At 38.3% G+C, this 144,179-nt stretch overlaps 1 protein-coding gene across 5 annotated transcripts; it reads left to right on the top strand.

Annotated features, from left to right (window-relative positions):
- Positions 1-34,610: 34,610 nt before the first annotated feature.
- On the top strand, positions 34,611-120,267 carry TOX3 (TOX high mobility group box family member 3). Of its 5 annotated transcripts, none has more exons than XM_054079133.1 (8): positions 34,611-35,374; positions 91,601-91,666; positions 95,349-95,603; positions 111,610-111,879; positions 113,328-113,555; positions 116,201-116,281; positions 118,406-119,122; positions 119,400-120,266. In XM_054079133.1, the coding sequence occupies exons 2-8, from the start codon at positions 91,622-91,624 to the stop codon at positions 119,430-119,432; spliced, it is 1,629 nt and encodes a 542-aa protein (XP_053935108.1). In that variant the 5' UTR covers positions 34,611-35,374; positions 91,601-91,621; the 3' UTR covers positions 119,433-120,266. The 5 variants fall into 5 exon arrangements, with proteins under 5 accessions (XP_053935108.1, XP_053935107.1, XP_053935106.1 ...); XM_054079132.1 differs by lacking the exon at positions 34,611-35,374 and adding an exon at positions 40,299-41,003 and having other exon boundaries at positions 95,352-95,603; positions 119,400-120,267; XM_054079131.1 differs by lacking the exon at positions 34,611-35,374 and adding an exon at positions 40,300-41,003.
- Positions 120,268-144,179: the final 23,912 nt, after the last annotated feature.

Genomic DNA, 144,179 nt, shown 5'->3' with positions numbered 1-144,179 from the left:
AAGATTTAAACCACCTGGAAAATTTTAACAAGAGAGAAACCAGCGAGGTACAAGTGTATTTTCAAATGCTGATAATAACCTTTAATAGATTTCAACTAAGAACTGGTATAATTTAGATACAGTGCTGCTGCAGAGGTAAAAAGAGCTGACCAAGTTACAGCAAATCAAGCACCGTGATGTGTTTCAAAAGCCTTTCCACCAAACCATCTGGGTTCAGGCAGGTATCACTATTGATTATCACTTACTCTACTGTGAGTACTAAAGAAGATAAAAAAATTCTCCAACATATACCGAAAAGGATCATAGATTTTCTCTTTCAGGTTTTTGTGACTGAGAATGAAATGTCCTTCAGTTTGTTTGAATGGAAACATCTATAAAAGAAGGGAAACGGAGCAGGCTGGATTTGTTCTTAGGGAGAAAAGCTTTGGAGGTAAAGTCTAATAAAGTCTCTTAACATGTCTTAAAGTATAATAAATAGGGTTTGAAAAAAGTCACAGGTATTAAACCACAGATTTTTCCATATGCATGTATTCAGTGTAATAATACGTGTATACAATGAGTCTTTAAATCCAATAGCATTACTGGAGAGGATACTGCACAAGATTAAAAATATTAAAGTTTAGATTTTCAGTTTGATCTGTTCTATTGCAATGTCCTACAACAGTGCTACTTTGGTATAAAAAACTAAGCATTTAGACTTAGAGTAGTTACCTGTTTTCAGTTGTTTTAGGGAATCAAGAAGAAATTTGTATCATCCCTACAGGTCCAGGATTGTACCTGTTGGAAGTATTAAGAATCCCCACACTGATATGAAAACAAATAGATAATAATCACATCCTTTTTTATCCTTTGGCCACTAAAAGGGCATAAAAAGGCTATGATTAAGAGAATATTTAGCAACAAGTCGAGATCATGAATGGCTACTTTTATCTAGTTTTGTTGATATGCAGTAGGCTTGCAGGGAAGAATGCAGCCTCTGTCTGCTTAGAAATACAGATTCCTCGGTCCTGGTATAACTCTTATCTCCTTGGTCCATAGTTATATTTTATATTCTACTACTACATTTTAGGACTTCATGAAAAACGTGCTATAGGGGACCCAAGGATATGGTTTCATACTGAAGTAGCACATGGCATTATTTGATGTAATCTGTTTTTTCTTGTGATTCAAGGCCACTTAAAGATGATGCGTAATACTGCCAGTTATGATTGATAACTTATGAATGTTTATCATGCCACTGATTTTGTTTCTTATATTGTATTCCACATAATTTACTAACGGTGATGGTGTTGGAAGAACAAAAGTAAATAAAGACCAAATTCGAGCCAGAACAAGACTTCAGACCAAATATTAAAACTTGCCTATGCTTGTTTCTGTTTTGGAAATTCTAGGAGACCTGAAGTGATAGCCATGCAATACAAACATAACTTAGTGCAGTAGGGGAATATTGTACAAGTCCCTATATTCACAAGCAATATAGAAAAACAGGAAAAGAAGCAGTTATTTCTGACAGTGTAGGAATTATGCTGCTATCCCACACCGCTGATCATCAAAGGAAGTGCTCACTCGCTCTGTGCTGAATAATCCACTTGAAGAACTCATTAAGATAAGATATTGTGGAAGCCAAAAGTATAAATGAATTAATAAATATGTAATAGAAATCCATGGAATTAAGTCCATCTGTCATGAATGGTCCACATGGAAACTCCAGCTCAGAAAGTTTTACTTGGGAAGTACACTTTGGAGAGAACCTCTCCATACAGCCCATGGTTCCTGGTCTTCAGTTATCCCCTCTTGGTCAATGTCATAGCCAAGGATTTTACTCTGATTCAGCGTAGCATTTCTCATCTTTGTACAATATCATATACTGTAAACAGTATCCTAGTTTGCAACTATAATGACTTTGGATTTTACATTTTTCTTTCACTTCCATGAAGATACAAATTTGATAATTCCTTTCACAGTTGCTGAATTCCATACTCACAGGTCCCTTTCTATTGTTAGTGTCATCCATGCACCTATTGTAAAGCTGCAATATGTATGTTATCTCCCTTAAACATAGGTGCCGAAGCTTATAAACTGCTGTTCTGGTGTTCCTGACTGGGAAATTTGCCCTCCAATACACACATTTGGTACTCATACATTATCTTTTGGCTTCCTATCCACATGCCCATCTGTTGTGATGGCATTGTGCCTGCTCACAAGATGGTGTGCCAGCTTCACTAGACAATGATGCCAATCAAATAAGAGTTGCTGCAAGTGCTTTCTTTTCTAAAAGTAGCCCCTCTCAAGTGAAAGCAATGTTATAATGGTGCCACTTGTCTCCTTTTTCCTGTTTACACCTGCTGACACTTATCCTCCAAGACAGTGTTAGAATAGTAAAAGAAAAGAAGAGGTGCCACATGGGGATGACTCTTGATTGTCAGAAAATATAGGCAGAATCACAAGAGGAACATCAGAAAGCCATTTTAAACATAGGGCATGGTGACCATGTTGATCAGGGTGCAGATCTAAAGGAAGAGAGAAAAGTATTTAACTAGAAAGAAGTGTTTGAGAATAAGCGTATTGTTGGCAAAAAATAAAAAGCTTTGTTGATATATATTACTTATGTATATATACGACTTTGGACCTGTAACCTATAAAGCTGAAAGGTCCAAGTGCAGGTAAACCTCTTTATTCTATTACCTGTCAGCGAAGTGTACCTGCTCAACTCAGAAGAAACTGAGAACTATGTCTAAGCAAAAAATGACATATAAGTCAAATTGTTTGACAGTTTGTTATAAGATGTATAACCAGGTGGGACTGGAAAGAACCTACTTTCTTCATTTCCATTTGTTATATAAGCAAAAATGAGTTCAGTATTTCATATCTGAATGTCTAGTGCCACTTCCCATGTTTCTGCTTCCTTTTGAAAGGATATCAACTCTGAGAGGCAGAATGTAGAACATTTCTATATAGGCTGCGAACCTCTCAAAGGTGTTAGCATCCAGAAATTCCTCTGACAACAAAGCAATAATAAAGCAAGGCTTGAGTTTACAAATATTGTGCATTTTTGCCATTTTAAAATGTTTATAGAATAAAACTGGATGTGTTAAGTTAATTCTGAAAGTTCCACTGAAATCAAGCGGAATACCATCTTTTTAATAATATCATCTAATTGTTACCTTTGGAATGCTTGCTCACCTTGGTATTTTCCCCATCCCTAAATGGAGTGAGTAGTACCTTATTTTTGAATTGTGAAATCAAGAGCTAATTATTGAATTTACATAGCATATGGTAAGAAACCGTGAAGCAGTTCCTGAGGTGCACAAACCTTGCATTATTAATCCATGGAATTACTGGGGAGAAATTAATCTTACACAGAAATAAAGAACTGCTCTCAGTTCTTACTTATGATGATCATCTTGATACTTGAAAGCCCCTTAATAGCCCATTAGCAACCCATTATAGTGATCTTTCTGCTAAGGTGACCATCTTCTATAATGACAGACGTGATTAAAAAGAATACAGCTTCGTAGCTTTCAGATTGGTTAGCAGTCGATACAGAATGAGAGCATTCAAATGGCAGAAAGAGAAGAACTTGGATTATTGTTTCTAAGAACAAGCTGGGGAAAAAGAAAATAAAAGCTGACTAATGGAGAATTAAATTTTCACTACTTATGTATAGAGCAGCATAGAGAAATGTGTTTTCAGATTCTCAAATTTATGAGTAAAATACTGCAACAGAAGAAAGATTAGTTTTACCAATTCACAGCAACTGAAGATATCAGTTTCTGCACAGTTTTTTGTAGCTTTGCAATTTAGTTTTGTCATTATTTCTTTCCTAGTGGAATATTGATGTTGTGAAACAAAACAGCAGAGGTATCTGTGAGGAAAAAAGAGAGAATTTAAAGTCTTACAGTCAACAAAGACAGCAAGAAAGGCTGAAGATTAAACAGTCACAAAATGTGAAGTGAGCTGTCTGAAGTGTCCAGAAAACTAAATATTAGCTCTAGAAATATAATCTGGCTTCTAAGTTCCAGTCATATGTCTGGGCCATACCTTTTGAGGGCAATAGGTTGGATAATGTCTAATTAGCTGATATTTTGATGAGGTAGGACCAGAGTAAGTAGTGTTAGGACCTATCACCTATTCAAAGTTAAAAAGGTAAGGGCCCATGAACTCTTACTGGCTCTGGAAAGAGAAAAAAATTTTACATTTGTAGTTGAAATTGATCTATTATATTATATAGATGCTATAATATAAATACACTATCTCCTCATGACTAAAGATATTTTATGATGTAAGAGTCCTTTTCAGTCATAGAAAACACAGAAAAACTCTATTGTGTGAAAAAAACTGAAAGCCAACTTTTAAATTTCCCTCTACAGAGAACAATAAAAGTCAATTGTTGACTCCAAAAAAGATGAAATAAAGCTTTACTTATAATTTACATCCAAACAATTTACATCAAACATTTTCTGAAGAAGAGAAATGCGAATGACTTGTTGGAAAGTGTAATCTGGAGTAACCCTTGACCTTCTGCTCTCTCATTCAGGCTGCTGCTACCGGCGGCTCTTCATTTAATGCAAAAACAGGCCCATTCTTCTAAGGAAGACTTGAATCCATTGCATATTAACATCATTGGGCTATAGGATTAACACACTGTAAACAAGATTTATCTTATCGCAACATATAGCAAGAGATTGCTATGTAGAACTGTAAATTGTCATGAAGCTGTCTCCATAATCCTTTCTGCATTCATTTTTATTAGATTTCTTACTGCTTCCTTCAGTCATGTTTGCAGATTATTAAAAAGTAAGAGTTTAGGAAAATACAGTCTTTTGAGCTGTCAACTCTGACACTGCTACATAGACAGAATGCAGATAAATAAAACCGCTCCTAATGTTTGCTTGAGTATTTTCTGGGATAGTATCACGTGTAATTGTGCTGTTAGCTGCAAGTCTCCAGGTAAGCTTGGAAATTATTTTGTCTCCCTTATTGTGGTTTGATGACTTCTATAATGCTAAAAGAATATTCGTTTATTAGAGTGACAGGCTGGAAAAACTATCAGGTTGATATTGAAATCACTTTGGTTTGTTAAATTCTTATCTTCATTTCCATTTTAACGCTTCAGACTTTCTGAGTTTGTCAGCAATAAAGCACCTACAGCAATAAAAACAAAGTAATGGAAAGAACAGGGAAATTGTGCTCCAGGCAGGGGGGAACAGGAAGTTTGTCCACTCCAGAGATAAGGGTGGGACACACGGGATAACCAGCTTTGAGAAGTCATGAATTTAAGCAAAAATGGAACCAGATAGAGCACACCAACCTTCTCTGCGAAGTTCCACACACTCGCTAAGAGTGCTGTGGGTTTTATATCCGTTTGCCATAGCTGCCCGTGACCTTGTAGGAAATCTCTCTGCCTTGCCCTGGAAAGAGAACAGTTCCCTGCTCTCAGATTTTGCTTTATAATCTTCTTTCTATTATTATTTTAGGATAAGGTAGCAGCTCGTTCTCTGCCACTTATTCCAGGAATCCCTCTCTAGAATACTCGATTCTTTGATCAGATAACCCAAGTGCCTTCTAGCCCCCGTTTGCCCACAGCAGGTAGCTAATAAAGCTTCTTTCATTGACAAAGAAAGTTTTTCTTTCTAGCTCCTGCACAGATTTTCTTCTCTAGAAAGCAACGGCATCCCAAGCCATCCTTTACAGAAACTTGGGGAAAAAAAAAACCCCAACCTTGTTGTTTTCTGGGGTTTTCTGGATTTCCTATTCCAGGTTCACAGCTGTCCTTCCTCCGGGGTAAAGACCACCCCTGGAAGTGCCTTCGCCTGCTGTGACTCCTCAGGCTGGATTTTTAATGAGCCAAATCAAGAGACTTACATAAACCTCCTCACTCTAAGTGTAGTTAGTATATCATTTACAGTAAGCTGTTAAGAATAATGCACTACTGCTTCAAGACAAAATGTAATTAATCATAAAAGTGAGTATAAGTGAGTAACTGGTGATAAAAAGTATAATTCATAAAAAGGCCTAATTAACATCAGATTATTATTATTTTCAAAATCTGTTGTGTTATCTAAGTTACTTCTGAAAGTGGGATTGTAGCTCCTATGTCCAAAACTTAAATAGTTTTGGAAATGTGATATACCAGTTCTCATTTCTTCCATTTTATGTTATCTACCAGTTCTCTTTTTCTCTGTTTTATGTGTTCATGTTGAATGGTTTATACGCAGCTCTCTGTAGCAGTACAGACTAGCACAGTGCTGGATCATTAAATATTAGGCCAGCATTAAACTAGAGCAATTGAAATGCGTCTTGTTGCCTGAGACAGGAGAAAAGAAGATTTTATTGTGCTTTGCAAGATGTATGTTTTATGATAAACGATACTTACTTGTTTTACATTAATTTATGAGAGACCAAGTTTGTCTAGTGGTGTCAGGGTGATTAGAGAGAAAAAATTTATGGTTTACAATGAACACAGCTCTGTTTTCTTTCAGAAGTGGAGCCTGGATACGAAAAGATAAATGACTTTGGTACCATAACACCTTTGATCAGATTCATTAAATGTTACTTTACACACGTGCAAATTGTGACTGAATTTGCAAAATGTAAAGGGCAACATTGTGTCTTGGGGTGCAATTAAATAAGCAAATCTTTTGAAACACATCTTATTACCTGTGCTGGAGAGGTGGAAAGAGGTGGCGCGAACAGTGAATGAGCTAAAGAACTGGCTAGTTTTCCTCAAAGGGATATTTTTCCAGTGCTGTGCTACATTAATTTTACTTGTGTTGAAGGTTTTTATTACCTGGTTGCCCAGTAAGGGCGTGATTCCAAGGAGGTTAGTATGAAGAGTAGACTAAAGCAGGTGTAACCTCCTAGGAAATAGCAAAGCAGAGGCTGCATTAGCTTTAAGTTTGCCTGGTGGGTTGAAGCCTTGTGCCATATTGGATGGAAGAACATAGGTGAGCAATGAGGTAGGGACTGGAGCGGGATGTTCTCATGAGCCAGTTAGTCCATGCTTGTGTTTCATCTTAATTCATTTTACCCCAGCTGGCACTTGGGTTAAGCTAACTTGCACAGTAGAGAATTCCAGCTCCAAAACTGTAGATTGTTTTCAATAAAAAAACTGAGACAATATAGTTTTCTGATTGGTATCACTTAGCTACAAAGACAAACCAATGAGAAAGTCTGACTCCATCTGATAGCAGTATCGGTAACCCCAGATATACCAAAGTCTTAATGCCAGTTTAATAAAAAAAGACACATTTTAATGAAGTAATATATGTTGGCTTCCTTTTATTTCTTTTTGATTTCTGAGAATAATTTAATAAATATTCCTGTCACATTTTGCAGCCTTTTTTTTTTTTTCCCCAAACCAAATTAAATGTAGGTGTATGTTCTCTGTTATTAATTTAAGAAAATGTGTGTGTGTTCAGGGCATTTTTGTTTCTTATATTTCTGATTCTGCCATGGCCCCACAGGGTGGTTTGGGTTAACAGTTTTCCTGTACTTATATGCTTTGCAAGTATGTTGAAAGCTGTGGGTGTGAGGTACTGGAGACCAAGCATGTTATAGGGATATCTGGAGCCAGAAGGTTTTTCTTCTGCCACAAAGTACTGGTAGGCATATTTCCTGATCTCACATGTACACCAAGGAATCACAAGAAATACTGAGTAGTTTTCTTTCTTGTCTCTCCTAATCCTTGGTGTCATTCCTCAGACAGTCTGTGTATCTACTGGTATAATGTATTGCTTAGCATTTGTCTCTGTTATGTTTACATAATCATTATCTTGGCTTGTAGTAGATGTTTGTGCGAATGTTTGACTTGTTTGGAAACTTTTTTCTTAAGTTCTTTTCTAAAATAATAGATTTTGAAAATGAAGTCCATCTTTTCTGTTTCCTGGTCAGTTCTTTTTACTTGACCTGGCATGCACACTTTCCCTCCTGGTGAACAGTATATTTGTGTTTTTCTGCTGTAACATGAGAAGAAATTTGGAACTCTATCCATTCCTCCAAGTTTTTTCTTTTGAGTTTTTACTTTGAGTTGGTCTTTTCTTTGTTTGCCTAAAATGTAACAATACGCATTTCTCATGAGAGTATTTCAAAGAATACATACTATGATGACTCAGTAATCTTGACTTTCCTTGTCCTTTATGAAACAGTAGAGCTTCATTTTTTGTTATATATTTTTGTTATTAACTACTTAATTAACATTTCTGAACCTGCTTCTTCAAATCACTGGTATTGTTGGTGAGCAGAAGGCTCTCCTCCCCAAAACCTTTTGTTCTCACTCTGAGTGAAATTGCTCATAGCATTTTAATGTGAACTACAAACTAACAGAGTTTCTCCTTAGCAACTGCTGTCTCTTCCAGTGTATAGGCTGTATTCGTGTATTTGAATATGCAAAATGACTAGGTCAGGCTGTCTTGAGGATATAAAAAATATTGGATTGAGTAAAATTTTGCCTGAAATTAAATTTGCAGAAAATCAAATATCTGTTGTTTAGCTCTAAGCAGATGTTGAAAAGGTTTTCCTGGATACCATCCTTATTGCTAGTATGTGTTTTGATCTGAAGCCAAATAAGAAATCTGGATGTTAGTCTGGATTTGGAAATTTTTTTAAAATAAACATATTAGTTAAGTATGTAAATCTGCTTATCATCACTTAAGGAACGTTGCCAGAGTAAGGAACATCTGGAGCTCAATATCAGCTAACTTATTAATTCACATTTTTAGTTTGTTTTGTCCAGAGTATTGTAGCATTCTGTTATCTCAATTGCTTAAGTCAGCTTTATCTAAAAGGCAATTAGTTGTAAGTTCTGTTGTTTACATTTAGACTCATACGAAATCCACAGAGTATGGTTTTATAGGCCTAGTTACTTAGCTTTCCGGATCTATTCAGAAGTAGGCCAATACACACTGCGGTATGAGTAAATCAGAACTAAAATAACCAAGGCTTTGAAACACCAGTGCTTTCTTTCACAGGAGACAGATTCTGAAAATTAATTGTTACCGTTTAGGATTATGAATTACACGGTCTGGTTTATTTATCTGAACTAATCACCGTGTAATTCCAAGAAAGGATTATTTGACCTGTTCTTGATAAGGACGTAAGTGCAGATATCAATACAGCCTTCTGCCATAAAGCTTCCTCGGTTTTATGAGCACATTTCCCCTTAAGCCTAAAAAAAGATTCTCAATCTAGTTCAACTTTTAAATCTACAGCGAAACATTTCTATGTTAGCATTTTCAAAACTGATGGATGCTGAATGTGTCATAGCGTACTTTTGTTAGCATAGATAATAGGTTTTATTAACCCATGACATGTACCTTGTAGTTATTAAAGTCAGAATGGCTAATGGTTGAATCTTGATATGTGAAAAGCCTAGCGAATAAAGGAAATATGCTCTTTAAGGAAATACTGTGGTAAGAAATTAGTATAAATCTCTACATACAAAAAACCCCATGCTGCAACTAAGACTCAAAGCCTGCACATGAAAGCATGGAATTTGCACTTCTACATAATTGTTACGGAGTCCACCTAGGTTACACAACTGTGTTTGGCTGTCTGGTTGACTATGAAAACAAAAAAAGTGCATAATTTTCTCTGCGTATGAACTGCACGCTCATAATTCTGACACTCAAGTAGCATGATTTATTTTAAGATTATAAATATTCTTTGGTTTCATTTTTTGCACTGAAGTTTGATGGTAGTGATGTTATTAAACTAAAACTTTGCAGACCTGCTGGAATTTGGGAAATGTATGAGCTCCAGTGAATATACTAAATGGATCCAGCTCTTTCTAGGAATTTGGTTATAATGTAAGATAGTTCAGATTTGTGTACCTTAAAAGTAAAAACTGTTTTAGTTGCATGTTCTTGCAAGTGGATATTTATGGTTTGCCTTTACTCCAACAGAAGAGGAGTTAGGCTCATATCAAAGCATTTTGTGAATTTCTTAAGTACTGTAGTTCAGTGAAGTCAGAGTCCCTTAGCTGTGATTTGGAAGTGTTGGTCTTGTGTCCTTAAGCAGATTATATAACAATTTATAGTTGCACAGTGCTTGATGTGGTATCTGCTGATTAATTTAAATGCAGTCCCTCAGATACACCATAATGATCAGTATTTCTATTTTTAATAACTTGATTATATGCAATGGCTTTGGAGCAAGGATTGCTTTGCTGTTGTTTGTACTTCTCAACTTGGAAGGGAGTACTGATTTGCAGTCTGATTTCCGTGTTGCTGCCATGTAATGAAAGCTAAATATTCATAACTGACTTCAGTTTCTAACGATGATTTTCTGATTTTCAGATTTGCTGCTGCTCTGATTATAGAGAGTTACGTTAGAGGAGAAAATAAAAGGGTTCACCATTCTTTGATATATAAAAGGAAAATGTGAAATATCTTATGGTGGATCCATGAAGGAATTTTAATATCAACTGAGCAACCAAAGCTCATGGGTTTAAGCCTCCGTTAGTGTTTAAATGATCGTTCTGTTTCAGTGTTTCAATAAGTGGAATTTGCTTCACAATGTATCTACTGTGTGAGTTAAGCTGTTCCAAATCTTTTTCCATACTCAAATCAATTAAGAATATAGTGTATCAGTGAATATCATTGTTTGTGTACTTATAACTACAGTTGCAGTCTGCCTCTGGAGAGTGTACACATTAGAAGATAATTTTTCTCAAAGGGATAGACAAAATAGAGCTGGAGGGCAAGATATTACTACCATGTGTTGAAAGACTTTCCTATGTGTAATACACAGAAAGTGTATTAATTTGTATCATATCCAGCAATTCTGCATTGCATTACTTAGCATGTCATCTACCTACTTGTTTTATTTCCTTATAAGAAGTTGTCTCTGCATAATAGATTATAATTTTCTACTGATCAAAATTTAAAAAAGGGGAAGTATAATAATATATATATAAAGCAAAAGTAATATTTGTAAATATGTAATGTAATAATGTAAATATACAGGTGTTTCCTATGACTTATTTTCTAAAGAAACATATCTCATGTAATTTTAAAATATTTTTCACGTGATTCTCAGCATCATAAATAGCAGTGGAGTCGAAGTAATCTTAATATTTGCTTCTTATATACAGGCAAAATATATTTAACAGGGAGCATTACTACTATTTTCTGTTGTGATTTTATTTAATTGATGTTATTTCGTCCATGTTCAGATCACATACTGGGTTGGGTTTATACTATGTCCGTTGTGAATCCATTAACTTCAGGTGAGATACAGTGGTCTGCACAAGCTGAAACCTGTTCTTTGAATCAGATTACACCCATGCGTAGCTTATTTGTGTTTATGCTGGTTTGGACACTCTCCTCTTTCTCCTGTCTTCCCTTTATTAAAGAAGTGAAGAAGCTTACCCAAATCATAGGGGAAAGCTAATAAAAGTTCTGTAAAGAAACATTTAACTGAAAAGAAAGACATCTGTGATACAGTTTATAGTTTTTCATCTACTTTGGGTAAAAGACATAAACTGACTGGTGCTCTTGGCTTATTTGTTCTTCTTGAAGAAGCACAATAGTAGAAGGCAAGTCATTAGTATGTTATTGGAAAAACGGAGCTCAGTAGCATGCTCTGTTTTTGAAGCAGACTTACTGAAATGTGTGCTCTTGGAAAAATACGATTGCATAGGCAGTGAAAAGTCTAAGAATACTTTTCCAGCCCCTAAGTGATAAATTGTCTGTGTGTAAATGATCGCCAATGTAGCTTTTAGGCTGAAAAGTTTTGACAGAGGTGTTCAAACAACTTCCACAGAACACTGCAAAGACAAATACTCTTTCTAATGTCATCAAGGGTGACAGATTGTTATTTGCTGAATGAAAATGCTTTCACTCATACAGAACACAGAATTTCATCACATTCATATATCTTGAATAAGCTGTTAAAAGGAAGTTATTTACTGGAATTCAGAAAGAATTTTCTTGAGTTCTTATGGTGATAATAGGCCCTCTTTGATGCATCACTCAGCAGGTATCAGCACTGAAAATGGGGCCTAAAATTTTCACATGGAGTTTTCTCTGTTATATTATTAATTTAAAGAATAATAAATAGTCTTTTTTGTTGAATCCAAGGAAGAAACTTGTCACTATAGAATGTGATTCTGTAGAGGAACAAAGTATAGTGAGAAATAGCCAATGAATCATACTTTCCAAACAAAAAACAGAGTATAGAAGAGATCAAGGTTTATTATGCCCCACTTACTATCAAAGAAAAATGTATCAGCAGATGCAATGTTAGCAAATTCATGGTACGCTCTTCACTTTTCCACAGCAGATGAATGACTGTCATTGATAGACTGGTCAGACAGACTAGAACAAAATAACATTTATCTTTTACAGATCAAGGATTCACCTGCTTTCTTCTCCAAGAAAAGCATGAAAGCTGGAATGAAGTTTTATTGGAAGTGTTGTACCTTCATTGTCAATAGCAGGCAAATGAATAGTGGAGTAACAGAAGGTAAGCTCAATGTTTGTATTTAATATTTTAGACCTAAAAGGCATGGAATTCTTCTGAGTCACTCGAGTTTTAAGAGCAAGATTGAGCAAGTCTCAGTGTTCAGTAGCAAGTGATGAGGCCAAATGATTTTTCTAATCTTACTGCATAGAACAAAGTCATTTAACTGCTCAGTGTATATCTGGGCATCTGCCAATGGACTCAGCAATGTGGAAAAAAACCATAAGGTCCTCCTACTGCTATCTTTTTTCCTTCTTGCTCGATAGTATTTTTCTGTATGGTATGCCAAATGACACTTCATGTTTTTTCTGAGGGACATTCCTAACTGCGGTTAAAATAGTCTTGAAAACCAGAGGTTATCTTTCTACATTAGAGGAGAAGACTTCATCCACATTGGTAGAAAAACTCGTTGGTCTACACACCAATCAAATTGTACCTTTTAGTACAGGACGAATGCCATAGTAAGATGCTAGTATAAAGACAGTTGTTATGAAGTTTGTTTGTCTTCCAGTCTCTCAGTTTTCTAGACATAAAAAGTATTGTGTCTACATAACGTACTACTACGGTAAAATCAGGAAACAAGGTAACTCCTAAAAACTAAGTCTGAGAGGTAGACCCCTGCTTTGGTTTGATTATAGCAAAACCTTTTAAAAAAACCCCAACTTTGTCTTTGAGTTCCTACTATGCAGACTAATTCATCTCCTTCTTCACGTTGGTCTATTTCCTTTTATAGTAACAAATGTAAGTAGAGGCTGGAGAGATGAATCCAGCAATAGCTCCAATTGGTGCTCACTATATAGTAGGAAGAGGCAATAACTTAAACCTATGTGAAACAAGCAGAAGATAAAGTTGTTGGTCTTAACAACCTATTTTTATCCAAAGATTTCCGGTTCAAAGAAGGGCGTGCATTAAAAAAACACTCTCTAAATAAATATCCATTACTCTTTAAAAAAATTAGGGCATTTGAAAATATTTAGGGAAAAAGTTCTGTTTGCTGCTTTGCTATCTAAAGTACAACGCCTTTACAGTGAAGAAACCCAGTAGAGAAAGCAACTTTTCTGAGAGCTGAATAAACAGTAAGCTAATTGTTTCATTTTCAAACTTTTAAACACTGTAATTCTCTACAGTACTTACCTGACGTTTCTTTCTTTGCAGTATGGCTATGTCCTTTCAATATATGTTGTCAAATCTCTGATAAAATGGAGTTGAGAGTGATGACAGAACCAGAAACATCTGGGAAATGAAAACAGAAGAGCTGAGTGTCAGATAGCAATCAATGGATCACTTATGGCAATTATGCTTAGGAAGTGAAAGTAGTTCGTATGATGTAATTTGCAGATGATCAGGCTGGTGAAGGGAGTCAGTGCTGCTTCCCTGAGGCTGTTACGGAGATGTCTGTGCAGATGTCTGTCCCAGAAATGCCACACATTCAGGAAAAGCTGTCACCTCCCTGAGGTACCACCCACTTCAGATGAGATAGAAGAGGGCATATGCCCTGTGGCAGTGCGATCCATTAGAACAATCTATGTAAACTACACTGTAAAGAAATGAGCAAGCTGGAACAGAATAAAACATGAATTGTAAAGCATGGAGAAGTTCTCCTTCCAGTCAGTTTAAGCTTCCTGGCTCAGTCCAATCTCGATACCTCTCCAGTGACACATAAATTACTGTGTTTTGCCAGGTCTGTCCTTTCCCATTTGTCCAAGTTTACTTTTTTGTCATTTCAATTTAGCCCATCTTCCTTCTCTACATTTTCTAGTGCAACTAATTTAGTGTTTTTTCTCCCTTTCTTTTTGCATCATGTCAACTAATCACTTGCCTATATTTCTCTTGCCTGAGTTTGGCCTCAGTCATGTTTCTCCTATGCAACAATTCAGCTTTATGCTACTTTATGCTAGATTTTAGTGCCTCCCCCCTGTTATTATTTATTAATGGATTGCACAACTCTTCACCAAGAACCTTGACATATCTTAAAGATGTTCAATAATTAAGCCCTACAATGAGCCTATAAAGGATGCAATTATATTATCTATTTACCAGATGGCTAACCAGGAACAGACAGAAGTTAGGTAAATTGCCCTGGGTTAAAAGTTGGGGAAATGCAGCACTGGGAATAGATTCCAGAGTCAGTTGAGTTTCTTTGCCAAAAGCTTGTAGTACTACAAAGTACATATACCAGCTGTTGGGGAATCACTGCGCTGGCCCGAAATCGTCCTGTTCTGGCTTAGAGCTTAAGATCTATTATTGAATAGGTTTTCGAACTCAGTCCTTACCTTTTATTTTTTTTTTTCCCTAAGGGGACAACAGAAACATCTGAACTTGTAAACTTAAAAGTCTGCCTATGTTTTCAGGTCTCTTCTATACTTAGATTAGTGAAGTCTATGCATAGGTGGACTTTTTATTCTAAAATGTGTATTTAACAGTAAAAGTGTTTGAAGAAGAGAAGATTGTTGTCTGTCTGTCTGACTTTCAATCTGCCTGCCTGTCTATCAATCTATCTGTCTGTCTGTCTGTCTTAATGTGACCCAGTCAGACAGCCTGTCCTTAGTATCAAAAAGCCAGGCTAGATTTCTTATCTGTGCAACCATCTGGACTACATACTGAATTCTCTGTCACCATTAAACAGATGAATCACACTTTGCAAATAGTGACTTAAAGGTTTTTTTTGCTAGAGCTACTTGTTTTGTGAGGCTGACAAATTCTTAAGCAGTAAGCTTGTAAGGTTAGGTCTGGATGTCCATGTTCATCCTATTATCGTGTTTATGACTCTCTTTGATATGTAGAATATTGAACAGAATACAACCTGCAGAATGCTCCACGTGGAGGGTTTGCAGCACATTCATGGAAGCATAGTTGTGATCTTCTATTTTCATGAAGTATTTTAGGATTGTTTTAAACCCTTGAGGGAGACTGTTATATTGCATATTTCTAGTTATTTCATGATCCATTAATACACATCCTGATCTTGGAATCTCATTTTAGAGTAGAAATTCTTCATTTTGATACTGGGAATTAATCTATGAAGGATAATTCTTATGGTGGACAAAAGCACTGATTCTCTGCTGCAAGAGCTGCAGGCCAAAGCACAAACACTCCTGTAAGTGATTCCATCAACAGGTATCGTGTCCCTGCTCTCACTGTCCTAAACTGCACTGTGCCTGTGGAGGGAGAGCTGGTGTGCAAAACACTGTCATTACTCAGTTGTGAACATGAAGAAATGCCTTTTGGTCATTTTGCTTTTCGGTTTCTGGTGCCTGCTTTCAACTGATTGTGCGTTCCTGGAAGCTTTTCAGTACGAACGCTGGTCTCCACGTGTCCGGTAGTCTCAGCACATTTCCAAATCTTCAGAAATGAGCGCGTTCCAGTGCCCAAGGTGGTGCCTTGCAGTACAGCTAGTTGCAGTATCCTGCATAAACTCAGTGGAGTTGCAGATAATCTTTAGGGGCCATTTGAGATTTTGGCATGAGAAAGATTAAATGCTGAAATATAGATTGCCTTTCTCTTTTGTGGAGGGGGAAAAAAGCGCCCATCCATATGCGATTGTGCTCATTACTGAGGAAAATAAATTCTTGTCTGTCAAGCAAATGGCCATCCCTTAGAACTGGTTAGACTTCCACATCAATTACTAGGGAAAAACAACACCTGTGTACACTAATTATTTCTTTAATAGAAGGTTTTCAGTTATAGGGTCAAATTCTCTACTTGCATCAACTTTATGCCAGAAAAATTCCATTGTTGTCAGTGGAATAATTTCTGATTTACGCTGGTAGATGTTAGAGTAGATCAGGTGAATAGTATTTTATGGCGCACAACAGGAGTGTCATCATAATAGCCAACAGCTTTAACTTTTAAATATATGCTTTTTATATTCTTACATGATCAGTGTCGCTTTAAATACTGTTTGAATTTAGTCAGTACAATTTTGTTTCTTGTCTTTGTCTCATGTTTGTTGACTTTTTACTCTCCTTACTACTGTCAAAAACATTTTGATGCTGTAAATAAGAGCATGGATTAAATACATTCTTTGTGACAAGCGATGTGCAGTGTATTCACTTCTTTCTTCTAGAAGATATATTATCTTTTTTATTATTTTGAATCTGCACTCTTCCATTATTCTGAAGATCACTAGAAGCACATCTGAGACTCAGTTATGAAAAAATGATGTGTCTGTGTGTATATATATCTACACTTATACAAATATATTTATATATATTCTGTTGTGACAGATATATGCTTATGCCTTGAAAATATCCACAGTCATACAAACTACAATTTTAAGGAAGTTACAGGCTCTGTGGTGTTGTTTTTATTTACCAGCAAAATTCCATATGATGCTGTGATATAAGATCTGGTGTTATAATGAGATTGCATATGATTAATAGGATAAATCAATTAGGGTTTAAGTATTCCTTCTGGCTAAACAGTTAGGTATACAAAGGATCCAAACTGAAGAGCTCATCATGCATTGGTTGTACCTCTCTCTCTGTGCCCAGGCACTTGAGGAGTTTTGTCCTAATTCCCACTGCAGCCAAGCATTCTGCAACACGTTGGATGTTTTGGCAGGTATGTTTATGATTTATATGGATATGGCCAAATCTTTTACAGGTATAAGTTGATTGAGTGAACCCGTGTCTGTTTGCATTAAAGGCGGATTTCACCCATGGTGTGCATTATACCCATTGCACAGGGAGACTGATGCTTTTTGAAAATCTGACCTTGTCACTCCCTGTGCTGCACAGTACAGTAGGAATTCATTTTAAATAAAACCAAGACGCACAGAGGAGGAAACATCAAGGGCAGTTAGTTATACATTTTAGGTGCAGACATTGGTGTACATTTTCATGTTGTATATTTTCACTGAATACCATATTAGGCCAGCAATGAGAAGGCAGGAGAAAGAGAGAAAAGAGTCCTTTCCTGTGTAACTGTCCTAGGGCTTGCAAAGTGACTAGTCACTGTGAAATCTAGTCTCGTCTCAGACAATTCTATTTTAAATTTCTCTTCATTATTGAGTATGCTTCATATTCTTTTCCTCAGCTCACTGCAGTTTCATTTTTTCATTTTCTGTATCAGAGAGCCAGACAAAGTCATTGCAACTGGCAACAGAATTTTGCATAATATTTGCAGAATAAGTCATTCCTATGACTTATTATTAAGCCATAGGAATCATCTCACTCCAGTAATCTGGAAAGATGGTGGGAATTTGTGGGTTTGGCATGATGGTCTGTTTTAATTACTGTGGATTTCTGATCTTCTTCATTTCCCTGCAGTTTAGCGTATAGTTGTGAACTTGCAACACGAGTGTCAAACTCCCCTCTAGTGGTTGCTCTACACAAAGAATAAACAGTGATTTAGCTTGATGACAAGTATTTAACTCTGGATTGAAAAAGATGACAATTCATGTGAGATTCTGATGAATGTATGTAGTGAAATTTATTTTTTGTCTTTCTTCCTCTTTTAATGATTTAGTTACTTCACATGTTGAAATACTGTAATTAAAACATGAATCATTGTCAAAGCAAACAGGCACAAACAAACAAAAAGAATTATGGCACTATACTCTGCAAAATGCGAATGTGCCACCTATTGGTGATGGCTTTGCGCTTCTTGATTGCTCTCCAATAGGTCAGCAGCGATGTCATGAAAAAGAATGTCATTTGTCCCACACAACACAATAGAGCCACACACAGCTCTGTGCATAGCTGTATTAATACAGTATACTAGCGCTGCAATAATATAAAAGCAAGAATTGAGCAATAAGTGTGAAATAAAGAACTGAGTGTTAAAAATGTGAAAAGAATAGAGTGACTCATTAAGTGTCATTAAGATGAAAGAGTTCCATTTCTTGCTAACAGAGTTCTCAGCAGCAGATTGTGAAACCAGAAATATACTCTACAAGGCAGAAGTTTTTTTGCTAAGTGTGAAGAGGAAAGATATGGTGAACTTGTATGTTTCTCAGCCATCTGAGCTGTAAATTTGCACCTCTACAATCCTCTCAGAGAATCTGTTAATAACTTTTTGGAAGCTATTCTGCTCAAATCTTATAAGGCAAGAAGATTGGACTCTGCCCGCAAAGGGTCTGTGCATGGAAAGAAAAAAGCCTAGGGACATTTGACTTTGTAAACTCCTTTATGAAGGTTTTATTTTCCAGTTTTCAAAAGCAGCCTTCATTCATCTTTTATGCATATTCAGAATTACATTTCCTTTATGATACATTTTACACAGGTACCTCTGGTCTTCTGTAAGTTCCAATAATCACTCTTATGCATGCAGAAGTGGAGACTATGTTTTAAAAGTGTAGTTTTTCTAATTCAATTTGCTTATGGTTTATGTAGCAGTGACCAATTTTGCCGATAATATTCAATCACCGCTTACAGTTCAGTATCACCTTTACTTCATTTTATTTAGTAGAAAAAAAAAAGTCATTAGTTTCTTCAGCTTAAAAAAGAGAAAGTGCTATTTAGTAAAAATTTTTGAAACGTGTTTGTGATCATAATCTCGCTGCTTCCTCACAGTTTAGTTTTGGTGGTGGTTTGGTTTTTTGTTTGGTTGGGTTTGTTTTTGAGAGTGGCTCAGCTTAGTGAAAGGGTAGAGTCAGCCCTGACTGGCTGCAATAAGCTCGGCACTGGCGTGTGACATTAAATGTACACACTAGAATGTAAGTTGTCAATGAAAACAAACCCAGTTCTGGAGAGATAAGGTAATAATGATAGCTAGCATATAGCAAGCGCGATTAAAATAAACCACAGTATAATATTTGACTAACCATTTAAAAATATTGTTTCTACTTAAACTTGAGATTTGTCAGAATAATAAGGCAACCCAGCAACCTAGGTAAACCTTGGGATGATCAACCAAAAAAAGCATATTTGAAAGTATGTTGTTATAGCCATAAAGATTGTAAAGCAATAGTTGTGTCAAGTCCTCTTAAAAATAATATGCTTTCATCTTATGTCTTAATGTAAGACTGTCTTTTATAGCAGATGTTCTGGGAGTGCTCCCTCCCTTATGCAATGACAGAAGCATACCAATGCTCCTAGAGAGGTTTACCTTTCAGAACTGACAAGTGTTAAAAGAAAAGGGGGGTGAGAACAGGTTTATAATCTACATCACAGATATGTGGGAAAGGGTTTTAAAATATACTGTGTAAGGGAGAGGAGAAAAATCAGACACATTAAATAAAGTCTATATAAATAGTTACAGTGAAGTCATACAATGATCTTTAGCAAAATAAGCCCTGCTAAAGCAGGCCATGAGCAGAGTCTGCTGTTTCTTATGGGATGCAGTGATAAAGAAATTACATACTTATTTGAGAGGAACATAAATAAAGATTAATAGGTTAATGAGTTATTTTCCTTTCATTACTATACTATTGTACTTTATTATAATTGCTTTGCACTCATTTAATTAAATTTGAACTAGGGCCAACACAAGATAATTTGTTTTCCCTGTACTAAACAATGAGTATGCAGATTGGAAGTACTGAAGCAGTAATCAGCCCTCTGTTTGCAACACTTTTCTACTCTGAGTAGACATTATAATTGATAATTTGATTGTTGCAGCACTCCGTGCAATATATTTTAAAGCAACATTAACATAATGGAAATTATGTTGTGTGCCTAATCCGAGCTTTTTACTGTGTAAGTATACGAATCCCATTCTGTAATGAATTAGGGCACTATACACCAAACATTGGTGCAGCCTTTACATGCCTCATTTTGGAGTAGAGCTATCTGCTTCTGGTCACCATTCAATGTCCTTCCTATCAAGCTATGTCACTTAAGTTGCACACCAAAAGAGCAAGAGTCATAAGCTAAAATAGCTAAGCTAAGCGTTTCAGTAAAACCTGATTTCTTCTGACATAAATCTGTCATTAAAATTAAGTACTTCTTGTATTGTCCTTGTACATTTCTTGCATTATTTCAAAGGAAGATCTTTGTCCAGTTCATTAGAATTTACCTTTCCGTTGTTTCTTTCCAGCTTCTGAGAAACCTGGTAGCAAGTGACTTGAGTAGCAAAATCATGATGTGACTCGGATATCAAGGTAGGACTTTTCAATGCCTGCAATATAAACAAAGTTACACCAGGTTCTCTTTTTTTTTTACACTTTTGTATATATTGGACTTATTTAAGAAATGGAGAGTATAATTTCTGCATGTCCTACAAGAATAAAAAGAAAGCCTGGGATTCTGTTTGATCTTTATTTTATCCCAGTTGTGTTCCCAATGTTCACTTTCAATAATTTGCTTCCTGTTGCCCCCAGTACCAGCTGAGGTGTTAGACTTTACATGTCCTGACTGAACGAAGTTCTGAGAACGGTGGAACAATACTGAGCAGTTGGGTGCGACCTCACCAGTCACCAAGGTTACCTTGCCTTTCAAGTTTGGGCTCTGGAAAATAAGTAGAAAAACAAAGTCAAGTGTGATGGCTTATAAAACTCTGCCAACTTTGAATTTTATTTGTTTTCTAACAAAAAAAGGGTGGCTTTGCTTGCGTAAATGTTTGAGTCACCTCGCTTAATATTTGTCTATCTACTTTTATGGCCTGAAGTGTCCCTGTACTGAGAAGGTGAGTTGTTGGTTTGCAAAATAAGTTCAATTTGTTTGGGAAAAGTGTTGTAGAGGAGACTATTTCACTTACTGTCCTTTAGGGCTGAGCTTGAACAGCTTCCTATGATCTTTTTATGCAACGAATCCTACTGAAGAATAATTAGAATTAGTATTATAAGAGAAGTCAGTGCCTCTAAATGTGCCTCTTGGCTGGTTGGTGAGCACTGCTAGTGAGCGTGGAGTGGTCCAGGTTGCCTGCACAGGCTTCTTTTGTTCTGTAGCATGTTTCCAAAGGATGTTTTCGAAGGATATGGGAGACCAGTCCGACAGGCTTGACTTCACTTTTTCTTTTTTTTGTTTTGTTTCTAGTGTGCCATTCTTTTTTTCTTTTGCTAATGATTATTCAACATCAATATAAAGCCTAATATGTTAGGAGAGATGCCACTATAATACTTTTTGAGCTGAAAGAAAATTAGAAGCAGGACAGGATAAATGAGCAGTGTTACATGTATTTAAAAAGGTGTCAGAGAATGCTCCCTGCATCTCCACCCAGCTCTGAGATGAGTGATCCCCTCAGAGGTTCTCTCTGTTGCTTGCTATGGTCTGAAATGATGTTCTACAATTCGATCCTTTAGGGACTTCTGCAGTTTTCCAGCCATGTGATAGGTACTTGAGAAATCCTGCTCCGGGTAGCCTTTCACATACTGAGTTATCACTAATTTTGGTCTTCAAGATCTATTTAAAAGCCAACAGTAAGGGTGGAGTTTCTATCAGTAAAATGAGATGGAGCTGACAGCTTGTGGCTGTCATGTCCTTCCTGTATGTCAGGAAGGAGCCTGGAAACCAGTCTCCCTTCTGTAAGTTAGGATGTAGGGGAGCTTCTCTCTTCTTCATTCAGAGTCTGTAGGCAGGTTTCTTTCCCACAGATAACAGCACAAAGCACAGGAGCTATTTGTGACTTGCCTACTGTCAGACCTAACCAAAAAGTCTCCTGGTCTCCTGAGTCTTAATAAAGGTTGCAATCATGTTCAGTGCAGTTCAGTTTTGCAATAAATGCTGGTGCGTTTCAGCAGCTTTTGAGTTTCCTAAAGATAGGCACCTGAGCTAGGAGACATGGGATCCATGGAAAACAGAGCATCATTTAGTCTTTACCCCAAGGAGTAGTGTGATTTTTCCACATCACGTTAGAATTTGTTATGGTGGGTTATGCCTTCAGAAAATCTAATTTATATGTCTCAAATAGAAAGTGGATCATAAGTGCTCTCTCTTTCTATACAAAACCACTGCTATCAGCCCACAAGGCAAATCCAGGGAGGTTTTTGTTTTCCATTTACTGTACTTTTCAATTGATTGGTCAGTGGTGTGTATCCTTTTCCAGTTTCTTTATTCCCTCTCTTTCAGACTTGGAATATCATTGTCTGAAATCCTGAGGGTAATGTTATAGATTTCTTTTTCTTTCACACAGAGACCTTTAAACACACATCATACCTGAATTGTCCCTCCATCTGACTTTAATTCAGTCTGGGTTTGTAGCCCAAATCACAGACCGAACACTATAATATTTCTTCTTTATACAATTTAAAAAGTTGGACTAAGGAGGAAACAATCCTTGTCATAGGTATGCATAATAAATATGGCAAGACTGGAGAGGTAAAAACTGGAGAATAACTTGATATGAGGTGTTATAACCAAGTTGACTTTGTAATTAAATAAAAAAATGTGTGAAGAAAGAAAAATTCAAAAAAGCGTGATGATCATGGAAAGGTATAGACGGAAAATAAAATAGGGGAACTTTACAAAGCTAAAGTTTTTGTAGCTAGATAATGATACCTGCCATCCATCCTGGATGTTTATTTAGGATAAATAAACCAGCAGTTGAGACTGCTGAAATGAATATAACAATCATTGGTAAGTTAAAGCTGGTGGGGAAGATTGAAAAGTTACAGAACAAAGAGAGGATTCTAAGGAAAATCAACAAAATGGAATAAGTTTATGCAAAGGGCTAAAGTGTAGAGACTTGAAGCGTAGTCAAAGACTTTTAATTCTTGGTATATTTTAAGACATAACAGATGTTTTGGATAGTTTATAGCTACAAGAGAATAGTTTTGCAGATAGTACTTTCCATATCCTTGTGTACTGTCTTTTTTTTTCTTGTTTGCCATAGGGAGAAGAGCGACAAAATGGGACCAACCTGAGGCAGTTGCAGAAGAGCAGTGACGAGAGGCCACATCCTCCTCCTATTTGAGTAAGGTACTTAATGGTAAATTTAACAAGTAGAATCATCTTAGAGGAGAAGAATCTGTCAAAGCAAGATCTGCCAGTGCTTTGCTAGTGCTTGTGTTCATCAGACCTTACAAAGTCTAGGCCCAGTTCTTCTATTATAAGTACAGTAAGGAAAATTAGAAGGATGGAGTTTCTGTACAGACAGTTTTGGGTTATGTCATGGTTTCACTCCAGCCAGCATCCAAGCACGATGCAGCCACTCACTTGCACAACCTACCCCCCTGCCCTCTGCAGGGGAAAGGGGAGTAGAATGAAAAAAAGAAATAAAACTTGTGGGTTAGGATAAAGACAATTTAATAGGACAGCAAAAGAGACAGACAACAGTAATAATTACAATAGTAATAATAATGGGAACAGAATATAAGAAATGGACGATTCACAATACAGTTGCTTTCCACCCAGTGACTGATGCCCAGCCTATCGCCACTCCCCAACCCCCCCACTTCCCCAGTGTATGTACTGAGCATGACGTTATATGGTATGGAATATCCTTCTGGCCAGCTTTGGTCAACTGTCACGGCTGTGCCCCCTCCCAGCTTCTTGTGCTTCTTGTGCACATCCCTGCTGGCAAAACATGAAACACTGAAGAGTCTTTGAGTTAGTATAAACACTCCTTAGCAACAACTAAAAAAACCAGTGTGTTATCAAGATTGTTCTTATACTAAATCCTGAATATAGCACTATACTAACTACTAGGAAGGCAATTAAGTCTATCCCAGCTGAAACCAGGACAGGTTGTATACACTGTTAAGGAATATATATCCTATTCATCACCACCCTATATAGTTCCAAATGCTAGGTATATGTAAACCCTCCCTAGAAGGAGAAAACACAAAGATATACAATGACATTTTTAGATGGTAGTAGGGGTAATTTTCAGAAGCTGACTTGAAAATCTGAGAAAACACAATGAACAGTACTTAGGAGAATAGAAAAGACCATAAGCTCACAATCAAGCAAAGAATGTATAAAATACGCTTTCAAAGACAGCACAAACCAATCAACAGCAGTGAGGCTGAAGAGTGTTCAACAACAACAAAAGAAATACAACAAAAAGAACTATGGAATATGAATGCAGAGGCTTCATGCAGTCTGATATTGGTGGGAGATGATGGTATTATGGCAAATCTCAAAAGACCAGTCTCTGGTTTCAGTTATCTTTAAAAAACCTTCTTATACAAACAGGCAAGTTTCAAAACTGATGCTCGTATGGTATAAGGGCAGAGAGACCTTAGTTATTTGTTAAAGTTAGAGAAGCAGATCTGCAGAAACAAAGAAATTAAGAGGTCATCTTGTTGATTTAGAGATAATTCTGCAGAGAAGAGGCACGCTAAACCGTACCAGGTTAGCCAAACACCTCCAAGAAGCAAGAACAAAGGAGCATGAACTAAAATAAATGGATGGCAAAAATATTTAGTTGGAATTTCTTACACAAATAGGGAGCAAGTGTATAAATAGAATATTTTACTAGTGGCAGTAAGAGGAAGAAATAATTGAAAAAATAATTTAAAGGGTTAGTGTATCTAAGGTTTAAGAAATACAGACATTAAACACTAGCATTTACAGTGAGCTGTTTCCTTTGCAAATAATGATGTATAATCTTTTTGCAAGGCAGCTATATTTTAATAAATAGTAAAAGAAGGCAGAACAACTTTGAAATAGAACTTTTAATTCAGAAGTGTTTATAATTCTGATTATTGGAATTATTTCTGCATTGATTCCCCAGCACTGCAAGTGCATTGTGTGAAAAGAGGGAGTAAAACTTACCTCCCTAAGTATGTTTTTGTATCCATAATTTACACTGTTTGAAAACATGTATAGAAGAAGGGATTGTGTGATGTACGGGTCATCAGAGGGGTTATTTTTTCTTCTTTTTTTTAAAAAAAAATATTTCAGCAGCAGCTCCCGTTACTCTTCAGCGATGGTCCTCTTCTGTAGCAGAGTCCTTAGTGGAAAAGTGTTAACTTAAATGTGAAGTCAAAGGGACATGTGAACTTTCCACCTGAAAACTGTTTCAGTGGCAAAATGGAGAATTCTCTCCGTAGGTGCCACAGACTAACATATTATATTTGTTGTTATGCTTAGGAGCCACTCAAAAGCTCCTAAGCTGTAGCATCCTGCCTGGAAATAGGAACCTTTCTACCAGAGTGATGATGGATTTTTAGATTCACTCTATCAGATTGAAATCTTAATCTTGAATAACTGAAGCTCAGGTATCCTGCAAGACTACTTCTATTCATCCAAAGATGATCATCTGTATCGAAGCTGTCAGCAGAGGTCCATATGGTTTGCTGAAACCTTGGTCTTTCATTTTCTTTGAGGATGTGAAGATGGGCAAAAATGTAAGTTCATAGTAAATGAAGCAAATTGAACAGTGGAGAGTGGTGTATGATTGTAAAGGTGACCGAATATTGAATTTCTGTACATTGAAGCAGTTAGGCACATTGATTGCTGTGGATTTTAAAGAGAGGGAAGGGAGGGGGAGCAGGCAGGCAGGCAATCCACTATCCAGGACATTTGCTTGCAGTATGTGTGCTTGAGAAACTGAAATATATGTGCATAACCCTAAAAAACCTTATAGACTCAACTATTCCCGAAACACGCCTAGATTGGGTTTTGCTTAACTAAGCTCATAGAAAAAATAAGATTCTCTCTCCTTCTCAGGCAAAGTGGATCCTAAATTTGTACAAATCCTAGTAATCCAGCCTGAAGAACAAAGTATTCCTGAAAAGAGGGGGTATGCTGTCTGCAGTACTGATCTGTGCCGGGGCCACCACTCTTACAGGCACATCCAAGCTGGCTTTAAATTAGGTTGCGCAGCTAGTAACGTAGCCACAGCAGCACCGAGCCGGTATACGGCAAGCTGTTTACCCAGGTTTTCAACCATGAACAACATTCACATCAGTGAATGCTGTGGAGACATACCCAGAATAAAAATGTGATTTATTCTTTCAATGTGAGAAGCAGCTATATGTTCAACAAAGGCTTTCCTTAGACTAATAGCCAAAGTAGGCCCCAGCGCAGCTCCTCTATAGACTGAGAAGAAAGGATTGTTTGTTGAGGCCCAACCGTTCCCGAAAATCAGTCTGCTCATTGGATTCTGTCATGTACGAGTTCTCTGCTCACTTCATTGTCACGGGTGTTTCCGCAAGCCTACCATGCACGGCAGAACCGGAGAATTTACTACAGCAGTTGCTGATGGAGCAAATAATTCAAAGTCCTGTCACATCTTGAAAAGAACAGATGAGTGCTATAAGCCAGTTTAACATATATAAGATATTGTTTACCAGTGGAATACAGGCCAATGTGATTTTCTATACAACCTCTCATTCTCAAGGAATGGCCAAGCATGTAATGAAGGAATGAGTTAGAGTTGTGGTTGTTCCATCCAGCGATGGCTGGTTTCACGTTTCAATGCAAAATCATTATGTGCACAGCAGTAGTTCACAGGGCTGTGGCCAGTAACGGCTGTTATGCTGAGGCAGCGGACACTGGCCTTCACACTGTCTTTGTCCTCCTGAACTGTTTGTGGTATTGCTTACTCTCTCCCCGGATGGGAACCAGAGGAAGAAAGAAGGAAACTTTTGTTTATTCTTAGCATTTCCCCAATGCTAGTGACAATAAATTGACTGTGTGTCACCTTTAACAGTTGATTGCAAGAGCCGTAGTTGGGCGAGACCTACTTTGAGTGCAGGAATTCTGTTCTCCACAAGTATTTTCTTGGTCAGCATGTGCCTCCTGTATTCTTCAGAAACAAATATGTGCTCTCCTGTTGCAGTGTGGGCAGCTACCCTTCCTGAATAGTTGAAAACAGCTAAGTAGTAAAAGTACACAATTTGCTTTCCAGGGAGACCTCACTTCAGCTGAATTAGAAAGCCATTTATGCATCTAATTCATGTAAACTAATAGTCCACAAAATTGCTACTTTTTAAACCCTGTTTATAATATCACCAATTTTGGATGCTTCTTATTCCCTCTGGAATGCTGTTTTTATTTGTATATGTCTAGCACTGATTCTTGGATGTAACACTGCTGCATTCTTTGCCTTTCCTAATATTCAATTTAGGCCATTGTTCTGTAAAAGCAAGACCACTCTTCCCAGCAATAAGGTATGTCTCACCAGTGTGATGCAAGGACATTCAAGCATGTGATCCAGAGCAAACAGTTGTGCTTGCACAACCAGCTTGCATATTTGAACTGCATATTAGCATGGTTTTGGTGCTTGCACAATTTGTAGTAAACTTGGCTGGAAGTGTAGGATGGGAGTAATTGCTCTAAAATAAAGGTGATTGGCTGGCGGAGGCAGCATAAGTCTGGGAAGCCTGCAGAAGAAGGGGAAAAAGAAAAGTGTGCATTTACCCGTCTTGGGTGAAGCTTGGGTTATAAGGCACATGCTAGAGCAGAGACCCATCCAAAAGGGGCTATGACTGCTGAGCCAGAAGACCATACTGCGCATAAGACATAGAAAATAGTTTTGCTCTGTTCTGCTGCCTACCATCTCTGAATAGCCCATGCAAGTTTTCCATTAGTGGGGGAAATTTAGTTGGACTAATATTATTCTTCTGTTTGTAAATAATACCAAGGTGGCACTGAAATTACAGCTTTTAACCTTTGAGTTCTACATAGCCTGAAAACAATCGAAAACACTTTTGTCCAATGCTGCTGTCATCAGGGATGCTTAATTCGCTCTCCTTAGTCCGCAGCAGAGAGTATAGTTTTTATAATACTCTGGAAACCCGAACCAGTGTGGATTAAACAAAGCTTACTAAAGCTTGCCGAGCAGATGCACAGCCTTGGATATTGCAGGCAGTGTGGCTCATCACATTCCAAGTGCAGCCTGAGTTTAACTCTGTGGCAAATGAGGCAGAACTCCAGGACCAGCCTTTCTGCCCATGGTTGGCCACATGGTATCGCTGCATGGGCACTTTGGCTTTATGGTAGCGACATTGTGTAGGTAGGTAAATGTTGTGTTTCTGATGGAGGTAGCTGGAGACAGAGTTTCATTCCAGAATACGCTGCAGTGTGTGCAGCCTCTCACAGGCTAATGACCAGCCTTTATGAGATTCTGACCTGTTTTTTGTTACGTGTGATATACTATGCAGGCATCAGCAATGGGACAGTGGCAGAACACAAAGGTGCTATAGCACCATGAGCAGAAAAGGCTGGAATATGATGGCAAAATGCAAAAAATCTGGAAAAAACTGAAAGGAGGATCCTTCAAAGGATACAAAAGTGTTTACAGAAGTCACTAGCTACCTACAATAACTGCTTTGGAGCTGCAGGGTCTTGGTGTGCACTATTAATGAGGGGCAATGAGCAGCTTTCTTCAGTGTCAGTTTTCTGGTAATCATTAGAATACAACTTAAGAAAAGAAAAAAAGGAAAATTCTCCATTCTTATTTTCGTAATATTTCTACTCACTGATTTTTCAGGTAGCTTGCAGGTGTCCGGAAGATTTGTCTGGAGTAAACATAACAACAAATACACAGCATAGAATATTTGCAGTACAATTTTCCCTATTTAAGACATTATATATTGAGGTTGTTATAAAGCAAATGTGGGGGAGCAAATAGGCTTTCCCTGAGAGTCTTGAATTTGTTCTGCCTGGAATGATATGCTTTTTGAGCTGAATTACCACAGATCCTTCAATGAGAGAGTTTCAGGACAAATATTAAACGTGAATTTTAAGTTACTTGTTGGAGAATATTCATCTAGAATTTATTCCGAGTGGATAAAAATGAGATTTTGCAGAATACTATCAATTATTTCCACCTATCCCTCACAGAGAAGAGGAACTATACATGCTGACTGGCTGAAGCCAGTAAAAGCCAACAAAAGAAACCCAGTCTAGGCTTTTCATAATAGTTATTCACAATTTATAGGCCAGTAAGGTCTCACGCTTGGAGCATGAGAGATGTTAATGGATCCCCAGCTCTTCTCTCTCTGTTTCAGCCGTTGCGTATCAGGTGATGGTGGCTCAGCACAGAACCTCAGTCCTTCTCCAACCTGGGTATTTGCTGGCCCCACATGGTGTGTGGAGCCCCAGAGCAGGACAGAGACCATGGTTTCATGCTCCACAGAACAGGAATTTCTTCTGGTTGAGCTCAGCTCTCTGAAGGCTGTTTGTTGCGCAGGTCTGCCTCAAACGTGGCTCATCATACAGGGCCTCACAAATCAGTACGTAAAAATGTGTGGTTTCAATCCTTATGAGCAGATGCAGATTTATTAAGAAGACAATACTTTTCGGGGCTCTGATTCAGTCAAACACTTAAGCATATCCCTACCTCCAGCCACATGTACTGTTTAGTTTTTAATGTTACGTACCTTTGGAAGAAACACAAGTTGTTCATGACACTTCATGAACAGAAAGGGAGGCTGTGTTTGTCAACTTTTTTTTTTCTGCTGGAAATTATTCATTCAGGTCACCCTTTTACTGTAAAAGCATGAGAGCAGGAGTAAGTCACACAGAGATCTCAAGCGGGTGGAGTTGCTCCATTGATACAGAATGTGGAAGAATGGGTGAGGAGGAAAAGAGCTGCTGCAGCCTCATGCCGCTAATTCTGAAAGCATGGCATCGGTCACAGATTGCCCGTGTCACAGTATGGCACAGGGTCCATGTGCTGCTCTTGCTGGCCCAGCCCTGATGCCTCCTGTGGAAGAGACTGACTTCACAGTCCATCTCGGGGACAGATTTGTCTGCCTTCGTGCCACTGCCCCATGCCATGGGGGCCCTCACAGGGGACGTGCCCTCCCTACTGCAGGCAGAGTAGCTCCGACTCTCCCCTGGGCCCTGCTTGGTTCACTATGGGCCAAAGAGAACCTGGTGAAGCAGCTGGATTGATGTCACTGGAAGAGGGAGAGAAGGCAAAAAAACACGCAAACCAAGTTTTGTAAAAAGCCCTTGTCAAACAATACCTGATGTAGGAACTGCTTTCAGAGAAACACAAATGTGTTATTCTTTCATTTTTGCAACAGTTCTGAGCTGCTTCATTAATAACATCCTTGTTTTGGAGAGTGACTTGATGGGAACCAGCACTGTAATTACACACTGCTCTTGTCGTGAGGACTGCCGTAACAACAACTGTGTGTTCTCATTACCTCTAAAGAGAAGCAGCGAAACAAATTTCTAACACCTTGCCCTCCATTACAGCTGGACACTGTTCCAGAGTGATGTGAATCATTCAAAAGTGAAAATGTAACCCATAGAAACGTTATTCAGTAGACTTCATACAAAAGAAGGCATTTCTGCTTGCATAATTAAAGCATAATAAAAAAAAAAATGTGGTTTGGGTAGTATCTGTGGAAGCACATTGATTTTTTTCTCAAAAGTCAGATCATCGTAGCACTAATAATTTACAAAAGAAAAATGTTTTCTTCTCCTAGAGTTGGGTAATTAAAAACTTTCTCTCTGATCAACTCACCAAACACTGAAGCAGATATTCCATGGCTCTTTAGTACCTGGAATTCCCCCCCTTTTTTTTTTACAGTTGAAAAACTGTAGTATAGCAAATTAATATACACATAGCTTACCTGTGCTTTTTAAATAAAGCAGTGTTTATCCTTGCTCTCTTGACTTTGTTTCAACGTGCTTTTTAATGCAAATTTCCTAATCTAACTTGTAAAACATTTAATATTTAGAATATACTCCTTTAAGATCCCTCAAAAGAGGCAAAGCTGCATAACAATGCCTGGTGCTGGAGCATTGTGAGCCTGCTACAAAGGAATGAGGTGATTCTTTCTTTCAGGTCAGAAGGTCAGGCTTCGCTGCATTAATTTTGCTGAGTCTCTTTGTTATTTATAACAAACAAGGTCATTTATTTTCATTTCCTTGTTTCTAATTGCATGCATCTCCTTTGGAGTATGAACTCGGTAAACAGGTGGCTGAAATGCTGGGGAAAATGCTTGAAGCTATTCCAGAAAAAAGGGCATGTCCCACACTGGTAAAGCAATTTGATGAGTTAGAGATTTAGTCATAGCAGGATGTGCACCTGCTTGAAAGCAAACATGTTTGTCTTTGGCACACACAGATATATGCAAATTAAAAGAGATTATTCCACTCTGAATGGTGAGTTGATATTTGATCAAATTTAACATTGTATATTTTAAATAAAGCCTTGGTGTATATTCGTGAAATACAATCTCTTTTCAGTGGCTTTTGATTTTTTCCACACTTCTCTTTGATGGGTATTACAAATGAATGATATTTCTTCACTAGCTGAGCCCACAAAAAGAGTATATCTCTGGAGGAGAACTTTATCAGAGAATCTTTATGATTAGAACTACCTCCATGCACTGAAAAAAATGGAATAATGAAAAGCTAGGATGTTTGACTGACAAGGAATAAACCAGATGTTAAAATTTTAACTCTAAAATGAATTCCCACAAATTAAAGGGCATTCATTGGAGAGATTGTAATATGTCTTTTTAATCCAGTAAGACTCGTGTTTCCAGGCAGCCCAAAAGGAACTCCAAAATATATTCATGGGCAGCTTTTGCATAGGTAGTTATTGAATTTGCATTTGAAAATACAGGCACTACATGGGTAAATCTGCAGCTGCTTTTGATGTGAAATATGAGATACATCATGGACTACCTTGGTTTTAGGGGCAGTCCAGAATATAGCAGGAAACAGTAATTGTCTGGCATGACTGAGCTTTTGTTGTTGATAGTTGAGAACAGATCCGAGGCTGAATCTGTAAGGAAAGAGGGAGCTTTTTTAGCCAGATCCTCTATTTCCCCAAAGAATAGGAGGCACCGTGCCCCATGTCCAAGCTCTGGGGCTTAAGAAACTGTCTCTGAGCAAGAGGAAAAATGTGGGAGAAAAGCTGGAGAGATGGACGTGCCATTCCAAGGGACAATTGTTTTGTCCATTTTCTGAGACTGGGCATATGGGGGGCGTTGGAGGAGGCTCTGCAAGGTCATGAATCCCCCTGCTCTCCCTGTCATTTGTCTGCAGATTATTTCTAAGAGTGGGGCAGGGAAGGCAATTTGGTTCTAAGGATTATGCTACAGCTTTCATTGTTTAGGATGCATACTGTAGCCTTTCTATGAGAAGATTACTGTCCCAGGCTTTTCTTTCTATGCATATGAAAATACACTTTGTAATTTCAGGGAGAAAATAACTTTAAATAGTATGTTGGAGAAAATATTTTGTATCTCTAAAAAAAAGATAAAAATCCAAAACCTTTCTGTAGGAAAATATTTGTTTCTTGAATGTAATTATAAATGTCATTGTACATTCTTCCTGACTTCAATGCTTATCTTGAAGAGTTCAGTGAAAATAAATTGTTTTCATGAAAGCAGAGAAGCCATTTGATAAACACACTGTCTCAGAAAATTGTTCCTGAAGCAAAGGTCATTCTCTTACTTTAAAAGAAAGAGAATATGTTTTAGAAAACAAGCCAGGCAGCAGAAATAAGCATTTTTTGGTTTGGTCAATTCATTTTAAAAAGCAATGTGTAAATCACATGGAAAATTCTGCATTGATTATTTTGACTGCTGTAGAACCCTGGAATAAATGGAGTTGAAATGGACTTATATAAAAGAACATTGCATTTAGTAGCAAGTCAGTGTGTTATTTTAGTAGTGATGTTTTAGATGTGGTTTTGTGATCAGATGTTTTATTAAATATTACCCATTCATGAAAACGAGGGCTGATTTCTTTAAGAATAGCTTGGCAGACATGCTTTATGAGCTTGGGGAAAGAGCCTAGACAACTGGATAAAATCTGCCTTTTCCATGTTGAAAACTTGGCCCATTGAAGCATCAAAAAAGAGAGCTCTACTGTATAAACTGAATGTAAGTCTCCTGAATGGCAGTATAGCAGTTTGTTTTGGAGATGTTAATGTGGCCCCTAAATCACACTTCTAGAAATCTGTTAATTTTTAATCTGATTAATTTATGTGTGTGTCTATTACTAAGTCCCAAACTCTACTGTACAAGTACTTATAAAAAGGTGTTCTATTTTTCTACCTCTCAGTTACAATTATGCTGCTATTAATACCGGAGTTATTAATATGCTCTCAGAAGACTACATCATTAATTGGGAGACCTGGAGGATAACTAATGAGTCCTTTGGAAGACTACTTCCAGTTACTGTATGGATCTATCTATCCAAATAAAGCTGTATGGCTACAGTCCTAGTAAACATGGATAATTTTTTTTATATACATACATATTCTCTTGCATTGGTCACTAATTATTTTGTGTTATAACCTGTGCTAGTAGAGGGTGGCATTAATATCACGATAAAGCTCTGTACCATTTGGAAGGGACATGAGAACAACAGCATTCTTATAAAATGATTTTTATTTTTAAGGCATGACTGTAAAACTATACAAGGATTTTTACCTTGAATCTTGGCAGCGTCTGGTCAAGTAAGTGGCTTCCAAGCAAAGACCAAAAGCCGACCCCTTCCACACCCACCAACAGAAGATGTACACTGTGGTCACTGAGCACATATATAGCCACTTCCATGGCTCCTGGGGACAGCCAGGATACTACTGCTCACATCTCTCCCAGGTGCCATGCAGGCTCTCAGGAGTAAGCGTGCCTTCTCTTTGGGGAAATACAGTATTATTGCAATAAACCCACAAAATCACAGAAAGATATCTTCCTGATCACTCCAGGAACATCACCATATCCTTTCCCAAACGTTTTATAAGGAATTGTGTGCACCTGAAATACATTAGAGGTCATGCTGTAATTTCAAGTAATTACTTAATAGAACATAAGACGAAGTGAAAACTCAAAAACTTGTATGAATGAGGCTAGTGCAGATACAAAGATTAAATGTAACCTTTCTCACCTGGAAATACTCTTCACCGTGTCTCACTAGGGGTTTTCAGATACATTTCATTAAAATAATGCTTCCAGTAATTACATTTGATTCTGCTGTAAAATGAAAGTTTCTGCCTCACAAATTCCTCTGGACTAACAGAGAAATTTAAAGAAGTTGGACTCCTTAAGATGAGAATATTTTTCTTTATATAGACATTGTCCTTGCAAATTCCTTTAAAGGTTAGATGTCAGCAGATTTTTTTCCCTCTAATAATTATTTTAGCTTAAATTCAACAAAGGAATGTGGAGAGAGCCAGAAAGGAAAAACAAACAAACAGAAACATACCGCACACCTTCCACAGCTTTGTATCAACAGATGATATAACTGTAATATAGCTAAACATACACACACACAGCCATCTCTAACCATGTTTTCCTGTCTTGCTTTTAAAATGACATCCTGGAAGAAAGAATTACATTGCAAGAGTGTCTTAGTTTCAGTTGAAGCTTTTATTCTTTAATGCTAAACTAGAAATGACACTGTTACAGTCATTGTTCTTTTAATAAGTTTATTTTTATATTACTGGACAGTCCCTTTTCTGTTTTCAGTACTGCAATCGGTTTGTTTTTCAACCTGGTCTTTATCTCACAATAACTATATACTAGTATGTCAGGATACTGTAACACTGCAGTCAATAGCAACAGGATATTCACTCTGCCAAAAAGTAATCCTATATTGTCCATTACACACAGGTTATTTTGGAGGGTTGTGAAACTCTTTCTTTAAAGCAGCAGGAAACTTTTTGCTGTAACATTGTTCAACAGTATTAGAGGTTGCCTCTGCTCTGTAGACAACTCAAATACTTGTTTTTCTGCTAGAATATGATTCAAATATGTTGCATGGGAGTTGAGGTGGTAAAATACTTCAGGTGAGATAAGAGACTTCAGCAATTCATGGAAACATCATAGAAGGAACATATAAATGTTTGAAAAGTTTAATAATTTTGTTTCTCCCAGTTTCATGAAGCAATGCATTTCTTCATTTGGGCCTGAAAGAAACAGAATTCTCACAAGCAGAGCTCCATACTTGTATTCTGAAATAATGATTTGTGTTTTTAAGGAATGACTAATAAAATATATATTTTTTTAAATCCTTTGATCTTTGGTTTTCTAGATGCAGCAACTGAGACAAAGAGAAGGTAAATGATCACTTGGCAGACAAGCACTGGATTTCAGCTCCCCTGATTATTTGGCTGCTCCCATCTGCTGGCTGACGTTCCCTCCTTTACTGCAGGAAATGTGGTCAGTGACTAATAAGTGTTTATTGATCTCTGCTTGAGATACTTGCTGAGAAATGTAGATATCAATGAATATTTGATCTTAATTAATGCTAAGAACAAAAGTTTTTCCTTTACTGCCTTGTTTATATGGGATAGTCATGCCTGTGTGATCACTTAAAAATGCCAGCTGACTCTACAAACTGATGAGGACTTCAGTGAGATAAATTCTTATGAATTAATACGCTGTTAATTGTGCTTTTTCTTAGCTATAAGTTACAAGTGTAGTTGTTGCTTTGAGGGGTAAGTCAAAATATTATTGATTCTCAGCAGCTGCACTTGGTAAGTAGAATATAGGTCTAATTCAAAGCCCATTGCACTCAATTAAAGGGACTTCCTATTGATTCTAGGAGGATTTAGATTATTTTCTAAACCAGATCTAGTTGACACTGTCTTCGGTTTCTTCTCCTGTATTCCATCCTTTTTGTTTTGTGCCTTTTCATCCTTTACATACGCTCTTGAGGGAATACACTGTTCCTTAACAGGTGACATCAAGCATGTTGAGTTCTCCCGTCTCCTCTTGTTTTTCCCAGTTGGGATAAGAGCCAAGAGACTTGGGTCCTGTACTGTGAAAATGAAAGTTTGGTCTTTTTTAATGTTGATTCTGCATTGTGAAATTAGAGTGAAGTCCAGACTTGGTCCATCTCACTACTTCTTCCCTTATTCTTCATTTTCCTACCCCTCTCATCTTTGCCATCTTTGCCAGTGAGGGGACTGTCAGGACAGAGACACAGGGGTTGTGAACTGGTGTGTCTGCTCTTACCTCTGAGGTTTCTTCCTGACTGCAATGTGTTGGAGTAAATCTCCTCCTAGTCCCTTTGACTTCTGTACAGTAAAAAGAAAGACTGAGCCTTTGGTACTGTGTCCATGTTACAGGTTTGGTGACTGACACAAGGTTTGCAAAGTATAACAGTCTGCAGAGGCTGTAAGGGTACCAATTAAAGATAAAGCAAATAAGCCATAACTGTTAAACACATTTCCTTGCTATGTCCTGGTGCAAAGAAAAGGATTTTCCAGACTTGTGTGCGAATTAGCTAGGCCTGGAACATTAGTATTTACCTGTGTGAGCTGAAAGGTTTCTGGGCAGCAGTGAGAATTTGTGCATGCACACTTTCAAGTTTGTACATGACTGATTCACTCCAATACAATTTCTGCTCTTGCATCAGAAAAGCAGTTTGAGTGTTCTTAATGGCTTTTAAAATTGAATTGTGATGATGAGTCATAAGAAAGTATAGCTGAAGATGGAACAAAGTCACAGTTTGTGTGCTACTGGCTGAATCATAATTGTAGGCATTGGTAGGCATACATTCAAATCTTTATGGAACAATGCTTTTCAAAAAGTTTCTTCGAAATCAAGGCCATCCAGGATCAGGGGAACTACTGGAGCCCTCCACTTACTGTAGGTAGATGCTTACTTTTATTCAGCCAGGAGGGAAGTGCAGAATAGTTACTCGATACTGCAAATACTTCATATTTCCTACTGCTCTAAAAGAAAAAAAAAATTAAAAGTAGAATTGGAAAGCCATAGTTTTGCTCAAGGACCTTAAAGAAAATAGCTCGAGAGAATCTGATGGATTTCTTTCAAGCGATATGTACAGAAATATAGAAATACTTTGGCTCATATTCTGTATTTAAGGTGTACCCATGAGATAAATACATTGTGACTAGCAGATTTGGCATCATGTACCTGGATTTGTAGTGTAGCAGAGATTATTCAAGTTAACTTATTTAATAAATTACATCAAAAAGGTATTGAGAAAAGAAAACATACACTTGCCTACTTTTTTAGTTTGTAGAAAAAAAAAAATGGCACGATATCTGGCACAATATCATACAAACCCTAATATTTTGTTTAAAAATAAAAACAAATTAGCATATATATCTCAGTTTCTCTTCTGTTTGTCTTTAAATCATTCATTAATTCCACTATAGTCTTACTATTTCTGTAAAAGACTTAATTTGGGCATTTGGTAGAGCTGTCAAAGCTAGATTATAGTCAGCAGCTGTAATTTTTTGGGCTGGAAATATCATCAAATCTCTCTATTTTAGTTTCATAATTGTATAAATCACCAGTTTTTCATAACTGTTCTCCAAATAATATTTTAGAAATATGTGTTTTTTTCTGGCTGGAATTTATTATTTCTTTAATTCTGACTTTTTCAATTTTATATTAACTTCCTGCACCAGTTACATCAAGATGGAATATTTTGTGGTTTTCCTTTTGTGGCTATTCTTTTATTTTCAGAAAAAAATGTGTTGGAAACAGTGTATTCCATCAGAGCACTTGAAATCATCATTACTTACATCACCATTATTTGGTTATCTTCTGAACATAAGGCTTCTACCCCAGAAGTGGTAGTTGCCTGCTCACCACACACCTTGTGTGCTTCCTGCCAGCCACCTCCCGCTCTGGAGTGGAGGCGGTGCTGAAGCTGCAGGACAGGAGAGGTGTCAAAGCAGGACTCGGTACAGCAGCCCAAGTTCTTCCGAGGCCATGCATTGCTGAGAAGGCAGACATTGGATAGGTCAGCAGCCTTTCAGAGGCTCCTTTCAACATGACAATGGGACCAAATCCTAAACTTGGAATCATTTACCATTCTTTCCTCACTGAAACGTTTTCTCTCTAAATTCAATGAGAATATGCTTTCAAATTTTGTTAAAAGTGTAGAGAACCAGAGCAAGGCAGTGTGGAAATACCTGTATTTATATAGCAGAACACTTCAGAACTTGCCAATGATCTGTTCCTATACCCCAGCATCTGCTTATTCTAACATTTACACTTGGGTTTACAGAAATGTGCGTAACCCAGTGAATAAAACAAAGCAGGTATTCCTTCATTAACCTCAGCTGAAATGTTGAAATGAGTTCGCTGTGCCTATGCACCATCCCTTTCCTGTCACTGCTTTGGAAGACTGCTGTAATGCATTCTGAAACAGATTCAGTGTCCTTTTATTTCTGAACAATTCGTTCCTCTCAAGAGCATAAATAATTTTTGCCACAGGTCTGGGGTGTGCCTGTGTGAACATGCTGCACTCTATGTTCCTCAGCCATTTCCCATTTAGCAACAGTGTACATTTTGCAGGGTTTTTTTTTTTCCTGTTGGTTAAAAATGGTTGACAGAATGAATATGAAATTGGATTAGGTATTTGACAGAATATACCCATTTTCTTTTCTACCAAGGCATTTACCAGTGGATATACATTTTTCTAGAAAGTTAAATTCTAAGTACTCCCTGTTAATACCGGTGTGTATCTGTGCTATGTTTAATTCTGCTCTTAGTGCAAAATGTCACTTTAGAGATCTTTCTTTGCTACAAACTGTGACAATTCAGGATCAATACCCTGAATAAGAGCGACCTAGTGTCCCCTGTGCTAGCAGGAGCTACTTGTGCCACCATAAATATTGAAAATAAGATTTCTAGGGATGGAGCTGGGAAGATGTTCCCTTTCTATACATTGTAGCTGTTGGCTGTTTTACAGTTTGCTCCCAGTCTATTTAGACAGTGCAAAATCATGCTGGACATGAAAGTGTGAGGCATTAACACACCAAGGCAGGCTTCAGCCAGAAGCAGGACTGTGGCATTGCCCCAGATTATCTGTCCTCAGTAGCCACAGGAGAGACATAAAGGCTTTCAGAGAAGGTCTTGCAGGTGTTGTACAGTTAAACCCTGTATATTTGTTTTGTCCTTGCTATTTTGCAACAAAATGGAGTAAACTTAAAGACAGTCTGGGGTGTTTCCAGGTGTGTTATAACTAGACAGGACTCAGCCCTAGACTAAAGGGCAATTCTCTCTCTGTTAAAGAAGCCTTGAGCCAAGGGCATATTTTCACCCTTCTTCCTCGCACCTTGTCTGCAGGGCACAACTCGTGAGGTTAAATGACTTTTGTACTACTTCAGTGTTTTCTCCAAAAGTTCTGGAGCAAGACTTCGGGTCAGGAAAGCTGCCGGCAGGGCAGTAGGTACAGCTGTGCAGCGCCTATGTCTGATGAAACAAATCTGGATTTCATAGAATCATCAGGTTGGAAAAGACCTCCAGGATCATCGAGTCCAACCATTCCTATCAACCACTAAACCATGTCCCTGAGCATCTCATCTACCTGTCTTTTAAATACCTCCAGGGAAGGTGACTCCACCAGCTCCCAGGGCAGCCTCTGCCAGTGCCCAATGACCCTTTCTGTGAAAAATTTTTTCCTGATATCGAGTCTGACCCTCCCCTGGCAGACTTGAGGCCATTCCCCCTTGTCCTGTCCCCTGTCCCTTGGGAGAAGAGCCCAGCTCCCTCCTCTCCACAACCTCCTTTCAGGTAGTTGTAGAGAGCAATAAGGTCTCTCCTCAGCCTCCTCTTCTCCAGGCTAAACAACCCCAGCTCTCTCAGCCGCTCCTCATAAGACTTGTTCTCCAGCCCCCTCACCAGCTTCGTTGCTCTTCTCTGGACACACTCCAGAGCCTCAACATCCTTCTTGTGGTGAGGGGCCCAGAACTGAACACAGGCGGTTCAGTTCGGAGGTTCAGTTCAGTGCGGCCTCACCAGAGGCACAGTCACCTCCCTGGACCTGCCGGCCACGCCGGTTCTGATTCCACATTTCTTAGTGGATTGCTTTGAACGGGCATCCCGCACTCCGAGAGCTCACGGTGGTCTCTGCGGGGCAGGCCGCTGGGCTCCCGAGCCCAAGTTTTGACAGTACGTTAGAATCTCCTTTCTTCTGCGGCCGCCCTCACGCAGAAAGGCACAGAAGTGCATTGTAAAGTAAAGTGCATTGCTAAAAAAGAAGAAAAAAAAACAACGCGAAAGCTGTTGGAAGCGGTGGCAGCTGCTCACCTGGAGCGGCGCCGGGCAGCACCGGCCGCCGGGGGCGGCATTGGGCGCGGGGAGGGGCGCGGGCGGCGGCGGCTCCTCCCGGGCAGCGCTGCGAGCGGCGCCAGCTCTTTCGGCTCTTTCGGCTCTTTCGGCACTTGGCCCCGCGCGGCTCAGCCCCCCTCGCCCCAACTCCGGGGCAGCCGCCCCCTCCCCTCCAGCCCTCTCCCCGGCAGCCGCGGGGCGGCGGTGCCGGCTCTGTCCCCTTCCCCCCCCACAGCCTTTGTCGGCGGTCGGTCCGTCCGTCCGTCCGTCCGGGCGCGTGGCTCCTTTGTGTACAGCAGCTGCTCCTGAATGCGGAGGCGAAGCCCGTGGCTCGGCACTGAGCTTTTAGAAAACAACAGCCCTGCCTCCTCTTCCCTCTGTCCTGCCCTCCGTCCCCTCCTCCCGCCGAGGCTCCCACCTGGGCTCCGCCGCCCACCTCTCCTCTCCTCTCTTTTCCTCCTTGTTTACCTGCACTTTTCCGCCGCCTCCCGGCCCTCGTCCGTCCCCGCTGCTCGGGCAGGCTGGGCGCCCCGCAGCTCCGCTCCCTCGGCGGTTCTGCCCGCGCCCCAGCCCCGGGGAAAGCACCTGAAGGTGGATCTATTAAACCTCCTGGCCGTCTCTCCAAGTGCACTTCTTGGACCCCAGCACCGGCATGGATGTAAGATTTTACCCGGCTGCGGCGGGCAGCTCGCTTCCCGGAGACCCCTCCAACCTGGACTTTGCCCAGTGTTTGGGTTACTACAACTACAACAAGGTGATTATTCCCGCGTGCGTTCATTCCTCGTGCTGCTACCGGGACCGGTTCCCCGACGGCTCCGCCGGGGCGGGGATGCTCGGGATGCCTGGGGCGGTGGAGGGGGGGGGGTAATGCCTAGAAAGTTGGAGGCGCCGAGCATCCGTGGGGCCGCCTCCCTCCTGCCGAACCCCCGAGGAACTTTGGGGGGCGAGTCCCCGTGCCCCGCAGCTGGCGAACAAAGGGCGGCTGCCCCCGCTGCTCTGCACCGGGACGGGCGGCTCCGCTCCCGGGCTGGAGCCCCGGGGAGCCTCCCTCGCCCCCCTCGGTGGGATGGGTACGGCTCTCTTACGGCCCGGCTCTAACTAAAGCGTTTTAGCGAACGGGAGGATTATCTAGAAGTACATCAGCCGCTAGCACGCCAGGATAACAAACGTTTTGATTTGCCGAGGACTGTCAGAGAAGTTGCTGTACCACTTCCATCTCTTCACACCTTCTCTGCGGCACGGGTAGTTTACAGAGTAAAGGGAACAGTCAGAAGCGATAGTCGTTTCCCAGTGGCTACCTCCAGCTACAAAAATATGTTTTAATAATACCGGTGTGATTTGTTTCACAAATTACCCAAATCTGGGAAAGGCAAAGTTAAGAATGACACTGTGACTCATGCTATTTTGAAAAAGACTTAGCTGTTTGCACTGTGATGTGTCAATAGCACATTGAGCTATTAGCGCTGGGCCCTCACACATGCACATAAAGATCCCTTTCACACTGTGTTTTTCCTGGTGCTGTGTTTGTCCAACCTCTGGGTCCTTTTGTGAGGCGCTGTGTGAGATGCTGGGGAAAAGAAGGGTGCTGGCACAAAGTCTAAACCTCTGTGGAAACCTGCTGGTTTTTTTTTCTTAGACTCCCATCCAAACGAGTCAATAAAGTTTGATGAAATACAAAGGTTGCTTTAAGAGGGAGAAGTAATGTGGGCTTAAATAAGAAGGTTCAGCAGCTGAACATAACTTTCTCCTAGAGAAATCGCTTCTGAATGTATCACACGAGCGTGCTTTTCAGTTGCTCTTTATGATAATCTCTGTCTCCGCTGCTGTGATGCTCAAGTTTGTCAGTGCTGCTGTGGTGGCTGCCTCCCTTGTCCAAAGGCACAGGTCTGCTTTCCCTGGAGCTGCAGGCCAGCGTTCCATGGAGTGCCCACAGCCCCTGCCCCGCGCATGCTCTCTCTGCTGGGCTATTAGCATGCTGCTTTGTTAGTAGCTAATATAGAAAGACACAGGAGTATGAATTAAAGATGAAACGTCAACCTTAACTTGGAATGCTGCTAAGGACTTGGAGAGCTCTAAAATGCATAGTAAATGCTCGCTGTTGTCTGTTATGCCAACTAATTTTGGAAACCCACAGCGCTTGCTGACAGCGCGCTTACTGTAAATTGCACTTATTCAGTAACTTTATTGTGTTATGCATGGTATAGGCTCTGTTTTTCAGGCTCTGTTACCAGTTACAGTACAGGTTGTTGTTTGTTGTTGGTTTTTTTTTCCAATGCCCAGAATCTTGAGAGGGTTCTGAAAACCGGTAGTTTATTGTGCCCATTAAGTTATTGCAAGTACACAGTTATGTATAACCTTTTGACTGTATTTCCCTTCATCATACAATGAGAACAGAGCACACATTCAGAAAAAGTCGAAAGTAACTAACTTTTGACCTATTCCATTTCAGTTGATGTGCTCCTGAACATAATTTTGGCAAGTATCTTGTAGGCCAGGCTTCCAGTCTGCAGCAGAAAATATTTTAATTAACAGAGTACAGCTCATGATGCATGCGTCTTTATAATAGATATCTTTGTATGCAAAAGGCCTGATCCGGGGCAGATTGACACACACAAAGCTGTGTTGCTGTTGCTGGGAGCTCTTCTTTGGCTCAGCTGGGAAAGCAGCAATGTGCTGTACAGGTGTTTCAAGGGCAGAAAAGGAATTTGTGAATGAATTCCTAGAAAGAAGGTTCTTAACTGTGTTAATCTAATCTTGTTTTCTGCGCTGTTTATTATCTGTGACTACAGGAATTGTTTTAAGTTTCACATTGTTTTTAATTATTCTGGGAAAAGAGTACATTTATTTTTAAATTTTTCCTCCCTCACTTTCTATCTCTTCTGTCCTTTTCCTCGTGTTCGTGTTAGAAAATAAATGATTACTCTGTTAGGCACTGAGATGATCAGAAGGCACAGGAAAAAAAGGTTGAAATATTTACTCTGCTGAAGTAAATGGGAGAACTGTTATTGATTTCACTGGGGACAGTATTTCACCTTAAGTCTTTCTGAAACTCATTTGAGTATCCTGCCCACTCATCCGTGCCAGCTTCATTGTTAGGAGCTGAATCCATATTCTCCTTGTGACAGTGACATTGCCTCTGACAACTGCCGGGAAGCAGGAAGTATGATGGCAAGAGTAAACACATCGCGTGGTTGTATATATGTGCAAACCCAGATTTATTTATGTGAAGATATTCTTAGGATCTTTAAGACATAAAGTTGATGGCATATGATCTACTCGTGGAAAAGTGTATCTTGTGTTGCAAGGTCTAAAACTCTTGAACATAAAGCCTTTTAGTGTAAATACGTTGCACCGTGCGAGACAATGCTGCCTTCCACCCACATGCTTTAAACAGACTTTCCCAGGACTGTACAATCATTTTCCTTTTGTGGGTAGAAATGTGACAGCCTGAGCCCTGGGTCCTCAGGCAGGATTTAGGATCTCACGATGCCCTGTAAGCGAGGGACTTGCAGTAGGAGGGGAACTGCAGCCGAAGTCCTGGGCTTGTACTCGCAGGTGCTTGGGAGCTATCCTGACTCCTACTTGCAGGTACCCTTCAGTTGGATTCCTTCTCCACAGCTGCTTTTTAAGCGCGATGCCATGCTTTTGAAATTGGTTGTCAATACTGGATAAGTATACATAGGGGAAAGGATATCATCTTGGGTTTCTTTGGGAGGAGCAGTAGTTTTGAGTATATGATAGGTATTTGAAAAGGGACTGAAGTACCTAATTACTTCTGCTGTTATTTGTAGTGCAGCAGTTTCTAGAAGGTTCCAGACCGGGATTATTTTTGTTGAGGTGGTGTGCAACATGGTAAACATGCATAAAGGGCAAAAGAGGAAATAAAGACACAGAAATACGGTGATTTGTCCAAGGTTATGTGGTCGATAGCTGACATAATCAGGGCCAGAGTCAAGGTATTCTGAGATTCAGTCCAGTGGTTTATGCTGAATCTCATTTACTCTATAGGATTACTTACATGTTTAAAGTAAAGCATGTGCTTAAGTGCTTTGTTGGATCAGGGCCACATTTGATAAGTTTTCAGTGCTGGTGTGAGAATACATAACTCTACCCTGCATGTGTCTGGCTGGTGGTGGTTTGGGATAACAGTGATCCACCTCTGCTACATGGAATTGCACAAGTGAAATTGTGGTCTGCCTGCTTCTAGAAGAGCCCTGCTGCGGTGTACTAAAATAAATTAGCCAAAAAGTAACTATAAAAATTACAGAAAGTTGAAAGAGACCAGCTGTTGTAAAACATTCTGCTACTGTTTTGAGCCCTTTTATGGTTCTGCAGATGGAGAATGATTTTGGGCATTTGCTATAGTTTATTAGCTTTTTCTAAACAAACTTTTTCACTTATTGAGTAAATTACATGTCTTATACTAACAGTATTTAGGGAACCATTATTCATCATACATTTTTTATTAAAGGGACCATGATTCTTATCATGCTATTTGAAAAGGGGAAAAGAAAACTCCAAAACCTAAGCACATACAGCTCAATGCGTGAGTTATCATTATATTAAATTCTAGGATCCTTACTTCATTATTTAGCTGTCTATGTTTTACAGTGTTTATCTCTTCTACACAGATTGTCCTTGAAGGATACAAATTTCAAACATACATACCTTAATTTAGGCGCTGGCATACGTTTGTGAATGTCAGAGCTTGATGGTTTTGGCTGAAATATTTTGCATTTTGCAAAGGAAGCTCAGGAAGGTTATCTTGTTCTTCCAGAGGTAAAGTGAAGACAGCAGTAGTTTAGTCGTGTGCTGAATTGGGGCTGTATGTCTTTCCTATTAGTGTGTGTTGTTAGGAAAAAATGGATTACAGTTATGCAAATGATTAAAAAGTATTCTTCTTGCAAACTTACTGTGGCTATATATGCGTAGGTTTTTCTTTCATATAGCAGATGGTGAGAGACAAAGGGTGCATGGATGCTGTTGAGATAAAACACTCTCTGCGCAGTCATCATTTGCCCTACATATATGTTCGTATATATTGATGCTCTGCTGTGACGCAGACACACTTATTTCTTTTCTGATAAGACTAGTCTGTGGACTGGAGAGTGATACGTGCTGTCATCATGTGTTTACCTACTGTCTGACCCTGCCAAAGCTGGCCCCAGGTGATGAGAGAGTGCCAGAAAGCACCAAGGAGCTCTCACAAAGTAGACATGCATAAACAGAGAGATGAATATGGGTCTTGCTGGACACAATGTAAGCGAGCAGTATCAACTCTGTAAATTTAAGTATTTGCCCTATTGACTTGGTAAATGCCATTTTATCTCTAGTATTTCCCGTTGATCTTCTGGTGCATGTCACAAGCGTGCTGAACTGCTTCCTTCCCAGAACAACCCTCCCCTGCCTCTAAGATCAAAACCCCTCAGGACTATGCAGGCAACTGCTGTGAGGGAGCAAAAAAAGTTCCAGAAATATTTGGCTGTCCAGTTCAGCATTGAAGATGTTAGATAAGATTCCCAGTGCTTTGGAGAGGAAGTGCAATGATCAGATGAACGTGTCCACGAGAATGCAAATTATATTTTGTATCATCACCACTGCTTGCATTATGCCGTTTTTCAGGAGCAATCATCTCACAGGTTTTGTGACGTACTTGAAGACCTAGCTGTGAAAGGAAACCCCTGTATGCCAAAGGTGGTAACTGCGCAAGAACCTGTATTACTCATAGTGGGCTTGTATGATGGCGATACTGATTGGATTGTGTAGCGTACAGTTTTTCTGTTGCTCATATAATGCAATATAATGCAGCTCCTATACTGAATGTACCATTTGTTATCAAGACATAAGGAGGAGCTGGTTTATACAAAGCATGCTTAGTAGGCGTCAATTTATAAAAATATTTTTTAGATTTTTGCATTAGAATAGGTTACAACTATATGAGCAAGGTACTTGTAGTAGTGTAAAGTGATATATGTAGAGTTTGAGTTTAATGCTTAGAGGTAATCTGGAGTACTTAAGGTTTGTGCAGAAATGACTGGTGGGTGTGTTTTAAAAATAGTTATAATTTGTAGCAATCACAAATCTGATGTATATGCCATGGATGTCCACACACAGGTCTGGCTCTAGAGTGAGGAAATACTGACTAAATATACTGAGAGGACAAGAGCCTCACTCTGGTAGCTCTGCCTGCCTCAAACATTGTACTTCATGCAGAGGTGCTGAGACCAGGCTTATCCTTCTAATGAGTTATTATGAATTTCTAATGAAATCGAAAATAGAAACACAAGAAATAACAGCATATACTCTTTGGCAGATACTTGAGAAGAGTTTGGTTGACTGGAAGATGTGTGACTCATTTGTTGGAGTTTTGTGCAACATCTGGCAAAGCAAGGCTGATCAAACTGTAACCTTTGGGTTGTGCTGCAGGCTTGTATTAAATTTACAGTTAATACGTGCCTATGTATTTGTTGAGTTCTGACACTCTTAGAAACCTAACTAATGCTATTGAATGATGATAATCTAATTTAGGAGGAGAAGAATTTGTACAGCATTAATTCTACCTTTTTATCTGTAATCACATTTCTTCTGCTGTAAAATTGAGTACTGCTATACAGACCTAATGGCAGGGTTGAATTTTCAAATGCTTCAAACTCTTATCTGATAGCTGTCTTCTATACTGTTACCTGTCTGTGTGATGTATTTATAGAGTGCCAGTTACCATAGTATCTTTGCGATGATTGCTACCAAAATTGAGAACTCTGAGGTGAAAATCTAATCAGGGCTTTAGATAACAATGTCACACAAGAGCCTTCTGGTCTTTGCCACTACGCTCCGTTCAGATGAAGACTTTGATGAGATCATGCTTGCTGCCACGTTATTCATTATTTATTTTCATAACAAGATTTCCATTTCATATTTTTTCCACTGCATGTTAGCACCTGTCAAACCAAACCAAATTCTGTTTTGAATGTGTTCTCTCTGTCTGTACCTTAAACATTATATTGAAAAAAAAATTACAGGCGTTACGGGGCTCCTGAACTAGCAAAACCAAAAGGGGAAACTGTTGTTATACAACTGCTTCTGCCACAGGTACCTAGGATACCTGAACAGATGTTTTCATTAACTTTTTCTGACACTTCATGGTAATGGGCAGACAGGCTGAAAGTGCTATTTTCATCGCAGTAAAAATAACTGACTTTTATGAGTGGAGTGCTAGAGATATGATTGACCAATGCTGCAGATTCAAATCTGTTGGAAAAGGTATGCTACTAAAACTAGACTATGTAGTTTATTATTGAAAATAAAAAAATGTTTTAAACAAACAAGTTAACTAGTTTTCAGCTTGTTTGTATAGTTTTCGTGCTAGAAATTGGCATTAGTGTTTCCTCCTGCATGACCAGTTTGCCCGTCAGCCCATGTTCTGTTGAAAAATCCTGTATTACTATCAATAAGGAAAAGAAAAGCAGTCAGTCCTCAAAACCAGCAAGTTGGAAGCATCCCTAGTATCCTTCTTAGCTTGACTGAAAAAAAGAAAAATAATGGCACTTGTATCTCAGCTTTTTTTATGCTCATTGAAGGCTGATTCATTGTGGGCATCTTTCACTTACTTATATGGGCATTAGATGAGTCCTGCCCTTAGGATTTCATGGCAGAAATTGTTAGCAAGTCAACATTTTATTTTTGCTGTTGTTAAGTTATAGCCCTTGTTACTGTCTGGGTCACTGTGACCATATATTATCATTCCTGGCCAAAGACTTCTGAGAGCTAAGACTATATCTTACAGAAAAGAGGTGGCTTATGACATAGTGAAGTTAGAAATGAAGAGTGTGTTGGGATTAAATGGCAGGATTTGGACTGGGAGCCTCTGAAGTAAGAGATCTGTCTGTCTTTGCTTCTTGTAAGTTATCTTTTTTTTGGTTTTGCTTTTTTTTTTTTGTTTGTTTTGTTGGCATGACTTCATCTGCTACTGACTGCGGTTGGAGCTGCAGAGGTAATAGCATGGCTATCTCCTCACTTTCCTGATTACAAAATATGTAATTGATTACTATGTAAAATCACAATGTTAAAACAGAATATTGCTTGAGCAAACACATTTACATTTGGATTTTCTCTTTTTTAGATTTAATATTCTGAAGAGTTCTGATCAACTGCGCAACCTAACTAAAGGTTGCAAATATTGAAAATAAACAGTGTGGTAGGCTTTGTGGAAAATGAAGTCTACATGCAGATAGGTTTGGTCCCTTGAAGTGGGTTGTCTTCATCTTTCCAGAGAAACTCTTCCATGGTTACCCCTCAAAGTGGATACAGTTTTGATTGTGATTGATTCTGAAAACAGTTAATATGAGAGAAATACAAATGAACAAAGCATTAGTATTGTGGGATTTCGTTTGTTTTTGTTTTGTTTGATGTGTGGGGTTTGTGTTTCTGTTTTTCCTTTTTCTTTTTTTTTTATTTTTTTTTATTCCCCAAGGAGTCCGTGCATTGAAACAACCTGAGCTCTATGAATCATCTTTTCCATCTCAATGGGACAACTTCTATATTTAAATTCACTGATATATAATAGCTTGTAGGTTCAGGACATCTCAATATAAACACCTCTATATTGATTAGCTGTCTAATTTTGATACGAAAAATGGTGTTAAAAACATGCAAAAATCAATTGCTGCATAGTGGGATGACTTATTTTCAGAGTAGATAATATTTATTTGCCACTCTTTTTATTATGCTTTTTATAGTCATAGGGTTTATAGAAATAGTTGGATTTCGAATGGTTTAGGATTCTGTGCTTTTGTTAAACTCTACTTCTATCAATAAAACAGTTTAGTGATAAAGGATTAATGGTTCTCTATTTTTTAAGCAATTTGCTTTCTTAAATAAATAAGAATTTGATTAGGCATGGGAAAATAGTCATTCTGTTTGCTTTAGTAGATTAATGTTACTTTTGTGGGTTCTTGGTAAGTGTGGATGAAATGACAGTAATAGTAGGCAGCCATGTAAATATGGGGATATGACGGAATTGATGTATTCTAGTGAAAAACTTGATAGTTTTGCTTTCCTACCACAACCCAACATGGGTCTTTTTTTCTCCTATTATTTTGTTTAATATAGTTTGAAATACATTAACCTTACATTTTTTTTAAAAAAAGCCTGCTCTGTACATGTGGTAAAATAAACAAGATTTTACAGTGCATTTTCTGCTCTTTTTTTGCAGCAGAATTGTAAGTTCAAGACTGATCTCAATACTGTATACTGTATATTCCACAAATCTAAATGAATTGCGAGGTGCTAACACCAGAGCTTAATTTAGATATGTATACAAAGTCATCATTAAAGTAAATCGTCTATTTATACCTATGTGAGCGTCTGTGGTTTTCTAAGAGTGCCCAATAACTGTATTTCAAATGATAAAATGAAGTAATTTGTATAAATTTATTTTGTCCTGCCAAACAATTTACAAGCGCAAGATATGATTAAATATAGGGACGTAACGAGTGCTTCTGTGGTCCTTTCCTTCTCACATTTTTATAACGTTGAAGTTATCTTTGTGCTCCCATGGTGGTGACTGAGATCCAAGGAGTGGATGGAGAGTGGCAAATCAGACCTTATGTCATAAAAAGTGGCCTGGCTTACTCAGTGGTGGCTTGTATCATAGCTTCCATGATAGATATCTGCTTGTTTTTCAGCAGAAGTGCTGGTAAGAAAAGCCACCTTTGTTTTGTTCTCGTACTTTTATCTAAGCTTTTTTTAACATAGTTGCTTGGCACTCGGATCTTGGATGATTATAAAGGTGTATAGGGTGTTGTCTGGCTTGTTGAAAATACCTGATTGTTGTTTCAAGAATTTGACAAGCCGTGTATATGTGCATTCTTGGTTCTGATCGTTGTCTTACCTTGGTCTTTAAAAAGTAACGTTTGAATCGGATGTGTGCGTTGGTGGCTTCAGTGAAGTGTTTCAGTACCCCATGCTCTCTGGGCTGTCATGCCTTACGGAGATGATGACTTACTTCTGAGGTTTTGCCTTTGTGGGTGCCTTTTCTGTGAGAGGACCCTTGGAGCGCGCACTGCCTCAGTGCATTCCTTGGGCACGTTTCTTATGTCCCTTTCGCTCTGCTGCCTGCTTAGGCTTGCGCCTGCTTGCTGATAGCACACAGCAAAAACCTGAAATTCTTCGAGCCACTCACAGCTGGGACAGAATTTCAGTTGATGTGCAGCTCTGACTGAACAAGGTGAAAGCCAGGCAGTGTAATCTAGGCCTAAATATAACTCGGAGAGATTAATCGAAGATCGTATGAAAGGAAAGCATGGTTTTGTTCATTAAATACTTAGTCGAGTACGCAAACAGCACTTCAGTGTTTTGCATGCGCGTATCTGTGCTATGCACAGTTTAGAGATCAGTCTTGCTCTTCCATGGTCATTCTTGTAAAAAAACAGTTATAAAATTGCATGGTAAGCTTCTTGTTTATTTTGCCTCAATCTGCAGCTATAGCTTGCCCAGTAGCAAAGTGTTTTTCTAAACGTAGTTGGCAAACAACTTGTGATAGGAGAGCAGCCTTTTTCTGTCTTCTCTGTTAGAAAGTGTTTGAGGAGGGATGGTAAAGATAGGCGTTGACTTCTATCAGCACAAATATATTGCTGGTGATAACGTAAGATACAGGTATGGTGCCTATCATCCTGTATTCTTGTTTCTAGTAAGTTGCAGTTTTTCAAGAAAGGTCTCAGAATTTGCCCTTTTGTTAATAGTCTGGTGGAGAGTTTACATTCCAGAAAAGAATCCCGATTCTTCACTTGATAATGTATTAAAAGGGGTTTTTTTTGAGCTTTATGTTGGTTTTTGTAGAGCAAGATTGGCAGATATTACTTGAAATACATGTCACTAATAAATGTTGGATCAGAAACGTGACTCTTGCACAGTTACCCATGTTTAAAACGTGTATTGGTCTGCAGCAATTGTAGCAGTCTTCCACTGTTTAGAAAATGTGGGGAGAGGCTGTTTGCTGCTGTTTGGGACACATACATCAGGATACGTCCATCCTCTTTGGAGGTCATGAGGCTTATCATCATTGCTTCTAACTTCTGGGTTGCTCCACTGTAGCTCTTTCCGCATCATATTCTGTGTTATTTGTATGTTTATGCAGAATTATTTCTAAATAAAAGTTTTAAAGGTTATTCCATCATGAGGCGTAAGTGAGAGTGATTATAAAGAGCTTGATTCGTATCATGACTAACTGCAGGTGAATATTATGCTATGCTTCATTCACAGTATTTCTGAGACTAAAAAATGATAATGAACTCCATTAAAATACCATGACATCAATAGTGTATTTAAAATGCTTATGAATATAATAGCTATCCATGTAATTTTAGTCTATATATAGTGTTTGTAAATCTTCTGAATTTCGATTATTCTCTGCACGGGTTAGTACCGATATCAAGATAGACCTTGCTTTCTGCCCCCCTGCATGTAACCTTTTTTTTTTTCTAAATCAACAAATGTCCATTTCCTTTGGCAAAAGAGAATGTAACAACTGCCTCCCCTCACAGCAGTGTGGAAGATGAAGCAAAACGGGAAGACTGAACAAAATAAGAAGAAATGGAAAAAACATAGTTTAAAAAGAAGTAGAACAAAGATCTCTCACTGTCAAAATTCTGCGCCAGGTACCCAGTGCATTGCTTGTATTCACTGTAGCTACGAAGTATCAATTCAAGTTCATGATTGAAGGACCAAAATTTATTTTCCTTTGTGGAAATTGTTCCTTCTTTTTTACTTTCACATTTATTTAGAAAAAGAATAGAGAAGTGGCTGTGAAACACCTCAATGAGAAAGAGTAGTGAACACTGCTGAACATTGACAATGTGAGGATTGAGTACTTTCATTCTGCTTGAGTTCCTGAACTTCCTGCAGCTCTAGGCATTGTTTTTTTGTTGTGGTTTTTTTTTTTTTTTCCTTTTTTTGGGTGGAGGGAGTGAAGAGGGTGAGTGTACAAGTCATTCATATTTGAAGATTTCCTATAGGTTTTGGAGAACTGATCTTTGGTATTTAATCAAAAGAAAGAGACAAGTTCATCTTTGCTTATCCATTCAGTTGGTTTGTGGCACCCAAGCAAAGGAGCACCTATCTGCATCCTTTTTCCCAAACTCTAGTTGCTAGGGATCTTTGAATGCAGAAATAACAAGGTTTTAGATGATGAGTTTCAGTATGTGTGCTAGAGCAAGGCTGGTTGCTTTATTGATCCCGGCTACTGAAGTTTTCCCTGTGAAGATGATTTATGTTTATCTTAAAAAAAACCCCAACCCTAACAATCAATGAGACAAACAAACTGAACTTCATGTAAGAACTGATTTAAAGCATACTCTACTTTTTCTTTCTCATCCTTATGTTCTAACGTTTCAAAAGAAATGGGTGCAATTTTGCTCTTGCACATAGGAATATACCTTCTTTGAAGAAGAGATATATTTCTGCTTTTGAATTGAGCTTCATAAACTTGCTGGAAAAAAATCAGCTTGGAGGATGTATTTTGAAGTAGCAGTTTCTTGGGCACTGAACCATTCATTTCCTAAAAGGATATAGCCACTTCTTTGTACCTGCTGACAAAACAAAGGAATCAGTACTGATAATATGTTACGTGGGGACAGGTTGTAATGTTGGTAAGCGTTGCCGTGGCTGCTGAAAATACCAGTTCTCTTTGGCCTCTCATCCTTACCAGAAGCAACACATCTGGTAATGAAAAAATGGAAATAATAAATATGATTGGGAATCATAAAAATGGTCTCCACCTGGTTTTGCCTGAACTTTTGATAAATAAATGAATCATTATTATGTTTTTGCCAGCTTAGATACCAAATGAAAATCAAGCAAAAAACTACATTCGGCTGTTACAAGTTGGGAAGGTCTAGATAATCTTCATCTCTGAAGTGTGAAAGAACTGACACATAAAATTGCAGGTCTGGTAGCAAAGATTTTTTTCTTTTTTTTCTTTTTTTTTTTTTAAATAAGTACCTTGCAGTTGGAAAATTGATTTTTCCTAAGAAAAGAAGACATAAGAGACCTGAAGTGTCTGTGCTTTAACAGTAATACTGGAAACAGCAGGGTGAGAGAGAAGACAGTGTTGTTACAAGCGTGGCTGTATAAATGCTGTCTGTGAGCTTAGACTGGGAATGAGAAGAAAGCCTTTTGCTTCCAGAGGTGTAAGGTACTGAGGCAGCCTTCCTCTAACAGTGGGCTTAAAGGAGTAATAGTCGCTTTCAGGGCTCTGAGTTTATGCTAAATATTATATACTGTGGTTACCTGAAACAGGGACCATGGGGTTGATTGTATTTTTAATCTTGTTTAATGTGGCTTCACATTACGCTCTTAAACATATGATATTGAAGTTTTGTTATGTACTCTGTGATCCCAAGTGAGTCTTTGATTTGAACAAGGCAACTATCGACGTGATAGTTACTTACAGACTCAACAACAGTAATTTTGGAGTTATGCATACTAGCTAGTAAAGAAAATTCATTTCTGAAGTCTAATGTTATAGTGAGATCTATATAAATGAGGATCTATATAAATGAGATTTATATAAATCTATATAAATGAGATTTATAATACATTGTAAATGAGATTTATAGATGTTACCTAGAATGAGATTTATAGATGTTACCTAGTATCTGTGAACATGGAGAGATTACTTAGTTCTTCCTTCAGAAATGGCATTCTTTTCCTTGGTGGTGGTGGGGCAGGAAGGGCCTTGAAATGTCTGAAAGAGGTGATGGAAAAACCCACATCTCGTAGCAGTTTGACAGTCTGTAGAAGCATGATACAAAATTATTAGATGGTTTGTCTTGTTGTGGGTGTTTTGACAGTGCATATCAGATAGTAATCTGCTTTCTTAGCCCCATGCTCTGCTAACTGGTAACTGCCTTATTTCCAAGTTTCTAAAAATAATCTAGTCTCAGGGATCTGAATGAGAACTTCATTTTCAAAAATTGTTTGTGCAGTGGAACTAAGCAGCTCTTCAGAGGGCTCTATGAAATACTGGCAAAAACATGCAGCCTCTCTTACTGTCCTTTTGTGTTCATAAGCAAAGCAAGTTTGTTTCTCAGGTCATAAGAATAGAAAATTATGGTAGTGGGTATCTTTATTTTGCCTTTGTTCCATGAAGACAGGGTATGTTGTCGTGTTTGTGTAAAAAGTGCCATCTGCCAGCACTGTTGTAAATATTCCAGCCTAGCAAGAGCAGCTACTACAACTACGTGGTTCTTTGCAGCTCTGCTCCTCCACCCCAAGTTTGGACACTTAATTACTCATATCTTGACCCAGTAGGTTTGTGTGGCAAAGGCAAAAATCCAGTTCCCTTGTACAGTTGGTATTTTCTGCCATTGTAGAACATAGCCTCTTCATTCCTAAATTTAAGCTTTTTTTGGAAGTGGTTGGTGGAACTTGAAAATCTGTAGATTAATATTGGAAATCCATAAAAAAAACCCCCTGAAGTATAACGCATATCTACTAGGTTTGAGTTTTCAAGGATTGGATGGCTCTTCCTGGGCACCAATTACCCTCATTTTTAGGGATTTTATTCACATTTGCAACATGTTTTCCTGGGAATTAATTGAGTCTGAATTGTACTTTGAAGGTGTGCTACCTGGTTATAAGGCGGTTTGAGTGCAAAATTCTTGTTGGGTTTTTATTGCTGCGATTTCTTAATATATTCTGGGACAGGCACATAATTCTATGCAAAGAAATTTGTAAAGAGATGTCTAGCTTTGTCATTTTTTGAAACATGGCTTCATTTGTTGTTGGAGTTGAACTTTGAAGCAGGTGACTGTTTATTTCTACTTCAGCTGCTTAATACTAACAATAGGTGTTTATTTGTTTATGCTCATACATCAAATTTGTAATTATTTTATTGGGGTGAAAAAATGAAAAATAAACTACTCCTTTCTCTTGTAAAGTGGCTTTAGAAAAGGGGCTGGGAGATCTTTTTTAGCATCACAGAACCCTGAAGTTCAATGTCAGTGCATTTATCCTTAGCCTGATACATCAAAAACTTTTTATGGTGTACTGGTGAGAGATATAGGCTGGGGTCTGACTGGCTGGGAAGATCATCTGTTGAAAAGGACCAGCGGGTCCTGGTGGATAGTAACATAAATCGGCAATCTGGAGCGAGTTCACGGAGGCCAGCAAGATGGTCAGTCCTTGGCATACTTGTTCTGTGAGCAGAGGTTCAGATTGTGGGTCTTGTCCAGCCTGGAGAAGGGAAGACTTCAGGGGACTTCACAGCAGCCCCAGTACCTGCGAGGAGGTTAGCGAGGAGATGGAGCCAGGCTCTTGATGGGGGAGAATGGAGTGGGAGAATGAAAGGCAACAGGCACAAGTTGAAATAAGAAGTTCAGACTGCAAAAAAGGGAGGAAAAAAAAAATCAGTGTGAGGTTGCCCCAAAAGGGCCACCATTGTCCATCCTTTGTGGTTTTTGAGACTTGACTGAAGAAAAGCTCTAAGCAAATAGTTGCTGAATTCAGTATTGCCTGTGCTTTGAGAAGAGGTTGAATTATAGAGATCTCCTCATGTCCTTTCCAACTGAACGATCTTATGATTGCACAAGGTGAATAGGTAGCAAAGATTAATTTGACCCTCCCTGTAGTGTTTCAGAAGAATGTGGATATGAAAGAGAGACATTGTTTCACCCTTTGCCTGAAAGGTCCACGCAGTGGGAGAACAAAGAGCTTGTTTCATAGTCAGGATAGCCATCTCAGCTCTGTTGGTGAAGAGTTTGCTCTCAAGTTGAAGAACTTGGATGAGGACCCCAGGCCTGCAGGGACCTGTCTAGAGCATATGGATTTAATACAGCAGCTGGATACCTCTCCCCTTGTAGCTGTGTTAATTCATGACATCTGAAAAGAAATATTTTTTGTTTAGCTCCATGTACTCTTGCTGTGAGGGATTGCTAGTTAGAGCCCATCAGTTTGATTTGGCAGATGTAATGACATAGAAAATAAATGTGTAAAGATTCTTTCAAACTCCAGTGTGGAATATGCGCCACTGGTACCTGTTAGCTTTTTATATGTGACAGGGCGGTTGCTTTGATAATTAAGTTTCGGAGTTTCTTCTTGCTTTAGAATTATAGTCACATGATAATTCAATTTTTATTATCCATATTACTCTTTAGGAAAATTCATGCAAAGGAAGGTAGTTCAAGCACCAGAATTTCCTATAAACCCTCTTGCTTTTGACAGAGAGAAAAAGAAGTCACAGTAGTTTAGCACAAATTTGGAGATGCAGAGTAGTTTTCCTAGAAAATAAAACTAGTAGTGCATAACATTCGTTGAAGAATGTCTCTTGAAAGAAGCTTTTAACTTTAGTAAGCGCTTATTACTACATTCTTAATTTCTTCTTTCTTTCTAGTTTGGTGCCCGTTGCTGGTTGCATGGAGGCTAAAGTGCCCACCTGTGAGAGGAATGGGGAATATGGTGAACTTAAAAATCATAGATTGAATGATTTAATACTTTTAGAAGTCCTAGTTCCAAACTAAATCTTTGTGGTACGTAATGGTACCCAAAATGCATCCCATAAATGTTTGCGTGCAGTAGGGTATTGTGGATTCTGCATTTAAGACACTACAAAAGTATCTGATTTACGGAGGCTGGATATTACAGTTGTAAAAATGAAATCTTTTAAAATGTCGCGTGTCCATGTCCAACCCTCTCCCCCTAATCACCATCTGTATTGTAGTAAATTAAGCATTGACCAGTTGGTGCAGTCTGAGGATTGGAATCCACGAGATGAGAATCATCATGGTAGCGATTCAGTTCATTACTACAAGAGAGCAGTCTAATCAAATTGGTTTGTTTGGGGAGAGGAGGGGGAGCACTCACACACTAAAACTGAAAAAACCTCATGATTGTCTTCCAAACTCAAAGATTTCACTGTCATTGAGATCTATTCCAAACATTTAAAGGAGTGGTAGTTTGAAAAGAATTACTTTTCTGTCTTAGTACATTTCAAAGCAGCTTCTTTATTTTTATTGAAGTATTTTATAATCGCATAATTTATTAATCAGAAATAATTAGCTTTTCCAGTTTTATAGGCATTAGTCACAGAAGTCTTTGAGAATATGGACCAGGGTTTCTTACATCTGGCAAAAAAATAGTGCTATCTTTCTGGAAATGGTGTTATCCCTGTGTTCTTTTGTATTAGTTAATAGAAACCCTTCTTGAAAAAGGATACTCATCAAAGAATGTTTTATGAAACAGAAAAACAGTACTCATAAACCCTGTTGGATTCCAAGAGTTGTTACATTTTACATCGCATACAGTTTATTTTTTCCCATGCTGTAGTTCAAAATAATGTATTTTTAATACTACTTGCAGAATTCTACAGATTCATAATAGCACGTGACATGTTAATATCCTCTGTGACATCCTACTGGTCATATCCAACTGTGATAAACAGTTGTATATGCTATAAAAATGACGCCTATTATAAAAATAAGGATAATGCAAAAAGATACAAACAATCCCTTAAATTTGTAAAGACTGTTACAAATCTCGAATGTTAATTCAAAGGAAGAAAAGTACATGCTAAGGCTAAGTTTATGCCTTCAGTTAATAGTCCTTTATTCCTCCAGGAAAAAAAAAAATCAAGCAGCTATACTTTAAATGAATTTAATGAACTGCAAAGACTGACATTTTCACTATAAAAGTCACACTTCATTTAATGAAGTAGTTAAATATTGATGCTATATTAAAATACAGGCTGAATAAAAATGGCAATATAGTTTTCAAAATAGGAATTTGAGATGTTTTTTTCTTGTTATATTGAAAATTTCATGAACTGAGGAAAGGGAAATACAGTGGAATATCTCCATAATAAACACAAAGCACTTTGTTGAAATAACATTAAATTTGAAAGACACAAACCCGTAAAAGCAAGGAAATGAAGTCACTCTACTCTTAACTCAGCCTCTTTGTGCTTAAGCTCTGAATCTCGTAAATGAATGGATCCACTGTTATCACCATTCAATGTGCAATATTTTCTAAAATTCTTGAAAATGAAGACAGATTGTGACCCTGTGCTACAGGTGGCACATAAAAGACCTAGCCATGTGTTTACCCAGGATGAATAGTTATATCATGGTATTGTTTGATCTTAATTCAAAGTAATTGTGTTTAAAGTGCTATGATTTTGATGGCTATATTCTGGCAAAGCAAAGTTGAGTGTGTTGTGGTTTTCACACATTTCCATTGATATCATTTGAATTTTCTACTTCATTTTTATATTTGCATATTCACCATAACAACATAATGTTGACAATAGATAAAGGAATATTGCTGACAAACAAGGCTGAAGATTTTCCCAGCTCCAACACGTGTATGATGATAAAGGGAAAATTAAACTAGAATGAATCTTACCATAGATGTGGTGGGAATGATGTCTGAGTGATGGTATGATTGGCTTCAATTTTATGGATTGAATTGTGTTGTACAGTACTTCATAAAGCTGCACTAATTCTGACATCAGGCTTCTGTGTATAGTAAAATACTGAGGATGATTTCTTTGGCCCATTGAAGTCAATGGCAAAGCTCCCATTAATTCAACTGTCTGTGATTTCATTCTCAGTGGCTGACTTGTAAAACAATGGTGAATTGATTTAGTACACACACCCCCCAGCCCTTGGGAAAGATCTTTACTCCATGTAAAATGATTTGTCTTTTGACTTTCATGGTCTTAATCTGAAAATATGAATTTTAATTCAGGATAAATGTAGGCTGATTTTGTTCCCATACCTATTATCCTGTAAGTGTCAATGATGGGAGAAGGTGGAGCTGTTTTGAAAGTGGTAGGTTGTAAATACAGCAATATATGCAATTACTAATAGAAACCACTGATAAGAAATGCAGCTTCCCTACAGAAGATTAATGAATCATTTCTGTAACTAGCAGCTATCATATGCACTCTCTACATGTGTTGGTGGGAATGTGGTTTAGGTACTTGGGTTTTTTTTCCCTTACATGCAAACAGTTCTTCTTTACAACAACAAGAAAAAAGAAAACATTGCTATCTGAAGAACTAATTATATGAATATAAATGTATTTATATTTGGCAGACATGCAGTATTTATGTTTATGATAGGGGTCCTCAAAAATTCTTCATAAGGTGCTGGATCAGCATCTATTTGCATAGCTATGTCTTCTGGTATTTTGCCAGAGCAAGTACTGAAACGGTCTACTTAATAGAACATAAAATTTTGTGAGGTACTATGCAAAATCAACAAGATGTACCTAGAATTAGTAGAGCATTGAAGAATTTCTTCCTCTCCTATACATCCTTCCAGAAAAAGGAAGAACATGGATGTCAAATGCATGTTCATGGTATTCATTGTCTGGAATGAATTTGGGTTCTTCCACAGTCGTGGCTCTTGGTTGCTGCTCTGGTTTCTGCTTAAGGAAGTGATCCCGTGGTATAGAAAAGGATAAGACGTAACCCAAAGAGAAACACTTGGTGACGCATTTAGCAATCTGTGTCCTATTGTAGGTAAATCTTGAAAGAAAGAATTGCAAAAGGTACCTGAAAAGGTATTCTGTTCTATACTGCAGATATTCAATAGTTAGATATTAGGATGCTAATACTAAAGCTCAAGCAATGCTGCTGTCATTAACAGTAGTGTAGGGGAAAATGTTTTATTAAACACTAATTTCACTAGTTATTTAAGAAGTAGCTGGCTTTGCACGCATTAATCTCTTTTTCTTTTTAATTCAAGGTTGATGGTCTGGGTCTTACACATTGTATTTATGAATAGGGCACTCAATAACTATGCAAAATATCTATTTCTCCCATGGGAATTTGTGCTTTGATATATTCTGATCCTTATTAAATTTAAACAGGATCAAATTTATACAGCTTTGGCAGAGATTTATTAAAATACACTGAGTGGACAGCTTGTGGGAGTGCAGTGTGCTGTAATAACATATGCCTCTTACCAGAGAATAGTAATTATTGAGAATCAAATAAATCTGTAGGAGGTTAAGTATGTATGGAAAAGATATGAACTGTAGTTTTTCACAACCAGACAGAAGGACTGTCTGAAGATTTGTTGCTGTATAAAGAAATGAACCACTCTTATAAAACCCTGAATATTCAAAATGTCATTTACCAACAAAGCTAATATTCATCCAGTCTTCAAAAAATAATATTTGCTCCGTAGCATTAAATTAATTGTTTAGTGCTCTTCATCTGCATAAGTACATATTCACATTTATACCAAAGATTTATTAAATGTAATTCAAAATGGTGTTTGTTACAAAGTTTTGTAAATTTAGTTAATCAGAATCATCGTGTCCTTGGAATGAAAAATCCAAAGTAATGGTTGCAAATTAATCAAATTTTTTTTTAATGATAAAAATAGATTATATAATGTTCATAATTCATCCAAAGTTCAGCATTGGCCTGCTTTAAGATTAGGTACTTTAACCTTTTAGATTATCGCATGCTGTAATTTCAATAGCATGGAGTGAAAAATTGATTGGTGGGTCAGTAAAAGCAGTGACTTCTGGCATAGTTGTGGTTTGGATGAAGCTTTTATATTTTGTGTTATAACTATTAGGAATTTCAAAGCTTGAGAGATGTAAAATGATAATTTTGTTACTAAACATGGAAAAAAAGACAAACAAACCATCAGTGGGTGGGTGGGAAGGCAACAACATATATCCTGTCCCTGTCGTCACTGCCACTGGCAGAAAGATTCATGGTTGTGTGCTAGAACAGGCGGATTCGTAGAGATGCATTCAAATTTGTCAGTCTTGGGGTGGTTGCCGTGTGCTTTCAGGGAAAGGGAAAGCTATGTGGTTCTGGGTCTTTCGTGGTTTGGATCTTCCAAATAACTTTTCTTTGGAAGACCAAAATGATACCTTTTCAGATACCACACTGGTTTCTTCACTTAGATATGGAGTTTCCTACTTTGTTTTCCATCCATCTTCTCTAATGATCATTTCAATCTAAAATTGATTTGGTTTTGAAGCAGTAGCTAAAAATCAGTATTTTTTTGTGCTGTAGTAATTTGTAATAAGCCATTATCATGACTTCTGTGGGTTCGGGATGTTTGAAAGTTAGCAGTATCCAAACAGACTATCAGTTATGTATGTGCATGCATATCGTTCAGCAGTAATGTGACCTTCGGACTTCACTAGAGATGGTTTAAACCAGTAGGAATTCATTTGGACTATTCTACTTCCATTTAAACTTGTGGCGTGAAAGGAATTTACTAATTTCAGCAGGAAATGTATTTCTTGGGGCTTATTGTATTAAGAAAGCAACTTTTTAAAGAAAATGCATTTAGATAGGGATTATATTTGCTTTAAAACAAGTACTATCAGAATACTCCTGGATTTAATTCTTAGCATCTAGTGAAAGCTGTCTAATATCTTGGTAAGGATTGTCAAAGATTAATTTTGGTAGAAGTGTTTATGCCTAAACAATTATGTATACAAATCTAGTTCACTCCTTATCAAATTGGTGGTGGTTCTTTTATTAGTCTTTTTTTCCTGTTATTCTTCTTTTGTCCTGTGGTTCCAAACATAGTTCAAGATTTTTCTAGATAAACTAATGGAACCTGATTACTTCAAGGTGGCAGGTGTATTCTCTTATTATAACATCTGTATGTTCTGTTTCTGTCCTTTGTTAAAGGAGAACACTGTGTATTTGTTAAAATAAAAGTTGGGGCATTTGGGTTTCAATCTCATTTCAGTTATTACATTGCTGTATGACCTCGGGCAAGCCGTTTATTGTGCCTGTCCCTCACTGACTCTTTCTATGAAAATAGAGATGGTAATATATAGGGACCTCCTGGTAGCACTCTGAAGCTTAATTCATTGCTATCTGTGGAGGGCTCTGGGAGACCTGCCCAAGCGCTACTGCAGATGTTTCTAGATGTTCATGCATATTATGACTGGGCGTAATATATGTTGTTACGTGTGAAGCATGTATGTTTAGCTAATGTGTATCAGTGTGTGTGACTAGCATCCTATGTAATTATAGTTTATATTAATGAGTCATCTTCTGACACTGCTGACATTTTTGTTTCCATTTATGATTATAGTAGAATAAAGATGTAAGAAATAGGAGGAAATTCTTTCTCCTAAATCTGCAGGTGTTTGGACTCAGAATGTCTATTTCTGTGGGTGTCAGGATTGTGTTTTTTTTTAAAAGTAGGTACCCTGTAACAATATGCACATGGACTTTAATTTATGTGGGGTTAATAAAAACTGAATAATTATGCTAGAAAGAGGAGTTGCAAAGTGAAATCACTAGAATAGCAGTCTGCTTACATCATTATGCAGTTAACTGTATGGTACGGTAGGTAGCTGCCCATTTAGCCTAAAGTTTCATGTTTAAGGCTGCATGGTAATTGTGGAATAATACTGGGAATCTGATGTGCTGCAGTTCTAAGAAAGACTTTATCTTGTCTGTTAAATATTTCTAGGTCATGCTTTTATTTTTCTAGGCCAATTAAATAAAAGACAGTGTTTTGCGACTGATTATGTTGTGTATTCTTGGGAATTTACTGATTTCCTTTGGTGCAGTATAGATTGAGGAGTCCTTTGCTTATAAACAGACACAAGACAGTTTCTAGTTTAAGAACAGGAAATTTGTTTAAAAAGATAGCTTTATTTGTTGATGGAAACTGGCCACATTATGCTGGTTTGTGTTTACTTCTGTTAAATCTGATAGGTGATAGAAAAATTGTAAATCTTTTGGAGTTTTTAATTATTTTATAAGGACAATCATCTTTGGAAATTATTTCCTCTTTTAACGTCTCATATCAAACATATTGAGACAAGCTATTATGCTATGAATGTATTCATTCATCACACTAAATCAAGCTCTCACAGTGGCTTATAAAATATCTTTTATACTGATATCTTCAGGGTCAAACAATCACATTGCTTCTTACATTAGGTTGATGCTGCTGTCTATATGCTTTTTCTGCAGGCCCTAATGGAGAGGAAGATTCTTGATAGTATTGAGGGGATTAGTAAGGATTTTTTTTTTCTTTTTTACTAAAATTTTCTTGGTCACAATAGGCCACAAAATAGATGTTTTATATAATGCAATAAACGTTTACAGGTGTAGAAAAATTTAAAGAATGACTGCGTCATGTGTTTTGTGCATGTTCTACGAAGACAGCATAAGCTGAAAGTAATAGCCTTGTAGTTTTTGAAGAGAGCTAAGTAATTGTTCTAAAATCAGTGGCTATGACGTTCTGAAAACAATGACTTTCTCTTGAATGATGTCTGTTCCCTCTTAGAATCACATTGATTAATTAATAATGCTCAGATAGTAAAAGTTTTAATTTGAAGGTAACATATGAGGTACAAGACATTAATTGCACCAAAGATAACATGCTAATTAAAAGGTTCATGCACAGTTGTCTAAGGTTAACAGTGTGCCCTGAAATACTTGGAATAGAAACCTGATTATAGTCTAGTATCTGAATGCTGTATTTTTGTGAAGGTAGAATCTTTTGTGCGTTCTGATTTTCTTTCTTTCCAGGGAAGCATTCTTTTAGCAACATACCTTTTGCAGTGAAGCAAGTTCAATAAGAAAACAAACATTGTAAACTCATGATATAGAGCATTATAAATAGTTCTGCGTTTTTATTTCCAAACAGAGTTGCAAAGATTGTGTCAAAACAAATGTATTTAAAGTCATAGTTTAGAAGAGAAACAGAATACAAACCTCTAATAAAAACAAGACAGTTAGCTATTAGATTCTTCATTTTTAGATAGAGGAGCAATGTACAGTGTAAGCAAGGTAATAAATAAAAGTCTTAAATTTTGGTGTCTACAGTTTATGTGGTGATCTGGAGTCTCTCCTGGGCCAACCTCAGTCTCATTCTTTTAGCAAAAATGAAAAGGAGACAAATGCAACTCCTGTGGCTTTCCAATGATTTATTCTATTGCAGTGCAATTTTCCAGCACAGCAGTTTCTACGATTCCTTCCTCTGTCCTTGGCAACCTTTCGGAAGTTTCACTGTCACCTTATCTAGTTCACAGGAATGAAGTGAAAGCTTCTCGCTCTGGAAGGCATTGGCTTTCATCTACAGGAAGGCTGCATATTAGTGCTGGCTTCAGGGTCAATGAGATCTGTCTGATACTTGTGCCACAAATAATATAAATAAATAGCATATATAATACAAGTGGCTTAGTTTAAGATAAAAAGATTATTTCACATTCAACATTTATGAGTTTTTATGCATTGTCCATGCAGGGCTATGCAGTGTAAATAAACCTTTAAGTACTTCCTAGATTAAAATGAAGCCAACTTCACACCAGAATAAAACTAGATTAAAAGGTAGTGAAGGGGGTTCTGAATTCTTACCTGCATGAAGAAATGGCTCTGGACAATGACTGCGATCTCACACCACTGTTAACATCCATTGTTTGTTGGCTCAGAAAGATCAGCCATTCTTAAGCTCTGTATACTTTCTATAAAATTCACTAACTCAAAGTGCAGAGTCAGTATCACTTATATGTTAAATGATCAAGGTAAATAATGGACATGAGTTTTTGTGCAAGAGAATTAAGCAAATATTTAAAGAACATAAACCTTCATTCTTGGCTTGCTCCAGTATTGCTGTAGGCAGCAGCAGTTGCTTCTCTGTGCAGTTATATTCATGTGTAGGGGGAGGTATTGAGTTGCACATGAATACTACATGTACAGCTGAAATAGCTTCATACCGCTAATATTCTGCATTGTACAGTCATCCTTGTACTAAGGAAAAAATAGTCTTAAATTATTTGAGTCAGCTGGATGAGTTACAGGGGAAAAAAATATCCATCAGTCACTTCTTATGAGTAGTTGTTTCATTCTGTGATTCTGTAGTGCCAGAACTAACTCACCAAATAATATTTCTGTCGTTTAAAAACATAAATGGTTTAGACATTTATACCTTAGTGTGCAGGGCTAGCGTCTAGACAGAAAGTGTCTAAATTCAGAAGTGTGAGCTTTAAAAATCTCTACTTGGGTTCTTTTCGCTAAAGCCTGTAGGAACCTGCAATTTTTCTCAGAAGTGTTTACACCTAGAAAACGTTCCTTCGTTTCTACAAGTAGCCAACAATGCCACCATTTTGCAGAAAGTATAGTAAATGGATGACCACAGCTTGGTAAGACCTAGATCAAAGAGAAACTTTGCAATTGTGAATCCTAGTTTCATCTGGGGCTGTAGCCTCTGTTCTGGGACTCGGATGCCTACGAGTTATATAAAGGTAGGAATGAAAGCACAGAGGGGTCTCTGTGTTTTGAACGTGGCACTGTTACACATAAGAAACAAATGCCAGGGTATCTCCAAAGACACTATTACATTTTAACTCAACCTGTAAGCATGTGGCTTTCTATTGTTTCTGATTCTCTAACGAATGTTAGATAACAGACGTAGAAGCAAATATAAAGAATTAGTTTATAATTGGCAATTCTTTTTGTAAATACAGGCATTATGAATACTGCCACTTCTTTTGCCTCCTGAATATGATAGCCGTCTGGATATTATTTAGTGAAATAGTTCTTGGCACTACAGAATCACAGAATGAAGCAACCACTCGTAAGAAGTGACTGATGGGTTTTATTCTGGTAACTGATCTGGCCGACTCAATATCGCATATGTCCTGGTGATTAAATTTTGGAGCCTGATTCCTCATTTATACTTACAGATTTTAGTGCTTTTGGCTTATTCTCTTTGCCTTTGGAACAATAGTCCTTTAAGTTTTCCTACTTACATTTTGGTGTTACCCAAAATCTATACCCTGTGATGTTAGAAATTTTATTATTTTTGTTAGATACTTAGGGCCAAGTGTTACAGAGAAGTTAAATAGCTTGATCAAAGTCATGCAGTCTCAGGTGACAGAATTAGGAATTGTACATGTCTTTTCTTATCTATAATTCCATCTTTCCTTTCCTAGTGAGCGTTTCTACTAAGATGCAACAATTATAGGTTATTCCCTTGAAATTATTAGGGTGTGTATCAGTGAATTCCAGGGAAGAAATTAAGAAGTTGCATTGGGCTGTGATCAGTAGAAGTCCCCAAGCTGATTACAGTTCCCCAGCCTCAGGAATCATAGAATCATAGAATCACCAGGTTGGAAAGGACCCACTGGATCATTGAGTCCAACCATTCCTAACACTCCCTTAAACCATGTCCCTAAGAACTTCATCCACCCGTTCCTTAAACACCTCCAGGGAAGGCGACTCAACCACCTCCCTGGGCAGCTGTTCCAGTGCCCAATGACTCTTTCCGTGAAGAATTTTTTTCTGATATCCAGCCTGAACCTCCCCTGGTGGAGCTTCAGGCCATTCCCCCTTGTCCTGTCCTCTGTCACTTGGGAGAAGAGGCCAGCTCCCTCCTCTCCACAACCTCCTTTCAGGTAGTTGTAGAGAGTAATAAGGTCTCCCCTCAGCCTCCTCTTCTCCAGGCTAAACAACCCCAGCTCTCTCAGCCGCTTCTCATAAGACTTGTTCTCCAGCCCCCTTCACCAGCTTCGTTGCTCTTCTCTGGACACTCTCCAGAGCCTCAACATCCTTCTTGTGGTGAGGGGCCCAGAACTGAACACAGTACTCAAGGTGCGGTCTCACCAGTGCCGAGTACAGAGGGAGAATAACCTCCCTGGACCTGCTGGTCACACCGTTTCTGATACAAGCCAAGATGCCGTTGGCCTTCTTGGCCCCCCGGGCACACTGCTGGCTCATGTTCAGTCGGCTGTCAACCAACACCCCCATGTCCTTCTCCTCCGTGCAGCTCTCCAGCCACTCTTCCCCCACTCTGTAGCACTGCATAGGGTTGTTGTGCCCCAAGTGCAGGACCCGGCATTTGGCCTTGTTAAACTTCATCCCATTGGTCTCGGCCCAGCAGTCCAGCCTGTTCCGATCCCTTTGCAGAGCCTCCCTACCCTCCAGCAGATCCACACTTCCACCCAGCTGAGTGTCATCTGCAAACTTGCTAAGGGTGCACTCAATGCCTTCATCCAGGTCATTGATAAAGACATTGAACAGAGCTGGGCCCAGTACTGAGCCCTGAGGAACCCCACTTGTGACTGGCCTCCAGCTGGAGTGTAGCATTAAAACTGTATGGCCCTGCCCCTTGGCACAGGTTGGGTTTTCCTAGGTTACCCCATTTGTGTGTCTGAGGCCTCGCTCACTCTTCAGAGAATCATGCTCAAGAAATAAATAAAAGAATCTGTCTTCCAAGAGTAGCGATTCAAAATCAACCCTAACAGATGTGAGAATAACTTCTTGTGCCAGAAAAATAAAAAATTCACAGGAATATGTTCTTGTTCGTTGTTGCTCAGGGACAGAGACACTTTCAGATTTGGTTCTAACTTAAATGACACATAACATTGTTCAAAAAAAGCTCAAAATGAACTTACGTAGACAGAGAGATTAATCTTAGCAGAGTTATGTGGAGTTTTTGATAGGGTGTTTGTACTTTAGTAAGTTTTTTTATGTGAACTGGATGTTGTTTGGGTTCACATTAATTTCCTCAAAATTAAAAACATATTTGAACTACCAGCTATTTGCTTAAGGAGTAAAATACAAATATATTACCCTTTGAAAAATCAAATATTTTGTGTAGGGTTTTTTCTTCAAAATAGACCAAACCCTATAAAAAAGGTAACGTTTATGAATATTTTCCTGAAAAATACTCAAGTGTGTGTTCTACATTGCATTACATTAAATTCTTTTCATGGCGTTCAAAATACTGCTTTTTCCAAGGGAGTTTTTGTGCAGCATCTGGATATTTGAAGATAAAGAATCCACTTTTCATAGTCAATAACATCTCAGGCCTTTTCTGCCTGTAGATGTTTAGGTAACAAACACTCGGTATGGGTTGGTGCTTCAATTCAGTGAATACCAGGATTCTCCATTATGCATTTTTTTTTCCCCCCCAACATAGTGTGGGTCCATGTAAGAAGTTGCTCTTCTACAGACAGTACTTAACCATCTTCACAGCAGAAGTGAGTTTAATGTTCTTCGGAACAGAATCCTGAAACTGCTTATTTGAGTGGAATGGGCTGAATAGTCCTATCACATTGAGGAAGTGATGGTTAATACATTGCCAGTCGTGTGACAACTTTCAGGGTCTGAAAACACAGCCTTTAGGGCAGTTTATCCAACTGTGATAACAGCAGAAGTTAGGACAGTTGCAGAAAGACTGAACTTTTGGATATTTCACAGAGGTTATTATTTTGGAGCGATTTATTATCCCAGAGCTCCTTATTTTATTGTAACAGAGGTTCATATTGGAAGATCTGGAAGATGGCATTTCAAGGAGTTATATTCTTGGCCAGTCATGAAGATTTTGGTTCAAAGCAGGTGAGTATGCTGTATGGAGACACCAGCCAAATTCCATGTAAACCAAGTATTCAAGGGACAATAATAAAAGGACCTTTTCTAGCACCTTTTGAATGTCTGTCTCTCTAAAGAGAAGAGCTCTTAGGACTATTACTGAAAACTTGTCAATGGAAATGATCATCTCCAACTCCAGCACAGCATATTATGTTAGAAGTATTATAGCCTCTGTAATAGATGCTATGTAGAAAAAAATCTGAGAACAGTTTAAACAAGCTGTAGTACGAACTGAAGCAGAATAAGCTACTACACTAAATGAGGAAGAGATGCTCAATGAAATTATATCCTGAAGGCAACATGTGTCAGATGCAACTCTATTACTGCGTCTAAAGGAAAGCGGGGTGTTTTTTTTTTTTTAAAGTTTATTTAAGTATAATAAACAGTTGGCTTGACTAACTGTTTTGACAATTCAGGGCTGATCATTTTTTGGGGGAAAAATAGAAACTTGAATTTTAAAGTATCACAGTTAGGACTCAGCTGTGTAGAGCGCAGAAGCGTTGTACCTAGAATGCATAGTCATTGCTACTCTTGGGAAGTACAGCGATGCCTGCCTGCAAGTAGCTGAAATAGTGGACAAACAGTTGCCAAAAGCTGGGCTTCTTTGAGCCATGCCTGTGAAGGACGCTGATGCAGACCGTCTGAAATCATTCTTCCCCATAGCCTAAATTGTTCCAAGCAAACTGAACTTGGAAAGAATTCTTTCCTTTGCAGGAACTGGGAACAGGCTAGGTAAAGCTCTCATGAAAGTCAATGACTTTCTAGGCACGATGCTATGAAGTGCTAAAATTTTCAACCTGTGAATCAAAGTCGTTTCTTGCAAGCTTCTTTATTGATACGTGTTTCATAACTGAATGGGTTCTGTATCACAATGCAGTATCACGGTGTTTGTTAAAAGAATCAATGCGTAAAAGTCCAATTTTGAAAAAGGGAAGGCTGTTGCTGTGCATACATAATGGTTTGAAAGTCCTCTCCTGCATTGTATGTGCAGTCTGTTCTGACAGCAAGTGTTATTGTTCACGAGGTGATTGGTTGGCCTTCTACCTTGAATGTACTACTTATTCTTTTTAATGTTATAGTTACTGTTAAATGCTCTCCTAATCACTGTTTCTGATGCTCTGCTGGTATAGCAAGCGGCTCTATAGCCCACTTAAAATATAAATGAGTTTTTTGTGTTTTTTCTTCTTCATGTCAGCTCATGTATCAAAATGAAAAAGAGGAAGAAAAAAGCCATGACAGCTTAAGTTTTCTAGTGCTTTATACTGAACAGTGCTTAAAAAGTGTTACAGACAGGACAAGAAAACATACAAAGCCTTTATGAAAATTTATGTCTTTATTTCTGCTTGATTTTTCTACTGGAATGACTGTGTCGGGAGGCAAGAGCAAGGGTCTTAATTCTTAATGTCTTCTCCAACAATAAGAATGTGTTGCTTAAAATTTTGTGGAATTATTGTAATCACTTCACAACTTGTGTAAAATTTCAGATTTTTGCCATTGTTATAACCTCTGCAAATGAAAATGTCCATTTAAGTGTCACAAATATTGAAAATACATATTCGTGCTGTGCTTGAAATCCCGCACGTCGTTTTCTAAAATAAGCCATTATCGTTGATGGATACTTTTATTTTGCAAATCTTTACTTCAGCAATTTGTACATCTCAAATTTAAACACTGCACAGTATCTATATAGAGTAATAAAACCATCCGAGTTTAGTGCCGTCTGTATGCACAGCTTTCAGTATCTCTTTTGACAGTTGATAACAAGCTGCTAGATACGTTTTTCACTGTATAACGCAGAACACAGGTCAATATTGGTAAACCTATTCTAATCATGGTTTCTCAGAACACAAATCCATTAACCTGTAGCAATAACCCTGCTGCAAGGATTGGACACAGGCTGTGCTGCACTATAAATGATGGAGTTGCTGGCAGAACTGCATCTGAAAGTGCATTTTGAATAAAGTTAAGAAAGTAATGTAGAAGAAAAGTTAATGAAATTTAAGATGAGTTGCCTGCTGTCAAGGCAGAACTGCTTACTGAAGTTTCTACTCAGAAAAAGGCTAATTCCAGCTGGAGTGTTGCGCTAATGTATGCATAGCCTAAATCAAGCAAACCGGAATACTTTTGCTTCTTTTTTTTCTGAAGGTGTTGAGCAAATACTTCTACAGGTTACTTTAGCGTCTCTCAATCTTGAAGAACCAAAAAGCTACTTCATTATCAGAATAATTCTGGCATGGCAGACAATGGTGATGGCAAAACTGACATTATCATAACAGATCATCATCACTTTTGATTAAATGTTCCACAGCAAACATTAGCTAGTTGAGGTGGAAATCCTCTTTGCTTCTTGTTCAATTCCACTTCTTGGAGTATCTGTTGTTTGCTTGGGTTTTTTCTCCCCCTTGACTCTAACATATAGGGATGCTCCCTATATATGCGTGTGGCTTCTTGAAATCAGATTAAATGATTTCTTTTTTTTCCTTAATCAGGTCTTCTGAGACCTAGAAGTAGTTTTTCTGACATGCCTTCTTATACTTCCATGCAACATTTTATCTGTTGTAGTACATAGGATTGTCTTTGGGTCTGTTCTGAGAGCTCTCTCTCTCTCTCTCTCTCTCTCTCTCTTTTTTTTTTTCCCCCCCCCCCCCCAAAGTTCCTTCAAATCCACCTGAGGCCTTTCTTTCATTGTTTAGTGTTTTAATTTTTCTAGCTCCCAACCTTGGCAAAACAATTGTTTTAATCTTGTTGGAATTAGGCTTCATTCAGGAACTGAATTCAGTAAAATATTGGAAAGTGAATGTTGTCTTGTAACTCGAGACCCTGTTTAGAGTAGTTTGTTCCACTATTAACTTGATACTAGTCTTTTGGAAGAAGTCATCTCAGACAAAGAGCAATGGTAGATTACAGATACGTGGCTGATTTTGAGAACCACTGGGTTTACAAGCTGATCTTTTCGAGTTGCATTATGTTGAGAATCAACTGCCTGCTACACCCATAGGCTGAACCACACGTGAAAACCACTTGTAAAGATCTGTCATCACAGAGACATTCAGTCATTCTTGAGAAGAATCTGTTTATACAAAGAAAATGGCCAAAGCCTGTGTCGTCAGTGAAGGAAGGAAACATGACAAACTTTGAACTTAAAATCAGTGTAGAGGGCCTGAAATCTCAGACAGGCAAGTAAGAGAGAACCCACTTTGTTCCTTCCAAAGAGAGGTTCAGTGTGTGTTGGTAAAGGCTTTGTAGTCACAGATACTGATGTAGATATACAGCTACTGGTGCAGGTAATACCAATACAGTGTAGTACTGGGTTGGCTCAAGTGAAACCTAATGCCACTGATGGCTTTCTTGGGAATTGTCCCTTGTCTTGTAAAAGCCCGATGAAAATGTTGCCAGGAATTGTGTGATTGCTCTAAAGCTGATGTAAGAACATATAACTACAAATAAAAAGAAGCTTGGATCAGCTTTCTCATACACAAGCATTCCTTACGTTGTGCAGGGAAGCGCACCGCCTTATATACGCGATTACTTCGTTACTACCTGTAATGCATTCTGTAGTAAATAAATTGATGTTCCTACCATAATTACACCTATGCCAGGTCTTGATTTTAAATTGAACATCTGTTAGTAATCTTTCTTGTCTGCACTTCTAAAAATGTTCTTGGTATTTCAGCGTGGTTTCTGATACTTGTAGAACCCTGTAAAATAATGACAGAAAATAAGATGTTTCGTGCTTTACCTAGAAGTCAGATATGGTTTTAATGCTTTTAAAATAGAGAGTAAAAATTTTAGTGTTATGAAGCATGACTGAAGTATCTGTTCATGAAAGCATTCTATTTGGTCTGCGTAAAAAAAGTCTCTGGTTATTTTTTGGTGATCGTAATGAAACACAGCTTACCTCTGTGTCGTACGTCTGTATTTTTGCTTTGATTCTTCAGTCTTTGCTTGCATTCAGCAGTGTTTCTCTGGATGAGTCCCTGGTGTGCTTAGCAGCTGTATGGAACCACTCATGTAAGAGCTGATCAACATGAAAAAAGGTTGAACAACTTACTGCCTAAAAGAAATCTATGTGAGTGTGTTTTAATTGTTATGTTACTATGACAGTCTACAATATTTAGTATTCTAAAGACTTTTTTGAAAAAAGGGAGATGAGTGGCTCACATGCAGTGGGAAAACAGACTCAATACATAAGGTGTTTGTCAGATAAACTTTGTTGATCTACCCTAACGAAGGTATTGCCATTACATGAATGTGTGAGATAGTTTTAATACCAAAAGCTTAACACCTTTTGTTTCCTTTAGCCTTTCTGATTTCCCTAAGTGATCATAAAGTTATGAACAGTCTTTCTAGGAGGTCTTCAAGAATTCTATTAGGAGCTTTTTATTATACTGGCAAATTCATATTGAATTGGTATCCATTTTCACTATTACAGAATAATCAAATCAGGGCTGCTGTTATTATACTGTTGAAAAATAAAATAATGGGGTTGTAATGAAAAACTGCTAATTGTGGTGAAGCACTCTTATTATGCTAGGTTAAGAATGCTATGGCTGCTTGTTCCAGCTTGCTTCAAGCAGTGATTGAGAGGAAATGGAGGGCGTTTCGTTTGTGGCAAGAGGTTATGTACATTCTCATTAGAATCTGTAATTGTCTTTTGATGGCTGAAACGGTGATTGCTTTGCCCATTTGTCCTTTTTGCCAGGCTGTAGTGTTGGTTCTGGACTGTAAGAACACTACTGTTCCTCTTGTCACACTTACGGGTCTGCAGTGTCTTTTTCTTTAATCATGACTAACATCTGATGGTTGTCTCTCCTGAGGAAGTGGCTCATCTATTCTTTTATGTTCATCCGAGCTTTTTTCCAAAAGGGAATAGAGCTTTTAGAGTGCATTGTTCGAAAGTACAACAAGCCCCCTGAAGGTTCAAATTTGACAGGGATGTTAGGAGGCAGGTCAAGTGACTGCCTAATGAAGATGAATGGAGAAAATTGCTGGTACAAGAATCACGTGGTGGGCGCTTAGCCCAGGTTGCTGAAAGTGTGATGGAATCTCACAGCTTCATTTATCAGTGTCATATTTGGGCTAAAAGTGAGCAGTATTGTTCTCGTTTCTTCCAGATGGATAGGTCAACTTTAATATTTATTGCTCTTGTAGAACATTTGTTTGATGTATTTCCATTAGCTAGGCAATAATAGAAAAGCAGTGGAGAGAAACATAAAACAGCTCCCTTCCACTTCAGCTGAAATATGGCATACACTAATGTGTAAATATTTCTAAGACTGTCACCAATTTCTTTTAACATTTTTTTTTCATTTGATGACACGATCATATATATTAAGGAGTTTTATAGAAATAATGGAAAAAAACAAATCGAGGAAATAGAAAATACTTTGGTTTTGGTGCGTGCTTGTTCATCTTTTAACTTCTCATGAGCTTATAGTGCTTTTCAGGAGTGGCTTTTGCTTAAGAATGTCAAGTTTACCTGTGTTTAGAGAGAGAAGACACAATAACACTGTATTTGAAGGACTGTTATAAGGTTAGGTATTCTAGCAAAATCAACTTGCAATTTGATATTTTTTTATTTGGAATACATAGATGTTTGTAATCTTTTTTCTTCATTTCTGTCATTGCTAATTACTTTTCTATGATGGGAAAAGACCACTGAATCTGGGTTGATGTAAAACTTTAAATAAATAAGGGATCTAATTGTTACAAAATGGTGGCTTGCAGCTAGTAGTGGTAACCCCTGGTTACTGTTTATTAACTAATTTTTTCCCCCATTTGTAGGAATCGGGTTCAAGGCATTTGACATATATTATTTTATACCATGGAAGGAAACCTAGCCATTTCTGAAGCAGGTGTTGTGTTAAGTGCAATGCAAACATCCTAGCCATATGTTTCTATAATTTAAATTAATTTGGTACAGTCATACTGTTAATCTTTAGTGACTTGTTGATTGGCATTTTGCAGACATATTTCTGGAAGGCACCCAATACCATTTTCTGTAGCCTTTCTGGCAGTAGCAGAGAGTAACATTTCCACAAATTGGAATCTTGTACAGCTCTGGGAAGGGAGCCAAGATTTAAATTAGACAATAACCTCTGCTCTGTATATAGCTTCTATTCTTCAGCTGTAGGGAAAGTGATTTGTTTAATACAGTCAGCTCTGTAGCATATAATAGACTGATATATGAGTCACTCCTTGGCAATGTGTGTTTCTTAAATTTATATAGATTGAACAACTAGTCGGTAATGTACTTAGTTACAGTTGTGCAAACAATAACTATTAGCAGAGCTGAACAGACCTAGGAAAAAAATCTGTTTGGTCGATGTTTGCTAAGGATTCTGCAGAACTGTTGGATTTTAAAACAATCCTTTTCTTCAGGTGCAGAGGAAACAATTTAATGAACATGAATATTGTTTGAGCGTTGGGAAATCAATAATAAGACTTTTATATCATAGTTTAATGTTTCCTGTGTTTTGTATATGGGTATGTGCATGCAATATCCCTTAAAAATTAGACTTGGCATCAGTCTGTGTTGTAGCTACGTAATTAGGTTGCAGCTCTTTTTGTTTTGCCCATGTATATTTTTTTCTCTCTTCATGTTAAAATCTGTTACTGTCAATTGATATCTGTGAATGCAAAGAATTCTTTTCTTTCCAAACAGCAAGGATCCTTTCTTAAAAGGAGAGCTCTTTACACCATTCGGTTCATGTTTATTTAAAAGCTTAAAATCATTAGACCAAATCTCACTTTATGTCCAACAGAAAAGTGATTTTTGCTAACAAAAATGGTGTGAGCCTGAAAGAGAATATTCAGAAATATGCAAATAAGTAGAGATAAAAATCTGTTTGAGCAGCTGAACAAAGCAATCAAATTTTTTCCATTGAAAGTTTATTTAGCTTCACTGTGAACATTTATGAAAAAAATTATAAACTGCTGTTAGGGAAATGCTTCTTTTTATAGGGAAAAGGAGATTCTTTTTAAGCAGAACTATTTTTAATATTGTACTTCTTTTTTCCTGCCAGGTCTTATATTTACAAAATAAAGCACATTGTAAATATTGAACAATACACAGATATATTTCCTGACAGTTTGTAGTAATCTGCATATTCTGGGTGGGTTCCAAGCTGTAGTTAGTACAAATGATATGCCAATCAAAATTATTTTTGCAACTATAACCTGTTATAATGCAGCCTTTTATCTGAAGCGTCAACTTGATAGAAGCCAGGTCTCTTTTCTTAAGCATTAACTCTTACATGTATAATTTCCCTAGTCCTGAACTAATCCTTCTTCTGTCTCGTAAGCTTCTCGGTAGTGCACGACAGTGAAACATAATTTATCTACTGGTTATATAAATCTTAATAATCACTGTTTCCATTAGGTCATGTGCATTTTATTCCTTACTCAGGAGTGAATTGTGTACAGAATATCGGGTGTATTTCGGTGTGTAAATATGATCTGTAAGTGTCCAGCATGTCCCTTCCAGCCCGGTTTTCTAATAATTCAGCTGCTGTGTAAAAGCTTGAGTTTTTTGAAGAAGTCCCTTGTAGCTAACGAGATGATTACTGAAAATTTGACCATTTCTATTGGTAAATAAATGTGTGGTTTCATAATGTGCCAGGTTTATCATTATAGCTAGCCTAAGGAGTTCTTCCCTTCAGTCTTTATTCCCGCACAGGATGTAAAAGACACTTGAATTGCATTTCCCTCCCCAAATCCTAATGAGTTTGATGTTTAATTTTTGCAGTGGGACCTCGCAAACAGTTGTATCAGCATAAGCGAAGGGATACTGAATTATAGAATGAATAACTAAACAAACAAGTGGGTGGAGGTTTAAAGCATGATGCACAATTATATCTTTGGTGGAACTTGAGGTCACTTAATGACGTGGCTGCAGGTGGCAATGCTGATATCGTGACTTTGAGTCATTGAAGCATCCTTTAGTTTGGTTCCCAGTGCTGCTGATAGCTGAAATGGAATCCTGCATGTAACTATTTTATGGAAGCTGGAGATGCCGTAAATCTCCTTCGTTGTTATTGATACCCATTCTAACCGTTGATGACTCTGTTTAGATGACCTGGGAACTCCTGGTGTGAGGGGAGTGTGTGAAATTGCCATGTTTAGATTCTGATAATAAAAAAAAAATAACCCATTAATGAGTTTGAAGCGCTGAGATGTTCACAAGCTGAACACCTTCCTGTTATCTGTGAAGGAGACAGAGGTTACTGAGCCAGCAGCATGGGTTGTGCTTCCAAGGGAAAGAAGAGATGGGAAAGGGGCCCAGCATTGCCGAAATTTATGTTTATGGAGCAAAACATAGACTTGGACACAGTAGAAAGAGAATTTGCATTTGAGAATCGTGAAGGTTTTATAGAGACTTGTCATATTTGCAGAGATTAGGGATTCTTTCAATTTAGCATTCTGTTTATGAAGCACTTAGTGTATCCACCTCTGTAAGGAATGTGATCAATACATACATTCTCAGTCACTCCTTAATCCCCTTTTCACACATGCATGGTTAAGTGTTACAACGTGGCAGAAACTTTTTCTTATCTCAGAAGATGATCTATTTATATGTTGACATGAAAATTGATAGCCCTATTATTTTTTTTTTATAGTAGCTAGTTTAGCTACAGATGATTTTCCATTTACCGGAATGTAGCACACAACCACCATCACCATCTGAATCAAATGGCACAAACTGATTTATGTTGGCAAATAACCCTTCACCATTTTTTTCCCTGGTAAGCACCACTGCAGATTTCTGGTTTTCATAGATGGCTCTTACACAATTTATTATTTACATTTTGATTTATGAGAGGTGTGAGAGTTTTAGCTTTTGGTTTACATACGTAGCAGTGTCTCTTGTAACCAGTTGTGTGTATATATGGTTGAAAGAAGGTGAGATTATAGCACTAGAAGAGATTCCTGTGGCGCTTGTAATTGCTGTTTGTTTTGGTGGTGATAAGAAAGATCTTGCAGAAATGTGTGAAAGATCATCATGGCATTTTACCTAGAGATTCTCACGAATGTATGTGACCTTGGACATGAACAACTGTTCAATGCTGCTGCAAAGGAAAAAAACCCATAAGATTGTATGGGAGACAAAGGAAAAAGACCTTTTTCTCTAGAACCATTAGTGGTCCGGAATTGCAAGAACTTTAATTTCATATTCACTGTTATAAGCTGCACGTTTTTTCAAATTGTGAAAAAATTGCATTTATCTGAAAGAACATGTAAATACAAATGCTTTGAGTTGCTTATAGATGCTCTCAAAATCATGTCTTACAAGATATCATAAACTTCTAAATATCTTTCCTTGGTTTTGAATATCTGTCCTTCCCTATGTATTAATCTTTCCTCCAAGTTTTTTTTCATCCTTCTTCTCTTACCAGTTATCCATCTGTCTTTTCTTTATCTATCTGATAAGCTATTTTTTATTATCCTGCTCTGATAATCATTGTCTTACTGTACCTTTTATGGGCCTTTCTCTACCTCCTAGTACCCAGCACTCATACATGAATTTATAGGACTCTTATATAATTTTATTCTTCTCAAAACTGAATTGTGTGTATCACATTTGAAAACTCAGTTCTGACATTAAAATCTACAGACATATTTACATAATGTTCTATACAGGTTTTAAAAATACCATTGAAGAACCTTGTTTTGATTAGCAAAGGGAATCTCTTTTACTTGAGAACTGTGATAGTAATTCCAGGGCAGATCAGGCAAGCGATTACAGGCAAAGCCACTACCTTGAGGATGGGTTGGCTTGAGTTGGGGATTTTTAAAGTCTAAAACTGACTGGACAATAAAACATAGGAACTATTGTAGATGCGTATATAAATGAAGAAAAAAAAGTAATGATTTATAATCCCATTTAGTTTTTACTATGACCATTATTTCCCCACCCTTGGTTGGTATTTTCCTCTTTTGGTGGCAAGAGAGCTGCCAGAAGATCACATTCTGTTCCCCTGTTCCTGCTGCCTTCATTGTGTTCACACCAACAGTACACAGTGTCTCCCAATTCAGACAGAAAAATTGATTGAGAAATGTTATGGTAGAGCAAAATCTCCCCAGTTCTGTCAACAATGAAGCAACCAATCTTGTGGTTTTCCTGTGAATTGTTTCTACTGTGAACATATCAAGCAATTTCATGAATCACACTTCATAGGATCATAGAATCACTAGTTTGGAAGGGACCAACTGGGTCATCGAGTCCAACTGTACTTGTATGGCTTTGCATCATTTCATTGCTCACCAGAACTGGAAGTGAGATTAATAGTTCTCAGCTCTTGTGCAACTTTGCATAAGTTTTATGTTTTGTTCAGAAACATAATTTGTCTGTGCCATAAAACTCGGCTAAAGTTATTATGTGATCCAAATTATAATATAGTGATGAGGCGGCTCGGGCTCTGGCTATTTGGAAACCCCACCCTAAATATACAGGATTTTCGGAGAGTGAACTGAGTGCGAGTCTCACTGCTACTGCCCAAAGACTTTTGCTCTCTGGGAAATTTTCTGTTCTAAAAGTGAGATGGAATGATAAGGTTCAAGATATAAAATAAAAATGAGAGAACTCCCAGTAGTTTGCAGTTGGTTGTCGCAGGCATGTGCTAGCCAGAAGCATGTGGTTATGGTACAAAGTATTATTTGGTTATATCAGAAGGGTTTCTGTGTCAAAAATATTACCAGATGACAGAGATACCTGAAGAAATATTCAGATCATCATCATGGCATTTGCTGATAAAGAAAACTTAAGAGTGCTCTCTGAATGTAAGCTTGTGACTTTTCCCGTTTGACCTCTAGTTATTAACCTGGCTTGTAATTAATAGGTATTTCTAGGAATATCTTGCATAGTTGCTGAACGTTAGATAAAGTAAGTTCATGAAGAGATTACAGCTAATTCATACATGTAATTTGAATTCATACTGTTTATTTTAAATTCAAATAAGTATTCAAGCACTTGCACATCTTTGCTGTGAATAGCATAAGACACGGAATTGTCTCAATCCACGAAATTAGGAGAATATTTTCAGAGCATAAGTGGAACTGTAGAACAGCTCAGCATCAGAAATGCCACTAGGATCTGTTGTCTTTTACACTTCAATAAAAGAAACTCAAGAATTAGCATGTATCAAACCTCAGGCTTGCTTGCATCAAGACATGAAGTGTAGTACTTGACTATTCAAGAGAGCTTTTATTATAATTTTTAGGCATATATTAAAAAATACAGAGTTTTTTTCTGTGGCATCTGAAAATTATGAGAAATTACATTACTGAGATGCCGGGTGTGCTTTTTAATATGCACTTAATTCTAACATTAATTAGTTGTTAGTATTTTGAACCATCCGATCACCTGCAGACTTGAGAGGCCTGGTTTTCTTATGGTGCTAGGCATTTCCAGCCCTGCGTTTGTGAGGCTATTGGTCAGGTTGATTTTTCTTAACCAGCATTAATTTACTTAATATAAGTTTTCAGTATTTTAACATTAGGAGTTTCTTTCTTTTTTTTTTTTTCATTGCTGGGTTTTGATTGAAACTTTATTCATTTCACTTGTTATAAATGGAATTTGCCATGTGCCTTTTGTGTGTCCTCAACTGTCGGCAGAACCTCAGGGGCTGCAATCAATATCAGAAGTAATTTCTGTGCCCACTTACAAGAAGAAATACACTGACCCAATTAAGTGGAGAAAATGCTAGACTGTAGTAATGGATGAAAATGCAATCAAAGTAGGTTACTCACCTACAAAATAAAGTTTCTGCTGCCCAAAACGTTGCCCTTAGGTTGAAACGAAACAGTGGGAAGCTAAAGATAGATAAATGAAGCCTGATTAGTCTCAGTGGCATAAATTAAGAATACAAACTAGCATGAGGGATTATTCCACTCTTAAATTTAATTCTTCTCTACTGCTATTGCACAGCATTGCATCCAGTTCAGTCTGGCATGTTTAAAGTTGGTTGTTTCTGAAGACTCTCCAGAAGCCTCCCTGCTGTGGGATTTGTAATCCAAGCCCAACTAAAAATAGCAGAGAAATCCTACAGGTTTAGGATTGATCTAAGGGACTGAAACAGTGGGAAGCAATGTGTTATGTGCCTCTTTCCAACATGCTTCTATAGTCTGTATTACATTTACACATACTTTTTCCAAACTAGATAACCTCTTCGTCTAGGTGAAATCCCCAAATCAGTCAGTCGGTTCCTTGTACAACCCCTACAATGTTAGTGTATGAAATCCTTGGGCCTCAAATGTGCTTTCCTGTTCTTCCCACACAGAAGGGTGTTGCTTATTACGTGCTGCAGCTTAGACCTTTGGTGTTGGGTCACCATCGCTGTCTCCAGCACTGGAGTTGGTGTATTTCTGTTGGATATCTGTGTCGTAAGAGGAAAGTTGCATACAGAATTGCGGAATCACTAGGGTGGAAAAGACCTCCAGGATCATTGAGTCCAACCATTGCTATCAACCACGAAACCATGTCCCTGAGCATCTCATCCACCTGTCTTTTAAATACCTCCAGCGATGGTGACTCAACCCCCTCCCTGGGCAGTCTCTGCCAGTGCCCAGTGACCCTTTCTGTGAAAAGTTTTCTTCTGATGTCCTCTGCAGACTGTCTTTGCAACGGACAGCTTGCTTTCTACAGCCTTGCATATAATGAAGTAGAGCAAATATAGACTTCAAAAAAAAGCTGGTTTTCTATTTGATTATGGTTAGTATTTCTAAAGTGGAAAGTATTTAACTTCAGAAGAAAATCACAGGAACCCATGTTATCAACATGACTGAGAGTAGAGATATTTAAGATTTTATGCATGTACTGATTTTAGCCTGAAAGTGTCTTCACTAATCCTCCATTATGATTATTATAAAGTGTCTACATCTGCTTCACTCTCTCTATATCAATTTTTATATTTTAAACTTTATATAATTTCCTAGCGTAGTAGAGTTGAATCACAGTCTAGAATGGAATTTATGATTTGCACTGGAGTGAGTGAAATTTGATATAAGATTCTAAGAAAAGCTACTTACAGCCCAATTGCAGTATAATCACATCACTTTAAATTTGTGTGAGAAAATGTTACAGTAATCTTGAATATAGTAATATAAATCTCTTTCCTTGGATTCTAAGAATAAAATGCTGTCATTATGTTTAGATGCTTAGATTCAATGCTTAGACAATTTATATAAATAAATACGGGAGGTAGACTGATTAACACCTTGGTTGTATGATCTTAATGCCTCAAAGAGGAAGGTGAAACTGGAAAGTTTGTATGGCAGAACAAGTTCTGGATTTATGTGGATTTTTTTCCCTGAAAAACCCAATTAAAATATACCTTATAGCAGTTAAAAATAAACTGTTGAGCAAAAGGATACTCAAGTAGAGATGTAGAGGGGATGTCAAAGAAGAGCCCTTAATGTTGACCTTGGTGTGATAGGGCATGAGGGGGCATGGGGCTGCTCTGCCTCAGGACCTCGCTAGCGTTCAGGTCCCATATGGGCTGGAGGACTCCTGTCCTTGAGAAGAGCGTGAGCTAGTGGCTGCCAGTCATGGCAGCACGTGCTGGCATCAGTGCTCTGTCACAACCCAGAGGTGTGTGGGAAGGTAGATTTGAGGGGCAATGCCAGAATCATGTCCACAGGTTTGGTTTGGGTCTTCCTTGCAGGTGATTTTGCAGTGTCAGGTGTACTTGCTGAGGCCATTCTGAGAGGCTGCTGATCTTCTTCTGTTTGGTAAATGTCATGGAGAGTTGATACATTTCCACCCTTCCACAGGACGTGGAAAGGGAGCAACTGGGCTTTACCTTTGCTTCGATTCTTTAGAGCTGTTGTGGAAAAAAGTGTAATTTAACTGCTGTCCTCTGATGTCGTTAGAAATTAGGTCTTGTATGTAATGTGAGCTGTTCAGATAAATGTGACTCAAAATACATGCGTTGAATGGATGCTATGAAACTGCATATTTGATAAGACCTTTCTCATGTGAAATCTAAACTGCTACAAAATTGTAGAAAAATATACATAAACCAGAGACCTAGCCTTGTAAGTTCTTTCTGCATTAGCAATATATTCCTTTCATTACATTTATGTCTAATCTGGTTTATTCCAGCAAGTATGTGCTCTTCAGAGTGATCCTGAAAATAATTTCATAGTTCATCACTGCAAACAACTCTAGGTTAAAAAGCAAAGAAAGAAAACGTTGTTTAAATATTCATATATTTTTAAACAAATACTGAAACTACAGTAGCCTCTCCTTGGCTTTGTTACTGAATGTGTTTATCTTAACATTTGGTCTCTCCACATATTCTAAGCTTCAGGCAACAACAAGGTGTGATGATCATGAACGTACTTCAGAACTCTTTGAAGTAACATCTGTAGATCTTGTGGAGTTGTTTTTTAATTTTCACCGTAGTGGTTTGGTCTAAGTTTGATATTTATATTAGCTTCCTACAAAGGAAAATTAGTCTGAGTGTTTGTAGGTGGATGCAGAGATATACCCAGAATCCATGTTTGATTCTCTGTTTTACTACCTTTGAAGCCAAAGTGGGCAGAGTGGAAAAATCTGTTGTTGTCTACAAAGAGCCAAAATGGTAAACTGAAACTCTTGGAACGTGCAACAGCAAAGCATCTGGCATGTTTGTCTTGGAGAGAACTTTCAAGATTCAGACTAATTTTATAACACCTTATTCTCGTATAAATATTAGGACCAGGGTTGCATTTTGGACCACCTTCTAGTATTTATGCATTTAAATAGGGAATAAGTGGCGTTAAAAATCTGGCATGTATTGAACTGCCTTGACTGCCAGTCAACAGAATAATGGTATTGTGCATATTCATACAAAGTTACTTCTTGCATATAAAAACTTTTATAGACTGTATCCTTCTTAAGAGATCTGAAAATGTCTGATGTGAAACCATTAAATATTTCCTTCGTTACTGTTCCTAAGACTCAAACAGTATCACACTTGGCAAAATATCATTTAGTTACTGCTTTTGGCCATGGGATCCACTGAAGGAGTTCATAGTAAAGTGTTTGGCTGGCATTAGAGAGATTAAGTCAGTGCTTTTTATTGTTATTGTTGAAGATTTTATTTGCTGGCTGAAGGCTTTTAAAATAACTTCAAGTATTTTCGTTCTAATTGCTTTCCTAAAACTTTTAAGTCTGTACTATCTGCAGTGTGTCTGGTGAAGATTTGAAGGTATATGAATAAAATATAAATGTCCTGCTCACGCATCTTGCTCAAGGATATTATCCCACTGAGAATTTTTTGCCTCTAAGCAAAGAAAGATGTGTGTATATACATATATACATGCATAGACACATGTATATAAACGTATTTATAACGACTTGTGGCAGACATTTAAGATTCAAAAATTGGAACCTAAACGATACCCTGAAAGATTCTAAGATTTTAAATATCAAGAGACTGTCAAGTACAGACACTTACATACAGATTCAGTAATCAATGAACCACTAATGAGATTTTTCATTTGCCTAAAATTCGGCATTAGGGTTGTGACTGCAAAACTGATTACTTACAAAATTTTAACATTTTGTGCTCCTACCTGTTGTTGGCTAGTTGCTCATCAGTGGTGTGTTTTTAAGCAAATTAAGCTTTCTGCTGTGAAATCCCATGTAAGAACTCCTTTTGTTTTCAACGAGGCCTGTATTTCCTCCCGATTATTGCAGGACCCTGATATGGTGTGTTAGAGAATCTCAATGTGGAAGAAACAGAGAGAAATAACTGTCATGTATTAAGTTCTGGTGGCCAAAGTCATCAAGGCTAACGCTTCCTGGATAGTTTTTCACATGTACACGAAAAGCTTTCCAGTAGAGTTTGTAGGAAGAACCTACCACAAAATGAACCCACTTCCAGGAAATATGTGCTGAAAATAAGAATTCTACTGTAATCTGTCTCGGAAAGATGATTTCTGTTGTGCTATCCTATAATAATCACTAATCATAAATCCGCTGTAAGAACATGAATGGAAAGGTTCAAGTATAAACTTGGCATATATAATACATGTTCACTAGTGGCCCAGTACTTCATTAAATTCTTCAAAAATGGTATCTTTTGCTGAGAAAAGCATCGTCTCTGGGTACGTATATATACATTGTGCATTCACACACATAGTGATTTGGTCTTCAATGTACCTGGGATATGGTATCATCTTATTGGTGTTTGATCAAAGGCTGACCCAAATGGATGGCCTTTTGGCTGCGTCTAGTCCAACTTTTCATCTCCTTTACACTCAGTGACTCAATCCCGAAACTCCAGTGGCTGCATGTTGTCTATGGTAAACTAATATTTCTTGCAACTGGCGGTGCATGCTGCTTCTTCCAAAATGTTAGCATCCTGCCAGAGGAGTACAGAAATTGCTCTGGGTAGCTATGTAGTGTCAAAATCAAGGATACTCTTTTGCATTCCTTCCCCAATAGAATTACTTCTTTATTTAAAATGTTTTTAAATTCAGCACTTAAAACATGTTTCTTTCACTTATAACAATATAAATCCCTGACAAGTTGAGTGATACTGCATCTGTGACCCAGGTACTAAAATCTGCCTCATTGTTTCTAATAGCAAAAATAAAATAGAATACTTGTATTTTATAAAATAATATGAATACCACTTACTGCTTCTGAAGTATTGAAACTGTCATGAAGGACTTGCTCTTCCAGAAAAGAACACTCTGCTCCTGCTATGAACACTTCATACTTAAAAGTAAAGACTCTACAGAGATTAGCTGGATATCCATCTAGAACAGAAATGATTGGAGAGTCCTTCTCTTTTTATATTCATTGAGAAAATAAATTGTGTTTCCTGATGAGAAAAAAACCAATATTTGATTTAATACATGTGGGGAGGACGCTGCTGTGTATAGATGGTGATAGGTCATACTATTTAGACAAAAAGAAAAAAAAAGAAGTCCCCTCTCCCAACACTCCTCTTCCTCCCATTCCATCTACTTCTGTTGCCAGAATAATTTTAGTGTATATTGTTTTGTTTGGAGTAATCAGGCTGAAGTAGCATTAGTCCAGCTTCTCATCTTTTAATTACAGACAGTTTATTGTCTATGCTGTCCCACTTTCTGCATGGTTCCCCACCAGCCAGCTAGACTTAGCAATTTCCATTAATTTAATTTGGCATTTCATTCAATCAGACAGGCTGTGAACATGATGAATTTTTTTTTTTTTTTTTTAAATAACACAATGCTCATTCTTAATTGATGTCCTTATCAGACATTGTATTTGCCAGAGCTGTAATTATTGGTCAGGCAGCAAAATCAAATCTGCCCAAATGCAGTGAAGATGTTCTCTGGTGAAATTATTAAGATACAGTACTTAGACCTGCAAAGTAATTTAGTTTTGGTCTATAATTACATCTTTTGGGATCATTATCTTTCTTTTTACTCATAAGGATAGTGTAACCTCAGAGGAATTAATTTGTCAAATATGAAGATAGAACTGAGATCTTTGCCATAATACATATTTGTGGAAGTAGATATTATTCTATATAAAAAATATGAGCATGCTCACACCATAAAAGAATGATTTTATTAATGGCTATATTTTTAAAAATACGGGTTTTAATTTCATTGCAGAAAAACTGGAAGTGTGATTACTTGAGGCTGACTTTTTCTGTAAGCAAGAAATTGGCATCAGAAATGACAGAATTTGGATGCGTAATGCGTGCAAGTGGATATGTAGTGCTGTGACAGAACTGGTTTAGAGCTAGCTCTGCAAACATGCATTGAGCCAGGGTGAATTTTATCCGGAGGTGCTATCCAGAGAAACTTTAAATGTGTATTTTGACTAAACACTAACTGATAATAGTGAAAGGACTCTTCATGTCATGATAGCTAAGTCTGAATTCTGTTTTGCAGTAAGTGTAGGGATAGGGCTTACTTTAACAATATAGAAGTGGATGAGGGAGTGGTTTCTGTAATAACTGTTACTTTCATGTATTCTCACGTATATGATATGTAGTGTTTGCATACGGAATTGCAATCATTGCTTTAAAAGAAGTCATAAGTCTCCAGTTTAGTTATGGGAAGATGATAAAATGTTCTGGGTATATTTTGTTTTAATTTTTCATTTGGGGCGTTCATTCACGTTATATGGATTTTGTACAGGTCTGTCCTGGAACAATAACCCTTCCAATGTTTCTTCTTTTTTTGTGGTTGTACTATTAAATTAAGCAGCATTATTATAAAAATAATTATTTAGAAAGTGAAATGCATTCACCTGATGAATCCGATTTTACTGTTGAGCATAAAAATACTAGTAGTATAAAAATCATTTTTGTTTCATTGAGATGCTGAGAAAAAAAGTCTCTTTTGCATGTTTTAGTTCTTACTGTGGCTTTTAACTCATTACATTTGCAAGAAAAGAACCCAGACAGTAGCTACTATTTAAGCTTTTAAGATTTTCTGGAGATTTTTTCAGTAGGAATTCAGACTCTGTGGACACGTAATCACTGTTTTTTCTCCCAAACTGCCAAGTTTTTTTGTGACATTTGCCATATCAGAGTTCTTTTCTGAAACAATCGTCCGTTGGTCTCAGCTTTCATAACCAACCAATTTTTAAGCTCTGGTGAATGCAAGGGGTAGCTTAAAAACAGAAGTAGCATTGTGCTGTGCTGATTCCAAGTGGTGGATCCCTTCATTTCCTAACAGGTATCATTGCCTCCGGCTTAGGAGGTTTGATCTATGGAAATAAGCAGTTTGTAGAAGTGGGGCAGTGATACAGTTCTTATATCCTCAAGCCTGGTCAGAAGTTGGTTTGGTCTTCATTAGGGTGTGTGTTGGGGAAGGAATAGAGGGCATGAATTTTGTCTTAGTACTGCCAATAGACACCCTTCCTAGAAAAGATGAATAAGACTAGATGTTAGGCTTCAGTTTTGGTAGTGAAAGATAAGAGATCTTCAACAAGCTATTTTAGAAACAATCACTTTTCTTGACCTTCTTAATTCAAAGTATTGGTAAGCAAACATCCAGTCTCTCATTACAGCCTTTGTGTTGGTTCGTATGGATTCAAGGGCCCTTGGAACATAAACAAGTAGAGGACTGAACTGTCATAGTTTTAATGCAGTGATTTGCATCAAGAACTAAAGCTGTGATTCACAACAAGTTCAGAAGCGGTTCGGTTTATTTGCAATCTGTTTCATGAAATCAGTGTATGCTTATGGTTTCCTTTGGTTTGCTGTGGCAGTAAGTTGTGGTACTTACGCTTAATTTAGTTAGCAAAACGTAAGTTGGAGTTTGTTGAAGCAAATAGTAGTTTGTAGAACTACGATGCCCCTGATTTAGATGACATTGTAGAAGTTGCTTGAAAGGGCAAAACTTGAAACTAATTTTGTTTAAACAGGCTGATGGGCCGTGTTGGCAAAGGCAGCTGAAAAAGTTTACTCTTTGGTAGTTCCAGAACGAGAGTGCTCTGAAATCTTTAGTTGCAAACGTTTATGCAAAACCTTGCTAATTGCTATGGCTTGGTAAGTTGCAAAGCATCCCAAAGCCAGCACAAACCAAAAAGATAACTGCACTACATGTTGCATCTTAATCTCTCTCTGTTCCAAGGAAATCCAACATGTGGGACCCCACAGGAGTGTACCTGGGCAGACCAAGCTGTTGGATCTTGCCTTTAGTTCTAATGCCGGATGTTTATGGGGTGTCTGATCCTTTAGAAAATAAGTAGAGAAAAATGTTGCAGTCAACAAAAGTAATTTCAGAAAAAAAAATCTTTCCCAAATTATTTTACTAAAATAGACAAGAACCCCTTGTTCTATTTAGAATGATTTATAACTGTTCCCAGTTGATCACAAAGTGTTTCTAAATTAAAAGCCATTAATTATAGCCTTATATAGATACAAAGATATGCAAGAAGTGCTTTGTAATTCCAGCTCTGCACTTCAGGTGAGAGCTTTTTAAATTACTTGGACCATTGGAGCCACCTGCTTGACTAAATGCTGAGGGCCCTGTGTTTCAGTACTCATCAGTGCATTGCAGTGTTAACATTGTTACTGATTTTTCTCATTTCTCCAGGGCAAATACTAATTAATGGATACAATTCACAGCTGATTAACTGTAGTTTCTTCAGTAATTACATTCGCAGACTAACTGTTCAGAAGAGGATTTCTAACCCAGTTCTTATTTCACTCTTAGCTTAATTTGTTTTTTGAATTGTTTAGGTCCTTAAGATAATAACCATTTTATTTTCTTTTGTTGTTATAGGTACCATTAGATAATATGGAAGTTTAATCTGAGAAATACTCACTGATAATTGTTGTTTGCCTTCAATGGCTTTCTAATTCAGAGACAAAAAATAAATTTAAATAATATTTGCTATGATCCAAACTAACAAAAACTTAAATATGCCAGGTCCTGACATCAGTGCCCAAGTCATACGCAACAGGGTCTTAAATACCGTAGCCCAAGAACAGAATGAATCTAAGGATGATATGTACTTGCAACTTCTATCTTTGAGAATCCTCGCAATGCCATTTACTTCCAGTCTTACTGAAACAGAAAATTATGTTGTCACTTTCCCCTTTCTTTTACTCTAATAAAACATAAAGGAAGAAAAACACTTGGCAATCACCAGAGCAGTAGCAGTGGTGTGAGAAATACACGTAGATCAAGCTAATACAGAGTTTTACTCTTCAAGACAAAAAAATCGGCTCCATTTCCATTTCGAGGCACTGGAGACCGTAGGATGCTACGCTCATTAAAATAAGATAGGGTTTGTTCCCACTTATTTACCCAATATTAGGGCTATGCTTGCCTGTTGTATGTTTACGCTTATAATATAATTTGAGAATCTGATTTAATTTTTCTTGTTACTGTAGAAAGAACAGACAGAGCCATTTGAGTTTTTCGTGTAAATCCTTAGTTTGCCGCTAACTGACAGGAAAAATCTATCCTGTCAATCTTGCTGTTGAGCTAAAGTAGTATGTCCTTGTGTAACAAATCCACATGCACACATCGAAAACAGTAATTTGAATGTGCAATGTTTTTTTTAAATTTTTAATCTTCAGGAAGGGGTGACATCTGGGTTTTCTTAAAAAAATGGATGACCTTACTTGAGTATCTGCATAGCTGAGGATAACAGAGTTTTAATAGCTACGAGGCAGCCTGCATATTGTGTTGAGGCCTCCATTGCTTAACATGTGTTATAGTTTGAAAGATTCAGCATGTTAAGTACACAAATGGAATTTCATACTTCAGAATGAGTAATCTCATCTCATATTCCTTTCCTCCCATGCTTGTCTTCTGATTTTCTTGATATCCTATTTTGTCAATCAGATAATTCATCAGTTGCATGAGGCTGCAATTCTTTGTGTCCATCTTCCTTTTTTTTTTTTTTTTTTTTTCATTCTCTATCATTATAGTTTCCTCCTGTTCATTTGTTTTCCTCTCCTTTTAACTTTTGGTCTTATTTTCAGAAATGGATTGTGGAAAGGATCGCTCTGGCATGCTGCAGGAGCAATTGAGAGTCAGGGTCTGAAACATTTCCCTGCTGAAAACAGTCAGGCACCAAGTACTGCAATAGTGAATTGAGCTGGAGCAAAGTGTGTTTACTTTCAGGACAAGTTCTGCTGCTCTTGAAGCACAATAGAGTTTCTTGTATAAAGAGAATATTCTGTGCAAGTACATGGTTACCCATCCTCATGCACTTGTTGCAGAGCTCATGCTGCTGGTGGTGGTGGTTGCTGTTGTGGTTTTGGGGGGTGCAGGTCCACCAAGATATGGAAAGGTAAAACAAAGCTTTCCTAAAAATATTAGCCTTACATAACTCAAAAATGGGAGTTAAGGAAGGAATGCTTAGGATGGCTTTAGCAGCGGTGAAGTGGAAAGGCGTTATAGGGGACAGCAAGGGGACTTTGGTCTCATTGATACCCTTTGCAGTGTGCACTGTGCCTGATAATGGAAATATGAAAATGCGAAAGCCTGTGATTTAGTGTTTTATATGGTAGCTGCATGACATGGTTGGTATGTGTTCCTTGAAGCAAAGACCCTGGGCACTTGCCTGGTCTAGGAACACAGACAGAAATTCTTACCAGACTACTTGCTTTTTCAAAGAGACATTTAAGGGAATAAGACACTCTAAGTGCCAATTAACCAAATGCTGATAATTTCTTTTCTCCTATGCTCAGTCTGCAAAATATGAAGTAATTACCTTCATCAACAAATGTTCATACTTGAGATTTTGGGAAAAATAATTCTCTGGCTTCAGAGAGGATCCTTTCAGATTGCTTGTATGCGAGAAGAGTTGCACCTCAGTGGGAGCAAGTGTGCACTTGGCCACTCCACTCTGGGTAGATCTCAAGGTCTCAGTGTGATACAGTTTCTCTGATTTGCAAAATCTTCTGGTGTTAATGTTCATTAGGGGTGTGGAAGCTCAACTGGAATGAAGGATATACAAAGGGGGATTGTTTGGCTTTTTAATTTTGTGGAAATAATGAGATCTTAAGAACAATGCCACAGATTCTCATTCTTCCCCTTTCTGACCTTTATCTCTTTAAAAACAGGTCTATTTGGAATTGTAAGGCACCAGCTACTTCTAGGTGCTGCAGTCCTTCTGCTCAGAATCATCTGCAGAAATACTGTAATGCATGTCGGGGAAGATATCGTATAGTCAAAATCTCTTTTCTGGAGAACGGTCTCTTTTCTAATGGATATGTAATTTCCAGAGTCACCTCGAGGCCCGTGGGGTGGTTTTGCTATATGGACAAAGAAAGTTGCAGAGATATGCTTGGATATCTTCCATGTACAGAGCTGGGAATGCAGGGTATATAATAATAACAATGAAAGTTTTGAATCTAATCTAATTTTGACTTTAAAGAACATCTGCAAAATGACATCGCATTTGTTTGTTGTTTTGCTTTTGCTTCTTTTTTTCTTCCAACTTTATCTGTGACAGTGATGAGGTAAAGAAAAGTTTATCATGGCATGCATTAAAATCCAAATATTTATTTTTCTTTCAGTTTGGAAACAATAACAACTACATGAACATGGCAGAGGCAAATAATGCGTTTCTTGCTGCAAATGAGGTAGATGTTTTTCTTTTTTATCTATGCTCATATTCTGCTGTTAGCTTTGATAATTTAACAGACTTTGAATGGATGAAGAGTGAAGTGTCGAATTTCTTTGTGTTTTATGGAGCACAAAATAAAGACTTTAATGAGAAAGAAAATAACTTGACAGCTCTCCATTACTAGTCAATTTAGCTGTCCATAAGGCTGTTACTTACATAGCATGTCAATAGAAACAAATCTGCTGTATATATGAAAAAAATTATAGACAGAAGGAAACAAATGAAAAGCACAGTAGGTGTACATTTTGAAAGCAAGCTTAGTAATAGTCACTGCTAGCTTATGTGCTAATTTCTGTTCAAGATACAAACATTTTTATTTGGGTTCTTATTACTCATATAAGTTAGAAAACCAAACCCAGCATTGTTGCCTGAGTCTATGTGCTACTTGTGACGAGGAGCAAGAACAAACCCAGGGGCCAGGCTGGTAGAGGCTGTCTGGGTTGTGGAGTGATGTCTGTGATCACTGCCTTTGAAAAGGAAAAAGGAGCGAGGTACGGCAACTGCACTCTCCATGTATTGTTTACAGCAGTGGCACCTTACAGTCAGTTAATAGACTATCAATATGCTAATACCGACCCCAGCTCCAGACAGAAACACCTTTTGCTCATCAAGTGATCTTGGAGAAAATAAGTAGAAAGGTGTAACAATAAATACAAAGGTTAGAATTAAGAGCTGTATTTTATGAATCATTTTTACAATGGTCACCATCCTTTTTTTACCCAGCAAGACTGCTTAGATAAGGGAATATTGTTTGGCACTAGCTCCAGTGTTATTTGTGATAATGAACACAAACCCCATCTGTAATGACAACATGATGTTTCTTTCTGTAGAATTTCTTTCCTACATTTGAATCAAACATTGATGAAAGCTCTGCTGCCAGCAGCTGTTCAGAGACAATTTAATTCCAGCTGTGATAATTCACCGTGTCAGACATTGGCTGTTATATGTTGATACAACAGTTCTCCAGATTTGCATTTTTATCAAAAGGAACAAATGTTTTGAACATTTCAGTACAGATGGCATTTAACCATGCATACAGTTTTTTTAAAAATGTGTAAGATATAAATATTTGAAAAGTTAATAACTTTAAAAAATGTGATTGGTAAGATAAATCCGACAAATATTATAACATCTTTTGGTCATAACAGCACCTTTCTGCAATCCCAAATTACATACTATTCAGGCTCTTTTTACAGACTGAATAGCCCAGGGATTTGGATTTAAGACTACCTCACTAAGGGGCTTTCTTTCTTCTTAGATTACATCTATTTCATCCTCAGGTCCAATAGAACTTTTTTTTAAAAGAGATATATACATGTTTGGGCAAATTATATTGTGAGAATTAAACTCTCATTTGAAAAATGTTATGGTATTCATCAATTTACTCTCCAATTTCTACTAAGCTCTCAGTATTAAGATGAATGTTGCTTTTCTAAGTCAAATGTATTCTTATCTAGATGTGTTATATATTTATACAGCTGTCCTAGGGTTATTCTGTTAAATGGGGAAAAAGATCCAGCTTTTATAATTACTACCATCTTATAAATATGTCAGGTAAAGAGAGGTTCAAACGTATACTATAATAATACTGATTTCATTCAACCCTTTTGCTTGAACAAGGAATAAAAAATATGATTAAGTGTTAGGGTTTGCATTAAAGAGTGAAACTAACTTGGCAATTACTGCATTATAATGTATTTAATTATAGTGTTTTTACATTAACATGAATGTAGCTTTCTCACTGTGATTTTGGGCCTGGGTGCTGCTGAGCTAGAAGCCCATTTTATTCCTGTAAATAATGCCTTAAGAGTGTAATCCGAGAGCACATTGGGGCTTAGAAGCCACACATTTGCTTTATGTTTTCTTGTCTCTATGTCATGATTACTATGACCCGTTTTAAAGCACCTTAAATATTTATTGAAATAATATTTCAAGTGTTAATTACAGTGGTAATGAAAACAGCCAAATGCCACATATCAAGAATGAGTGTTTATCCGTATTGTTAATGTGATATGTTAGATTTCATTAAGCAGTAATGGGGTAGCAAATGAGTCACAAATTACAGTTGCATCTGTTACTAGACCACATTAGTGCCAAAATAACTGCAAATGCAGCCATAGGGTTATGTTCATTAGCCAACCACTTCTCCTGGCCAATCCATCCTTTGTGTTTGTGAACTAAGGGGTTCATGGGAAGAAAAATTCACACCTTTTATAATACAGCAGTGGGGAAGTCAAATGTCTCCCTAATCCAGGCCCATCTTTCACATCCAGAATTAAGTTACAGTCTTGCAGATCGAGATGGGTAGAATCTCCGCAGATTCTGGCGATACTGCAGACTGCAGCAGTCTGGGACCTCATCATTTCTGGTGTGAGACCAATAATGACAGCTGACAGGTTCTATATGCAAGCAAAAGGTTTTTTTGTGTTTCGGTTTCCATCCTCTCTCAAGCGGTTATTAATTTATATCATCATTAACAGTTTGAAGGATGACAATTTGCAGCAGTTAATGAGATCTTTCACTGAACATATCATTTTTAAATTAACTGGCATTAAGTCACTCTTTCAAACAACGTAAATAATACATAAAAAAATTCTCCCCACCCTCCTAACTCGAATCCTGAACTAATGCAAACAAACAAATCCCAGAGCAGCCTTGCATGTCCAGAACAAGACAAGAGTGCCTATTTTAGGATTGCCAACTGCCCAATTTGATCAATTCAGTCCTGATTTGGGTACATTTAAAATGGCCTAATTTCAAGCACTGAATTTCTATTATTAAGTAGCAGTGGACCTGAAATAATACATGAAAGTTCATTTAACTCACAAGAAATTTGAATAAGCGTAGCTCATTTGTTTCCCAAATAAAAGTCAGCAGTGTTGAAGCCAGATACAGAATCTACTTGTATAAAGATTATCTTTGACAGACACATGCACACGTACAAACACGCACAAACCCTGAAGATAACTGGCAGTAAATGTTTTGCTCAAGGCATCTTAACAGGTGTTTAGTTCATAACAAACCTACTGTTCAAACAAAGCTGGCTTGCTTCAGAAAGCACTGGAAGCTGCTGTAATCACACTCACTCCCTAGTACGTGTCTCTCCTCCAAAATCCAACTTTTGTTTGAAAGGATGCATTGTAGTTTCGGGATGGAAAAGAAAGCCCAGAATTATAATGTTTCATGTTTATTAGTGGATAAAAAGGAAACAAAAGATCTGAAATGGTCAGTGCTGAGTTAATGTTGTGTGTGCGCTACAGAATTGTCAGTATTTTATGAAGCATGGGAGTAAGATGTTTGTGCTATATTTTACTAACATATCAATAAAATGGCAATTTGTTATACAGCCAAATCCAGTGTGGCTGATATTCAGACTAACAACAAAGACAGATGTTGCTAATTAAGTACGCATTAAAAAACTGTTAATACTGATACTCCATTAAAGCCATATGATAATGAGACTTAAATCTTTAATCAGAACGATCCACAAACCCCTTCAAGTATAAAAAACTTGAAAATTTTGTTACGTTATAGAGTTTACATTTGAGAACAAAACAAGGTTTGGACTTCAGGTCCAAAGGTGGTTTCTGAGAGTGGTGTGCCCTAACGTGGTTTGATTTGTTCTGTCCTTTTTCTAGCAGACATTCCATACACCGAGCCTTGGGGATGAGGAGTTTGAAATCCCACCGATTACGCCTCCACCCGAGTCAGACCCTGCGCTGGGGATGGCGGATATTCTGCTGCCCTTTCAGGGCCTTGGTGACCAGCTGCCTGCACAAGGAAATGAATTTACGCCTCAGTTTCCCCCCCAGAGCTTGGATCTTCCCTCTATTACAATATCCCGAAATCTCGTTGAGCAAGACAGTGTCATCCACAGCAATGGACTGCATATGGTAGGTCCAGTTCTTTGTGTGTTTCCATTGCCTAATATTGTCTGTCAAAGCACAGTAATGTAGATTTTTGTCATCTATCAGTTTTAATTGACCTCTGAGAAGAACTGTAGGATGTCGTGGTGTTGTAGCCTGACCGAGCATTTGCCAATGTTTTGCATCATGTGCAAGCACATTCTGTATGAATGATGACATGTGTTGTCAGTGCTACACAGCGAACAATGAGATGCTATTATTCGGTTCCCCAAGGCAATTGGCAAATGGTTAAGGGTTTAATATTGGTGGATCCAGGAAGATAAATATGGCTGTTAATGTCCAATGCAACGCTCTACTGTGTGTTGACAGATCTTTTGTGAAGAAGTAGTCAGGCTTTATAAACACAGAATATTAATTTTGGGAATAGCCTTGGAAGCCTATATCCGTTGGCATCACGTATATACCAAGTGCTGTTAAAGTTCGAAAACGCGTTATACATTTGACACTGGCATCAAGAATTGAAAGCTCATTGCATTGGCCAGGATGGACTATAACATTCAGAAGGAATTGCTTGTCTGTACAGGACCCACGTTTGATGACAGCCATCAGGATATTTTGAAAGTGCAGTGTTGAGATTTGCTCAGAAACGGACCCAGACACACAGCACCAGCAATAAAAACCCCATCTATTTCCCTATATTCTGTATATTCCATGGGATAAATGGAAAATTGTTGTTTGGGTTTTTTATTTTTAAACTCATAACAGCAGAGATAGGGATGCAATAACTTGATTTTACTTAGAAATATTGGGTCAAGTCTTTCTTCTGTTCAGTGCTTTTGTTGACCACAGAGACTGGGATGAGCTGAGCCTGTTTTCCTGTTCCTGGGCTGTTTCCAGCAAATGGGAGGGTCAATCCAGCTGTGGGGAAGGGCTGAGTGACAATGGCTGTTAACTTACTTCCAGTGACCCCTCCTGTTAATTCAAACAATCAAACTCAAGGTTGTATCAAGTCTTCTCCGGAATCTATACTCACTGTATGGCTGTCAGCTTAGTGGGAGATTGTATAGGGAGAGTTTCCAGTTTCTTGTTGTATTTCCCTTTCGGCTTTGGGCAATCTCCCTGCTTGGGTTTTGCTAGGCTTTGTGCAGTAACTTTCATACTCCCAGTGATGAGACACAGCTGTGAGTCAGTGAATCAAAGAATCTTAGAATGGTTTGGATTGGAAGGAACCTTAAAGATTGTCCAGTTCCAACTCTCCTGCCACGGGCAGGGACACCTTCAGGTTGCTCAAAACCTCATTGAAGCTGGCCTTAAACACCTCCAGGCATGGAGCTTCTCTGGGCAACCTGTTCCAGTGCCTAGCTACCATCACAGTAAAAAATTTCCTCCTAATAGCTAATCTAATCGTACCTTCTTTCAGTTTAAAACCTTTATCCCCTGCCCTATTACTGCACTCCCTGATAAAGATCCTCTCAGCTTCCCCATAGGCCCCCTTTAATTACTGGAAGGCTGCTCTAAGGTCCTCCTGGAGCCTTCTCTTCTCTAGGCTAAACAACCCCAACTCTCTCATCATCCAGTCCTCATATGGGAGGTGCTCCAGCCCTTGGAACATCTTTGGGGCCCTCCTCTGGACTCGCTCTAACAGATCCATGTCCTTCCTGTTCTGAGGACTCCAGAATTGTGCCCTGACCCAGCTTGCCGGACCTTGGCCGTGTTGAACCTCATCAGGTTTGCACAGGCTCACCTCTCAAGTCTGTCAAGGTCCCTCTAGATGGCATGCCTTTCCTCCAAGTCTGTGACCGTGCCACACAGCTTGGTCTCATCAGCAAACTTGTTGAGGGTGCCCTCAATCCCACTGTCCATGTCTCCAACAAAGATGTTTAAACAAAACCAGTCCCAATACTGACCTCTGCGGAATGTCACTCATCACTGGTCTCTGCTTCTACTTGGATGTTGAGCTGTTGACCACAACACTTTGAGTGTCACCATCCAGCCCATTCCTTATCCACCAAGTGGTCCATCTGTCAAATACATGTCTCTCCAATTTAGAGACAAGAATGTCATGCAGGACAGTGTCAAATGCTTTGCACAAGTCCAGGTAGATGTTGTCAGTTATTCTTATCCCTGCCCCATTGTAGAAGGCCATCAAACTCATCAGGCATGGTTTTCCCTTTATGAAGCCAAGTTGACTGTCACCAATCACCTTATTTTCCGTGTGCCTCAGTAGAGTTTCCAGGAGGATCTGCTCCATAATCTTGCCAGGCACAGAGATGAGAGTGAGCGTCCTGAGTGTTCCTTTTTTAAAAATGGAAGATATGTTTCCCCTTTTCCAGTCAGTGGGTACTTCACTGAACTCCCAGGAATTCTCAAATATGATGGATAGTGGCTTAGCAACTTCATCCACCAGTTTCCTCAGAAGCTGTGGATGCATCTCATCAGGTCCCATGGACTTGTGCGTGTTCAGGTTTCTTAGATGGAAGGAACTCCAGAGATACAAAGAAAGGACAGCCTAAAACAGGCCCTGAAGGGTATGATGGTTCTTTTCAGATCTCATTTTGCATGGAGTTTTATGTGCACTGAACATCGTGGGTGACTACTAAAGAAAGAACAGATTAATAAAATCTGAGAGTCAGAAGTGGTTATGCCTGAAAGTGGAGAGTGTGCACACTGAATCCAATGAAAATTGCTCAGAAATATGTAATAAATATCATGCGCTGGATCAGTGTCGTGTTATGTGTGTGAGTGTGCCCTTAATGTTATCAGATGGTTTGTAGCCTCACCTAGTCGTGCCTTTTAATTTTGCATCCTTTCACTGAATGTGATTTTTTTCCATGAGTAAATGCTGTCACTTCCACAGTTCCAACCAGAAAAGGCCTCCTGACTAGGTATCTCTTCTCTTATCTGTTCTTGCACTGGATGGGAGGCTTAACATCTTCTCATTTTTTTCCAGCGTGTGCAATGTAGAAATTAATGGCACAATTTACGTTGACTTCAGTGGTAAGAATTTGTTCCTGTATAGGTCAATGAGAAGATGTAGAGAACCTCATGCCTTCTCACCCCAGTAGTACAGTGCTTTTTTCCTAAGGTGATTGCCAGTTCAAAGCTGTGGGTTGAGAACATGTGTGTAGTTTTGCTGCAGAAAATTGATGAGGAGTTGTGTGATTTGATATGGAAGAGCTACACTGGGAGGTCTATGCGTCAGACGCTTCCCCAGAACTGCTTGATTTGTTTTATATTGTGTGTTGGAGTGACCCCTGCCACTGTATTTTAGTCAGTAGTCTTTTTCTCTTCTGCTCATAAATGCTGAGCAGCTTCAGGAAGTTTAAAAATATTAACAGACAGTCCTTACATAGGTTTTCCCTGAACTTGCATAGCTCTCTTTAGTACTCAAATTTTCCAGCAGTTAATCTGTATCTCAAAAATAGAAAATGAAAACTTTATATCATATTTTATGTGAAAAATGTGCACTTTATTAAACTGGTAAATATTTATTAATAATATTAGAATTCATCTTTAAATTAGACATTTCATGAATTACCTTGCCTTGGAGCTATAAAAACTTTATTGCAGCAATAAAAAAAATGTAAAGGAGGCATTTTGACTATGAAATTTCATTTCATGGTCAATTGAATTTACTATATCTGAAAGAACTAAAGATGGGGTTGTAAAATAATTATGGTGTTCGTATACTTACAGAACAATGTTCTTATCCAGCGATACTAGGATAGTCTTATTTAAAGGCTGTATTAATAGTGTATTCCTAATCACTAAAGCTTCTTTAGCTGAATACAAACCTAAATTATTTCAATATGCACTGCATTGAGTTTATTGGTTATCTTGTGAAGCATTAGAGAGCTTTACTGTAAGCAATATTTAATTTAGATAAATGTAGTCTTCCCCTGTTAAAAAGTCCAGTAGAAGAATTTCACCTTGAAGAAATGCCATGAGATTTTAAATCACAAATGTTGAAAAAATAAAATGGGCTTGGACAGAATTATGATTAATACTGTGTGTCTTTGGCTTTTTTCTGTGTACTACCTGACATGTTCACCTATAAACTTGAATGCAGAATCGCCAGAGGCATAGTTAAAAATAGGTTATGTCAAGGTTCTCCTATGTCTCCCTGAGGGTGTGGAGTTGGCTGGCTACCTTGTAATACTTCTTCTGCAAGTATCTCACGTATTTCCCATAGGAAGACCAAAAAAAGAAAAAAGAAATCTCTTTTTAACATGTTCTTTTTATATTATTATATTGAAAAAAAAATCATTAATGGTACAGGAAAGATACTTATTCTCAGTATAAACGTGGCCTAGCAATTATTAAGAGATTGTATTGATGAGTTAACAATTGTTCATGGTATTAAGAAGGTCGAGTTTTTGTCCTGATACATAGGAGCTGAATCCAGGCCACTGGTTATACCATGGAAAGAATGACAATTTGTCACAATGCTGATTAACTTCATTATTATTGGCAACAAACACATTACATTTATCTTACTTAACAGTATTTTTCTACATTTAAGAACAGCAACGGCAACGAAAAGAGGAGATAAAATGGAGGCAGTTTGATTAATTTTCATATTTTAATAATATGCAAATAAAATCCTTATGCTCAAAAACGAGTCACTGAGAGATGAAATGCTGCTGTACATTTTACTTCAAAGAACACAAGGGTTTACATGATGCAAATATTATCCCTATAAATACTTGAATATAAATAAGTGGAAATCAGCAGCGATATCCTCATTAAAAATCAACCCCCAATATTTCCCGTTAATGCTCTGTTTTCTGTTGAGCTGACCATAGAAAAATTACTTTAATCTGCAAACTGTGGCAATTCTATAAAACTACAACTTGTGCTCCTGAGGGTTCCTTTTTTTAACACCTCTCTATAATCTGCCCAGCCTGCTGAGTAGCATTGACATCAGTAGTACATCAATTTCAGAAAGTGGATTATTTTTACTAGACAGCTATTGTGACATATTGGGTCAGTCATAAATGAAAGATATTCATGCAAGCATGCAATACTTGTAATGAAGTCTCACTCTGACCTTCTGTATGATTGATTCTGTAATTTAGTTTTCTCAGGCAGTGCCTGAAATGAAATGAAATCATGTTGAACAAGTTTTGAATACCCACAGTGCACCAGGAGAAGAAAAATCTGCAGCCCCAGAGGCTTGAGAGAGAGCAGCTGAACGATTTATCTCCATGCTATTATAGCCTTTGCCAGCATTCAACATTTCTTTTTTTTTTTTTTTTTCTTATTTGGCTTAAGTACTTAATTCTGCAGGTAGCTGTAAATGGGAAAATAAAATGCTGTTCAGATTTAAAATGACAGGACAGGAGTATGTGCAGGGGACTGATAAAATATCTTGAATAGAACTGACCTTTCATGTAGCTGAAAGTTACTGGGGGATTCATCCTCATAATTACCATATAGATTATTTTTATTTCTTTCCTGCAATGAAACATTTCAGAGAGCAGTAGTGCTGATTGAATGAAAATTGAACTTGTTAACATTCTTTTCAGCTTAGCCTGTTGTACATAACAGAAGGTTAGCTTTGATGAATTTCAAAATTCTCTTTCTGATATCTAAGAAACAGACAGTAAAATAATTGTCTCTTTTCAGTCTGATTTTTTTCTTTTATTCAAAAAAGCACAGACGTTACAAAACCAGACTGATAATTTTACATATATTGCTCCCAGTATTACTTATGCTGCTAGAGAAAATGTGTTCCCTATTTGATGAAGATCTGAGCTGGTTTACATTTTATAATTGTTGCAATGCTGTCAGTGCGTTCAGGATTCTGCACAGATAAGGCTAATTCATAGTGGAATACGCTCATCTTTAATTACATTACTACTTAGGCGTGGCACTGTGCTCAAATCAAAGGCACGATGGTGACTATTGCTTTTATTTCAAGAAGGGACTTTTAAAATAAACAGCTCAGTGATGTGGCTTTAAACAGCGGAGCTGCAAATTTGAGCTTATTAAAGGCTGCATGCGGCAAATATCATTAATGTTGCAGAACAGTGCTGTCTTTTACTTAAAGGTCTGAATCTTTTTTAGTAACTTAAATTCCCAAATTGCTAATTAACTTTCAATGACTAAATTAACAGAAGATTGCAAGAATAAAAGCTAAAAAACTTGCTTTAAAATTGGCAAAAGACAGGTATTTCACTACTTGCCTAGTGTGCCTCTTATTTATATGTTTAATTTTGCTTTACAAAGAAACTTATTTGTAAGTCTCTTCTATAATACCCAAACAGAATAGAGTGAGTTTTCAATTAATGCAGTGTTGTTATAACATTGTTTAATGTGTTGCAGATGAAACAGTTATTTCATGGGTCATTAATGTGTTTAATGCCTGGAAAGGTCTATTAAAACAAGCCCTTGTTATTGTTATGAACATATTTATTGTCATCTTTAATACAAAACATACAACTAATTCTGGACAGTTTTAATTAGACATTTGTAGGAGTAGCAACTATCTTACTTGAGAGAGAGATTACCTTCAGTTTTCTTATTTCTACTTTTTGTTTGATTACTACGGTGGATTACTAAACTCAAGTCTTAGATAGAATCATAGAGTAGTTTGGGTTGGAAGGGACCTTCAAGATCATCTGTTTCCAACCCCCCTGTCATGGGCAGGGACATGTCCCACTGGATCAGGCTGCTCAAGGCGCATCCGACCTGGCCTTGAACACCTCCAGGGATGGGGCAGCCACAGCTTCCCTGGGCAACCTGGGCCAGGGCCTCACCACTCTCATAGTGAAGAAATTCTTCCTTACGTCTAGTCTAAATCTGCCCCTCTACAGTTTATAGCCATTCCCTCTCATCCTATCACTTCAAGCCTCTGTAACCAGTCCTTCCCCAGCTTTCTTGTAGGCCCTTCAGGTACTGGAAGGTCACTGTAAGATCTCCTCGGAGCCTTCTCCGGACTAAACAACCCCAACTCTCTCAGCCTGTCCTCGTAGGGAAGGTGCTCCAGCCCTCTGATCATCTTGGTAGCCTTCTCTGGACCTGTTCCAACAGCTCCATATCCTTCCTACATTGAGGTCAAGAACTGGACACAGTATTCCAGATGAGGTCTCACAAGATAGAAACAGAGGGGCAGAATCCCCTCCCTCACCCTACTGGCTGCGCTTCTTTTGATGCAGCTCAGGATATGGTTGGCCTTCTGGGCTGCGAGCGCACATTGCCGGCTCTTGTTGAGCTTCTCATCGACCAGCATCCCCAAGTCTGTCTCTGCAGGGTCATTCTCAATCACATCATCCCCAATCTTGGATTGAAATCAGGAATTGTGCAAGGTGTAGGACGTTGCACTTGGCCTTGTTGAACCTCATGAGGTTCTCAGAGGCCCACTTCTCCAGTCTGTCCAGGTGCCTGTGGATAACATCCTATCCTTCTGGTGTGGCAACTGCACCCTTCAGCTTGGTGTTATCTGCAAACTTGCTGAGGGTGCACTCAATCTCGCTGTCAACGTCATTAATGAAGATATTAAACAGCACTGGTCCCAGTACGGACCCCTGAGGGACACCACTTGTCATGGATCTCCAACAGGCTTCGAGCCATTGACCACTACTCTCTGAATATGACCATCCAACCAGTTTCTTATCCACTGTACCGTCCACCCATCAAATCTATATCTCTCCAATTATCAACAGGGTTAGTCTGAGTTGGACTTTCCAAGCAGAAATGGTAGCTGTTATCAGCACTGTTATTAATAATTTTTGGTACCCAGAAAAATCAATCTCGGCACTAAGTAATCCCAAATTAAATGATGCTCTGATGGTCTTTATAGAGTCCTTTTTTTTTTTTTTTTTGATTGATGTATAGTTAAATATTTTATTTTGCCTCTAATGACGTAGTTGTACATTTTTAAGTAACCTTTCAGAGAGTGTGTATGCACAGCTCATGGGGACTCGGGGGGGAGGGGGACAATAGGCTGAAAACCCTGGAGGAAACAGACAGCAGTTGCTGCTGCACAGAAGCTACGTGCTGCAACTTTAACACAATATGAAGATGGTGCTAACCTGATGATGTACTAAATAACAGGGTTTTAATAGTGTGTAGATTTTCATGTCCTTAGCAACGTTGTAATACTTAATGCAGATAATATTGTCACTTTTCTGAGAGATGTGCTCTTCCCTCCTTTCTCATCTATACAGACACAATGGGCCATCTGTTAATAAGTTGTTATGGTTGGAGAAGGAAGCATGTCCTGGTGTTCTTTTAAAAAATAGCAACTCATAGTAACTGCAAGAAAGGACTTGTCCATATGAAACAAAGTGGCAGCAGTTGCCAAAGTCACCTGTCTGGATAGCAGGTACTGCTGGAGTTTAAACAAAAAAATTAAAAAAAAAAAATAAATTATGCAAATAGGTTATTACCTCTCCAGGTACAGAAAAGAGTAGAAATATGCTAACATTGGCAGAACAGTCTGGGGGAAAAAAAGACTATGACTGTTTTGTATTAATAATGCCTAATTCAAGATCTATCAGCTTCAGAAGAAATTGTGAGGTGCCATATGAATATGTGAAAAACGATACACTCTACTGGGAAAGCTCTTGGGGACTGTAATGGAAGATGAACCTCTGCTGTATGTAAGAACTGAGCTCAGAAGGAACCTGGACATATATGACTGAGGACACCGGCTGTGCATTAAACCTGGGCCATGGCTTTAAACTATTCTGCCTCTTGAATTTAAACTTTAAAATCAGATGTGAGCAAACCCTGAGCTGCAGCTTTCTTAAGCCAGCCAGATGAGAGAGATGCTGCCACTGGTCTGGGTATGTTGCTCCTGGCCAAAGGCTTTGCTGGGTCCAGCCACCCTTGTCCTTGGCTCATTGAGAAACTTCCTTTGGAATTCCTGCTATTCTCTGCTGTTATCACCTGTGTTTTCCCCTTGGACAGCTTACCAAATACTCCATTTCAAGTTCTCAAACTATAAAGAAATGCTAACTCTCTATAGAGTTTTAAATTATTCTGTGTTGTCAAATGGCTGGAAGAAAAACAACCTGACTGGTAATACAAAAGGTCATGAGACCTTACTTTTCTGATTTGCTTTAAAAGCTAACAACAAATAAAGAAAACCCAAATGAAAAAACCCAACCCTCCAGAACCTAAAGAAAAAGTATACCCCCCAAACCTAGCCAGCAACATTTGTAGCAATTTTTAAACAAATAAATGCCATGTAACCCCCAACTCTGTGCCTTCAATTCCTTGCACAATTTTTACCTTTGATAACGTTTGTTAGTTGTCATGCTTCCTTGCAGTCTCTCCCCATGTTGCTTACTGCATAAGGACCTTTGAAGTCTGCCTTTGATTTTGTAGCTGAAGCACCTGAACTTGCAGAGTTTTAACAAAACTGCTAACAGCATTTATCTGACATTCTGGGACTTAATTTTAACTATCCAGGGTTTGTTTGCAATGTGCCTTTGCTGTTTGCATACAGCAGACCTAAGCTTGTACTGCTAATTTGGAGAGAAGCTTCTCATGCCAACAGACGCATCAGATCAGAGCCCAGATCTGTGATCTGAGTCACACATGTATTGTGATCAGGCTGTTGGGTATCTTGTCCAAAAGGAGTGTGATTCAATATGCTTTAAAGTATGGTGGATGTCTGGGGAGAAGAGTCTCAAGAGTCTGTTTTTAAATGCCTCTGCAAAATGGTGTCAAAATTAAATTATGAAGAGATTGTGAATTAGGTGATGCTAACGCATCAGTAACAGCCTCTGTGGATGGGTGGAGAGCTAAGCAAGCCTTTATGGTGCCATCCGTCTGCAAGAGTGGAAGGCTTTCCAGAGCAGAAGGACCCAATAGCAACTACTGCAAGCGAGAAGCACTACCCCTTCAGCCCTTTTTGGGGACTGCATGAGGAACCTGCAGGGTCACAGGAGATCAAATGGTGAAGACCAAAGTTTCCATACAGCAAATGTTCCATGCCTGGGTGGTGGGAAGTCTTGGGTAAGAATCATAAGCATTTCATAGAAAAGTCTTAGTCTCTCAGTTCCGTAGTTGTGTGATTTTGGTCTAACTGTGAGCTTTTAGTATTTCTTCACCAGTTAATGGAGCATTTTTTTAGAGATAGTTGAGCGTGGTGTGAATGAGCTAGCACCAGCAGAGGCCACAGAGCAGCGTTGCAGAGGTGTCTAGTCCTGGGACCCAGAGACATTGTTGGTCTGACAGGTGCCCAGCCTGGTTGGCGCTTTCCTTGGCACCTGCTTTCTGGGAGCTGCATCTCTTGGATGTTGCTGCACTGCCTGGCATCGGTGTGCTCTTACTGCCTAATCCCCAGATGTGGTTCCATGGAAGAAATGGTTTTAACTTGTGATTTGCTGGTCTCTGAACACTTTTACCATCCCCTGTAGCAGGCCAGGCTGTCTGCTCTGAAGGAAGCTTGCCCAGGGCACTATGAGGAACACCCGTGGAGGGGTACTGCAAATGTTGCACATCAGACAAAAAAGCAAGGGACAGTAAATCGGAACAATTCCTATAAAACATGTTGAACTAACTTGGAGGTTGCAGCCATCTAAGAAAATTCTATCATATAGCAGGACATTAATTTCTAGAGACATCTGAGATTACCAGAACAAAATTGAGATAGTTGCTCAGGTTTGAGGAATAAATCAGTGAGCCCTCATGTTTGTTGGTTTGGTTTTGTTTCTCCATGTCTCTTCTCTGGCTTGTGTGCTATGTGTGAACAGAAAAGAGTAATTTCTGAGGTATCGCAGCTGAGGGAGAACACAAACCAAGAAACTGTATATTGTTCATCTTCAGGCAGCAGAATGTGTGTAAGCCTCTTGTCACCGACCAACCTTTTCCATCCAGCTGCAGACAGAACTTTGTTCCAACAGACACATACTGTTTGTTGTAGCCTTTATTTGGAAATTAAATTGCGTAAAGTTTACTTTTTTACAGAGACGTGAAGGAAAGCATGGGAAATTTCTCTTTGCCAGAGAAAAGAAGCTGCTGCCTATAGTAGATCTTCCGATAAGTGCAGTTTGACAGATCTATTACTGATGGCAGTATCTGAGGAGGGGAGAGGAGGGACACTTCTCCAGTGGTGGCAGTACCAAGTACAACTGGCTTGTATTCTATTAAGCAAGGATTTAATCTCTGACAGAGAAAAGCATCCTGTTAGTTTGATTTGTTTTGATTGGCAGTAAATTCCAATCTTGTAAAAATTTAGATTAATGGATTCTTTTATCTGTACTTTACTTGTGGAGAGAAAGAATATTGAGGATTTCTTCTAGAGATATGCTGACTTGCCCAAAAGTAAAGGGAGTAATTTACAGATAGCGACAACTGAGGATTTCACTCTTTACGTTGCAGTGTATTTGCTTCAACTTAAATATATCCTTTAAAATATTACATCAGCTTATGTTACATTGACAGTGACAAATTCCTAAGGGAATAGAATATATAATGTTTTAAGTCAACTTCTGAAACCAGGGCACAGTGAACATAACCATAACTGTTGGGGTTTCCATAGTTATTTTTACTGGCAGATTTCTCACTTTCCTTAAAGGCTAGGTCATGCGTTGTAGGGTCAGTCCCAGCCTTACATCTTCCTGTAGGCACTTTGTGGGCTCACTCTTGACAGGGCTAGAAAGAGTCTTACTGGAGGTGTTGCCTATTTGAATGATTGAAGGCTGTAGGCACTGATTTTAATCGAGACTTCAATATTACTCAAAACATTCTAAAAAGTAGTTTCCTAGTTATATTTTTTAAATATCATGTCCCTAGAGATTAAAATTACATCAGGGTAGAAATCCAGTATAAAACTATTGTATGTAAGTAATTCTCAAAATGCAGGGCAAGAGGAAATTAGGGCACCTCTTGATGTAATCGCTAATGCATTTATCTGTCAAAATAAACACTAGCTGCATTAACTACTGGATGCTTAATGAGTTGATAACAGAAGAACAAACTGTCTTTTATTACCTTAATTTCTCCCTTAGTGCCTAATGGTATGTTTTGCTTTGGCTGGCTCAGGTACAGTAATTGTTGAAAAACACGTTTGATAATATTCTATAAATAAAAGTGTGTGAGTCTGCACATTGGTTTTTTTAAGTGTCATTATTCTGTTGTTTGCATTCCAGTGACTGTTGAAGAACTGATATTTTGTCAGTTTTTGAGAACTTGTACTTCTACAAATCAACGTGAGATAAGCTGTTTATATGCCACGAGGTGTGTCCTTTGGCAATACGATTAAATATGACTTCTTTGGCATGACTATCTAAATAGATAAGAAAAGTTGGGAGTAGGATAGTTTGATGAACAGATGTCTTTGTGGTTCCTTTGATGAGGCCTTCTATCCACCAAATGCTGAATGTCTTCATAATGTCTGCAATTCGAGCTGTGCAGCACAGTAGTGACAGAGAGCCAGTGTGCCTAGATAAAGTCACCATAAAGTTGTTTTGAGAGGCAGAAGCATTTTGGACCATATTCTGCTTTTTTTTTTTTTTTTTTTTTTTTTATCTACACGTATGAAAGGAGAGAACAGGGAGGCGTCTGGTATTCCCCTCAGTAAATGTCTCTATATCTTAGGTTTTTTGAAATACTTGTGTAGAATAAGAACAGAGAGAGCTGAGACAAAGTCATTTCAGTCTGCAGAGGAATCACACAAGTTTTTTCTCTTTGGTTTTCCGTTTCACACATTATGTCCTTGTTTGATTGTCAAGCTGAGTAAACCAGTTTTGCTGAGTTTTGCCTGACTTGCATTAAAATCACCAACTTTTGCCCAGCTTCAGTGTAAGGCTGTAAAGCAGAGCAAGCTCAATCAAAACTTGATTCTGTCCGCTTGAGAAGTTCATGAATTTTTGTTAGAACTAGTGTGTCATTTTTACAAAATGTTAGAAAAATTCTGAATGCTCATAATACTTGTGTATCACTTTTACTTCTGCTCAAGCTTATATAAAAGAGCTTGTGATATTCTCTGAAATTTTCGCAATATTCTCAGTGGATTATTTTGAATGCATGAGCATTTTCACTTTCCACGTAGTAATGTAATTAGGATGTCATGTGGATGTTTCAGCGCACTTTTATTTCCATACATGATCCAGAGGTAAGATAATTTTCATTGTTAAACTTTTCTTTGATTAACATTTTGTACATAATGAAATTTTACCGATCGTTTTGGTTCAGTACTGATCTTTGTAGTATAAGGGAAAAAATAAGAGTTAAAGTAATTGATGGAAATTTTATTTTCTCGATTATAGATTCCTCCTTAGAAGATTTTGTTTGCTTATCAGCTATATACAAATGCTGTGGACTTGAAATGTTGCCATTGCCTAGCTCCCCTGACTTCTTGCAACTTGCCAAACCAGTGTACAAACATAAAAAATGGTTTATACTTCCTAATCTGAAAGCTCTTCTATGCGTTCCATAAGTTGTTGAGGCCCTTTTGTACCACAACGTAAAAAATCAAATTCCTGTTCCTTTCTTTGTGATTTCTTTTTTTTTTATTATTGATTAGCCATACAACGTAAACTCAAAGCACAGAAAAGATATTGTTCTTATCATATGCACATACAATGTAAATAAGAGAGTAGAAAAGATACAAAATATTTTCTTATTATATAATATGTCTTATCTATCTGCTCCTAGATAACCTGTTACAAAATATTGTTGTTTCCATTTCTAGCTTTTACTGAAGTTTTTAAGATTAAAAATAAAAAGCTTAAAAAATTAGGAAGAGATAGGAAAAGAAAAATGGGAGTTAAATAAGTGGATGAAAAAAGCCACACAAGCATCAAATAGTGTCAGAAGAAGGGACAGTTAAGAATTCATAGGCTTGTGTATAAAATTAGATTCTGGGTCAGCACAAGTCAAGAGAATTTAGTCTCAATAAAATCATACATGCAACCGAAATGACAAGACTTGGAGTAAATCATTTGTAACCTATGTCATCACATTTTGTTGCCTCGGTGTAAAGGCCAGAAAGGCCTATATTGTGTAACAATAAACAGAGAATAAAAGCCAGACTTTTAGGGGTAGAACACCTCCGAGAAACTACTGCCTGCAAAATAACGAAGAAGGTTAATTTCTATGAGAGGAGGTCATTCTGATGATCACTACCTTTGCTTTACCAGCAGAGTTTTTCTTCATGCAATAATGTACGTAAACTGAAATGAACGGAGTGATACGCAGAAAGTTACAAAAGACTTTGAATGACTTCCAGATGCCACTGCCAATAAAAGTCACAATCAAAATATCCCTATAGTTAACAGTAGTAAATTTTCACAGAACGGTGCCCTGTAGCAAGTGGATATTTCAGCCAGTAAGGCTGATATTTTGATCTTTCTGTATCAAGTGCTCCACTATTGGCACATGCACTCATCTCTAAGGAATTACATTCCTTTACCGAAAATATTAAAATGATTTAAGAAGTAGGGAAAGGAGTGTGGTACAGTATGGATGATGAGCCAAGCTGGCAATGGCTTGGAAAGCACGGGGAAAATGAAGGTGAGACCTGGTGCATAGGATCTGGATCACGAGCTTGTGGGGTTAACTTAATTTGTACTGAATCCAGGTGCAACATTACATGTACTTTTATGCTAAGAAGGATTTCTTTTATCTGTATAGACTTCAGCAGAAAGACACATGAAAGCCAAATACAGAATTAATATGATTTATTGCTGTAGGGAAGCAGTGTGCTGCAGCACTGGTATGTTAAGATGGATGAGGCAGAGTGCACATCTCTGACACGTGTATTGCTTCTTTATACGGCTGCACTTGTCCCAACCAAGAAGAGATTTTCAGGAGCACAAAAACATGTTGACAAAACAAGTAAGAGGAAAGCCATTTGAGCTAAACTTACCTCCATGCTATCCCAAATTTTTGAAAACTGCCCACGCTTAGTACGAGAACACCAGGGAGGTCAGACTCTGCTGTGGGAGTCCAGTAGCCTGTACGCTGGGCTCCCAGCATTGCTGTTTTGTTCTGTGTTGTTTCATTAAGAATCATTGCATCTGCTACTGTTTGTGATGTAGGTTATTAATAATGAAAGAGTTTTCAAAATGTAATTTATTTCTCATGTTTCTGTCTGTTCAAACAATGGCTGCAGATTAATCAGGTTGCTGAACCAATTTGTGAGGTATTTATTCTCTTCACTTATTAACTGTCTTAAAAATCTTATTTTCTATTTAAGTGTACTTCATTGTGTATTGATCCATGTGTGGTGAAAAATAACAAAACTGAGTTGTTCATAGGCAGATTCCAGTTGACTTTACCTTCAGGGACTCACTTCTTTTTATTTACAGATGTGTTGTGCAGATGTAGAAGAAGACATAGGTTGTGCCCTCAAGAAACAGTAACAAAACTATGCAAGCACTTGAGTTTCTGAGAGATGTAGTACAAGAAAAATAAAGTCGGTGATTGGTACATAGCTTGCAACTTCCACATGTGTTTGATTGTTGGATTAAAGATAATAATATATAGTTTTCTGTGGTACTTGTGAAAAAGGATTTTTAGGAGTGATTAGGATTACTCGAATGGTTCTCTAGTGTTCCACAGTGTCCGCACTCAAGACCTGGCAGGGCAATGTTCTTTGTTTAAAACAACTGTAAAATCCCACCCAGACATGACTGTTTTATACCTAGGTGCTTTTCTCTTTCTCTACGCATACGCACACCCCCCCATCCCTGATTCTGTTTACTTCCTGCATTTGACAGCAGTTTCTGTCTTCTCAGCTGCAATGTTTTCCCTGTATCATCAGTTACCCCGTTTCCCTGTTGTTTGTATGGGCATTTCACACTGCATCAAAGGAAGGAACATTTCAAAAAGGAGAAATGCAATTTTTAGCCTACAAAAAAACCCCAAACCTACTTAGAGACAAGTGAAGTCTGAGCCAAGTGTGGTAACTGTTGCTGCTTTTAATTTATTAGAAATGCATTTGATTCATTAAAAAGAAACAAAACAAACTGCAAGTTGACATTATCAGTTCTGTAAGCCTGTGAAAATAACTTTATCTGATAATGCTATACGGTCACTGCTAATGACTAAATAATGTTTCAATTTCTTTTAGGATCAGAGTCATGCACAAGTTTCCCAGTACCGCCAGGATCACTCTCTGATCATGAGATCCATTGTCCATATGACTGATGCTGCTCATTCGGGAATTATGCCTCCTTCCCAGCTGACCACCATTAACCAGTCTCAGCTAAGTGCACAGCTGGGGCTAAATTTAGGAGGCACTAATTTGCCACACACTTCTCCTTCCCCTCCTGCAAGTAAATCAGCCACTCCTTCGCCATCCAGCTCTATAAATGAAGAAGATGCAGATGAATCAAACAGAGTAAGTTATTCTGCGTGCTCTGGTGAAGAAGCTTTACACGTCTCTATAGTATATTTTCTTGAATGTGGCAGCATCATTTCAGCTGCAATGTGGTCATATAAAATATATGAATGTTGTGTTATAGTGAAATATGATTCATTTGCTCTGTATCTTCTTTACTTAAGAAGTTTCCGTAATACCTCCGTAATAAGAAATGTAAGAATATGCATTTCTCTCTCACTCCCTATGTATGTATTTGGTGTAATACATCCATAATTCATTTCAAATTATATATATATAGTGAGTCTCTGTACTTATCAACTCTGAGCAGTTTTGTCATTTGGATATTCTCTTGAGTGGTGTAGAATATAGATGCATTTAGACAGAAATAAAATAAGCTTTCTTCTAATTGAAAGTTTAGTTAATTTCCATTTTGCTCTAAATAAATCTGTTATGAAAGGAAGATTTTATCAACAAAATAAAGTACCGGTGTTATCACAGCAATGTATTTAAAGGGACTGATTTTTACTGTTCCATGAAAGGTTTTCTCATTAAGTTAAAGGCAATTGTGCACATATAAAGATCAGTGTACAGGATCCTCAAAACGCCAAAGTAAAACAACTATTAGAGTGGTGTATTTAGAGTCACTGCTGCAATAATCTACGTGTAGTTCAGCAAAAGAAGGTCCAGGACAGGTGGAGCACGCAGGTTACCTGTGGTCCTGGGTACACTGCTTTTGGGGTTCCCCAGCCTGAAGACTAGAGAAAGACAGAGGAGTAGGAGGGCTGGTACCTGGCACTAACGTGGAGCCCCCAGCGCTGCTGCACGGGCACTTGACCCTGCACAGGGGGTGGTGGAGGCAGGTGGTGGACACAGGATGTGTTCACCGCAGGTGCTTAGAAACAGCAGGGTTGTGACTTTTTTTTTGTCTAAAGGGTGGGGGTTTTAACCCCTGACCCACTTCTAAGTTGACAGCCTAAGTCTGGGAATTAGGAAATGCCACCAGACTGTTGTTTTTTGAGTCTCCACTGCTGAAATTACATCTTGATGGAAAAGCATAGATTACCTAGTCAAAATATACTAAATTAAATCTTAATTTTGTATTTAAAAATAAGAATGTCTTGCTTATTTTTAAATTAATTTTAATCTTATACTAGCTGAAATATTTACTTGTTTTTGTATAAAATTAGTCTTGGGGTGTACTTTTTCAGGTCAAGCGTGTAGGATTGAGACTCTGAGCTGCGTTCATGATGAGTAGTAACTATTCATGCGCTTAGTTCCAGGAGATCTATTGACATTAAGCTGAAACTAAGTACTATTTGGTAGGAGAAATGCTTACACAACAGAACTTTCCAAGATGTTGTCTGCATAGCAGTCATCCATATATTACGGACTCTCAATAACTTTTCAGAATTAATCTGATTTATTTTATGGATATATTAATTGTTCTTGTTATTACTATTTCTTAGGCTACTGGAGAAAAAAGAGCTGCCCCAGATTCTGGCAAGAAGCCCAAGACTCCAAAGAAGAAGAAAAAGAAAGATCCCAACGAGCCACAAAAGCCAGTGTCAGCATATGCCCTTTTCTTCAGGGATACGCAAGCTGCAATTAAAGGGCAGAACCCAAATGCTACTTTTGGAGACGTTTCAAAAATAGTGGCATCTATGTGGGATGGTTTAGGAGAAGAACAAAAACAGGTAAAAAATTGATGCAGGGTTGTCTCACAAGAAATGAAATAGTAACCCTTGAAAGAAAAGCCTCCTACCTCTGCTCTTTGTGGACCGTGCTATTTGCTGATGGAGACCTCTTATTTTGTAGAGCTACATTGATATTTAACTTGCTGAGGATCTGGCATCTAAAATTTTATTTTTATTACACAGAGCCAGTAGGTAGTATTAAATGGCTGGTTTTGTCTTTACATGTTCAAGGGCATTTTTTAAAATAGTTCGGGTGATACTGTCCTAGAGTCCTGTTAAGACTGTCTTTTGGCGATTCCTATTTCAAAGTTCTTGTTTCCTATTAATCAGAAGTTAGAAGACAAAAGGGGAAAGTACAGCACATTTACCGTTTTCCTTTGATCTGCTTTATGAATTTGTTACAAAGTGTGTTTATTTCCAACCTTTGAAGCAGATACTCTGTGCCTCCTTACACTGTGGTGTGTGAAATGTTATCTCCAGCTCAAACTTAGTACAGAATGATGAGTTTTACTCTTCCTTGAGGGTTGTTATTCTTTCTGTACACATGTAACTCCTACAATGGATTGAAGGGGACACCCCCACCCCGAGGCTGTTTGCCTGTTGATACTCCGTGCAACTCCCAGTTACAGTTCATGGAAGCTTCAGTGGAAGAGTAGATTCCAGTATAGCAAATATATCTTCCTTCTGGCAAGATATGCGTGATTGTTTGTGAAATACATGTGGAAACTTTTAGTCTGATTGTCACGGTTTAGCCAGAGCCCAGCCTGACTGGCAGTTAAATGCAAGCAGTTTTGCTCCAAGTTCTCTTCCCTCTCCTGCTCCCCTTCTGATGGTGAACATGGTTTAAAGGTGAACTTCAAATTTACCAATGATTAAAAATACAGATTAATTCATTTTTACCTAGCTGTTCTTGTTTAACTCGGTGAGGTTCTCTCATACAGGCTTTGGTGAAAATGAACCACCTTTTCTAATAGTATAAAGATTTTTTTGATATATAGTTCAAATATTTGCTTAAAACAAAATGTTGTCTAGGGATTTTTTGTTATTTTCTACTATTTCAGATACGTTTTAGCATCTGAAATATTCAATGTTCTCCTAGGCTGGTGCAAAAATAATTGCTGTTTTTCTCATCATAAACTGTGAATTTTATTTTCATTTAAGCTTTTATTTAACTGTGTTCATGAGATACACCATTTTAAAGCACAAAATCAACTCTACTTTGTTAATGGCTCTGGTTTCACTATTTATTCCTTTTCATATTATGCTGTCAAACTAAAGATGGAAAAAATAGCAAATTTAAGTGATTTTGTTATATGTTCAAAAGGAGAGGTAAAGCAGTGGAAACTGCTAGAAATATCAACCAAACATTTGGCCATGGGACCATCAACAAATGCTTAGATCAACATTGGTTTCAAAAATTTCATAATGGAAATGAGAGCTTTGAAGATGAGAAGGATCACAGACCGTTGTTCTGCAACGGACAACAACCAACTGAGGGCCATTACTGAGGTGAACCCACACGAAATAACTCAATATATTGCAGAAAAACTAAATATTGACCACTCAACTGTTGTTCAACATTTGCAGCAAATTGGAAAATCAAAACATCTCAACAAGTGGGTGCTGCACGAGCTGAACGAAAATCAAAAGTTGCCACTATGAAGTCTTCTCTGCACTTCTTTTGCACAACAAAAACGATCCATTTCTTCATCGCATTGTGGCATGTGAAAAATGGATTCTATGTGACAACCAGTGGCATTCCACACAGTGGCTAGATTGAAGTGAAACACCAAAACACTTCCCCAGGCTGAAGTTACAGTCACTGTTTAGTGGTTGGTAAATGGACTCATCCACTATTACTTTTGAATCCTGGCAAAACCATCACAGGAAATCAACAAAATGCACCAAGAATGGCAACATTTACATCCAACTTTGGCCAAGTGGAAGGGACCTGTGCTTCTCCATGACAAAGCCCAGTGGTATGCATCACAAATGACTCTGCAGAAGCTGCATGAACTGGGCTACAAAACTCTACTTCACCCAGCTTCCCCACCAGACGTCTCTCCCACCGATTATGACATTTTCAAGCATCTTGAAAATTTCCTGCAAGAGATGGTTGTCCACAACCAAACAGCAGCTCAAAACACCTTTGAAGAATTCATCAGGTCAAGGACTCTACCAGGATAGTCTTGTTTCTTGTTGGCAAAAAAGCATAGATTCTGATGGTTCTTACTTTGGTTAACACATTTTATTCTAAGCAAAGATACAATGCTTTAAAACTGATGGGTAAAAATGGCAATTATTTTTGCACCAATCTAAAAAACTTGTTATTTACAGTCATTAAAATATTATTTCCTGGAGAGGTAAAGCATGCATAGGTAGTCTTTTCAAACAGTTGTCTGCTACTTTTTTTTTAATTCATGATAAATCAGCTTAAATTTTGGTCTAAGTCCATTGTGTAAACTTGAAAGTGTGACCACCTGCAAGAATATATAGATATTTCAGGGAACAGCAAGCACATATAACAGTGAGGCGTTATAAGGTTTTTGGTCTGTGTTTTTTGTTTCTTTGCAAGTGATTTTGGAAGTATTCTGGCAAAACTGTCTAATAATTCACGTTGATGAAATTGTGGTCTTTTTTCATAGGTATATAAAAGAAAAACTGAAGCTGCCAAAAAAGAATACCTAAAGGCACTTGCTGCCTATAGAGCAAGCCTTGTCTCTAAGGTAAGCCAAATAATGCCTGCAATGTAATGCAACTTAGCTTTTGGCAATGGTGTTTCAAAGGGAATGGGGCGGGTGGTTACACAAAGTAAAGGTAGAATCCCAGGATTTCATTGATACAGCTCCACAAGATGCTGTCTTGCTGCTTGAACCCTGCTTAGTCGTTGCCAAAAAAAAATTCATCTCTCTTAATGGCACAGTAGTGATTACCAGACAATAACTCTGTAAATGTACATTACATTATCTATGGAGGCAAAATAATGCACTTCACTATAAAAGTAAAATTCAGTCATAAAAATATACTGACCTTTTGACATTAACATTTGTGAGCTATTTGCAGAGTTTCGTTTTTCCTCAAATGATACTTCTCAAAATTCAGATTTGTTTTCCGTGGAGCTGGAGAACAGTTATTGTTTGACAAAGCTTACGTATTTCTTGTGGGTGAGGGGAAAAAAATGCGTGGTGGCTCTGAATTTGGACAGCACGTACAAATGGATTAGCTGGCAGTGAGCCGCGTGGGGTATTTTAGTGGATCCTGAGTTAAAATAAAATTAGTGAAGGAAACAAAGTGCTGCTGTCTTACTTGAGAATTTCCTCTTCTAACCAGCGGCACTGCACTGATTGCATATCTGTTGCATCCAATACCGTAAATGAAAATATGCTTATGGCCACCTAAAATATGGGTAAAAACTAATCAAGGTGCTTATTCCTCTAATAATGTTTCATAACTATCAATTACAAAATTATATTTGAACACAAGTAAGCAGCAGAAGAAACTGATAATTTCTGGCTCCTGAAAATGTACAACTGCAGAACGTCCGTAAATCACACAGAAGGTTGCTGTGTCTTTTAATTAATGCTTAGGAATGAAACAGGAGAAATTAGACACATGCATTCCTGAAATCTGGAAGATTTCCTCTCCTTTAGATAATAGTTTTAAAGCCTTTAATATCACAATGCTAAGTTCAGTGGCAGCTGGGATTGTAAATATCTTTGAGGGAATTTATTTTGTCAGTCCTAAATTCCCTTTTCATAACCATCAGAAATCATATTTTCTCCCCAAATCCACGGGACCTGGGCTGCCAAGTAACCTGTTTAGGAAGACTGTCACTGCTCATCTTACACTCTTTAAGTCCAGAATTTGTCTTCCTTAAGTTAAGACATACTTGCTGCAGCTTTTTCATCCGAGGTTGTTGCTGAGAGTAGAGATGGAATAGACACTTCTGCAGCATAATTTGACACATTCTAGGGTAAATGTCTAAAACGTGTCAGTTAATTGTGCTGGAACACACTTCTTTCTCTCTGCTCTCTTTATAGAGAGACTCTTGGCAACAGTTCTCCCTGTCATGTACAATGCAGATGTGTAAAATGAGACACAAATCCTACCTTTGGTGCTTAAATATGTTTAATTTAAATACGCAATGTATTTAAATGTACTTGATAAAACTGTGCCTTCAAAAGCACCAGAACACCTCATTTATTGAAATATGCCTCTTTGGACTATAGTTGTCCCACAGGCATCTCTCACCAGAAATCTGCAGGACACTGGAAATAGGCAGGATTCCCCAAGGAGGATAGTCTGCCGATACAACTGTCATGATTCCAGAGTATTCATTTGGATGCCTTGACAATGTTCCCTTAGACTTTTGTCTGTTGTAGATACCTACATCTTGATGCCTTAGATGCAAAGAGCTGCTACAAGAAAATTAAGGTTTTGTTGAGAAGTTTTGTTGTTCGCACACTACTCTTATGTCATGATAACTGGTGGAGGCTTATGCATCTGCTCAGATTTATCTCCCAAGTACAGGATTATTTTGAAAACATAAATACAGAAAGGCACCCTTTTTAGCTCTTTCAGCCCCGCAATCTACATGACATTTATGACTTTCTGGTGTTGAACAAGGACATGAGTTTTTTTGTCCAAGTAAGACTGCATGTAGAGGTACTGTATACAGAAACAGATGAAGAGGTGGGTCAGTGATATTTTTCAGACTGCTGATAGATCTTTTCTGAAAGAAGAAAAAAGATGAAAAAGCCTTTCTGAGGAGCTGTGACTTTTATTTTTGTGTAAACAGTGACAATGTTTTTTCTGTTAAAAATATAATGAATTTCTTTTTCCAAACACAGGCTGCTGCAGAATCCGCTGAGGCCCAGACAATTCGTTCAGTGCAACAAACACTGGCATCCACAAATTTGTCTTCCTCCCTTATTCTGAATACTTCTCTTTCTCAACATGCAACAGTATCGGCATCTCCTCAAACTCTTCAACAGTCCCTTCCCAGAGCAATTGCTCCAAAACCTTTAACGATGAGACTGCCAATGAATCAGATTGTAACTTCTGTTACCATTGCACCAAACATGCCAACAAACATTGCAGCTCCCTTGATAAGCAATATGGGAACAAATATGACTTCGTCTCAAGTCAGTCCCTCAATGCAAAGCCAGCAGCACCAGATACAGCAGCTCCAGCAGCAACAGATGCAGCAGATGCAACAGCAGCAACTACATCAGCATCAAATGCATCAGCAAATACAACAACAAATGCAACAGCAGCATTTTCAGCACCATATGCAACAACATTTGCAGCAGCAGCAGCAGCATCTTCAGCAGCAAATTAATCAACAGCAAATGCAACAGCAACTGCAGCACATACAGCTTCAGCAAATGCAGCAGCAGCAGCAAATGCAGCATATGCAACACCAGTCGCAGCCTTCTCCTCAGCAGCATTCTCCGGTAGCCTCTCAGATCACTTCTCCCATCACTGCCATTGGGAGCCCTCAGCCAGCACCTCAGCAGCACCAGTCACAAATACAATCTCAGACACAGACTCAAGTATTATCGCAGGTCAGTATTTTCTGAAGGTAAATGATCTTGCAACGTGGCTTTGTGTTGATGGAGGGGGCAGGGGTAAACCATATTTGGCTGAAAACTGTAAATTGTTGATGGTAGTTATGCAGGGATGCATAACAGATCAAATGATCCTCTAAAGTGTCTATTAGATAGGCAATAAAGAACTACAATGTAGCTGTGTATCATCTTTTAGCTGACTATAAATCATTTTGTTTAAAAAAAAAAAAAAGCTGTGCTCTTTTTCATGTGATGCCTTTTTAATTTATTTAAGCTTTACCTACAATATGTGAATCAAATGGCCTAATAAATACCTGGACCTTACGACTGCAAAATGGCCTTCCAGAGTTATACGATATAACCCTTCTTTCTCTAAAAGTGAGTAATGCACTTCAAGGCAGTATGAACTCATGAAGCCCTTAAAGCACAGTTGTAACTACCTGTAAAATGATGATTTGATTTCATACAATCATACTTGTATGACATGAGTTAGTTGATGGCATTTTTTGTCATGAAAGAATAGAGTAAATCACAGATTTTTGCCAAAGCTCTTAATTTTTTCCTCTCCTAAATATCTTTGGAAAAACAAATGCAAGTAACTGAACTTAAATGTTTGGCCCAACCTTTCACTTAATTTCTCCAAATAAACCTACGATAGTTTGTAAGAAAATATATATTGACATTTACCCTCTTAAATTAATTCCAATTACGGAACAAATGTGAATATTATATTCTGTGTCGAAGTGATGAGTTTCAGATTTAATACACTGTATTTTTGAAAGGGAAATGCACTTAAATAAAACTGTTATTACAGAAAGCTAAGATGAAAAATGCAAGAGTTTTTAATACGCTGTAAAACCAGTAGAATATTTAAATGAAACTCCACAACTGAATAATCAATGTAAATATTTTCTTTAAAAGTTGTAAGTTTTCATATCATGTGTTGTAAAGTTTTCATAAATGAGGCTTTAATGTAAACACTGGTAACATGAATTATTAATTGCTACATTGCTTATTGTGTTTTTATGCTGTTTTATACTTTTTTATGAGTTATGATAGCAGCAATTAAGTTGTTTGTATTTTGCTTATCTAAAATAAATGCTTTTATCTTGCTATAGAATAAACACATTTCAGTAAAACCGATGGGCATAAGTCTTTGATACAAACCCCAGAAATGGTTCCCTATGAAAACATGTTCATGGAAAATTCATTTAATGTTTTAGATTTTTATTTTATCAAACATACTGGATAAATAGGTACCAGTCATACCTGAGTGTGCGATCATCTCTTGTATCCATAACGATGCGCTGCTGAAGGGCTACGTGCAACTGCTTTGAGGGTTCTGCACTCCACTTCAGAGCGAGAAAGCAGGTGGTAGAATTACAAAGCATTCCTGGTACCCTGTGTTACTTTTATCCACAGGAACAGAACAGCAAACCTGTCTCTCAGCAGTAGCGTTCAGAGGTGCAAATAAGCACAAGTTTTGGTTTTCTTTGTATCTTTGCGTTTCGGATGTAAATGCAGCTACTGGCATGGGCTTCCTGTGTCTAAGCCCTAACTCTGACTGATATCGTGTGGTCTGACTTATTTTTTATCTTAAAAGTAATATGTGATAGAGGAGAGGTGGCGGGGGCAGGTATTTTATATGAAGGATTTGGTAACATTCACATCCAGTGTTTTGTCAGGGTATTAGTTCTGTTTATACATTTTTACTTGAGAGAAAGAGGAGTAATCCTTTGTTTTCTTCTTTCCCTTCTTTTCCTGCTATAGTTGTGTGGTGAGTGCAGTCTGACCACTATCCCCAGTTGTCTTGCATGATTAATTACAGCATCTGTCCTGTCAGAACCTATAATGAAGAGGTCTTGATAAAAATTGCAAATTACCACTGGCAACAATCTTAAACTGCTTATGATAAAATGAAAATTAAAAACAGCAAGTGTCAAACCTGAGCAGAATCCTAATCCTGTTTGAGGCGGTGTCCATGGCTACCAAGCACAGGCCACAACCAAAAAAAAAAATGGAATATAGATGCCCAAAAAGTTGCAGCCAGACTTGAGGGAAGAGGTACGATATTGTGTCAGTTTATTAATAATGAATTCAGCTTTCAATATTTCATCATCCTCAGGTACTCTGTTTATTATGTACAAATAGTGAACAGCAAGAGATTCTAATTATAAATTTATAGATTTCTTGGAGCAGAAAAATGATATATAAATTGAAGCTTTTCGTAATAGGTGTTAGTTGACAGCTACCCATGCTCCTAATAGCCTTAGTATGATACCTAATAATGTCTGGGATGGTGGATGTTCCAAGTGTGAGGAAGCCTGCCTGCATTACAAATGGCACGGCAGAGGCTGGCTGCGAGAGATTTTTGTGTGTGTCGGTTTTAACCAATGTTACGTAACAAAGGGAACCATTTTGTAGTCGTTCTGAAACCTTTATACAAATGTCTTCAGCCATAATTGCTAAACTGCATGTGACAGTAATCGCGTATTAGTTCTGTAATTGTCATTTTGAAGACCTATGAAGTATCGTTGGAAAAATGTCACTAGTGATAAGAGTTAATTACAACTGAAGTCTGTTTTCAACTATTTGCAGCGAGAAGCAGGTGTTATTACACTCATTAAATGATTTCATAAATCCTGGGTTTTATCACATTTGATTAAGAGCTGCTGAACTACTGATGGTCAGTTCCAGGAAAAATAGTTTTAATTACTGCAGCTAAACAAAATTAATCATCAAGCGGGACTGTACGTTTTAAATATCAAAATTTGAATCTTGAAAAACTGCAGCATCCCACTGCTTGCTGCAAAATTATATTTTACATTACCCACAATAGCATATTGCAGAACATCTTCTGTTTCAAACAAGTTGGTGTTCATATTCCCTAAGTCAAAGTGAATAACTTTGCTATCATAGATCATAAATAAAATTGCTAATTTAAATTGCTAAATATGGAGTTTATACGGGGGAAAATCTAGTATCCACATGATTTCAGTGTTGTGCACGATTTAAAGAATGATTTTCTTCATATAATTTACAAGCATTTACCTTCTTTTCCCAGGGTTTCAGATGCTTTATCACCCCAGTTAACCACATTCTACTTTCGCATTAACCCAGGTTGACACATGATGAAAGAACATAAGGTTTAATTTTTAGCTGACATGGGGTCATTAGTTTCTAACTTGGCGAACAAAAGCTTTAAATACCTTTATGCAACATAATCTCAATTTTATATTATCACCTGACCATTGTGGTTTGCAGGACAGATGGATTAAATATCTGAAGTTTAATCAGGAGTCTTGCACTGACTCTTTTCAATGAGGATTGGCTATATTGAATGGCTCCTTTTCCATTTCTCACTTCATGGAGTATTTTGCAGCACTGGACTTCATTCTAACCTTTCCCTCCCCCCTTTGTTTGGCTTTTGTTTTGCAACAGCTGTTATTATCGTTTTTGGTCAGCTGTGATTGCTGGAGGCAAAATAGGACCAGATGGTGTTTTGCTATGCATGAATGGCGAGTTAGAGGAGTTTAGATTGAATAGGCCAAGTTTGAATGGTGTCTATGCACCACCTGCCCTCTTCAGCAGCAGCATACACATCATAGGAGCACGATCTGTCTCAGACCTAGTAGAATTGGATGGGAATGGAGAGAGCCTTGTTGGATTTTCTCCATATTTATTGATCTTCCATGCACTAACAGCATAATGCAGTACACAGTCAATTTGAGTTAATTGGATATGACACAGCATGTACATGTAATCTATCACTGGAGTCTCCTGGTACACTTTAAGTTTTGCTGCCATGAGAACATGCAGTATTAGCCTGCATTAATAGGCTAAGTGGATGGAAGTAAAACTGGATCATTGCAGGACTTGATTTAACAAAATATACTGTAGTTTTAAAATTATACCCTTGAAACTGCCAGAGATGCAGTTAAATATGAACATTTCAGATTTGATAGACTGGACTGAGTATTTTGGCAGGGAACAAAATATACCTCATTCTCATACTTTTCCAAGAGGTTTGCCAATGAAATTGAAATGAACAGTTGACTAAAACTAGGAAACAACATCAGTAGTGATGAGCTGGTGCCATTCAGAAAGTGGTGTGTGTTTATCTGGAGGAATCTAACTCATAGCAGAAGGTATATATTAAGGAAATTCTGATTACCAGCTTCTAAAACATAGGAATTAAAATTAGGCATCCAAATTTAGTTTAGAGTAGCAAAGGACTACCCTGGTCTCCAAAGCTGGTCGTAGGAGTAAAATTTAAACGTTACAGAAATTTAAGATGTGTTTTATCCCCATTTAAGGTTGACTGAAAGACTTTGGGTGTACAAGAGTTGTGTCTGGATGTTACAGAATAAAGTACATATGATACAAATAATGAATAAAATATGTAACAATAACATATAATACATAAGTTGTTGCAGCAATTGGATGTTTTAAAGCCCACTTACGTATGTAATGGGGGTTGTAGTCATGCTCTGCCTAAGCTGGCAGGAGCTGCTCACTCAGTGTCTGTGGTGTCAGGTAGCCGAGTGAGCTACTTTATTATAAAAATTGCATTCAGCTGAAAAAATGCTAAATATTTTCAAGTGCCTGTGGGAAAAGCTATGTTTGTATTAAAGGATTTGGTTCTTAAAGTCACTGAGAAGTTAATGCTTCTCAGGTGCATCTGAGGGAAAGAATTTTTGATTATAATACTAAAATCTTTCAGAAGAGAATGTAGTGCTTTGAATGAGCTGTTCTGACACTTCAATAGACTACGCTGGAGGTTTATAATATATTCTGTTTACCTCAGTTAAAAAGTAGAAGAGGTATTTTAAATAGCAGGTTTTGTCCAAGTTCTTGGAGTATTAGCATCTTCATCCCCTACTCAAACCAAAGGAGTGCAGTTTGAAATACATTTTAATCTTTTACGTAAAAAAACCAAGTTGAATGGATAATTATACTTGATGTGGTGTAGTTATGTGGGCACTTCCTATAGGTACCGTTTATTCTTTTCCCCCTCTGGGAATATCTTTATTGATACAACCACCTTTGGTCTGTTATTTTCTCCAAACTGGAGTTGTTACATTACTTTAACTCTGCTGCTCTAATTGAAACAGAAAGGCTTTGATCCAGCAAATCACTTAAAATGAGTGGATAATTCACGTATATAAGTAGTAATTTAATTAAAGTGACTACTCATATGTTTCATTATACAGTTGCTCAAGTACTTTCATAGATCAGGGGGCTAATTTCAAAACGTATTTATTTTCCAAACAATTCCAAGTAGTGATAATAAGAATAATCACAACCTGAAAGTAACATAACCTACCTTGCATTTCCTGCATCTTCTTTGATTAAAGTATATTCTAAACAAGCCACACATCTGATTTTCAAGTACAGGTATCTAACCTTTATGCTGGTTCAGTGACTATGCGTGACCATAAATGTGTAAAGAATTAACCACCTGACGGGTCATTTGTATTCTCAGTCATTTAGATGGGTTTCTGCTGTGCACAGGTCTGAAAACCTGTACCTGGATCAGTAGTCGCAGCTCTTGACTGAGCAGATGCCTTGACCAAATATTTATATTTACGAAGCAGAGGAGTAAATGCGGGCAAACAAAGCACCATTATACCTACTGGCAATATTTGTGAATTGTAAAGGATACAGTTACTGCAGGCTGGTTTATTTTTAATGCTATATCCCATAGTGTAGTGAGAACAAACATACACATTGTGTTAGCAGAAAGTACATAAATTGTAAAGCCCATGTAAAGCCTTTCTTAAACGGTTGTAGGTGCTTAATTTTGGAATTGGTTTTGGTGTTCCATGAATCATGAGAATTGACCAAACATATGGATGTTTAAAAAATAGTAAGTAGCTGTACTTAATTTCTTTCCTGTTCCTGATTTTGGAAGTGATGAAAATCCTAGGCCACTTTGGAAAAATCTGCCTTGTCAGCTGTTGATCAGAGGGTTCTCAGTGCTGCACCGATGTATGTCTTTGTGTGTGTGTGTGTATGTAAGTATTAATTGCTAGTAGTGAGCAATCCATGTATGTGCTCCAGCTTTACACGGAAGTGCCCTTCCCTGTGTGCCCTTAGCATGGGGTAGGGAGCATTTTACTATTGGCTTCAGTGATACCATGCCAAACAGCTTGCAGCTGCACTGTGGCATCATCCAAATTGTATTCACTGTTCCTCCCAGCTTCTTCTCACTTTTCTTGTTGTCCCTTTCTGTGTTTCCCTCTGCTCTGCTGATCACAGCGGCAGTCAGGGCTTACTTGCCTCACGCCAGCTCTTGCACCCTGCTCCTACCTGCTGGCCACCTATGGAAAGCTCCTGCGGCAGACCTTCTCCTCTTCCAAACCCTATTCTTGTTCCTCATGTTCCTGATGATCTCGAGGAACTGACGAAATAGTCTACCTACGGGAATACGAATTTGTTTAAATAGAGAGATGTCCAGATGCATGCACTTAATTTTATGTGGAAAATGCCTAAAAACATGTGAAAATGAGGCATGCATTTGGGGATGTGCTGGGTAGTATTCTAGGTGCTTTGCAGCATGGGCTGCTGAGGATTTGGTTACTGCTTGGCATACTGTGGCTCTGGCAGAATAGAGATGAAATTAGTGATAATTTATTATCCTTGTTAAAACAGACCTTCACCCTAATGATATTGTGGCAGATAAGTCTATAAATCTATAAGTGTTTTGGTCATTTAACAGCAGATAGTATAGTACGGCAAATCTTCAGCTCCCGGTGGAATACAAATAATTCCAAGTGACAGTTTAGGGATACTTGTATTTCTGTAAGGAATAAGCAATTTCTGTAAGGAATGAGCAATTTTTCATCCCAATGCAAATGAAATCCTTATCCTTCACTTCAGAAAATGGCCAGAGCTGCTAGCAGACTTGAACAAGTTAAAAATCTTTGAACAAAATAGTAGTAAAAGTGTAATATTTCACATTCACTTCTGTTGAGGTCTGCTGAAGCCGTACTTGGCTTTAAACCCAAAGCTGAGTTTGTTCCTATTATTTATTTCTGTTTTCAAAGCTGCTGATCAGCAAAAATTAATTGATACATGATTCTGCTTCTCTGCCAGTTCAGCTGGCAGATCCCCATTGGGAATGTGTGCCAGGCATGGTGCCCACAGCATGGACAAGGCAGGCAGTGGGTGCGAGTCCATTAACACAACCTGTGTTCTCATCTCATTTCACATCATTTTAGTGTTAAAAGTCAACGCAAGATGGAACTGATCATTTCAAAGGGAGGAGGATCGGCTAGTTGTGGACCAGTGCATCTTCTTGGCCCTGTCACGATTGGGTGTGTAAGTGCAGTCACTTTAGTGGGGTAAGAGATCACTTTTATGCCATTAAACCAAATTCTCTGCATAAGAAACTCCACTGAGCACCAGCTGTATTAAAAATTAACTTTCCAATGTAGTCAGGGCTAAATAAGAGGTCATGAAGCCAGTAGTAATAATCCCAGTGATTTCAGGGGACTTTGGGTCAGAGTTTGGCTGAAGATGGACACAAAAATGCAGCCATTGATAGTAATTTTTTCAAATGATGTAGGAAACATTCTTGCAGAAAGAGAGATGATTCGAAGGAGAGGGAGGAACAGCAATTTTCCTCCTGAATTGAGAAAATGAAAACTGTTGGGTATGTGTTGCTATCACAGCAAAGTGTTTCTATCCAGGCACAATGTTTCAGCATATAAACAACTTCCACTGAAATCTGCAAAGTGACTGTGCAGAGCATCGGGGAAAATAGTCATGATTTAAATGCATTAAACAAAATGATAATGTTATTTGACTTTGGTTAATCAATAACAGAGGAGAAATGTAACACTTCAGGTTGATTAACCTTCTGCCATACAACACAAAGTCAATGAAATCAGAAATACTTTGTTCTTTTTAAAAATTTGCATAAATTATGGTGAAGTTTCATTTCTGGGAGGTTTTTTTCCCCCTGTCGTTATCTGTGTACTTTATCTGAAGTTTGTTTGTTGCTTTAGAACACTGTAGCCAAAATATGCACTTTGTTCAGTTCCTTACTTGAGGTCAAATTCTCTTGAGAAGAACAAGTGTGGGTTGTGTAGCTGTCAAAAGAGGGTTTAGTGCTTGACCCTAAGAAGCATTCAAAGCCCAGATCTCGCTTTTTTATTGCTTTTCGTTTTCATTGTTTGTACTTTATACTTCAGAAGGGGCCTCTGCAGAGGGGAAAGCCCCTGCTTTGGTATTCACAACTAGCAGCCTTCTGCTGAAACACCTCAAAAGCTTTTTATGGCAAGAATTTGAACACCAATTGTGCATAATCATCCCCGTGCATGGAGGGGCAGGGGCAGGATGCGGTGGTACACACGCCAGGCAGAGCCCAGGGAGGACTGGATGAGGTGGAGTTGGGGATTCAGGGCATATGCATAAATGTTCTTGCACAAACCAGAAAGTACTGGGGCTTTGTAAGCTTGGATGCGATGAAGCAGGAGTGTGAATCCAAAAGGGTAAGTTGCTGAATTAATGTAGTTTAGAGGAAGATGTAGACAGTAACTGTTTAACTGGGTGCTCACTGAAAAGTTGATGATACAGTTTTATCTATCTGTGCTCAAACAGAAGTTGTCTTACATTTTCTACAGATGGTGTTTATATAGTGTACACAAACTCAGTGTTAGAAATAGCTGTAAAAAAGCCTGAGGTTTTGTATAATTATTCACAATTACCATTGTGCAATTGGAAAGTGTTAAGTATTATATTACATTTTATTTTATGGAACTACAGTGCAATTATACTTGGTAAGAGCTGTTAACAGTATGAGGTGCCTTATTTGTAAAAAATGCAAAATACCTGTTGTGTTCCTAACTGAACATGAGTTTTGGCTAACATACAAATGTACTAAAGGTGATTTCAGGACCTTTCCATTTCAGTTGGCAAGACTATTGTCCTTATCTGTTTTATCTTGGGTAGTAACTCACAGTTCTCCAAAGCCATTCCAAGGGAGCCAGGAGCACAAGAGGACCAAACAAATAGATGGAGTGAGATAACACGAACCAGAGCAGCAGTGGAAGGTCACCTCTTTGGAGAGTTACACAGTTCTTGTGAGAGCCTGTCTGCGGTAGGGCCACTGCTCTTGTTGGGTAATATTGAGTGCTGCCAGGTGGGAGGGTTGGGACTGCACAAGCCCTCCCTTCTGCTGGGGAAGGCATGAAATGGAAGTAATCTTGGGAGAAGTAAACTACTAGATATTTTCTCATCTACGTATCATGGGATAAACAACATATACTATGTGTTCTGGGATAATATGCACTCCTAAAAAATCGTAACAAGGAGAAGTTGCTGCCCTACTCTGAGCAGAGACTCTAAATAAGCATTCGTATGGGTAAGCCTGGTTTTAATTACGCAGATATCCAGCCAACATCTGAGAGCCAAGGTAATGGAAGGGTACATAAGCACTCTCTATCAGCATCATCTGGTTCAGCAAACCAAAAGCATTTCCCATGGTACCGTCTCAACAGAGAACACAAGCAAATAAAAGCTGAATAAATCAAGAAACGGTACAAAGAAGGAATGCAGTAGCTTTCAGCTTCTTTGAAAGTAGCAAAAATGAAAAAAATATTCTTTCAAGATTATGGACTGCAAGAGCTTCAAGTGCAAGTGCAACAAAAATTCCCCCAGAATTCATGCTCATAATATTCAACTGGGAATAACACAACAGACTTGCAAAGTCCCTGCAGGGTGCAGTGCACATGGAGGCACATTCCAAGCTATGTTCTTGAGGACAAACATTACTTTCTGTTTGTTACCACTGGATCAGTATTCTCATTTTTATGCAGACTTGAGGCCGTCTCATTACTCTCTTGTTTGTTCTTAACAGCCAACCAGTCTCAGCCAGGCAACATTGATGGTAAAGTGACTTTCAACATCACATAAGAAGTCCCTGAATGATGAGGGACCCTTCCTTGTGAAGCAGGGTCTGTGGGCTTGTGATGGCTTTGCTCTGGGTTAGGGGCATTTTGGCTGTGGGCTGGATCAGGCATGGGGAAATAGGAAGGCACTTGGAAATGCACCCGCTTTGCAGGTCTCCTCTGAGCACTTACCTGGGAGGTCATAGAATCATAGCATGGTTTGCGTTGGAAAGGACCTAAAAGATCATCCAGTTCCAATCCCCCTGCCATGGGCAGGGACACCTCCCACTGGATCAGGCTGCCCAAGGCCCATCCAACCTGGCCTTGAACCTTCCAGGGATGGGGCAGCCGCAGCTTCCCTGGGCAACCTGTGCCAGGGCCTCAGCACTCTCATGGTGAAGAAATTCCTTCTTATGTCCAGTCTAAATCTGCCTCTCTCCAGTTTATGCCCATTGCCCCTCATCCAATCACTACAAACCTTTATGAACAGCCCCTCTCCAGCTTTCCTGGAGCCCCTTCAGGTACTGGAAGGTAGCTGTAAGATCTCCTTGGAGCCTTCTCTTCTCCAGGCTGAACAACCCCAACTCTCTCCGCCTGTCCTCGTATGTGAGGTGCTCCAGCCCTCACATCATCTTTGTAGCCCTCATTTCAAGCTTTTTGCCCTGTTGATTTAAAGTGCTCCTGTAGGTGCTGCCTGAGCGCGGCATTGTGGGAGAGAAAATCTCATGTGAATCGGTGAGCTGTGCCTGCTGTGCTGGTGCTGGAGGGTGCTGGGGGCCTCCAAGGAGCCACCAGTGAGGAGGGGCCCTGCTGCCGGCACGGTGCTGGCTATGGAGCTGGGCTCAGCCGCAGGCAGTGCCGGGAGCCCAAGCTGAGACTGTAGGCAAGACACCAGCAAGCACGCAAGCCGTGAGCCCTGCAGCAGCATCAACACATTAGCAGAAAGAAACAAGTGATAGTGATTATTTTTCCTCCCTTCAGACACCTCCAATAGAGGATCCAGAGCTACAGCCAACACAAATTTAATGGAAAGGACTCATTTAATGGCCATGCAGAAAATGTTATCTCTCTCTTTTGAGATTAAAAGCCCAGGGAGAAGAAGGATAGACATGGAAGGAATGATTTCCAGCCTATAGTCCTGCACATATGAAAATATGGATTGTTTGATGTTTTTGTTTCTGTTGCAAGGCATCAGTTTTTAAATTGCAACATCTTGGGGTCGGGGTAGCTTGTTCTTGGGATGGCAGATGTGGCAACGTGGCAGTGATCTGTCTACTGGTCTCTGTAAGCTACTCAAAAATATATAGTCACAAGGCAATGAGGAGAAAGGTGGGGCTTGACGTAATTTATTGGAAATGCCCTACAAAATAGTTCTAGGAGGTTCGCTGCCATCCTCCCTGTTGGTGCATTTTCGTTGGTGAGAAGAGGAGCTTTACTAATTGCATGTTCAGCTGATTGATTTTGTGAAGGATGCCAAGAATGGGACTGAGTACGGGACACCACCCACTGCGGGCTGGCTTGATTCTATTTCAGCCCTTACTGTACAGTGCAAAGACGTGTTCAAACCTATTGCTATGTTTAAATGTGAAAATCTGCTTAAATTTCAAAGATTTTAATTACAGAAAATTATAAACACCAATGAAAGCCCTGATCCGATCAAATCAAACCAGTTGAAGTGTCCCACAGTCAACAATGGCCTCTGTTGCCCTTTGAACCTGGAGATAAGTGAATGATATCAGTGGCTTGCTAAGAGATCATTTCTTGTTGTCAGTGTCCTGACTCTACCTTGGTCTTCTTGGATTCAATGACTTCTAAGCACGTGCTTAAATTTAAGCTCCTTACGAAGTATGTTCCCGAGTAGGAAACATACTTAAGATTTAAGAACAGTAGAAAAGCCTGTAACTGTTCATAATCTGTCTCTTCTTTCTCCAGACCTTGGAAACAGAAATAATGAGAATTCCCAAAGGATTTGTTTTATTTTAGTTTTTGGTTCTGTTAAGGATTTCATTCTATAAAAGTGAAGTCAGATGAAAAGTTTCTTACAGAGGTTTTGGTTAAAACTGAATCAGAGGGTTAAATAAATGACCTCATGAAAAGCTGAACCAGATTGCTATTATTCTTGGTAATTAATTAAAGTCTGGTAAATTTAAGTGATGATAACTGCATCTGTTTCTTTAAAACATTCTCCTGGGTTTCCTATGTGGAAAAGCACCAGCTAGGTGACTGATTGTCTGCAGCTCTGGGCAAATTTTGCTGTGACTGAGTTTTACTGGTCAGATGCTGAAAGAAACTGAGTCCTTGGAGCAGAGTAGATAGATGATTCCTCTGTGAATTAAACAGCACTTGAATACAATTAACCCATTATGGTATCATATAGAGCATTTCCATACTGTGGTTTTAGTTCAGTGCCAGTAGGGTTTTAGCCATTGCCTCTTGAAATCAGTTGTAAAGCTTGCAGTGGCTTTGGTGCTACGGGATCAAATCTTGACAGAGCAGCTGCAATACTTCTGTTAAATAAAAGAATGATCATAATTTGGAGCTGTACTTAACTACCCACTGTAAGCCATTTTAAGTCAGTCTAATGCAATCCTGTATAGCTTTGCAGCACTGCATGAGTGATGCTGAGCAATACTGGACTTGGGGAAAAGTGGGCATGAAGTTGGTGTTGAAAGAGTTGATATTGTTTCGCTCTGAAGTGTGCTTTGATTCACATGTTTGTGAGTACACTCTCTCACCTTCCACACTGAGGCAATTATGCAGCTGGTCACTACAAAGAAACATGCCTCCACTGTCCTGATGTTTGGTTGCAAAGTGAAATCAGCATGGCTAGGTTTGTCTTTACACAGTGGTGGAATTAGATTCTCTTCCCTACTTTTTTTCCCACTTTTGGTCCATATACTGCTCTTTAAAGAAGTAAAGGTTTGCTTAAAAAAACCACCCAGCAGCATAAACCAAAACCAACTGCGTTCATTGAAATGTTTTGCTCATCATAGCTGCTACTTAACATTTTTATTCATCTTATATTTATAGAGAAAGACTGTGTTGATATCTTGAAGGCACTTTTAATGAGTACACATCATGAATTTTCCAACTGCTTTTAGATCGAAAATGATTTCCCTTCTATTTGACACAGAATCATGTTATTTTACATTTTAAAAGGTTCTTGCACACCTCCTCAGCACCTGGATTTTAAGTGATTATTTGCTATTGTAGTTTGAAAATGAAAGTCGGTAGATTTTACTTCTAGCCTGTTCAACTAAATAAAAAAGTTAACTTGTGCTAAGAAAAAAAACAACCAAAGCCTGCCATGTACCTACTGTACTCTCAGCTAAAGCCCTGCTCTGATATATTAATGAAAAAGGTCAACGTCTGCTCTCCTGGTCTGTAAAGCACCTGTACTGACCGTCTCATTGCTCTGGCAGAACAGATACTCAAACTCTCTGAATCCTCCTGACAAGGTGTTAAAAGTTTATGTGGGTTCAAAGGATGGATGGGTCAAATTCTCAAAGAAAATCCACCCAGGTTTATTCAACACAAGGACACCATTTTGATTTAGGAAGCCCCTTAGATAAAAATTGTTGGACAGTCTGGGAAAACACCATGTTGTATGCATCTTGTGCTTACCTTTGTCCCTGAGAAGCTGTTTTTTTATGTGGGAGAATAAGCTGGGTAAACCTTTGCTACATCTATTTTTAGGTCTAATGTTTAATAGATTAATTTTAAAACCACTTCATAGGTTTCTCCCTCTTTGAGAAGTTTTGGGATGAAGAAGGCAAAATTGTATTTCAAGAACAAACTCTATTGACACGTGAAAATGGATGGCTAAGAAAATGTTAAAGTTTTCTGTCTTGAGTTTAGTTAGTCTCTTCCAAACCTCAAGCCTAATTCTTGAGCACTGAACAGTAACTGCTAATTTTCTTCTATAACCAAACTGTGAGTAAATTAATTTTTTTTTTTATTATTTTATTTTTAGAATATTGCTAAAGTTGAGTACGACTCAGCTTTGACCTAGCCCTGCTCTGCTGTACTGGCCAAGTAACTCTTGCTTTTGATGGCAACAAATGGTGGCTCCTGCCTGTAAGACCATGGCTGCTGTTTGATCACAGCTGATCAGATGACTTTAATGATCTTCACAATTCGCTGTAAGAAAAATACTGCATATTTTGGTCGTAACCCTGTAAAACTTCGATTTGCATTTAAAAATATTCAGAGTGAAGAAAAATAATAAACTTTCACTACCCACATTAAATAGATAATTAAGAATATGAATATTAAGAAACTCAGTTTTAAGAGCTACTGGTTTGCTGCAAGTTACTGCGAATAAGGTCTACTGGGAGGAAAACAGGTTTACAGTTTAAAGATTGTAATTAAGTGGGTTAGAATTTTTACTCTTTCCTATTCTCATTACATTTGTGGGAACAAAGAACTTCCATCATACAATTCAGCAGTTACTAGGGTAAAAGAAATCTATCTTTTCTGTTGTTAGTTATTTTGATTATCATACAGTTCATACCAGAAATCAGCCAAAACCATTGTTATTTTTAATGCAGGTTGTTCACGTGCTTTATTGTCTGGGCAAACTGGCATAAAGTGGTAAGGATGATGTCTCATGGCTGATATGAAATTAAAATCTTGCTTCCATAGTTTAAGAAAACGAAGGGAGAAATCTGCTGGAGAGCAGCATGCTTCCCACAGTGATCCCTGGAGAGCGCAAATCTTTCCGGTGTCACAGGGGTGACACAGTTAAGGGCTGATGGTTTTCTGTGGTGTGGTTCCCTACAGTTTGAACGCTTTTCCAGTGTTCCCACTACAAATGCAGTTGGGTGAGTTTGTGGTCAGACCACTAATAGTAGCCTTTGAAAGGGTTCTTTGAAATGGGCGGCTCCGCAGACTCCTGGCAGTTCTCTGTTTAATGCTTGTGCCTGACACCTAGGATCTAACATACAGTCTGCTCAGTGTTCGTATTTAAGGAAGAATTTGCAGAAAGGGAGCAGAGAAATGACTTGTTTTTTAGCTAGCTATCACATATGGCTGTTCAGTTTTTGTGTGAGGACTTTACAGAGAGATCTAAGACTTGTTTTCCTAAACTCGCCAGCGGAGAATATGATGGCAGTTCTTATTAGGAAACAAACACAGCTCTATTTATGCAGAAAAGCTGTCTGTTTGTTAATGATCTTATGTAGGTAATAGCTAGCAGTAGTGATGGTAATTCATTGCTTGGAACACATTTACCCAAAATACTTGTATTTATTTTCAGAGAAGATGACATATACTGACTTGTTCAATACAGATATAAAGAAATATCTGTTGTGTTTTACAGAACAACTGGCTTTATTCTTTCTTTTCCTTTGTCCCTTGAGCTTTAGAGTATGACTATTTAATTAAAGATTGAATGAGAGACCAAGTTTAATTTTTCTCTAAACAATAAACTCCAACATATTCAACAATGTCTCATGCCTTCCTGGCATTTTGACGTACGCCTGCAGCAGAGAGTCTATTGAATTTCGTATGTGACTAAAATCTAACAAAGAACACTGTCTACTGAACTCTAAATCTGCTTGGTTAAATCATTCAATGTGCTCTACAAGCTGTACAGCTGAAACTGAAAATAAGCAGAGCTCTGACAAAACACAGCCCAGAAGAAGCTTAGCTAAAATTCTCGACTTAAGAGCTTCGTGGTAGTTTTGATAGTACAAACCCCACAAAAATTGTTACTTTATAGGAATTAATCTTACTTCTTTTTCTTGGTAGTTATTACTACTCCATTACCACCTAAATTAAAACTGGGAGAAATGGATTTTGTCGGTTACTTTAACAAATTGCCACAATGATTGTTATTTGGGTAAATATGTTATTGCAGTAATAACCCTGTCCAAAGGGGACGTGGAATTGGCTCAGCATCAATATCCATACAGTTAGGCAATAAATCCTTCTTGTGCAGACTGTAAAAAGAAAAAAAGCCCTCTACTGAAAGATAAAAGGCATTTGCATCAGTACGTTAGTACAGTCAGACAGTAGGTACTCTGAAAGGGAGACAGTTCCATATATTGGCACATAGTAAATAATAAATAAAAATAACACTAACACCAACACAGAACATTTAAATTATAAAAAAATAAATTTATAAAATAAATTATAAATTATATAATTATAAAACAAATTTATAAAATATAATTTAAATTTACATTTAAATTATAAAAAAAGAAAATAGGAGGCAACGCGTAATGAACTTTGAGAGACCTATAAAAGCTACATTTTATGCTAGATAGGGCCTAGAGGAATGGGCAAAAGATGATGAGAATACTCTTAGGAATCTGGTGAAATGCTGTTTGTTGTAAATCCTGGGCTATGGATTCATCTTTGGTCTAGCTCTGTTGAAAGCAGTGATTGGAAATAAAAAGTGAGGATATTTATGAGCTGTTTAATACAATAATCTGAAGCCATATTAAATCTAAATGACCTGTTCCACATGGAGATTGCACTCTGAATTATATCGAAGCATATATAATGAAAATAGCAGGTGTCCTTTTGCTTTTTGGTCAATTACCATAGCTAATGAATGAAGCAATTTTTTTATTACAATTTAATTACCCAAGATTGTTTGGCTCACTTGAAGCATCTGTTTTTTTCTGCAAAGGCCTACTTTTGAACCCATTTTTTTCACAAATAGGTCATTTAGACCACAAAGAGCTTGATCCAGTGCCGTGCATGTGACTTTCTGTACCCAGAATGATGGGAGATGAGCCCCAGGTCAGGGACTGCATCCTCTCATGTTTCAGACTGCAACTGTTGCGTCCATCTCAGAACTGAAGTCTTTCCACATTGTCATTTTTTGCTAGAGCCGCATTTATCAGCACCGTGTTTCTTTCCACCAGTGGCCATGACCACCACCAGCAGAACAGTGGGATCAACATAAATATGGTCTCTGGTGTCAGGCACGCATACAAAGTCAATTGCCTTGACCATCAAATGAAGACTTCCTCTTGAGTACTTTTTCTGGATGGCTGTCCTGATCACTCTTTCTGTTGCTGTACCCGACCAGAGATGCTCACCCAGTATTCTTAGCCTCAGCACTCTCAGCCTGGTGGGACCTAGCCCAAACACAAGGGACCCAGCTGTCAACTGGGATGTCAGGATACCACAAGAGAGCTTCCCTGCACTGTGCAGCACTGTCACATTCATTGCAAAATATCCTTATGACTCACTGTGGAGTAAATACCTGTGGTACTGAGATGCACTCCTGCTACCAGGAGACATCATCTTGATAAATGAATTATTTAGTAAAACTCTATAGTAAGACTAGATCATCACAGTGATCCCTTCTGGCCTTAAAATCTATTATCTTAATTCTCATTTACCCTAAGGCCACTTTACCCTCCTCTAGCAATATAAATGGACCTTAAGGTTTGAATATTTACATCCCCTTTGAGGTATCTTTATGTTGCCAGAGCGATGGCTCAGTAACCTTTGTGTGAATGAGAATGAGGGGCTCCACGTCCCTCAGTTGCTGTGCTGGAAGTTGGCTCAGTGGCTGAGGTTTTGCTCGTTTCTGTGGATTCCCTTGTCTGATCAACACATATAGACTGTTTGGGAGTCCTTGTTTTAATATTTTAGTAACATTGACTCCTGTAACTTTACCTTTTGTGCTGGGGATTGACTACTTGGTGACATAATCAATAGATCCACCTGTCTTTGGCATAGTGCTCAAATCAAGGTTTATACTTGTCCCACATGTGATGTGAAATAACATCAACCTGTGGAGCATTGTAAAGAAAACAAAGAGTAAATCTAAAATGGTCTGAGCTATAAGCTTGGAAATGATTCCTAATGGTCCACAGCTGGACAGAAGATGTCTCTGTAGAGCTGGTGAATCTCAGCTGGTACCATTCTGGGTGGCACCAGGAGCTCAGTGTGAAAGGAGAAGAGCATGTCCTAAGGGCTACCTGCTAATGTTATTGCAGCTGTGCCTCCAGGATTGGGTTGTCTGCATTAAAACCTGCAGTAGGATGGCCCTGATGAGTGACACGTGCACACACACTCCAGTAGCTGCCTCATCTTTCTGGTGGTCTAAATATGAACTAATAACAAACAAAAAATCATGTTGGGTGCTTGGATTAGATGAACATCTGCTCATTAATCTGTTTTTTTATGGGGACTCTTCCCCATAAGCTTTTCACTTGGATGAAAAGATAGTAAAGAAGGAAAAAAAACCTGAAAACAAAAACGAAATTCAGAAGCTCCAGGTTCCTGCTGGGTAAACACTGGCATTCAGTGCTTCCTGGAGCAAAGCACACTGCTCCCTGCATAGTGTGCGTCGTGCTGCTAACATCAACCTAAAGGCCTCCTACAGACAGAGTTTCTTTTTGTTTCACTGGATATTGAATGCCATGTTACAAGCCATGACTTATGGCAGGAGAAAAGCAGACTCCAGAGGACAGATTCCTCTGTTGCATAATTCCACTACTGAGAAATGTGCCAGGGAATGCAGAGTTATAACCTAGACTTTTCCAGATTTCCTTCTTCTTGTCTTCATGACCCAGCAGAAAATTGTGACAGCTGGAAGTGAGCAAAAAATGGAGCTTTATTACTTTATAGACTAGTCAGATGGTATTCAGTAATTACTGTGAGAAGTGAGATCTGGTCCTCTGAATGGATTTGTCAGAAACCCGTAGACTTGGTCTGTATGTCTATTTTAATTGTCCTCCCGGTCCTGAAGTGCTCCTGGAGGTCTCTGAAGGGTAAATGCCTCCAAAATCTTCCCACCCACAAATCAACAACTGCAGCTACTTCCTGCAAGTGTCCAAACAATTGCTGTGCCTCCTCGGTGCAAGGAATAGCAAAGTGAGACAAGCTCAGCTTAAAACTATGTGTCTGCTAACGCGCGATTCATTTTCAGCCCGCAAATGGAAGCTGTTCGAAGTAAACAGCAGGGAATAACTGTTGCTGCTGTGGTTTTTCAGGTTTTTCTTTTGAAATATGGGAACTGTCAGCAGGTCTGTGCCAGTGTACGTCCCCGCGTCCTCCAGCTGCTCTCTCTGCCCACGAATGTTGGGGGCAAATGGTTGCAGCACCTCTGGCCACCTCAGTTTGGAGACTGCTGCAGGGTCCTGTGCTGACCCTGCTTGAAGCACGGTGCAAGGCTCAGCAGACCGGGAGTATCGACCGCAGCAGCACCCAGCCTTGTTGCACAAGTACTTTAATGAGGGAACAGGCTCCTGATAGCTTATTGCTTTGGATTAAACCATGTCGCCTTCTGTTACACCGTGTGAAGTCCTAAGCTGGGCTGACATGGTGTAACTCAGGGGACCTCGATGTGGAATGACATTACATGATGCAGTGTGCGAGAAAATCAAAGTTGGTCTCTCCTGGCGTTGAGTATTTGTTCCCTGTTTTCGCCATGCAGTCCAGTTTTCAGCAGGTAGTTGGCAGGGTCGGTGTCTGGAAGAACTGGGATATTTTCATTAAGCAATTTCAAATCTCATTAGCACATTTTCATAAAGTGATATTGCAGTGGCAATATTAGCCTTATTACTCCAATATGAAAGTCACTCTCATGATAGAGAAAAGCACCAATAAATGCCTTTCATTTTGTACAGGCTAATAGCACATGCACCAATCTGTTCTTAATGAAACAATGCAGAATTTTACACTCCCAGAATCAGTCAAAGATTTGGAGTACAGTGAACCAATACCAATGGGAACTGTTTTAAAGGTTCATTTTTACCTTCATAAAAACTGCCTGTACTTGCTCAAATCAAGAATAATTTGGTTTAAAAAAAAAAAACCCACAAAAATAAACAAAACTGCAAAAACTTTTCATTTATTCCCTGACAGGCAGAAGAGATTTGTGTTGCCATATAGCTCCAGATAAAAGCAGCATCTAGAACTGTATTTCATAGTTGCCAGGACTACTAACCACTGCCACACACTCGGCCCTGCTGACTGCAAAGGGACATCTAACAGTATGTGATGGATCATCTGAACCACCAGCCTCAGTAGCAAAATAAACTAACAGGACTAAGGTGATTTCTGGACTATGCTTATACTTGGTCAATACCTGATCTGAAGAGAAAAAAATAGGACCACCATCTATTTCTAACTTCATCTTCAGACCTTTAAACTTTTTGCAAGCGGAAACATTACAAAATAAGTTTAAACGCTTAGACATTTCATAAGCCATTGGCTTTCCTCTGGCTCAGTCATTTTTCCTCATGGTACGAAATCTGTTTTGTAGACTGCACCATCTAAAGTCCATCTGAAATCCGAAACCATGTCTTGCTGTATGACTGATTGCAGGGAGTGAAGGGAATAGGTGCAGGGCAGAGCTTGCCCTTCTCCCATCTCCCAGCTGGTCTCGTCCTAGGGAGTCCCAGTGAGATGTACCAGCCCTGTCAGCAAGTATGTGAATGCTCTGCCACAGCATGCTTGTTAGTGCTGTCCCAGTACAGATATCTTGCCATAAACTCAAGTTTGTATGCAAGCAGACACTTTGAGAAAGGGATAAAATTGACTATATTTAATTCCAGGCTCAGACCTGTATCCTGTTCCTTTACAGAGCATCAGCTGGTGTTGAGGCATGGTGCAGAGCTGTGCTGGGTGGGTCAGTAATTAATTCCAACAGTGGTTCCTGTTACAGATGAGCACTAGTTTATGCACAACAAATTTAATTAGGTGCTGGTTCTCTTTACTATTTCATCAATTAGTGCGAGCACACAGTAGTTTGTGAAAAGATCAATAGGGTGGGGTTTTAATTACTTAGAGAACATTGTTTGCATTATTTATCCCATGGTCAGTCAGGTGTTTATAAAAACGGCTTGGAAGGGAGAGCTGGTTAACTGCTCATCCTGTAAGGAGTTCTTCTCATGTGAGTAAGTGTGCTGCAGTTTTGGCAAGAAATGTAGATAATGCTTCCTAGAAGTAATCAGTTTCCTTAGTTTCATACTGTATAAAGAGTTTCCAACTTTAAGGACCCTTTTCATGAAAGGGAAATTATGAAATCAATTCTATTTATCTGAATGAATCTTTCAGCAAGCTCAGGGTTTATCGTGGGGGCACTGCAGGCAAAATGGAACAAATGCAGTAGCATAAAAATGATTAAAACATGATGAGCAAGGTTATAGAGATAAAAAATGAGGGATAAAGAGTTAGAAAAGTGAAAACAAGAAGTCTGTGTAATACTAAAGGCTTTGTCTATTTTTCATGTTTACTTCTTCTGTGTTCATAATTTTTTGGTCCATCATCAATCACTGTCAATTTGAAAAAGTGCTATAGTTAGGGTCATTTATCCAGGGCTATTGGAGGCTAAAATTATGCAGTTTCAGTCAAATATACATGAATAAAGACTGTCATTTCTGATTAATGACATGTGACTTCAGTGTCTTACAGAATCATCTTGCCATCCAAGCTTTACAAAAAGGTTATTATGTAGGGCCTTTTCCATAATATATCTACTTTTCCTATAAGAACACTGCAGAAGCCATTTCACTCACATTAAAACCAATGCTGATATCCTTTATTATGCTGATGGCAATTGCTCTTCAGATTTTGAGACTCTTAGAATAAGCAAATTTTTGTAGGACTTGAAATTACCTTACTGTGGATGGTTACCAAGCTTGTGGGTTTGGTGCTCTTTCGTAGTTTGCTTCCTTATTTTATTTGAAAGAGAAAGCATGGTCTTTTATTGGAGAGAAAAATCCATATAAAACACTAATCTCATGCAGTGTATTCATAAAAGCGCCACACGTGGCATTTCAGCATTAATTACTGTTTCTCATGATTCACCATTTCCCTTATCTCCCTGTGCATAACTCAGTCCTTATATGCAATTGTCTGGGAAATGCAAATGAGTGAGAATTTAGAAATTTAAGGGAAATGCCACAAAACCAAGTAGAGGAGAGAGCAGAGGAAGGAGGGGAGAGGCGCTGTGCCAGGGCGTGCAAGAACCTCTGCACAGCCAGTTTGAGTGTGCGTTAGTGCTCACGGGGAAAACCTCGTGGCTGCCTCTGAAGCAGTGTTGGGAAGCACAGCCCGCAGCGTGCCAGGGGCTCTCTTACAGCCTCTCTGCTACTTCTCGGTCCTGTAAGCGGACTGCATATAGCAGCCATCCTATGGGCTCTCTCAGAGTTTGTTTTTCACTCCAGAACAAATGCATCCCTCTTGCAGGAAAGCTTTGCTTTGAAGCAAAAGAGAAGGAGCTTCTCTACCATTTTACCTCCCATTGCTTGTGGCAGAGGCAGAGTTTATATGGTCCTGCCAGAGACCTTGGAGTCTCTGGCTACCCGCAGAGGATGCTGCAGGGAAATCCCTTGTGCTGCTGCTTCACCGTGAAGGACCCTCTGTTCATCTCTTCCTGGTTCCAATGTTAGTGTCTGCAGCCTTCCAAATTCCCATTTCTACAACAGGTGTGCTACGGGTTAGCTGCAGGTATATTTATTAGCCATTGTAACCATTTTTTTCCTGGTACTGTTGCTGACAGTAAGTGTTGCTCCATCAAAGTATATAAACTCTTCTCTGAAGTCTCGATCTCTCATAGAAACTGGAAGGTTTTTTCCCCTCTTCCCTCAACGCCATTGATAATTCTTGTGGATTCCATACAATGAATGAGAAAAATAGCGATAGCAAGGAATATAAAGACTAACGTGGAAAATTAATTTTTCTTAAAAACATATTTTTTCAAGCCATCTTTTTTATTCCTCAATAAGATTAAGGTAGAGTTTTGTTTTGCTCTGTAGGTATGCAGCAGGCTTTCAACGTCTACCTTTCTATTTTGTTTGTTCATGTTACTTTAACTTTGGGAGTGTCTCTGAACCCAAATGGGAAGACATATTTCAGAATAAACTTTGAGATAGAGAAGGTGGTCCTTGGGAACTGTATTTTCAGCCCTGTGAGGTGCCACTGTTGGTGAATGTGCTATGAGCTGAGTACCACGCCTTGAAGTGAATGATTCCCTGTCTGTGACAAAACCATATTGGAAGAAGCAAGCAGCTTTGGGGTGGGATGATTTTGAAGCCCACAGCATCTCCTGGAGGCTCTGTTAGCTAATCTCTTAGTTGCTCTTTTGTTTCTTGGTGTTTCTTTTTTAAAAGCCTTCTGTTGTTTTACTTCCTGCAATGTTAGAGAAGTTGCTGAGGTACTGTTCTTCACTTCCTATTCCCAACCCAACTGAAGGTTCAGGTATAACCCCTGTGTTTTGCGAATTTTGATCATTTTCTAAGTGATCAAACAGACTAAATGCAAAGAGGACTTCCCTAACTCGAATCACTATTTGTCTGAAAGTAAACTGTTATTTCCTTCCACTTCTTTTGTATTTATTGTTCGTGGTGGTGTTAGTGGAGAAAGACCCGTGTGTTTGGCTATAATAATTCATATAGTGTTTAGCAGTCAAGAGCTACGGAGGTGGTCAATGAGCTAATTCAATCATCTCTCAGCTCTTGCTGAAGTAGATGTGTTATGGGAACGTCTTTGTATGAATCCTAAATGGCTGCAACAGGTCATGTCACAAAAATGTTCTGCTGGACACAGCAGCATCTCCGGGGGTGGACGTGCATTTTGAGAGATCCACTACATAGTAACTGCCTTGAGACATTGGATGCTTAAATTTGTGACTGTATTTCTTGTAATTTACCCTGTATGATGTACCTAGAATCAGTATTTGTTAATATATGTACATGTATTAATATCTATGAAATATGTATACACAAACACACACGTATAATGTCTATTTTATGTATTAGCGTTCAATTGCTAGCAGTGCTAATAGATAAATTTACCTACTGCAAAAAAAAGGTAGGTGCTCCAAACGTAAAGATCTTCCTAGGAATATAAATTATGTGAAGGAAGAGAAAATAAGAACAAAAGGAAAAAGCCAAGATCACAAGGCAAAGAAAAAAGATTTGGGGAGATCAATGGACAACAACAGTAAGAGTAGTGAGTAATGTGCAAAGCCCTCCATTTGCATTGCATAGTGCAACATTGTCCTATTTTATGCTATTTTTTCTCTGCAAATCAAATAGTATCCAGTATCATGGCATGATATAGTTGAATCAACGCTCATACATTATGTTTAAAGACTACAGTACAGGGCATCTGCAATATAGGACTGTACATATTTCTTCCGGTTCTGATACTATTAGAGCTACTTAAGTGTCATGACGTGTTTATTTATGAGATCATCAAAGCCACTTAATAACTTTCTCTTGGTTACTTGTTTACATCTGTGTAATACAGAGCCAGATTGCGCAGCCTACAGTCACATCAGTGAGCACTTACTCATGCAAGTTGTGCCACTGACATAAGGGTTTCACAATCTGGCCCACAATGTATCAAAATGCATAAGGCCAAGATCTTATCACTTACAATCATGTAAATCTGGCTTTAATCCATTTAAGCTCCGAGTTAGTACCTAGATATAAATCAGTAAAATTTTGTTGGCTTCAGTATTTGATTCAGTGGAGCTACTCTGATTTACATGGAGAAGATCAGGCCCATTAGATTTGCAATTTAGAATTGCATTTGCTCCACTGCGTATATAAATGTTAGGACAGCTGAAATTAACATCACCACAAAAAAGATTATTTTCAACACTGGCTATTTAAAATATCTCTTTGTGCAATATAAACAAAGAAAATTATGTCAGAGTTAGAAGCAAGAAGGTTTAAGAGTCACATATGTCTTAACCTTTACGCTGGCTAGGAGTACATCAGTTCCTACAAGATGAACTGCATTATAAAGTAAATAGATCTGCTTTAAAGAAAGGTCAGGACACAGGTTCTGCTAAAATCTAATTTCAGTCTATTGCCCTATAACCTACTGCGCTCTGGAATACAACAGATATAATAGTAAAGAGCCTGCATTTAATTATCTGTGATATAAAGCTTCCTTATCCTCCTGAGAATATTCACAGGAATAATAGAAGGTATTCTCAAAACGCTGTATTTACTTCTGTAGAGTGAGTGCATTCTGTTTTAACTGTCTTTTCTGCTTTCTGGCAATATTATTCTACCGCCTTTTGTGTCCTTAATCCAATGTTATGTTACTTTTATGTCCTAAAACACTAGATTTTTCTTTTTTTTCACAGATTCAAGTAAACTGCTTTCATTATGGTTAGCTAATGGTAGGCAAGCTTTGCCCATCATCTTTACGCAGTTTGCTGCTGCCTG

The sequence above is a fragment of the Cuculus canorus genome, chromosome 13 (assembly GCF_017976375.1).
Source record: "Cuculus canorus isolate bCucCan1 chromosome 13, bCucCan1.pri, whole genome shotgun sequence".
NCBI lineage: Eukaryota > Metazoa > Chordata > Aves > Cuculiformes > Cuculidae > Cuculus > Cuculus canorus.
Note: the sequence above shows the minus strand (reverse complement) of the source record. Positions and strands in the feature narration are given on the sequence as shown.

What these genes read in the sequence shown, in the direction of transcription:
- TOX3 (XM_054079131.1), top strand. Translation starts at nt 40,902, where the DNA reads ATGGATGTAAGATTTTACCCGGCTGCGGCGGGCAGCTCGCTTCCCGGA. An exon ending in TAGGAGAAGAACAAAAACAG is followed by an intron (nt 113,556 to 116,200) that starts GTAAAAAATTGA and finishes CTTTTTTCATAG; the next exon opens with GTATATAAAAGAAAAACTGA. An exon ending in GAGCAAGCCTTGTCTCTAAG is followed by an intron (nt 116,282 to 118,405) that starts GTAAGCCAAATA and finishes TTCCAAACACAG; the next exon opens with GCTGCTGCAGAATCCGCTGA.